Source organism: Nicotiana tabacum, chromosome 6 (genome assembly GCF_000715075.1).
Source record: "Nicotiana tabacum cultivar K326 chromosome 6, ASM71507v2, whole genome shotgun sequence".
Lineage (NCBI taxonomy): Eukaryota > Viridiplantae > Streptophyta > Magnoliopsida > Solanales > Solanaceae > Nicotiana > Nicotiana tabacum.
In genome coordinates, this window is record NC_134085.1 from 36,843,739 (window position 1) to 36,987,917 (window position 144,179).

The following is a 144,179-nucleotide window of genomic DNA, read 5'->3' on the forward strand; positions in this document are numbered from 1 at the left end:
TGTAGGCGGCTCAAAAACCAGAGCTCGGTCAAAACTCCTTTCAAATCGCCACTTCCGATCAAAATTGGCCATCTTATCTTTACCCGACAACTCTTTCATCCTTCCCGGGTAAAGAGGGATAGCTGTTGATACCCAATTTTTTCCTATATATTTTTTATACTCAAAATACTTTCAAAATAGCATTTTATCCAAATTTCTAAAGACTTTCAAAACCAATTTATTGTCTATTTTAGCAGTACAAAATTCAATAATTATTCCCAAAATTATCATTTTTGGTGAATAATTTATTTATTTCTCATATTTACACCAAAATATAATTAAGGTGATATTTGTATATTTTTGCAAATTTATTTGGTATTTTAAAGGTTAAATTGCATATAATTGCAGTTTTTAGCCTACTTTAGGATTTAATAGCATTTTAAAATTATGAAATTGGTTCCAATATTTTTAAATTGATATTTATATACTATTAACGGATCCAGTGCTTTTAATTTACTTTCAAAATCATTTTTTACTATTTTTGTAAAATAAAAAGCAAAAACTGGCTATTTAACATTTTAGCCTCATTTAATTACAATTATAGCCCATTCGGATTTCAATTTCAACCCCAAATTTATCCAATCCAAACTCCCCAATTTCCAGCCCCATTTCGATTGGAACCCGACCCGTACCCAATTCAATTACCCGGTTCAGCTCCGATCTAATCTGAGCTGTTGATCAAATGAGATCAACGACCCCAATTTTATTTCCTAAATTAAAACCCAACAACCCCCCAGACCCCTTATTTCCAAGATGGTCTCTCTCTCTCTCTCTATACTGACTCTTGCTCTCCCTTCCCTCTAGAACCTTCTGGTTCTCTCTGATGAATCCACCGCCTCTCCGGCCACTTCCAGCCTCACCTCTCTCGACCACCAGCCGCCGTGAAACCTTGTCTTGTTGATTTCCTCTATCTTCGAGAACCCAGAATCCCCCACCATACAAGATGGTCACCAGAAGCTTTGCCTGGTTTGTCTCCGGCCTTTTCCCGATGGGTTTTGGTCCGATGGTGCTACGAATACCATTATTGACAAGTTTCACAGCCAGGTTTCTTACCTCTCACTGGTTTTACGAAACCCTAATTTCTACCAAGACCTCTTAAATCTCTATCTTTTTAACGATTTTTAACTTACTCTTTTATGTTTTACACTACTCTCTACTCGATCTTTACGAGTGCTCAAGTTTTCAACGCCTTGTTCTTCTTTTAAAACTAGGGTTTCTGAACCTCTTTCGAAATCACTATATCTGCTAATTATTTTTAGTACTGTATGTTTGTGTTGGTATTTTTGCTTGTTTGCATAATCTTCTGGTTTATTTCCCGATTTCTATGTGTTAATTTTGTTCTAACGTTCCACTGATTCTGTGATTTCTTACTTAGGGTTCTTTGGTTTTGTGCCTACTGTGTTTAAATAGATCTAATTGTTTTCTATTTACTAAATGTTCTGCCGATTCTGTGCATCTCTTCGAATCCCTGATTTTTTGTATGTGATTTCTTTGGAGGTTTTCCACTGATTTGAGTCACTTCCTTGTTTGTGAGATGCTTTCCTTACTTAGTGCTGATTCCCTGTGATTCTCAATCTTGTCTGTGACTTCCTGAACCAATTTTTTATTTCGTCTGTAATCTGTCTGTTTATGTGCACAATATACTTTTATTTTACTTTCCTTACTTGTAATTATTTTGTACTTAGTCCCTATTACATGCTTCATGCTATTCCTGTTAAGGAAATATTAGTCTTGCAAACATCTTCCTTATTTGATGCAATTTGTACCGTTTGAGCTATGACTCCCTAATTGAAGGAAATCCGAGTTTTTAATTGATTCTAATAAGTATTCTTTCTATAATTATAATCAGTCTATACGTATTACCTTATTTTCCACTTATTTTCAAGAACTATAAGTACTTTACCCTCTCTTTAGCAAAAAAGACATTCAGTGTTCTGAACTCTCTCTTACACACATAAGCATACTCACTGTTCACTCTTGTTTCTCTACACATCCTCTCTCACTTCCCCTGTTGACTACTGATTACTCAGTCGGCTGAAAGCCAAGACTGAGTGATTTTGGGACTGCTCTACTATTCTACTGCTCTATACATTGCTACATGCTTGGTCTGCATACTACTGCTCTACTTCTCTGCACATTACTGCTCTATATTATCTCATCCTCGACTGGTATGCCCTCTATTTGATTTAAAGCTTCCAAAACAATATGTTTTTATACATACTACACTTTATCTTATTTCTTTCATGCTTCTACTTATGACTCTGTTGTCTTCATTGCAATTAGCATGCTTTTTGTTAATTATCAAGGGTTTTCTCTGATGTCTATGCTCTTACATGTGAACTACTTGTCCCCACTTCCTTTTTTCCCTATTTATGTTTACTTCCCTGAACTATATGTGGTATTTTGTCTATGAGATTGTCAAAATTGTCACATTGTTTTCTTTCAAAACTGGTTCTACATGGATCATTTTTTTAAACTATTTTTCAACTCAATTTCTTTAAAAGCTATGTCACGCACTCTCACTAATCCTAGAGTTTAGGTTCTACCCCCTTCGTGTAAGCATTGCCTTGGGTACCCTTGAGTACTCATTGAACTTTGATGCACAAGGCTGGTAATCCCACACTACACTTGTTCAACATTTTTGTAGTGTTTGGGTGCTGGTATTGGCCAAGGATCTCAATGGGCCCTTAGGGAGCTTTGCCGCACCCAAACCATGGCAAAGGTTGTGAAACTCGAAAGAAGTGAGGTTGGAAGATTGGGCCTGGTTAAAGGCTCCCTATAGAGTAACTTCTTATTTTTCTTTACTTATGTAATTCAGCTATCATGGTTTGTAATAACTTGTAAACAACTGATTGGGGCTATAGTGAAATTGGGTGGGATTACGCATGCTTAGTTAAGTAATGGGTAGAAAACATGTCTATAGGGCTTTACTTACCTATTTGTGCAATAGAAACCATGTATATGACATGCATCTTACATATAGAAATCCTGCTCTAGACTCTTTACTTTCAGATTGTTATTATACTCATTTCGTAATCCCCTCTAGTAATGTATACTTTCATATTTATACCCTCTCACTAATTTTTTGAGTCTCGCCCTATTAAGCTTTCAAGCTACTAGGTTATCTTTCTGTCCAGGAACGTGTTATTTCAAACTGCTGTATTTTCAAATCTCTACTACCTTCAAACGATGTTTTAACAGTTCCCTTACCTTTTACTTACTCAATTGTTGCCCTCTTAGTTGTATTTTTGCAAGTCAAATATTCTTCGGGCCATTCAGTTTTTTTATTATTAAACCTTCTGCTTTCACTAAAGCTTATTTTTTTCCGGCATTCCTGTTTTTTAAACTCTTATCTTTAAGACCTTAAATGTGTTTGAGACGTACTAATTACATGTTTACTTGTGGAGGGAATTGTGAGCCACTTATTAGACTTTGTATGATTCCTTTATGTGTAGTCCTACTTGTTATGTATGTCGCCTATCATTTTGTCCTTTAAACCTAAGGGTTCGGCCTAGTCCTTACCTCGTAGGAATAGTGGTCCTAAATACCCTCTAGGACTTATAGGATGGGACAGATACATCACGCAATAAACTTTCGTGACCCAATCACCCGTTTAAATAACCTTTACGGGGTGGGAAGGGTAGAATATAGAGATGATGACCGATGCGCTAATATCACGTGCGACCCCTCTTTTGAGGAGTGATTGCTCGGTATTCCATTGAAGTGATCCATATTAATCACAAACCTAGGACCCCTTTCCCATTTACTTGTTAATCTTTAAGATTTCTTTTAAAACTAATTTTTTATACTCTCTACTTCTTCAACTCTTAAACTTGTTTGCAAAACTATGTGAAGCCCTTTGCTTTATTTTTCTACTTGTCTTCTTAAAGTCACAATTGTAGCATGGCCGGGAACCACACTTGTGAATCCTGAGGGGTGCCTAACACCTTCCCCTCGGGATAATTTCTAGCCCTTACCCTAATCTCTGGTTTCCAACTCAATCTCTTCTAAAAAGTGTCCTAATGCACTATAATCATTAGGTGGCGAATCTTCAACTTCTAAACCCAATTCTCAAAAGGGAATAGAGTTGTCCTCCCAATGTCGTATACCCGATTTCTGACCCCACAGTTAGAGAAAAAGGGGGCGTCGACACCGGGTCGTCACACTTCCAAAGCTTTTGATATCTGATTTCTCTCTTTCAATCCTCCAAAATCTCTATTGAAATAAATAAACCCATAGTGGAAGAGATTACAAGAACAAGGTTGCAAGTTTCTGCATCTTAGAGGGGAGAAAATTACAAACTAGCAACAAAAAGAATGATATGTACTTCCAAGAAATAATTTACACAAAACAAGCGCAGCTGTGAACCAAAGGCAGTCACAGATTTGCAAAACTTCCTTCGTCGCAGATATTTTACACTTGAAATTCACCTCTCATTCCTTTAATTTACACATATTTGCTCTACAATCAAGTTGTGGGTAACTTGTGGATACAATACTAATACAATTATAATAAATTTTAAATGTAGATTTGTGATTAAAACTTGAGGAAAATAAAGATCGTAATTTTATCATAATTTTTCAGAAATGTATCGCGATTGTATTATAATTGGATATGTATCATAATTGTTGCAGGAATTGTATTACAAATGTATAATAATTGTATTTTCATTGTATATTATTAGGAGCAGTTGTGAATTTGTGATGAATTTCATAATTTGTATCACAAACATGATAATTGTATATTAATTTACTAGTATTGTATGAGGTATTATTTTGGGTATTAATGTATCAGATAGAAGTTAGATACAATTGTGATGCAAGTATGATACATTTATGTTTTAAGCACTGATGTATCTGATACAATTCAACTATAATTATGATACAGTTATAATACAATTTCTGAATATTTGTTAATAATATAAAGTTGTAGGAAATGGTGAAGAGAGAAGATGGAGATTCTGGACATAGATTAAGGGATTTTGATTTAAAATAAAGGAGAGAGAAGAGGAGAAGGAAAAAAAGGAAAGGATGTAATTGAATCCCTTAATTGAAGGCACTAATAATGGGGTGAGAGCCTTTTAAGAAGCAATGTATACAAGTTTTAAGATAAACCTAGATACTTATTAAAAAGGGCAAAACACAGAGAACATAGGTAAATAAATTTCTAATATAGTATAACAAGGTAAAAGTCCCTATAACATAGGCCTACTAGCTACTAATTTAATATACTACACTATCTTATATATAATAAATTCTCTTTCACTAACTTGCGCAGAAATTATATTTAAAAAAAATAATTCTTCAATCCCACAATTGATAAATATATTAAAATATTTCCGGTTATTACAAGAACTCCATAGTTAAATATTGAATACAGAATTACGAAAGCAAGAAATTCAACTAAACATGTAGTACAAGTTACTAATAAAAGATAGTACAAGTGGACATATGAAATTAGACTAAACATGGTGACTATAACATGCTAAGATAACTCATTTAAGGCATGAAAAGGAAACTACGTAACTAAAACCGACATTTCAATATTTAGCCCGTGTACACACTCGTCACCTTGCGTATACGGCTTCCACATATTACAAATTATCACAATAGTACCAAATCCTAAGGAAAATTTACCCCACATAAGGTTAGACAAGTCATTTACCTCAAATCACGCTAAATCTATTAATTAGAAGGCCTTTCACTCGATTTTCCAACTCTAAACGGCTCGAATCTACCCAAAACAATTACATACTATAAATATAACTATAGGAAACTAATTTAAATAATGAAATTATGATCTTATCAAAGAATTGAAAAATTACCCAAAACAGTCAACCAGGGCCCGCGTCTCGGAACCCGACAACAATTATATAATCCGAACACCCATTCGATATTGAGTCCAACCATAAAAAAATTACACAAAACCGATACCAAAATCTCACTCAAATCTCCAAAATTTGGCCAAAGAAGTTTCCTCCATTTTCCCCAATTTTCAACTTAAATCCCTAATTAAAAGATATAATTAATAGTAGATTCATGGAAATTAATCAAAAACGAGTCGAGAATCCTTACCTTAACAATTCCTTTTGAACAACCCTTGAAATCACACGTCGCACCTACGCTTCGGGCCGCAATTGCGTTCCTATCCATCGCAGAAGTGAGACCGTTTATGCTTATCGTTTTCTGAACCTGCGAGCCCAGATCTTGGCTGCCTTCTCCTCTTCTATGCTCACCCATTCGCACACGCGAGTCCTCACCTGCGGTCATAGCCTCCGCAGGTGCGATAACACCAGAAGCTGGAAGTTTCAGAAACTGCATAAATTCAAAAATTGATCCGACTTCTATCCGATTCAGACCAGGGGCCCCCGATACCCGTTCGCATATACCAACTAGTTCCAAAACACCTAGCGGGCCTAATCAGGGCCAAAAACTACATCAAACAATATGAATTCAACGAATCGCAACCCAAATTCAAGCTTAAGCAACTATGAATTTCAGAATTCTGAAACCGACGCCAATTCATACCAAAACAACTTCGATTGACACCAAATTTTGCACATAAATCATAATTGACATTACGGTCCTTTTTTAACTTCTGGAATCGTGATCCGACCTGGATATCAATAATGTCAACTCCCAGTCAAACTTCCTAAAATTCTACCAATTTCCAACTTTCGCTAAAACACGCCGAAACGACCTACGGACTTCTAAGTCAACATCTAGACACGCTCATAAAACCAAAATTACCATACGGAGCTATTGGAACTATCAAAACTCTATTCCGGAGTCATCTTTTTACAAGTCAAACTACGATCAACTCCTATGACTTAACCTTCCAACTTAGGGACTACGTGTCCCATTTCACTCTGAAATTCACCCGAAATAAAAATCAAGCACCCCGACAAGTCACGTAACTACAATATAACATAGAGGAGACAAAAAATAGGGTATCAGGGCTAATAACTCAAAATGTCCGGTTGAGTCGTTATAGATCATTTGATGAATGACCCTGATATTTGAGAGTATAAAATCAATAAAAAATTTATTATAAGGAAAAGGGACGGTAATTGGATCTTCGTAATCCAATGGTTGAAACAAGATCTGGCAAGGGATTTGATTCATTTGTGCTTCTTTTTTTTAGTATAAAAGATGAGTGATGTGCAATTTGTTAATTGGCTTTTATGGGGTGACACAGATTGCCAACATAGGATGGAGGAGGTGGGTCTGGACCGGGTTAAGGCATTTGGGCTCGTATGTTTTGGGCCAAAATAGCTTAAATAGCCTTTGACACATAGCCACATTGAGTTTAATTGGTTATTACAAGCCTTTTGAACTTTCAACTCCTTTTAAAATCAACTTAATCATGCTCAATTAATCGCAATTAAATAAAAAATTATCAAATATATTATTAATTACTACAATTAATTATCTGTTAAAATACTTCATTTATTGAATTATGAAACTAGTTTTGGCCACTTAAAGAAAATAAGACAATATAATTATAAATTGACGATTAATTTATAAAGTTAGTTCTAAACTTTATTAAGAGCTAAAGTTATTTCAAAATAGTAAGAATAATATAATTTATAAATATTAGTATCGAATTGCTATTATTTCAATAATATTAATTATTATTAACTATTATATTTAGAAAAATAAGTATTATTTATTTTAAAAATATTGTATCATAATTATTGCTAATTAATAAGCATCGCTTATTTAATTTTAAAAGGGAGAGTCAAAATTAGTCGTCAACACTTATATCTTGTCCAAATTAACTGACTGCGTAGCTTGAGTCGGACCCCGTGAACTCGATTACCCACTAGATGAATCCAGTACCGATGAATCCTCAATAGATGGAGCGTGATGAGAACTCTTGATTATGTCCAAATCCACTTTACAAAGAGTAAGCGGACACGATCGCATGCAGTATTATTTACCCAACTATGAGTCGGGATCGTATCCTGCAGAGAACAATATGTATGCGATTTGGCAAGTGTCATGCTCCAAACCTGGAGAGGCGTGGCTGGCAGGTGCCATATTTGGCCTGAGCGTACCACTCTGTAACTGTGAACTCTAGAGGGTTAACTCTCAACTTAGGCCGATGATGCCATATTTTGAATTATCTGAAAATATATATATATATATATATATATATATATATATATATATATATATATATATATATATATATATATATGTGTGTGTGTGTGTGTGTGTGTGTGTGTGTGTGTGTGTGTGTGTGTGTGTGTGCTTAGAATGAACATCTACTGATATACAAAATATACAGAACTCGTCTACAAGTCTCTAGAGATAACTGAAATGTACCATGGTTGGGACAGGGCCTCGACCAACCCATCAAGCCTGTATATATAAAATGTACTCCAAGGTCTAGATCTGTTAACCCCAAAAATATGCTTACCTATTGATACTGACTCATTTCTATCAATATAGTTGGTAAAATAATTGTTTATCCATATAAGGCTCGGTATGTGTAACTACTTTGCCATAGTAGGCTCTCTCATAGGCGCTCGACCATACTAGGCTTTATATCTCGTCCATTCTGCGCTCGCTCATAGGTGCTCGACCACAGTAGGCCTGGTATATAACTTACTATCTGATCAGAGGTTGCACAATAGAGGCCTGCCCATCGATTATAACTCGATAGTGGTGAAAATACTATAATACTGTATATATATAGGCTCTCTGCTCTATTGGCTAAAATAATACAAAATTAAATTAAATATGAAGTCCCGATAAGGGAGAATGTGGTAACTTATGAAACTAGGATAATGTACATAAATTTAGGAATATGAACTTCTTTTTAAGTCTCGTTATCAAACACATGTAGTTACAAGTTAATGACAAAATGAAGGAAAGGTATAGCCTTAACATACCTTATGACAATCTGTCCAATAACCCCATTAAATTTGTCTCGTTTCACCTTAATCTACAACGATGATAACAATACTATCATCAAGTTATGAAAGGAACAACTATCACACAATGAACGACAAGCTTATTTTATAGTAAAATGGGCAGCATCTCCCCTATAATCTTTACTTCCTCCCAATTTGACATAACACCAACAACAACAAGAGCACAAAAATAACAACATGTATACATTATTTTCCAACATTATATCCATCACAAAATACCACAAAACAACCCACACACCCTATAGACATGTCATTTTTGGCCCTCCCCAATATTTTTATATTTTAGCATGTAAATATTTAATTTAGGCCTAATATAGCTATTTCAACTATTTTTGACTTCTTTTACTTTATTTCGTCACAAGAAAATAAAAATTACAAAAATATTTAGTTTGCGTATCCTTCATAAAATTAAATATAAAAATATACAAAAATAGTACCTTATCTTTATTTTTATATATAATCTTGAAAACACAAAAAAAAAATAGTTTCATGTTTTAATATAGTTTAGTTCAATTAATTAAAATTAGTTTTATATTTTTATATTATAATTGTATATAATTTTAGAAGGAGGAATTAGTTTTGGGTTGGTTTATCCCGTCGTTATGAATCTTGTAGTCCATTATTTTTAGGGAAATTTTCATAAAGCACTATGTTTTAGTAGTAATTAGCCATCTATAGATATCATTTGCTATATTACGGATTATAGATACCTTTTCTGTGGTTATAAGATGTATTTGATGTATTTAAGCTAATGTATTCATGAATACAAAAGCAAAAATAGGCGTGAATCAGGGAAGTCTAGCTAATCAGTTGTTGTATTCGAGTGTATTTGACTGTATTCATCGCGTGAAACATGAGATTACAGCTGAACAGATTATTGTATTCGACATTATTCACGACGTTAAATAGGGGATTACACTATTTTTAAAACAGAAAGTGAATCAATTAACATAATAGACTCCTAATATAACTCAACAAACTCAATTATAACACACAAAAATTATATTTTCAGTTATAAAAAAGATTCTCAATCGAAAAATACCCCAAAACATAGCAATCTTCGGAAAAATTATATAATACATCTGAATACATAAATTATATTAATTAAAAAACATATGAATATATTCATGGCATATAGAGAGACAGTGAATACAATAAAATACATAGGATACAGCAGGATACATTGAAATACAATGAAAAAAAAATGACAGTGAATATAATGAAATACACGGAATACAACGAGATACATTGAATTACAATGGAAAAAAGACAATGAATACAATGAAATACATGAAAATACATTGAAATATATTAACAGAAAATCAAGTTGCTCAGCCCCAAACTCCGTCGTCTTTGTTCAAGAACAAACCCTAATTTCCGGCGAATCCGCCGTAGCAACGTTTGAAGGTACAACACGCGACACCTTTGAGATTTGAAGGTACAACACGGGACACCTTTTTTCATCTCTTGCTACCCAACGTTGCTTGAATTATACAACGGAGCAGCGGATGTATCATAGCCAAACAAGTGATTTCCAAATGAGAGACTCCGATTTTGAACTCCTGTTCCAGCACTTGTACATTCACAAAAATACTGATTAAGATAATCTTTATTGCCTTTGTACATAGAGTCTTCTAAATCTGCAGAAGCACCAGCACCAGCATCACAAATAATATCTCTAATACTTCTATGGTTTGCAGAAGTAGCCATTCTATAAAGATTCTTGCATAAAAGTATGTAAATTTTGCGCCCAAGAATACAAATACCAAGAAATTAAAAGGGTATTTCTTTTCAAGAAGTGAATGAAAATAAAGAAAAAGAAAACTTTAGCAAGAATTAGGAAAAACCTAGGTGTGCTACATCATATACAAACACTACCCTTTTGGGGTTTCAGATCGGTGGACTTAGAGATGGACCAGTCCACTAACGTGATTAGGGGTTGTGATTTTAGGCTACATATTAACTTGGTACTAGGTATGAATGCTGAAGTGAGCTTTGCACAAATCCGGTGGAAGGAGGAGGAGATCGAAAATTTTAATGGGATGGGGGAAGAGAATGAGATGTATCAAAGTAGAGAGAGGCAGAAAGTAGTATAACTGATTAGCGGACTTAGTGGCTTAGGGCTAGGAGGTAACCAAAATTAAATATTTTGTTATAAACCTTAAAAGGTATCTATAGAATATAATTTTTTTAAATGATATTTATTTAAAATAAATAAGGTGTTAACCTTTGCTATAGGAGGTAAAAATTCCTTTTTTTTAATCTTTGGCCCAATTTCATAGCCCATAATTTCCTAACCCATAACTCATAGGACCATACCCCTAACCTAATCCCTACCCCTATATAATAGGACCTACATCTAAAATATAAGAACTAACCTAAAAAAATCACCAACTGTTTTCATAACAAAAGAATCCTCCATCATCTCTTTTCTAAAAAAAACTAAAAAAAAAGACCCCTAACCTCCTTGAGAAAATCGGCCGCAACTCCAACACTTCTAGCACAATCGACTGCCCCTAACTTCCAGAAAAAATAATTAACTCACTTAGTTGAACATAAAATCTCTCACACACACACTTGGAAGAAAGAGGGAAAATTCCAAAAAGTGATGGAGTGCACAGATGACTAATAATGTTCATGGCAAGGAAATTCTGTATCATTCCAATATGTCAGCCTTGAGGATTTTCTGTCGAACATGAGAAAACAAATTCTCGGCAGATCATTGTTCGGGTTAGCTAAGGTTTCATTTGAAGCTGCATATTGGGGTTTCCGGTCCAAGGTTCAAAATATATTTCAAAGTTGTTGTTCGAGTTTGCTATCGACGTGCCATGGTTCTTGATTCGATAATATTATTTAATCAAAGATTAAGAAGAGATTTCAGCTCCATTTGAGGTCCATTCTTTCCCATATTATTTTCTTTTTCTCAATTTTTTTATGTGTTGGTCTATATTTATTTGCGCACCATGCGTTAGTCATTGCTTTATGACTGGTTTTAATTTCTCCTTTTAGATCTGTTTGAGTTGAATTTTTTATTTGAGTTTTTAAGTACAAGCAATTTGTGAATTCTTGTCTTGTGAATACATACAGATACATAAGTCAAATGAAAACGATAGATGCTCGTAGGGAACAATTGTGATTAAACAGGATTGGTTTGTCTTTGCTTGCTTTAATTGAAGCCGGTGTGGTATGTTTGTTGATTTGAAGGAATTAATCTAGTTATTGCTTTTATTAAATTAGTTGTCTGAGTCTGATTTCCAGTGTTAGCATGCCAAACTAAAATGAGGCTACTACACTTCGATCTTAATGATTTTGGAATGGTGAATTGAGTTATGGGGTCAGTATTTGAAAAGATGGGAATCTTGTCAATTGAAGTTAAATAAAATTCAAGCTTTTAGTCATGGTTTGTGCGTAAATTGGGTTTGGTACTAAGTTTAATTGTGATTTATTTGCTTGAATTATTAGGAGCATTTTTAGGCCGAGCACATTTGGGTAGGCCATATTAGGACGTTTATGCATTTTATTTCGAGGTGAGAGGTCGTGCCATTTAGTAATTCAAACGCGCTAGTTGCTTTAGGCGCATTATTTTAATAATTTACCTTCCTAAACTCGGGTGCGCATTTATGTGACCCAAATTCAAATCTCAACAACGTTAGATAAAATGTGTTGGGGACTGCGGGTGCACTTATGTGACGTGGTTCAAGACGCATTTTAAATGACGTTGCAATCTTCCTTTAAAAATGAATAGAAGCAGTTAAAAGGTTAAAATTAAACTATAGGATAAAACATGTGTTAAAATCAGATAATAGGCCGAATATAATAGTTGAGCGACCATGCTAGAACCACGGAACTCGGGAATGCCTAACACCTTCTCCCGGGTTAACAAAATTCCTTACCCGGATTTCTGGTTCGCGGACTGTAATATAGAATCAATCTTTTCCTCAATTCAGTATTTGAACCGGTGACTTGGGACACCATAAATTATCCCAAGTGATGACTCTGAATTTAATCCCATTTCGATTGTCACTTTAAGTTGGAAAAAACTCCCTTTATACCCTTTCCAGGGGTGTAGGAAAAAAGGAGGTGTGACAACTCTGGCGACTCTGCTGGGGACCGAACCCAGAATCTCTGGTTCATGGTTCAGAATTCGAGCTTAGATGTATTGTTGTATTTGGCTTTATCTGTTATCTAATTACATGCTTGTTCCTAATGTGTTAAATGATGCTTTTACCGCTTTGATATTATCTGAACTGTATATAAACTGCTACGAAACCCTTCTCTTCTCATCTTCGGGGATGTGCTCGCTGGTCGAGACTCCTTATTCTGTTAGTGTCATACCTTGAAATAAGAAAGAGGCTCAGACAAGTTACTAAGCCGGATGACCTTTTGGTTCCCGGTACGTAGCCCCCTCCTCGGCTCGAGTTGTCCGCTCGGGCACACAGTTTATAACACATACCCAGGTTTTGAATCTAGAATAACTCAGCCTCATGCCGGATCCCTAGTAGGAACGCTTGTTTGCATCATGTGCATCTGACTTTGGGGACTCAACACAGGGGTTGGGTCCATCTAGGACAGGTGTACCCAAAATAACAGACCATCTTGATGCATCCTATGTGCTACATGTTGCATTTCTTCAAGGGTAAAAGGGTCATTTGGCGGACCAATGATAGTTGAGGGTAAATGAAAAAGAAAAAGAAAAAGAAAAAGAGGTTGAAGTGTGAAGATAAAGCGAGTGAGACCCAATTATATTTTCTGTCACATTCTTGTTAAAAAAAAACAGCTTGAAAATTCAAAAAAAGAAGAAGAGATTTTGCACTTTTTCATCATTTTTCGTAAATCAGAAAATCAAAAAAAAAAAAAAAAATCCAAAAAAAATTACATGTCTCATCAATTTTTTTTTTTAAAAAGATAAAAAATATGTTTTCTCTAAATTAGTTGTTTTTTTAATTCTCGCCCGTATCCAATCTGCCCGAACTATGCATACCTGATTTTCGTCTTTCGGGGCGTGATACGTAGGCAACCCACATAGGGTTCGGTCTTCCTAGTAAATCTTAGGTTCTTGGCTATGCGGGGTCTTAGCCAAATTTTGCATTTCTAGCCATCTTTTGGCCAAATAAGTCATTTTGTAAAAATAGCCTAAATCATGTCTTGCATGTTTTCAACAGGAAGGGTTATTGTCTCGCACAACGCTCTAGGTCTTTAACCTATTTGGTTTTAATTTTCTCATACAAGCGTAGATTTACTTATCGGAGTTTGAGCAGGACAGAGCCCGAGGACATCTAGTCAGGATCGCTCATTTAGGAGTGGATTAAAAGAAAATTTTCTTTTCTTTTTATGTTTTGAGTCCGTTATTTTATTTTATGTCGTCTTTTATCTTTTAGTTTTGTATAGTAATGTCGAGTTTTAGTATTATTATTGTACTTTCTATTTTGCATTTGAAAAGGTGTGTAATGAATCAAAAATCCAAAAAAAAAATTGCTTTTCATATTTCCATTAGGAATCTTCTTTAGAATACTAATTGTAGGAATGAAAAAAAAAGTATTTTGGAGGTGGTTTTTCCTTTAGGCAATTAATATCTAGGACATAAATATGTTTTTATATTTCGTTTACTATATTAGGACCGAAATTCATTTTTTTTTCCTTTTAGCATCTTTTAAAAGTTTTCCTTAAGGCATTAATCTCAAAAATCCAAAAAGATTTTATTTTGAGGTTCTTAATGAAAAATGAAAAAAAAATATTCTTTTATTTTCCTAAGAACATTAGGATATTGTACATAGAAAAAATACTTTATCTTTTGCTTATCATTAGAATTTCTTTTTTAGGTAATCAAAATTGAAATCCAAAAGCATTTTGTTTTATCTTTTTCATTGCTCGTTTCGAAATATCGCGTCAGGATATCAAATGAAAAATTCAAAATATGTTTCTGTGGTTTATTGTTTAGATTTCCTCCTAAAAAAACGAATCAAAAAATATTTTTTTCTCTTTTAGGGTTTTCCTTGATAATTTCTCATAGAGTATCTGTTTTAAAAAAGAAAGGAAAAAAAGAAAAGAAAAGAAAATGAAAATGTTAGTTTGTTTACTTTATTCCTGATCTGCCAAAACTACGCAAAGATATGATTCATGCGGGGTCATGATACGTAGGCAACCTACATAGGGTTCGATCGAATCACTTTTTTTATTAAAAGAAAAAAAGGAAAAAAAAAGAAAGAAAAAAAGAGGTGAAATTGTGGGATGTGAGAGAAAGAAAGAGTGATGATAAAAAAAGGAGAAATGAAGGAAAATGGGCAAGCCATCAAGTGCTAGAATAGCAAAGAAAAGAGGATTTGAAATGAACAAATTGGGATGATGCCAACTGACCTTTGTACCCTCGAAGTCATTTTAGAACTGATAAATGTGGCTAGGTGCAGTGCACATAAAGTGAGATTATCTTATGTTAAATGCCCTAACGCTAACGTGATGGCTTCATTTTGTTATATTCATAGCAGAAGGGTGGTTGGTTTGTGGTTTTAAAGTGGTAACTCTTCTCTACAATATAAAGTCAAAAGGCAATGGCAGACAACAACAGAGCTGATTTGGTTGATACCGGCACTCGAAAGCAGTTGGTTGAACAGGACAATGGGTTGGTTGAAGAGGTAAAGATGTTAAAACAACACATGGCTGACATGCATCAGGCTTGGATGACTGGGAAGACGCCACCCCCGCCACCACCTAGCTTCCTAGATACTACCCTTACCCAAACTCCGGACACAATGCCAGATGATCCTCCATACTCTCCAGATCCACCCGCTTATCTCCAAGCTCATGATGCCCAATATTACCCCTCAGAGGTTGCCCACAAGGTTCCCTACTCATACAAACAGGGCCCAAGGGATGGGCCTCATGTTGAAAATGAAAGGTTCACAGGAAGAAAAGGGAAAGATGGGGCACCCAAGAGGTTGAAAGGCATAGAATAGTCCTTAAAGAACAAGCAAGGAACGGGAGACCAGGGAAGCATGGCTTACAAGGAAGTGTCTGTGTCCCTTGACGTTCGCCTGCCTGTGGGGTTTAAAGTGCCAAAATTTAACTTGTATGATGGGTATGGAGATCCGGTAACCCACCTGAAGGTTTATTGCAGTGAAATGAGAGGTGTTGGAGAGAAATATGACTTGATGATGGCGTAGTTCAGTGAGAGCCTGACTGGGGAAGCTTTGGACTGGCATGCTCATTAAGATGTTGGTAAGTGGCCTACATTGGGTGACATGGCTCAAGACTTTGTTCAGTACTTTCAATATAAATCAGGTGTTACCCCAGACCGCTCCTCCATATCTAGGATGGGAAAGAAGCCGGAGGAAAGCTTTAGAGAGTTTGGGCTCAGATGGAGGGAGCAGGCTGCTCGAGTCAATACCCCCATTGGTGAAGAAGAAATGGTTGAGCTTTTCCTACAAGCCTAGGGGCCCACCTACTTTAGTCATTTGATCCCGGTCCTGGGGAAGCCTTTCAATGATGTGTTAAAAATGGGGGAGCTAGTAGAAGACGGAATCAAGTCAGGCAAAATCATGAGTTGTTCGAAAAACATTCACGACATCCTAGTAAGCTTGGGTGGAAGAAAGAGAAACAGAAAATATGATCCAATGGGCTTTCCCGATCAGCACTTCCAGCCTAGACATCATTCCCGTGGATATCCTTATGTACCAGATGAGCCTCCCCAATGCCACTTCTCTCCATAGAACTCCCAAAGTCTTACATCACTCTACCAGTACCCAGCTCCACAAAATGCCTATCTACCCCCACGAGTCTACCGAAACCCCCCTGGATCAGGTTTCTGACCCAATCAAGCATTTAAGAACGAGAGGTTGCGAAAGAAGAAAACCTTCACTCTATTGGGAGAGTCATATGCCAGTCTGTTCCAGAGTTTACGGAAATTGGACATGTTGAAGTCGATCCAGATAAAAATGCCAAACCCTCTTCCAAAGAAGTTTGGTTTTTCTCAAAGGTGCGCATATTTCTTAGATGCCCCAGGGCATGGAATAGAGAAGTGTTGGAATATGAAGAATGCGATTTAGAAGATTATTGATGCAGTCGACATTGTCGTGCAAAATCCAGACGCAACAGACACTAGCCAAAGTCCGTCACCTGTGCATAATGAGACGCATATGGGGGGTATGATTTGTTTTGAAAAGGAATGTTAGAATTTTTCTAGGATCCTAGGAAGTCCACGTGCTACGAAGCTTTCAGTGCTATTAGAGGTTGATCCTAAGAACGAGCAGGCAAAGGGAACCCAAAGGCAATCTGTTAAGAACAATGTGATGGAAACTTGTGAAGGTCCTAGTATTGTTGCTGCAGAAGTCAGTGGCTAAGATGTTGAATTTGATGATGGGAAAGACGCTCTTTTCTTGGTTAGCCAGGGAGGAGTTTTGGTGGTTTATTTTGTTGTCATTTCTGCTGTGCGGGTTGTTTCAGGGTTGTAATCCGAATATTGTCTTGTGACTCAAACCCTTCTATCCTTTTATTTTTCTTAGTTTGTTTGGTCATAATAGCCCGTTTAGTGTTGTCTAGGTTTGTTCTAGGTTTGTAACCCTAGTTTGGTTTGTTTGTTTTGTTGTCCAAACCCTTTCACCATATGTCTAATGCAATTTTCTGTTTTCTGTGATTTCTAGTCATTTTAGTTTAGTTCTTTTTTCTTTTTATAGTTCTTTTCCTATTGACTCTAGTGACATAACATGCACGCGTAACTCTCAGCCTGATTTTAAAAGTCAGTTTAATCACGAAGCAATGAAACAATGTTGAAGATGTAGGGACATTTGAGGGAAATAAGTAAAGGCATTTTGAGATCACTTCAAGCCCGAATTGCGTGAAACTGGGGTAGGTAGAACATAAAAATACACTATTGAAATGCATCATGCTGCATCAGGTGAAGATAATGGCAAGTTTGCCCCAAATTTGTAAGGGGCCATTCGTGGTAATGAGAGTGAGGGTGTTGTCCAATGGGGCTTGGTAACTAACAGATGTAGAAGGCGAATGCGTGGAAATGATTATCAAGTCTAGTGCAATCAAAAGATGTTACAAAGGTTTTCTTTGGTTTGTTTAATTGTGTAGTTTGCACTTGGCATGTTTTGGAGATTGGAATGACGAAGGCATTTTGTTCTGCTATCTAAACACTTTATCCTTCGTTACCCCTTTGAGCCTTATCGATTTTCTTTCATACCCCTCTTTTGGAATCAGTAGCAAAGATTAGAAACGCAAATGTCAAAGATAAGTAAAGGAAAAAGAGAAAAGAAAAAGAATGGAAAGAAAGAGAACAAAAAGAAGAAGAAAGAGAAAAGGAAAAAAGAAAAGAAAAGAAAAAAAAAGAAGAAGAAGAAGAAGAAGAAAAACAACAACAAAAAGAAAAAGAAGGAAAGAAGAGAAAAGAAAAAGAAAAAAAAAATCACAACAAACAAAGTAATTCTCATAACATGAACTATGTTCGACCTGATTCCTTTTAAGGATACGTAGGTAGCCTCACGGTTCCGTCTCATCGAAATAAAAATCCAAAAGTTCCCAAGCAAGAAACTGGGGTAGAAGTTGTGGTTGCTGTAGGAAATCTAATTCTGAAAGTTGTAATTTTGAACACATTTGAATTGTTTTGAGCCTTTTATACCTTTTCTTTCTAATCTCGTCCAAAAGCCCACATTACGATCCAAAGAAAGACCTTCTGATCAGTCTTCAAGAGATTCCAGGTCGAGCAAATAGAGGTGATTCATATCTGGGGCAAAACTCTGGTCCAAGCATGAAAAATAATAAAAATGAGAGAGTCTTATCGGTGAAAACCCTTCGTGGGCACCGTAAGGTGATGAAAGCAGAGAGAAATAAAAAATGAGAGAGTCTTATTGGTGAAAACCTTCACGGGCACCTTGAGGCGACTGTAAGTTGAGAAAAAGAACAAAATGAGAGAGGCTTGATGGTGTAAACCCCTCGGGCACTACATGTCGAATAAGGACTGTGAATCAGATTGGATAATCGGAGCATGGAAGCCCAGTTTCACGGTTTGGGGTATAATAGGAGTTGAACATCAGACCTTCTTGACAGAATAGGCCATAGGTGCATGTCACGGTCATTAGAGTTGGTGTCCACATTTGATAGGTTTCTACTTTGTAGTTTTCTTGTCAGGAATCATATCTTTTCATTGTCCTTTACTCCGTTCCTTTTTGTCTTGTTTACTTCCTCTTCCTGAGTCTGTGCGGTTAGAACAAGTGAGAAATGACTTCAAAATTTGCCACCAGCTGTCCAATTGCACAAAACGGGGTCTGGATAACACATCAAATGTCATAAGTCAAAAAAGAACAACAAGCGCATTGAGCTGGTAATAATCAACATGCTTTGGGATACTTGTGAAATACAAAGGTTTGGTACATATCAATTCAGGAATAATGCAACAAGATGGAGGGTGATAGGTGAATGAATCAAAGGTATTTTCGGTGAAACACAAAGGTTTGATATATATCAATTCATGAACAATGCAACAAATGGAGGGTGTAGGGTGAACGGATCAAAGGTATTTTCTATGATAAGATTAACAAAGAAAGTGGTTAACCAGTGACAAGCAAGGTCTTCCAAGCAGAAATCAAAGTTATCATGGAAAGTGAAGGAGCAATAGACCTCAAGGTCAATGCCGGTGGTTTAAGTCAGGAAAGAACAACATGCACATTGAGTAGACGGTAATTGACGTACTTTGGGATTCATGTGAGACACAAAGCTTGATAAATGTCAGCTCATGAGTAATGCAACAAATAGAGGGTATTGGTTTTGAACGGAGAAAAGTTATTTTCTGTGATAAGGATGGTAGAGAAAGTGATTAGTCGAGGAACAAGCAAGGGCTTCGGGTGGAAATCAGTTATCATGAGAAGTGATGGAGCAACCGCCCTCAAAGTCAAGGCCACAAACCAACCACCATATTTTAAACTAACAAGATTTTTCGTTGCTTTGAAGCAGAGGCAGAAAATTTCGTTTGTTCTGGAGAAATCCTCCGCTGGGGAAAGGCAAGAACTAGACAGATTTGACATTTGATTTTCAGGACCCTCCTGGATAATGGGATTTAGTTTTTAAGTTTTCAGGACCCTCCTGGATAATGAGATTTAGTTTTAAGTTCTCAGGACCCTCCTGAATAATGAGATTTAGTTTTAAGTTCTCAGGGCCCTCCTGAATAATGGGACTTAGTTTTAAGTTTTCAGGACCCTCCTGGATAAAGGGATTTAGTTTTTAAAATTTTCAGGACCCTTCTGGATAATGGGATTTAATTTTAAGTTTTAAGGACCCTCCTGGATAATGGGGTTTAATTTTAAATTTTCAGGACCCTCCTGGATAATGGGATTTAGTTTTTAAGTTTTATGGACCCTCCTGGATAATGGGATTTAGTTTTTAAATTCTCAGGACCCTCCTGGATAATAGGATTTAATTTAAAATTTTCAGGACCCTCCTGGATAATGGGATTTAATTTTAAAAGTTCTCAGGACCCTCCTGGATAATGGGATTTAGTTTCTAAGTTTTCAGGACCCTCCTGGATAATGGGATTTAATTTTAAAAGTTCTCAGGACTCTCCTGGATAATGGGATTTAATTTTTAAGTTTTTAGGACCCTACTAGATAATGAGATTTAGTTTTAAGTTCTTAGGACCCTCCTAAATAATGAGATTTAGTTTTAAGTTCTCAGGACCTTTCTGGATAATGGGATTTAATTTTAAAAGTTCTCAGGACCCTCCTGGATAATGAGATTTAATTTTAAGTTTTCAGGACCCTTCTGGATAATGGGATTTAATTTTAAAAGTTCTCAGGACCCTGGATAATGGGATTTAGTTTTTAAATTCTTAGGACCCTCGTGGATAATGAGATTTAGTTTTTAAGTTTTCAGGACCGTCATGGATAATGGGATTTAGTTTTAAATTCTTAGGACCCTCCTGAATAATGGGATTTAGTTTTAAGTTCACATGACCCTCGTGAATAATGGGATTTAGTTTTAAGTTTTCAGGACCTTCCTAGATAATGGGATTTAGTTTTTAAATTTTTCAGGACCCTCCTATATAATGGGATTTAATTTTAAGTTTTTCAGGACCCTCCTGGATAATGGGGTTTAATTTTAAATTTTCAAGACCCTCCTGAATAATGGGATTTAGTTTTTAAGTTTTTAGGACCCTCCTGATTAATGGGATTTGGTTTTTAAATTCTCAGGAACCTCCTGGATAATGGGATTTAATTTAAAATTTTCAAGACCCTCCTGGATAATGTGATTTAATTTTAAAAGTTCTCAGGACTCTTCTGGATAATGGGATTTAGTTTCTAAGTTTTCAGGACCCTCCTGGATAATGGGATTTAATTTTAAAAGGTCTCAGGACCCTCCTGGATAATGGGATTTAATTTTTAAGTTTTCAGGACCCTCCTGGATAATGTGATTTAGTTTTAAGTTCTGAGGACCCTCCTGAATAATGGGATTTAGTTTTAAGTTCTTAGGACCCTCCTGGATAATGAGATTTAATTTTAAAATTTCTTAGGACCCTCATGGATAATAAGATTTAATTTTAAGTTTTCAGGACCCTTCTGGATAATGGGATTTAATTTTAAAAGTTCTCAGGACCCTTCTGGATAATGGGATTTAGTTTTTAAATTCTCAGAACCCTCATGAATAATGGGATTTAGTTTTAAGTTCACATGACCCTCCTGAATAATGGGATTTAGTTTTAAGTTTTCAGGACCCTCCTGGATAATGAGATTTAGTTTTTAAATTTTTCAGGACCCTCCTATATAATGGGGTTTAATTTTAAATTTTCAAGACCCTCCTGGATAATGGGATTTAGTTTTTAAGTTTTCAGGACCCTCCTGGTTAATGGGATTTAGTTTTTAAATTCTCAGGAACCTCCTGGATAATGAGATTTAATTTAAATTTTTCAAGACCCTCCTGGATAATGGGATTTAATTTTAAAAGTTCTCAGGACCCTCCTGGATAATGGGATTTAGTTTCTAAGTTTCCAGGACCCTCCTAGATAATGGGATTTAATTTTACAAGTTTTCAGGACCCTCCTGGATAATGGGATTTAGTTTTTAAATTCTCAGGACCCTCCTGTATAATGAAATTTAGTTTTTAAGTTTTTACGACCCTCTTGGATAATGGGATTTAGTTTTAAGTTCTCAGGACCCTCCAGAATAATGGGATTTAGTTTTAAGTTCTCAGGACCCTCCTGAATAATGGGATTTAGTTTTAAGTTCACATGACCCTCCTGAATAATGGGATTTAGTTTTAAGTTTTCAGGACCCTCCTGGATAATGAGATTTAGTTTTTAAATTTTTCATGACCCTCCTATATAATGGGATTTATTTTTAAGTTTTTCAGGACCCTCCTGGATAATGGGGTTTAATTTTAAATTTTCAAGACCCTCCTAGATAATGAGATTTAGTTTTTAAGTTGTCAGGACCCTCCTGGTTAATGGGATTTAGTTTTTAAATTCTCAGGAACCTCCTGGATAATGAGATTTAATTTAAATTTTTCAAGACCCTCCTGGATAATGGGATTTAATTTTAAAAGTTCTCAGGACCCTCCTGGATAATGAGATTTAGTTTCTAAGTTTCCAGGACCCTCCTAGATAATGAGATTTAATTTTACAAGTTCTCAGGACCCTCCTGGATAATGGGATTTAGTTTTTAAATTCTCAAGACCCTCCTGTATAATGAAATTTAGTTTTTAAGTTTTTAGGACCCTCCTGGATAATGGGATTTAATTTTAAGTTCTCAGGACCTTCCAGAATAATGGGATTTAGTTTTAAGTTTTCAGGACTCTCCTGAATAACGTGATTTAGTTTTAAGTTTTCACGACCCTCCTAGATAATGGGATTTAGTTTTTAAAATTTTCAAGACCCTCCTGGATAATGGCATTTAATTTTAAGTTTTCAGGACCCTCCTGGATAATGGGGTTTAATTTTAAATTTTCAGGACCTTCCTAGATAATGAGATTTAGTTTTTAAGTTTTCAGGACCCTCCTGGTTAATGGGATTTAGTTTTTAAATTCTCAGGACCCTCCTGGATAATGGGATTTAATTTAAAATTTTCAAGACCTTCCTGGATGATGAAATTTAATTTTAAAAGTTCTCTGGACCCTCCTGGATAATAGGATTTAGTTTCTAAGTTTTCAGGACCCTCCTAGATAATGGGATTTAGTTTTTAAAATTCTCAGGACCCTCCTGGATAATGGGATTTAATTTAAAATTTTCAGAACCCTCCTGGATAATGAGATTTAATTTTAAAAGTTCTCAGGACCCTCCTGGATAATGAGATTTAGTTTTTAAGTTTTCAGGATCCTCCTGGATAATGGGATTTAATTTTAAAAGTTCTCAGGACTCTCCTGGATAATGGGATATAGTTTTTAAATTCTCAGGACCCTCCTGGATAATGGGATTTAGTTTTTATGTTTTCAGGACCCTCCTGGATAATGAGATTTAGTTTTTAAATTCTAAGGACCCTCATGGATAATGGGATTTAATTTAAAATTTTCAGGACCCTCATGGATAATGAGATTTAATTTTAAAAGTTCTCAAGACCCTCCTGGATAATGGGATTTAGTTTTTAGGTTTTCAAGACCCTCTTGGATAATGGAATTTAGTTTTAAATTTTCAGGACCCTCCTGGATAATGGGATTTAATTTCAAAATTTCAGGGCCCTCCTGAATAATGGGACCTAGCTTTAAGATTTCCATTAGATAACAAAGTTTAGCATAAGTTATGTTGTAGGGTAATATAATTTAGCTGTAAAATTGTCACTCTTAAGATAAGACTTGATTTTTGATTGTCAGGACCCTCCTGGATAATGAGACATAGTTTAGAACTGGCTTGGATAACAAGATTCAACATAAGACATACCTTCAGTAGATATACTTTAGGTTTAAAATTGTCGTTTAATTAAGAATTGTCAGGACCCTCATGGATAATGGGGAGTAGTTTAAGACCCTCTTAGATAACAAGGTTTAGTGGAAGTCATACCTTTAAAAGTTTGTCGTTTAGTCAAGGGTTGTCAGGACTCTCCTGGATAATGGGACCTAGCTTTCAAATCCTTAGTAATATTTGATAACCCGATTCAATTTAACACTCACAGATGCGCCCGACACCAAACTAGGGCAGAATTGTTTTTTTGTTTTCGTCTGTTTTTGTTGAAATCAGGCGCCCACCTGGAGAACAAGGGAATACATTTTAAATTCAGCAATCAGGCGCCCACCTGGAGAGCAATGAAATACATTTTTCAAGTTTTGGTAATCAGGCGCCCACCTGAAAAACAAGGGAATACATTCTAAGTTCAGCAATCAGGCGCCCACCTGGAGAACAAGGGAATACATTCCAAGTTCAGCAATCAGGCGCCCACCTAGAGAACAAGGGAATACATTTCAAGATCAGCCATCATACGCCTACCTGTAGAACAAGGGAATACATTTTTCATGTTTTGGTAATCAGGCGCCCACCTGAAGAAGAAGAGAATACATTTCAAATTCAACAATCAGGCGCCCACTTGGAGAACAAGGGAATACTTTTTTCAAGTTTTGGTAATCAGGCGCCCACCTGGAGAACAAGGGAATACATTCCAAGTTCAGCAATCAGGTACCCACCTGGAGAACAAGGGAATACGTTTCAAGATCAGCAATCAGGCGCTCACCTGGAGAACAAGGGAATACATTTTTCAAGTTTTGGTAATCAGGTGCCCACCTGAAGAACAAGGGAATACATTTCAAATTCAACAATCAGGCGCCCACCAGGAGAACAAGGGAATATATTCCAAGTTCAGCAATCAGGCACCCACCTGGAGAACAACGGAATACGTTTCAAGATCAGCAATCAGGCGCCCACTTGGAGAACAAAGGAATACTTTTTTCAAGTTTTGGTAATCAGGCGCCCACCTGAAAAACAAGGGAATACATTTCATATTCAGCAATCAGGCACCCACCTGGAGAACAAGGGGATACATTTCAAGTTCAGCAATCAGGCGCCCACCTGGTGAACAAGGGAATACATTTTTCAAGTTTTGGTAATCAAGCGCACACTTGAAGAACAAGGGAATACATTTCAAATTCAGCAATAAGGTGCCCACCTGAAGAACAAGGGAATACATTTTCAAGTTCAGTAATCAAGCGCCCACCTGGAAAGTATGGGAATATAGTTCAAGCTCAACAATTAGGTGCCCACCTGGAGAGCACGAGAATACAGAAAGTTTCAGTAATTAGGTGCCACCTGGAGAACAAGGAAAGACAGTTTAAGTTTCAAGGGAAAGTAGTTCCGAAGAAAGACAATTCAAGATTTGGCAATCAGGGACCCACCTGGAAAAAACAAGGGAATTCACTTAAGAATGCAATTCAAGTCAGCAACAAAAGAAGCTCGCGGCAAGAATGCGAGTCAACAGTCCGAGGTGATCAACATAAGTTAATCATAATAAAGAAAAACAGAGAAAGGCAAGAAGTGAATCCAAATACAGAAGTTGATGAAAATGTGAGCTGCTCGAGACATGGTTGAAGTCATAAGCATAGTATGTCCGGTTTTGGTCTTAAAAGCTGAAGAAGAATGAACTAATACCTGCAACTAGCAAGCGTCAAGGTTCAAATCCAAAGTCTGCATGAAGAACCAGTCAAGACTCAAGATCAAGCTTTAAAAGACTTATAGATAGGAATCTTGTAACTCGTAGTTGACAGGCTTAGCTAGTCTTTTTCATGTTTTGATTTTTGATGTAATCACAGGACCACGGACCGGAACCTTGGCGGAACGGCACCTCGACCGGCTCTCCACCTCGGCATAGTCCATCATCTCACTCACCTCTGAACTACACGTGGCCTGATTCCTTTATATCCAAGGATATGTAGGCAGCTCAGATACCAGGGCTCAGTTACATTCCCCTTTTCTCTTAGTTTTAGTCTCTCCAAATAAGGGTCGGGTTAAGAAACCTGTCTAGTCGTTCTTTGTCCGAAAACATTTCATATTTCCAGTCAAAGAGGGGCAACTGTAGACATGTGATTTTTGACCCTCCCCAATATTTTTATATTTTAGCATGTAAATATTTAATTTAGGCCTAATATAGCTATTTCAACTATTTTTGACTTCTTTTACTTTATTTCGTCGCAAGAAAATAAAAATTACATAAATATTTTAGTTTGCGTATCATTCATAAAATTAAATATAAAAATATACAAAAATAGTACCTTATTTTTATTTTTATATATAATCTTGAAAACACAAAAAAAAATAGTTTCATGTTTTAATATAGTTTAGTTCAATTAATTAAAATTAGTTTTATATTTTTATATTATAATTGTATATAATTTTAGAAGCAGGAATTAGTTTTGGGTTGGTTTATCCCGTCGTTATGAATCTTGTAGTCCATTTTTTTAGTCTTTGGCCCAATTTCATAGCCCATAATTTTCAAACCCATAACTCCTAGGCCCATATCCCTAACCTAATTCCTACCCCTATATAATAGGACCTACACCTAAAATATAAGAACTAACCTAAAAACGCACCAGCCGTTTTCATGACAAGAGAATCCTCCATCATCTCTTTTCTAAAAAAAAACTAAAAAAAAAGACCCCTAACCTCCTTAAGAAAATCGGCCGCAACTCCAACACTTCTAGCACAATCGGCTGCCCATAACTTCCCCAAAAAATAATTATCTCACTCACTTGAACATAAAATCTCACACATACACACTTGGAAGAAAGAGGGAAAATTCCAAAACGTGATGGAGTGCACATATGACTAATAATGTTCATGCCAAGGAAATTTTGTATCATTCCAATATATCAGCCTTGAGGAGTTTCCGTCAAACATGTGAAAACAGATTCTCAGCAGATCATTATTCGGGTTAGCTGAGGTTTCATTTGAAGCTACATATTGGGGTTTCCGGTCCAAGGTTCAAAATATATTTCGAAGTTGTTGTTCGAGTTTGCTATCGACGTGCCATGATTCTTGATTCGATAATATTATTTAATCAAAAATTAAGAAGAGATTTCGGCTCCATTTGAGGTCCATTTTTTCCCATATTATTTTCTTTTTCTCAATTTGTTTTATGTGATGGTCTATATTTATTTGCGCACCATGCGTTAGTCATTGCTTTATGACTGGTTTTGATTTCTCCTTTTAGATCTGTTTGAGCTGAATTTTTGATTTGAGTTTTTAAGTACAAGCAATTTGTAAATTCTTGTCTTGTAAAAACATATGGATATATAAGTCAAATGAAAACGATAGATGCTCGTAGGGAACAATTGTGATTAAACAGGATTGGTTTGTCTTTGCTTGCTTTAATTGAAGCCGTTGTGGTATGTTTGTTGATTTGAAGGAATTAATCTAGTTATTGCTTTTATTAAATTATTTGTCTGAGTCTGATTTCCAGTGTTAGCATGCCAAACTAAAATGAGGTTACTACACTTCGATCTTAATGATTTTGGAATGGTGAATTGGGTTATGGGGTCAGTATTTGAAAAGATGAGAATCTTGCCAATTGAAGTTAAATAAAATTCAAGCTTTTAGTCATGGTTTATGCATAAATTGGGTTTGGTACTAAGTTTAATTGTGCTTTATTTGCTTGAATTATTAGGAGCATGTTTAGGCTGACCACATTTGGGTAGGCCATATTAAGACGTTTATGTATTTTATTTTGAGGTGAGAGGTCGTGCCATTTAGTAATTCAAACGCGCTAGTTGCTTTAGGCGCGTTATTTTAATAATTTACCTTCCTAAACTCGGGTGCGCATTTATGTGACCCAAATCCATATCTCAACAACGTTAGATAAAATGTGTTGCAGACTGCGGGTGCATTTATGTGACGTGGTTCAAGACACATTTTAAATAACGTTGCAATCTTCCTTTAAAAATGAATAGAAGTGGTTAAAAAGTTAAAATTAAACTATAGGCTAAAACATGTGTTAAAATCAGATAATAGGCCAATTATAACAGTTGAGCGACCGTGCTAGAACCACGGAACTCAGAAATGCCTAACACCTTCTCCCGGGTTAACAAAATTCCTTAACCGAATTTCTAGTTTGCGGACTGTAATACAGAGTCAATCTTTTGCTCGATTCGGGATTTGAACCGGTGACTTGGGACACCATAATTATCCTAAGTGGCGACTCTGAATTTTTAATAAAATAATCCCATTTCGATTGTCATTTTAAGTTGGAAAAAACTCCCTTTATACCCTTTCCACGGGTGTAGGTAAAAAGGAGGTGTGACACACCCCAATCAGTTCATATAAAAAAAACCTTAGAAGTGTCAAACAACCCAAAAATGTAACGACGAACGACCAGCCAACCACCCTGCCGTTAGGTGGTTTTCTCCACACCCTTTATCCTCCCAAACTCCATAAAAATAGTAGCAACAGATACAACCCAACAACAACACAAAACATCACATAAAATCGTGCCACAAGTTCAGCAACTCAAAACTGATTTTTCAGTTTGCTATAACACGTTTAGACTTGTCTTATTTTTCAAATTGAGCAACACAACAACAATATATATTTAAGCTTCTTATACTATAAACCAACCATAAATTTAAATTAAAAATAAGTTCCCAACCATCCAAGAGTGACACAACAACAAACACCATACCAGTCTTTCTAAACTCGCTAGGTCTAGTCTTTATGATCGAGTTACAACCCGTAAAAGCATAGATAATGGAAGGAGAATCATAACTTTACCTTGGAATGAGTAAAACCCACGAAACCTAGTGCTTCATCATCAAAAATCAGTCCCCCAACGTAGCTAAAAGAAGGAGAAGAAGAAACTAGCAAGCTGTCCGGGGTTTTCGGCACTATAATCACATCGTAACACCCAAAATAACCTAGGGTTTGTGTGGGATTTTTGGGGAGGAGTTGCTGGGGTTCAATCTAGTTTACATGGTCTGAAAGTTGAGTGAAATGAATGAGTTAATAATCCCTTAAAATTCCCCTCCTGGTCGACTTTAGGAGCTTTAGGCCTCTCCTTTTGGCAAGTAGGTAATGCACCTACTTGTCACCTACCAGTCTGTGCAGTCTCGCAAAAAAACATATATCTCTCTACTTCGATATTGTATTGACAAACATTTTAATTCATTAGAAAATAGACTCATAGATCTTCAATTTGATAGATATATCATCCCATAATTCCATGTACATTGGGAGAAATGCGCATCTATATTTGACCTAATTTTCAGCATATTTATGAATGCAACTTGTGATGATCTTTGCTAACTTTTGTTCCACAACTCGCTTGACTTTACCTTAATTACCTGTCAATTACTTGATTACTTGTTCAAAGAGGATTTACTTGACTTTCCACTGTCTTACTGCTTTCAAATGGTTTTACTGCGTCGTTATAGAATGCCTCGTGCCTTATGTGTTTTCATACTTTCAGTCGTTATTTACATTTGTTACTCACTGAGTTGGAGTACTCACTTTACTCCCTGCACCCCTGTGTGTAGATTCAGGCGTAGCTGGTTTCGCTCCCAAGTGCTGATTCCTCTAGTTTCAGGCGAGCGTTCGAAGACTACGAGGTAGATATTGACGTCAGCAGCCCCATGTCTCTACTCTTTTATCATTTTTATTTCCCTTCAAACATTTGTACTAGTTTATGGATTTAGCAGACTTGTATTATGGCCTATAGACACTCATGACTTGTGACACCCCGATTAGGGCTGTGTCGGGTGTATTTCCGCATTTTATCGACATTTTCCGCTATTTAGTACATTTAAATCATGGTTAGACTATTTTTATGTTGATTAACTGTTTTAAAAAGTGAATTGGATTTAACTAGGTGGCCTTGTCTTCACGAGAGGCTCCATCACGACCGGGTTCGGGGCTAGGATCGTGACAAGTTAGTATCAGAGCCTAGGTTACATAGGTTTCACGAGTCATGAGCAGGTTTAGTAGAGTCTCACAGATCGATACAGAGATGTCTGTATTTATCCTCGAGAGGCTGCAGAACCTTTAGGAAAAACTTCATATTTTTGAAATTCTTGTCGTGCGAACTTGTTGATCCGAGTAGTAAACTTTTGTTATTCTATTCTCTCACAGATGGTGAGGACATGTGCTATTGGTCGGGGTGGACGACCCCCAATACCACTTGCTAGGGCCACCAGAGGCCATGGACGCGGTAGTGGTCGTGGTAGAGGCAGAGCAGCGAGGGCAACACCTATGGATCCACTAGCTGCCCCAGCTCAGGATCAGGCTCCAGCTATGGATGCTCCAGCAACAATAGTCCAGGCACCAGCTGTGCCCATCGTGATTCCGGGTCTTTAGGAGGCCTTGGCACAGATCTTATTAGTTTGCACTGGCCTGGCTCAGTCAATTTCAGCCACTACAACCGCAGCTATTTCATAGGCCGGGGGAGGCAATCAGACTCCCGCTGCTCGCACACCTGAGCTAGTCGTGTAGGGACTTCAGACGCCGGGGGAACATCCAGCCCAACCGGTTGCAGTTGCTCAGGACTATGTGATTCCTGTCATTCCGAAGGATGAGCAGCACAGGTTGGAGAGGTTTGATAGATTGCAACCTCCGACCTTCAGTGGCGCAGAGGGCGAGGATGCCCAGGGCTTTTTGGACAAGTGTTAGAGGATGCTTCGTATAGTAGGTATTCTGGAGACAAGTAGGGTTGCTTTCACTACTTATCAGTTTTCAAGAGCTGCTTTCACTTGGTGGGAGTATTTTGAGAGGCGTAGGTCTGTTGGTGAAGCACCCCTTACCTGGCAGTAGTTCTCTGTTCTCTTTCTGGAGAAGTATGTGTCGTAGTCTCGTAGAGAGGAGCTGTGTAGGCAGTTTGAGTGGTTGCTTCAGGGGGAGATGACTGTGTCACAGTATGAGTTGAGGTTCTCTAAGTTGGCTCGTCATGCCATCTGGTCAGTCCCGACAGATAGAGCGAGGATTAGGAGGTTTGTTGATGGTCTTACTTATCAGCTCCGTATTATCATGACCAAGGAGAGGGTAACTGGTGGTACTTTCAAGGAAGTTGTGGATATTGCCCATGAGATTGAGTCTGTTCGCCTTCAGGAGCGAGAGGAGAGGGAGGCCAAGAGGCCTCGAGGATCTGGCAGCTATAGTGGTGCTCCTTCGAGGGGCCAGTTTCAGTACAACAGAAGTCGTTCATTCAGGCCTGCTCAGTTAGCTTCCCCAGGTTATCGTGGGGTATCTTTGGGTCATGGTTATCATGGATCTCAACAGGGTCAGTCATCACTCATCGTCCTTCCATCTCAAAGTTCAACTCGTGCTCTATCAGCTCGGGGCTCTTCTACGCCGAGTGCATCTGCTATTCACTCCGGTGCGAGGGGTTCCCTTTAGTCCCCTTCTCCAGCACCTGGAAGTTGTCATGAGTGTGGCGAGATGGGCCACATGTGGAGGCAGTATCCTCGTCGTGTTGCTAGTTCATCCTAGTAGATGGGTCAGTCATCGGCTTCAGCGCCAGTTTCTTCACCACCACCCGCTCAGCCAGCTAGGGGTGGAGGTCAGTCAGCCAGGGGTCGCCCTAGAGGGGGAGGTCGATCAGGGGGCGGTCAGTCCCATTTCTATGCACTTCTAGGCAGACCCGATGCTATTGCTTCAGACGCTGATATTATAGGTATTGTTTCAGTCTGCCACAGAGATGCCTCTGTATTATTTGATCCTGGTTCCACCTTTTCTTATATGTCCTCGTATTTTGCTCATTATTTGGGTACGCCCTGTGAGTTTCTTGCTTTACCAGTTCATGTATCTACCCCGGTGGGCAATACTGTTGTCGTAGACCGTGTGTACCAGTCGTGTGTGGTGACTATTGGGGGTATGAAGACCCGGGTGGATCTATTACTATTGAGCATGGTGGATTTTGATGTCATTTTGGGTATGGATTTGTTATCTCCATGTCGTGCTATTTTGTACTATCATGCTAAGACAGTCACATTGGCTATGCCGGGTGTGCCACAGATTGAGTAGAGAGGTATGACTGATTATGTTCCCAGTAGAGTGATCTCATTCTTGAAAGCCCAACGTATGGTTGGGAAGGATTGCCTTTCATATCTAGCGTTTGTGAGGGATGTTGGAGTTGAGGCTCCCAATATTGATTCTGTTCTAGTTATGAGGGATTTTCCCTATGTGTTTCCTGCAGACCTTCCCGACATGCCACCAGACAGGGATATTGATTTTGGTATTGACCTGGTGCTAGGCACTCAACCCATTTCTATTCCGCCGTATTGTATGGCACCAACGAAGTTGAAGGAATTAAAAGAACAGCTTCAGAAACTCCTTGATAAAAGGTTCATTCGGCCTAGTGTGTCACTTTGGGGCGCGCTGGTTCTATTTGTGAAGAAGAAGGATGGCACAATGAGAATGTGCATTGATTATAGGCAATTGAACAAGGTAACAATTAAGAACAAGTACCCTTTGCCTCGCATTAATGATTTATTCGACCAGCTTCAGGGAGCGAGGGTGTTCTCCAAGATTGATCTCAGTTCAGGTTATCACCAGTTGAAGATCAGAGATTCAGATATTCTTAAGACAACTTTAAAGATCCGATATGGTCCTTACGAGTTCTTGGTGATGTCTTTTGGGCTGACCAATGCCCCAGCGACATTCATGCATTTGATGAACAACATGTTCCAGCCTTATCTTGATTCGTTTGTCATAGTCTTCATTAATGATATTCTGGTGTATTCGCATAGTCAGGAGGAGCATGCGGAGCATTTGAGAGTTATGTTGTAGAGATTGAGGGAGGAGAAACTTTATGCAAAATTCTCCAAGTGTGAGTTTTGGCTCAATTCAGTGGCTTTCTTAGGGCACGTGGTGTCCATCGAGGGTATTCAGGTTGATCCGAAGAAGATAGAGGCGGTTCAGACTTGGCCCAGACCATCCTCAGCCATAGAGATTCGTAGCTTTCTTGGTTTGGTAGGCTATTATCGCCGGTTTGTTCAGGGATTCTCATCTATCGCATTGCCTTTGACCAAGTTGACTCAGAAGGGTGCTTCATTTATAAGGTCAGACGAGTGTGAGGAGAGATTTCAGAAGCTCAAGACAACTTTGACCACAACTTCAGTGTTGGTTTTGCCATCAGCTTCAGGTTCATATACCGTATATTGTGATTCTTCGAGAGTTGGGATTGGTTGTGTGTTGATGTAGGAGGGTAGAGTTATTGCTTATGCTTCTTGTCAGTAATTCCCATGAGAAGAACTACCCTGTTCACGATTTGGAGTTGGCTTCCATAGTTCACGCATTGAAGATTTTGAGGCATTACTTGTATGGCATATCTTGTGAGGTGTTAAGTGATCATCATAGTCTTCAGCATTTGTTCAAGCAAAAGGATCTTAATTTGAGGCAGCGAAGGTGGTTGGATTTGCTTAAGGATTATGATATCACTATATTGTACCATCCGGGAAAGGCCAATGTGGTGGCTGATGCTTTGAGCTGAGAAGTGGTGAGTATGGGGAGTTTAGCATATATTCCAGTTGGGGAGAGACCTCTTGCGGTTGATTTTCAGGCCTTGGCCAATTGGTTCGTGAGGTTGGATATTTCGGAGCCCAGTAGGGTTTTGGCTTGTGTAGTTTCTCGGTCTTCCTTATATTATCGCATCAGAGAGCACCAATATGATGATCCGCATTTGCTTGTCCTTAGGGACAGAATTCAGCATGATGATGCTAGAGATGTGACCATTGGTGATGATGGGGTATTGAGGATGTAGGGACGGATTTGTGTGCCCAATGTGGGTGGGCTTCGGGAGTTGATTCTGGAGGAGGCTCATAGCTCGCGGTATTCCATTCATCCGGGTGCCGCAAAGATTTGGAGTACTCACTTTACTCCCTGCACCCTTGTGTGCAGTAGGTAATGTACCTACTTGTCACCTACCAGTCTGTGCAGTCTCGCAAAAAAACATTTATCTCTCTACTTTTTTTTTTGGCAATCCGCTAGGCAATCGCCTAGGGCTAGTTTTTTATTAAAAAAATAAATAAAAAAATACAACAATTAGGAAAAGTACAAATAAGGGGGACAATAGCACCAGTATTGTTACCCATATGCCTTGGCTATATAATCACTCCTCTACGCCTCACATTGCCTTATGATGGCAGCCTCATGTAGAGGATTCATGGTGTAGCTGCCGGCAAAGTCTCACGAGGGCATATAATCTCATAGCCGTGTGGATATTTTTCCAAAGGCATAGGACCAAGGCAACACAACCCGGGCTAAACCTTACCTTACTAATCCTATCGAGGCACTGAAAAGGCCTCACCTACTAACAAGCATGTAAAAAATAAGAACTTGAAAGTACCAAATATTCAATGATCATCACAGAGTTTATTACATACTTTGTGATGATATTACACATGATAATAGTTAAAAACTGATAAAATAATACCATGTTAAATTTTTTGTCTTGGCCCTCTTTCTTGATCTTTGTGCATTCTTCAATTTATAGCTCTTTGGCTTCTTGTTCCACTGTCTTCAAATACTCTTCAAACTTTATCATTTCTTTTTGGATTTATTTGACCTTGTGGATGTGGTAGGGAGACTCGCCTTCTGCTTTGCATTTCTCATTGGTGGCTTCCTAAGGGCCACCTCTTGTGTTGCTTTTCCATCCCAACTGTGTTGCCGTTCATGTGCCTTTTTTTTGTTTTTATTTGATCCACTTCTCATGTGTCTAGGCGAAAGGTCTCCCACCCTAGCTACATTTTTGAAGGAGGCATCCAGTAGTTTTTCTTCCTCCCCTTCTTCATAGAAATCTTTACCCATGTCCATTCCAAATGTGTCACTATGATTGTATCCGGACATCACTAATGTACCTTGCTCCTTCATCAGATTATCAAGAGTTTTCAATGTATCTATATCATGTGTAACAAGAGCATGGAGAATACTGGTAGGTGCCAAGTTGAATTTAGTAGTCAATGAGATTGAACTTCCAGCAGTTCTTTCATTTGCTACTGTGTTGTGCATTTCTGAAATTTCAGCATCATTCACCTCTTCTTTTTGTCGCTGCCCCGCTGGAATTAAAGACATGTTGATGTCTTTAGGACTATGGTGAGATGTTGAAGCAGTTGCTGTTTTCTGTTCTGTCCAGTTGGTACAAACGCAACAACATTAGGACTTAGTTTCGTCTTGGTTTGCACAGTTGGTGGATTACTGGAAACCTGCTAAAAATAATCACTGCCCCTTCCTTTGTGTTATCAACTCGTTGTGTTGATGAACATGTTTCTTGAGTGTTTTGTTCCTGGGAATCACCAACATATACTTTATCTTCTTCATACGCTTCTGATTGGTCAGCCCATAGCTTTTGCTTAAAGCTAATTACCTATTGCAGATTGTTTGAAAACTGGACAGGTTCATCACTTAGCTCAGCTTCACCTATTATGTCTTCATGTTCTTGTCTTGTGTGGTCAACCCCTCCCTTTTTTGTTGCCGACGACATCATCGATAAAGTTTGTTGGTTGTTTGAAACTTGTACCATGTTGCTGGAGTGATCAAACAAATCATTTGAAGGGATATTATGTTCGGATATATTAAAACTAACCCCTGCCATGCCGCCATTATTTCCTTCATTCTCCAATTTATTCAAAGTAACCAATGGCGTTTTGATGTTTGGATTTGTGTTTATAAACCTCGCTGCTTGAGAATCCCTTAACATTTTGGCAAGATCTGGATTGAGTATGTGTAACATTGGTGAGACTGCACTATGTATTGCCTCATCAACTGGAACAATTTGCTTCGATACAAAAAGCTGCCCACCTGCATGATTAGAAAGTAACTGTTGTTCTGGCCTGCATGGAGATTTGGGCATCCCAGATTTTGAAGCTGCTTCACGATCACAGTGTTGCAAAGTCATCGCAATATCATCCAAAACAGGTTCGTGCATCAGAACCTGCTGTATACTCTTCCCCTCCTTATTCACCACTTGTTCCTGCTCGTTGCTTAAGGCATGAAACGAATTAGAACATTCAACTCCTTGCTTCTACTCCAGCTGCTGCACTTTTGTATTTTTTGGAGATGCTATTTTGCTGGACACCATTGTCCAGTTTTCAGCCTTTTTCCCATGAATGGTATCACCCTTTATACCTTCCTTTGACGCGTCATTAGGTCCATCGTCTAAACCTGTTGATTTTTTATTTGCAGCAGTAGGTTTATCCATCTTAGACACCACTCAATCAATAATTTTATTCAACAAAGGAGCAGCTGTTTTGTTTTCTAGAATTGCACCAGCTTGGCAAGGCTTCAACTCCGCCGAGACCCTAGCAGGATGCCCAGCTCTGTCACGATCAGCTACTGCTGTTGCATTGTCCTCCACCATCTGCTGAAGATGCCTCAGGTTCACAAGGTGCAACAACACCTATATTAACAATGGTAGATGCATGTCGATCCTCAGTTGCATTCAATGCAACAGCAACCTCCTGATTCGATCCTACAATAGTTGGAATTTTTACAGCTTTTTCAACTTGTCCTGCCCCTTGACTATTCTGCCCAGAACTAGTAACAACTGGATCAACAACATCCTTCAAAGTACCAGTTGCATTCATTCGTGCAAAAATTGTGGCAGCATGGATATCAGCTGGAAATTTAGCTTTCATAGGAGCTGATGCATCACCTACTGTTATCCCTTGTTGCTTATTACCAGTCATTACTCGACTCAAATCAAATTCTTGAACACCTGTTCGATTACCAGCAACTATCTGTTCACCATCTCTTTTTTGTCCAGCATTAACCAGGATCAAATCTCCATTAACCTTTTCAGTAATAGTAACATTTTATTGTCCTCCATGCCTCACTCGATTCTCAACAGTTCCTTCATCCACATTCCCAGCTTTAACCAAATTCACTGCACTGGAAATTCTAGCTAGAGATCGATCAACTGGAATATCGGCACGACTTGATGCATTAGTTATTTTTTTCAACTTAGCATTTAAATAATCCCTAGCATCCCCTTGTAATTTTTCCACTTTTCTCATCTCCTCAGCCAAAGCCAAAACTTCAGCAGGCACTACACGATCATCATCAACTTGAGCATTTTGCATTTTCTTTCCTTTTAACAAATAACACTGAGTATCTTCATGTCCTTGATGCTTACAGTGGGAGCAATATGCAGGCAAATTATCATAGACAATTGTTTGGAAGTCCTCGACAATCTTTCCAGATTTGGAATCAATGTATTGTAGCCTCACCTTATCTGGATGTTGATCCAGCAGATCCAATATCACCTTCACTCTCGCTGTGCTCGGACGTGACTTAACTTGTGTGGCCTTATCAATGGCAATTGGCCTACCAACTGCAGCTGCGATGGACATTAAAGGTTTGATTGCATACAAGTTAGGTGACAGATTTGGAAGTGAAATCCAAACTGCCGCCTTAGATGTTTCCTCCTTAGGATTATATCCAACACTCCAGGGAAAAGTTCTAAATTGGTGTTCCTTTCCAGCGTGTTGAAAGTAATTAACAGGTCGTGACAATGAACAAACAAAATCTTCATATTGATCACAACGCAGCAAAATTTGTCTATGAGCAAGTAAACCTAAAACACAATGACCTTTAATACCTATAGTTTTCGGTAGTAAGCTTCTTAGAACTTGCAAATCTGGTGCACCAAAGGTTATCTTGATTACAACAGCTTGGTGTAATCCTTCTTCCTTTGCAAACTGCTCTCGTTCATCCAAAGTAAACTGTAGTGTAGGAATTCCATGCACAAGAACCGTAGGTTTGAGTTGAATTTTTGTGATAGGTGGGACTGTTTGTTGGGTATTAACGCACGCTGCATATGTGATGTTGTTACTAAGGGCAGTAACTTGCTTAGCCTTTTGGATTTTCTCTCCCACAGCTTGGAGTTGGGGAGAGACGACAACATCCATGGCTGCTCAAAACATCACATAATTGACATGAAGAACATCAATTAAAGCCTAAATCTGGAAAAACAAATCTGGATGCTACAATAACTCGCGAGATAGAATTTAAGATCTGGAAAAATTAGTTACGAATTTGAGGATGAAACTAATTGGGGATTGTGCGCAAAGAGTAGATGCTTCTTTTGACACCAAGATTGCGACAATCTACTGCCGGATGCCGGAGTTATGGCCCAATGAATAGTACCGAAAGTACTATTCACCTTCTTCCTAGAGATAAGGAGAGCTCCTAATATTTAGGAATCTAAATTGAGTATATCTCTCTACTTCGATATCGTATTGACAAACATTTTAATTTGTTAGAAAATAGACTCATAGATCTTCAATTTGATAGATGGATCATCCCATAATTCCATGTACATTGGGAGAAATGCGCATCTATATTTGACCTAATTTTCAGCATACTTATGAATGCAACTTGTGATGATCTTTGCTAACTTTTGTTCCACAACTCGCTTGACTTTACCTTAATTACCTGTCAATTACTTGATTACTTGTTGAAAGAGGATTTACTTGACTTTCCACTGTCTTACTGCTTTCAGATGGTTTTACTGCTTCATTATAGAATGCCTTGTGCCTTATGTGTTTTCTTACTTTCAGTCATTATTTACATTTGTAACATATATTTCACTATCTAGCAAAGTAGAAGGTTTAGATAAGAGCACAACAAACAAGGAAAGACATAGATGCAAATATAACAATAAGAAAGTAGACATGAACGTAGCAATAATTAACAATTAGGAGGCACAGATAGAACAGTAGCAAATAAGAAAAAAGGCAAAGCGTGAAAACCACAAGTATCATAGAAAAAATATAGGTGTAACAAACAACTCAGGATAAAAGCATAAAAGTAATACGCAATAAAAAAGATATCACATTATAATGCATGTCTCTCGTCCTTGCCCGCACGAAAACACCCTTCGTGCCATGAACACATGATAATTTAAAAATTAATGTTACGACATCGCCCTTCATTTTTTTACTCTAGTCCTCACACGATAATATAAATGCAATGGCACGGCATCAATCTTCGTGCTTTTACTCTCATCCTCACATGATAATGTAAATGAAATGGCATGTAATTAACCTTTGTGCATAATAATGTATATGAAATGGCACGGTACCTCCCTTCGTGCTTTACACTCTTCCTTATATGATAATGTATAACAATGAGATGACATCACCCTTTGTACTTTGTACTCTTTCTCACCAAGCATATATATATGCATCAACAACAAGAAGCATGGATAACATCAAGAAGAGTGGTTAAGTAATATACACAACATGAACTAGAATCACAACTCTTGCACCATTAAACAATTCAATAAACTTCAAGAACCCCATTGCTCAAGTGTATCAACAAGTCTCAAAATTGATCTTCAACTCAAGTGTGGAATCCAAATATCTCAAGGATAACAATCGTAGCAATATATTCATGATTTAGGTATAGTTACGATCAAATTTTCATATCAATGATTTCAGAAGGGTCCATCAAATTTAATCAAATGGTAATAGGCTAAAGCAAGTGATTTGAAATTCGTACTCATATTATCACAAAAATCAAGTAAAATCTAAGGCAAAAGAATCACTAAGTTCATCAAGCTGCGAACGAGCGTATAATTTTCCCTCCCAAGCACAGAAACCCTGGCACATGCATATATGCTCATCACCTCGCATATACATTACTCCTGCATGTAGAGAACAATATTATTTTATTAGGAAAAATTTCCTCAACCAGAGCTAGGAAAGATATTTACCTCAGTTAGGCCACTTCAATACCCAAAAATAAATTTTCACTTTAAATTCACCTCCGCTCGGCTCAAATCTAGCCAAAAACACTTAATAATATCAAATAATGCAAGAGAAACTAATTCCGATTAATAAAGTTAAGATCTTTACACAACTCCTCAAAAGTCAACAAAAGTCAACCATGAGCATGCTTGATCAAAACCCAAGTCGAAGGGTAGATCTTGATTGCCCATATCCCCACGAGTCGAAATATGTGTTTGGTTTTCAAATCCAAGTCCAATTCAACTCTAAAATCTCAAATTTTTATTTTTCAAAATATGGTAAAAAATCCCCAAAATATCTCTTCAATTCTCATGGTTTAGATGTTAAAAATCCATAAACAATCAAGTTATTATCGCGCCCCCTTTTTTCCCTAAGCGGAAATCGGGTTTATGACATTTGGAGGGACAACTCGTTCCTTTTGGGAACTGGGTTTGAAGAGTCTCCACCTAATGATTAAGGTGCATTAGGACACCAAGAGAGATTGATTTGGATAACCAGAGATAGTGTAAGGGCTTGAAATTATTCTAAGAGGAAAGTGTTAGGCATCTCTCAGAATCCACTAGTGTGGTTCCCGGCCAGACAATTATTGTGAATTTGGGTGCAATTAACATATAAGCAAATAAGACTCAAACGAGAGGGGATTTCAATACATAATGGTTTGAAAGTAAACAAAGCTTGGAAGAACAACTAGAAGGGCTGAAAAAAAAAGTTGTATCGCTAAAAGAATAAAGAATAAAAGAGGGGGGGAGGGTCTTAGGTTTATTAGAAATATGGATCACCCGACACAACATCCGGTAATCACTCCTCAATGAGGGACTACACATGACATTATCGCGTGGTCATCATATCCATATCTACCCGTCTCACCTCGTTAAGGTATTAAAACGCGGATTGGTATCGATTATTTATTGCATGCTATTACCCGTCCCATTTCTATCAATCCCGGAGGCACTTAGGACTACTAATCCAACAAAAGGAGGGATGTTGGGCTTATTTGGAGTTAAAATATTCTAAGGCGACATACAAAAACACATATTGCATATAAAAGGGGGAACACATAAGCATATAGGCTCAAGTAATCTCCTCAAACAAACACATAAAGTAGCATGTCTTACACATACTGCTTAGGTCTGATTTAAAAGCATTAAAGATGAGGGAAATGAGATTGTTGAGGCGGTTTTAGTTTATTGCATAACTCAGATAAGAAGTCCGAATTAGGCCTGCCTGCTGGTTATAATGATTAACAGAAGCAGATTCAGTTTACAGTTATTACCCTAAGGTTTGCCTAAGTGTTTAGACGGGGTCCTATAGGCATGATATCTACTGAATTCAGAAGGTGGTGAGACAGTAGAAACTTGAAATAACTTATTTGAAATCTATAGGCATGCTTGCTAGACCTTGTTGAGCGAGGGAATTAGTTTATTAAAAAAAACAGAATGTACAAAAATTGAACTAGTTACAAGTGCTGCAGGCGGTAATATCTACTATTACTGATTTTATATCTATCATTGACTGTGAATGAAAAATGAATCAGATTGATTTAAGAAACCCCTATAGGCATGATTTCTATGCATTACTTGTTTTTAAACCTTATAGGCATGGCATCTAAAGAAGTTTGAATATGCAGAATTAAAAGTACCCTATAGGAAGGTTTTCTACATGAAGTTGAATATGCAGAATTAAAAAGCACTCTATAGGCAAGTTTTAAAAAGCAATCAAAGGGCCTATGCACTTAGGCATTAGGTAATTCTTGGCATGCACATCAATATGGAGTGCTGTTATGCTTACAAAATCAACCAGAATACACAATCACATAATGGTAACATAGAGGTTATGATCCTAGGGAAATCACGTTTAAGTCATAGACAACAATACTTAATACTGTCATGCCTCAAACAAACCATCAGTATCAAATACATTGGGGTAGGGGTTTAGGACACATATAGATTCAAAACAGGTAGGAGGAAATTACAGCATGCTAAAATAAGTACTGGACTAAACACAAGCAATAGGCAAACAAGAAGGCAAAAGTATTAAGTAAACATATTATTGTGATGCTGAAATCTTAATCAGAACATATCAGTTCAAAGAAGCAAAATATAGTAAAAGCAGGTAGCAAGACTTTGAAGACAGGCCATATTACGAGTAGCAAGAGAGAATATTTTTAGTGTAAGTGATTTCAGAACTAAGAATGTTCGTGTGTGTTAATGAAAGAGCAGGGTATTTATAGTTTGAAAAAGGCAGAAAATAAGGCAAGGATTATAGTTTAGCATTAATTATGGAATTATGTACCAATTAAAATCAAATCAGTATAAGGACTTCCTTTAATTAAGGAGTTAAAATCAAACGGTAATGGGCAAAAAACATTTAAGGAAAGAAATCAAGTAAGCATCATGTGCAGAGTAGACAATTAGGTGTAAGTGCATAGAGGTTCAATTAAGGAAACAACTAATGAAGAATCAGTAAAAATACTCGGTTAACCAAATAAGGTAAGAAACACAATAGATTTGCAAAATGTGGAGACAATCAGCTCATAGTAAATCAGGGAGTCAAGGGTTTGAAATTACTGATTTAAGGAGAATCACACGGGTTCCCAAGAATAAGAAAATAAACCAAGTTAAAAATAGGGGAATCGAAAGTCTAATGAAAGTTTTCCAATCAGGCCCAGAAACAAGGAGCTCAGAATCAGTCAAAGAGAGGACCATGAGTCCTGTTTTAGCATATTAATAGAATGCACAAAACATTAGGCATGTGAGGTTAAACTATGGGAAAGAGAAGCAACATGCAATAATAACTACAAAGTCAGTAGACAGTGAAACATGGTAGTTACATAGGTCAACTTAGTAATAGAGAAAAGAGGGTATCAGAAGCATGCAAAGGGTCAAGTAAAAAGGCCCTTCTGAAAAGTATAGTCTAGTTTCAATGATTGCAAGAAACCAAATCACATAGAGAAACAAAAGTTGAAACAAAAAGGACTTCGAATCCAGTCGAGCTAATTCAAACAGATGAAACCGTTTTCAGAAGTTCAAATAGGTCCAGAGAAATTAGGGATTTGAAATCAATCGAATTTAGAGCATGACGAACAAGTAAATCACATAGCAAGTAGTCTCAAGACTCGAATGAACCCAAAATTTTAGGGTTTTCACCATCAATCGTGTTCTAAAGATGAAAAGCAAGTAAATCGGACAAATACTAACACAAAATATATTCAGAAACCTCAAAAGAAACTAAAACTCTTGACATGAAAACTCCAGTAAAAGAACAATATAAGGAAACACAACAGAACACATTGAAAATTAGAGAAAGTTTCGAAATAACTTAACAAAAACCTAAATCGGAAAAGATAAAGGGGTTTCGAAGGTAGAGTTTTGAAAGAAACCTTGAGAAAACATTTAGAAGTTTAGAGCAAACACAGATCTAAAAGAAATCGAAAGAACCTTAAAGGTTAGGGTTTCAGAAGAACCCTAGATGGTGAGAAAGGCTTGGAAAATCATCGATCTAAGCGGGAGAAGTCAAGAGTCAGGCTGGAATACCATGGCTGGCTGGAGCGAAGTCAAAGATGACCGGAGACAGCCATAAAACTGAAATCAACCAAGGTCTGGACCAAACTTTTCCAGGATCTAGCCTTGAAACCAAGATAATCGAGCATGTAGAAGCCAAATGAGGTAGATACATGCCTCCAATGACCTTGGAAGCCATGTATTTGGGAGGTTTTCGGGTGGTGGTTGAAGGCAACGGCTAGGGTTTGAGAGAGGATTGAGAGACGAAGGGGGGGGTTTAAAGGTGGCTGCAGATTAAAAAATGACTAGGGTTTGGGGTAGGTCAGAATTAAAAAAGGAAAGGGCTGATGTGAGCCGTTGCTCTAGGCGATCAACGGCTGGGATTAAAAGGAAATTCGGGCGGGTTATTTAAAAAGGGTCGTGGGTCGGGTAGATTAGGATTTGGGCTGGGTAATTGGGTTTAAAATTGGGGTTCAATTCAGGCTACAATTTAAAAACAATTGGGCCATATATTAAATATCCACTCTTCCCTTATTTATTTTATAAAAATAGTAGAATAATTTATGAAAATAAATTAAAGGTACTAAAATAATTAATATTAAATAATCATAATATTAAAAATATTGGACCTACTTTTTATAGACATAAACATAATTAAAATATAAAAGAGGCTAATATTGCAATTATATGCAATTTAGCTTTAAAAATACTAAATAAATTTGTAAAAAATATTTAAAAATTATATTAGCTATATTTTAGTATAAATATGAGAGTCAAATAAATGAATCACCAAAAATTATAATTTCGGAAATAATTATTGGGTTTTTCTTGATAAGATGGGGCAATAAATTGATTTAAAAATCTTTAAAAATTAAGGAAAAAATAATAAAATATTGGGACATACTTATATATGCATATACATGTTCTTTTGAAAGTATTTTTTTATATTAAAATATACAGGAAAAAATTGGGTATTAACAACTGCCCTCTTTACCCGGAAAGGATGAAAGAGTTGTCGAGTATAGATATGATAGCCAATTTTGACCGGACGAAATGATTTAAAGAGGTTCGGTCGTGCCCTGGATCCTGAGCTGCTATCCCTGGTCTTACAGGAATTAGGCCATATGTAGTTCAGGATCCGTCGGCAGAGTATGTCGTTGAAGACTTTTCAAGAACGGATGCAATATTAATGACGAGGTGAATGGTTGAAGTCTGATAGGGATGCAGGAAACGGAGCGGGATCACTCCTGTCGAGATGGCGTTGCTCGCCGAATTTCTTGCAAATAAGCAATACAAGCATATATGGCGCGTAATTTAAACATGATGCAAATTCCTGTCGGACCATGAAGGTTGTCTTTGGGCGGTTAGGATGACGTCCTTAGACCATGATGTCTTGGGCTATGAAGCGTATAATAAAGGATTCGTAGGCCATGAAATGATGCTCTCGGGCTATGAGAATAATGCCTTCGAACCATGATGCCTTTGAATAATGATATGCAAAAGATAAAAGGGGTCCTCAGGCCATAGCATGGTGTGCCTCCGAACAATGATGCCTTCGGATAATTTGGCGATCTTTCAGCCTATGAGATTAAATATTTGGCGATATTTCAGCCTATGCAATGCAGGAGGTGGCAATCTTTCAGTCGTGCAAAATGTAGAGGTAGCAATTTTTCAGCCATGCAAATGCAGATAAAGTGGCGGTCTTTCAGCCATGCAAACGTAAATAAGGCGGCGATCTTTCAGCCATGCAAATGTAAATAAAGTGGAAATCTTTCAGCCATGCAAATGCAGATGGAGGTAGAGCTTAACCTCGGAAGGCAGAATGGTAGCCTTATGTAATGCAGAAATGCAGATGGAGACAGCTCTTAGCCTCGAAAGGTAGAATGGTAGCCTTATGCAATGCAAGAATACAGATGGAGGTAGAGCTTAGCCTCGGAAGGCAGAATGGTAGCCTTATGCAATGTAGAAATGCAGATGGAGATAGAGGTTAGTGTCGGAAGGCAGAATAGTAGCCTTATGCAATGCCAGAATGCAGATGGAGGTAGAGCTTAACCTCGGAAGGCAGAATGGTAGCCTTATGGAATGTAGGAAATGTAGATGGAGACAGAGCTTAGTCTCGAAAGGCAGAATGGTAGCCTTATGCAATGCAATAATGCAGATGGAGACAGAGCTTAGTCTCGGAAGGCAAAATGGCAGTCTTATGCAATGCAAGAATATAGATGGAGGTAGAGCTTAACCTCGGAAGACAGAATGGTAGCATTATGCAATGCAGAAATGCAGATGTAGACAATGCTTAGTCTCGAAAGGCAGAATGATAGACTTATGCAAGAAATAAAATGACAAATGGTGATACAACTTTCTTAGCTGATAGCAGATTGCGGTATCATGACTGCTGGGGATATTGTGACACACGAAATATCATCGATGTGCGTGGATAGAAAATGTTGGTAAGTGCGATAGTTCTGGGAGTTATATTCCTGAACAACGTTTGTCTCATGAGTGTATAGTATGTATGATGCTTTCGCAATCCTAGTGGCTGCATCCAAAGAAAAATCGTGAGTTTTGTAAAGGGGGAAGGTTAGTTAGTATCCCCACTAGCTCCACTTGACTTGCTCGACTTTGATCTGGTGATACTATATGTATCATTGGGGTAGCGTTGCTAAACAAGGCAATTTCAGCAATAAACATGCATGATTTTGTAAAAAATATGACATAAGTATATAATCAAGACATTGCAACCTCTCTTGCTACTACAGAATTTTAAGGGTCCTCCTCAAAATTCTGCCCTAGTTTAATAGGTTGAATGCTTCTGACTGTTGTTTGCGACGATTGACTAAAATCACTTCGGAATTTTGAGGGTCCTCCTCAAAATTCTGCCCTAGTTTCCAATTTCGGGGGAAATGAAAATTTTATTGAATTATGACCGAACCCATAAGGCTGTCTACGTATCCCCTCTTAAAAGGAAATTAGGTCAGGCATAGTTCAATTTACATCATATGGGAAAGCATAAGAATACACATAGTAACGCTTGACTGCATCTGAATTGATCGGCTTTGGCCAGACTTCTCCGTCCATTTCTGCAAGTACGAGGGCTCCTCCTGTCAGGACCCGATAAACCATGTATGGACCTTATCAGTTGGGAGAGAACTTTCCTTTGGCTTCATTTTGATGCAGGAAAATTTTCTTTAACACCAGCTGCCCCGGTGTGAACTTCCTCGGCTTGACTCTTTTGTTGAAGGCTCTGGACATTTTGTTCTGATAGAGTTGACCATGCAAAATTGCATTCATTCTCTTTCCATCTATAAGGGCTAGCTGTTCATAACGACTTTTCACCCATTCTGCTTTGTCGAGTTCTGCTTCCTGTATAATTCTTAAGGAAGGAATTTCTACCTCAACGGGAATGACTATCTCTGTGCCATAAACTAGCATATTGGGAGTTGCCCCAGTTGATGTGCGGACTGTGTTGCGATATCCCATTAAAGAAAATGATAGCTTCTCGTGCCACTGCTTATGTTTCTCTATCATTTTCCTTAGTATCTTCTTGATATTCTTATTGGCGGCCTCTACAGCCCCGTTCATCTGAGGTTTGTAGGATGTAGAATTACTGTGTCTGACCTTGAAAGTTTCACACATAGCTTTCATCAAGTCACTGTTGAGGTTGGAGCCATTATCAGTAATGATTGATTCTGGAATCCCGAATCGACAAATGATGCGGTCGCGGACAAAGTCTGCCACGACCTTTTTAGTTACTGCTCTGTAAGATGCTGCTTCAACCCATTTGGTGAAATAGTCGATCTCTACCAGGACCTATTCTTATTGGAAGCGGCAGGCTCGATCGGTCCAATAACATCCATTCCCTAGGAGGCGAAAGGCCATGGTGAGCTCATTGCATTAAGCTCATTTGGACATACCTTTATCATGTCGGCATGTATCTGGCAGTGGTGGCATTTCCGGACATACTAGATGCAATCTGTCTCCATAGTTATCCAAAAGTAACCAGCTCAGAGTATCTTCTTTGCTAAGACAAAGTCGTTCATATGTGGGCGGCAGATCCTAGCGTGAATTTCCTCTAGTAGCCTGGATGCTTTCTTTGCGCCGACATACCTTAGCAATCCTAAATCAGGAGTCCTCATATATAGGATTCCTCCACTGTGAAAGAAGTTGTTGGAAAATCTCCGAAGTGTGCGTTTCTGAGTAGGATTCACAAGCTCCAGGTACTCTCCTTTTGCCAAATATTCCTTGATATCATGAAACCAAGGCTTTCTATCTGCTTCTTCTTCAACATGGGTATAATAAGTTGGTTGATCATGGATCTTTACTGGAATGGGATCAATGAAGTTTTTGTCTGGATGTTGTATAATGGATGATAGGGTAGCCAATGCATCGGCAAACTCATTCTGGACTCTGGGAACATGTTGGAATTCCGTCTTTGTGAACCTCTTTCTTAATTCCTGTACATGATGCAGATACAAGAGTATCTTGGAGCTTTTCGTTGTCCATTCTTCTCGGACCTGACATATAAGTAGGTCCGAATCTCCGATCACTAGCAACTCTTGAATGTTCATGCCAATGGCCATCTCGAGCCCTAAGATGCAGGCTTCATACTCGGCCATGTTGTTAGTGCACGGGAACCTGAGTTTGGCCGACACAGGATAATACTGACCAGTTTCTGATATTAGGACTGCTCCTATGCCAGTTCCTTTGAAATTTGCTGCTCCATCGAAAAACATTCTCCAACCATTATAGGATTCTGCAACGTCCTCTCCTATGACTGATACCTCTTCATCAAGAAAATATGTTTTCAGGGGTTCGTACTCTCTATCCACGGGATTTTCCTCAAGGTGATATGCCAATGCTTGTCCCTTGATCGCTTTCTAAGTTACATAAACAATGTCGAACTCACTTAACAGGATTTGCCACTTGGCTAGCTTCCAAGTGGGCATGTGTTTTTAAAAGATGTACTTCAAGGTATCCATCCTTGATATGAGATATGTAGTATAGGCACAGAAGTAGTGCCTCAGCTTCTGAGCTAACCAAGTCAAAGCATAATAGGTGCGCTCTAAAAGAGAATACTGAGCCTCGTATGGGGTGAACTTCTTGCTTAGATAATAGATGGCATGCTCCTTCCTCCCCGTCTTATCATGCTGCCCTAGAACGCAACCGAAAGCTCCATCCAATATTGCAAGGTAGAGTAATAAAGGTCTACCTAGCTCGGGCAGGACCAAAACCGGTGGTGTTGACAGGTACTCCTTGATTCTGTCAAAAGCTTTTGGGCAGTCATCAGTCCATTAGGTAGCGGCATCTTTCTTTAATATTTTAAAGATTGGCTCACAGATAACTGTAGACTGTGCTATGAACCAGCTGATGTAATTGAGTCTCCCCAAGAAACTCATCACGTCCTTTTTTTTTGGTGGTGGCAATTCTTGAATAGCTTTGACCTTTGATGGATCTAGTTATATTCCTCAGCGACTCACAATAAACCCAAGTAGTTTTCTGGCAGGAACCCCAAATGCACATTTTACGGGATTCAGTTTCAGGTTGTACCTTTGCAGTCTGTTGAAAAATTTCCTCAAATCTTCCATGTGATCAGTGGCTTTCTTGGACTTGATAATAATATCATCTACGTACACCTCTATCTCCTTGTGTATCATATCATGGAAAATGGTAGTCATGGCCCTAATGTAGGTGGCTCCTGCATTCTTTAACCCAAACGGCATCATCTTGTAACAGTACATTCCCCACGACGTAATGAAAGCCATTTTCTCAGCATCTTCTTCATCCATCCAGATCTGATGATACCCAGCGAAACAATCTACAAATGATTGCAACTCATGCTTGGCACAATTGTCAATCAGAATGTGTATGTTTGGCAAGGGGAAGTCATCTTTCGGACTGGCCCAGTTGAGATCTCGTCCATCATTGGTACTAGCACGATGTTGGCTAACCATGTCACGTATTCTACTACCTTGAGAACCTTAGCTTTGACATGCTTAGTGACCTCTTCCTTGATTTTCAAACTCATATCAGGCTTGAATTTCCTGAGCTTTTGCTTTACCGGCGGACATGTTGGATTACTGGCAGTTTGTGAGCCACAATAGACGTACTTAGACTAGTCATGTCATCATACGACCAGGTGAATATGTCCTTATATTCCCTTAGAAATTCCGTGTATTCCTTCTTTTCTGACAGTGATAAGTAGACGTTGATTCGTGTTTCTTTGACATTTCTGTATCTCCCAGGTTAACGACTTCTGTTTTGTATAGGTTGGACTTAGGTATGTTCTCAAAATTCTCTACTTCTTTAACAATCTCTTCTGGTATGTCATCTTCCTTTGAATCTATGTCCGTTTGTTGCGTTGTCTCGTTGCATATCACAGCCCTCGGCAACAGGATAAGTAATAGTAATACTGTATAAGTAAAGTAATGAAAGAAAACGATAGTAACAAGTGTTGATTCATAAGAAAAGTCAAAATGCTTTGATAAATTGCATAATAATTATTTTGAACATTGGAGATCTTATTGCAAGAATTGAAAACATGCGAAAAATAAAAATCTTTTAGTAAATCAAAATAGTACTTGTTTTAGCCTTGTTACCCCAAGGCTCGTCGGGCCCTGGTTGTCCTGATGGTCCAGTTATTGAGGCATGCTCCTCTGCTTACAGCCTGTACGGAAAGGCCTTCCTCCCTTCTTCCTCGAGAACAACACAAGAATCCATGTCATTGTCCTCTAAGAACACATTTTTCACAACTGCCAGTGTTTCCTCTTCTTCTGACCCATAGATAACATCGGCTGGTTGGAAAGTCTGCTCCAAATGTAGTAAAGTCTACTCCAGCAGATAGTAAGGACCGCGCCATGGTGGCGACCAGTTTTTGAACTCTTCCCAAGTGTACTCATATCCTAGACCGAAAGTGGTTCCATGCTTCTTGAGATTTATGGGCTTAGCGATTCCTTGGAGGTTCTTGCCGAGCCCTTTGCCAGGTTCGTACCCACTCTAATTCAGTATACTTTCGATCTTGTTATCCCACCATTTGTCTTTGTCAATAGCATTTACCCGCTCGATGTGATGGTAAGTCTCTCCTCCCAGCTTCTTTCTCCCCTCGATTGATGGAATGGTCTAGCGAATGTATATAGGATTGCTACCATCGCCGTAAATGATCACTTCCTGGTGATTCCATTCAAACTTTACTGCCTGATGCAGTGTTGATGCTATGGCTCCGGTAGCGTGAATCCATGGCCGTCCCAACAGTAGATTGTAAGATACCGGCACGTCTATCACCTGGAAATCAACATCGAACCAAGTTGTCCCCATTTGTAAACACAGACTAATCTCTCCAGTGGTGGACCTTTGGAAACCATCGAAAGCTTTCATATTGATGGCACCATCCTTTATCTCGTGCAGTCCCTTACCCAACTTCTTGAGTGTTACCAGTGGACAGATCTACGCCGGTGTTTTGTTCAACTGGTCGATGACCGAGTATCCCTTATCTTGTATCTTTCTCCAAAGATCGGCTGGACATGTCTCAATGATGGGCGACCGATTGGAGGCCTGCTTGCTTGACTCAGCTAGATGTTCTGGGGTATAGATCTTACCAGTCCTCGTCACACCCTATGCGGCAACAGTTTCCTCAAACCTAACCTTGCCTTTCCTCCTTGCCTCAACTGTATAGTCTTATGGTATAGCCTTTGTGTGGAATGGTGTCATGGTCAACATCGCCACTGGGATCGGCGTGGCTATCTTTTCTCCGAATGGAACATGGGCCTTGGGTGGAAAAACTGCAACTTCGAATGGCGCTGGAGACATGAATTCGACCTCAATTGGCGATGGTGTATTTCCAGATGACGTTGTTTCAAACTCAAGTGGCACATACATATTTACCTCGGTGCTCCCAGAGGGTTGAATCTGGACCATGGTCGGATTAAGAGTAACTATTGGCTTCTTTGGGTCATCACCTTCTGCGATCAACCCGATAGACCCCTCGGTATCCTAATCATCCTCTATTTCAATCATGTGAATGCCCTCACCCTTATGGTCTGGCAGAGGGTTGTTGCGGACATTCGGAGCAGGTTCCTTTGCAACAATAATTTTGTTGTCAATCAGAGCCTAGATTTTGTCCTTTAGAGAACGACATTTGTCGATGGTGTGTCCTTTCATGCCAGAATGGTATGCACAGGATTTGTTTGGATTGACTCACTGAGAAGGGTTCTTAGGAGTTATAGAAGGGATAGGGGTGACACAACCAGCAGCTTTGAGACTCTCGTACAACTGGTCAATGGGTTCAGAAATGGCTGTATACTGTTTAGGATGTCTGCGGTAAAAATTTGGTCGAGGTCTAAAAAAGTTTTGGCGTGTAGGAGATGATTGATAGTGGGATGGTTGGGCATTTTAGGCTTGGTAAACATGTGCGGGTTGGGAATATCTGGGTGAAGTAGGGTGATATATGAGTGGTGGAGATGATTGATAAGTGGGTGGTGGAGTTTGGTAAGAGGGTGATGGTGTTTGGTAGTTTGAGGTAGGCTGATATGTGAGTGGAGGCATTGGATAGGTTTGGTATTTGATGGGAGATTTGGTTCTCTGTGCTACCATTACGCCTCCTACGTCTCTTTTCTTGGACACACCACTGGACTGTAAGTCCTTATTTGTAGCTTGCAAGGCCTCGAGGTTCGTAACCATACCACTTTTGATGCCTTCTTCAATTCTTTCACCCAGCTTGATAATGTCGGAAAATTTGTGGCTCTCAATCATCATCAGCCTTTCATAATACTGCGGGTCCTGAGCCCGGACAAAGAATTTGTTCATCTATTCCTCTTCTAAGGCAGGTCTAGCTTTGGTAGCTTCGGACCTCCAGCGAGTGGCATACTTGCAAAATGTTTCTGTAGGTTTCTTCTTTAGATCCTGAATGTAGAACACATCCGACACATTCTCCGTGTTGAACCTGAACCTATCCATAAAATCGGACGCCATGCCTACCCAACTTGACCACTTATTCGGATCTTGGCTAATGTACCAAGATAGAGCATCTCCTTTCAGACTCCTCATGAAAAACTTCATGCGGATTCTCTCGTCTTTCCCTACTCCAACCAGCTTGTCACAGTATGTTCTCAAATGGACCCTTGGATCCCCTGTACCATCAAACATCTCGAACTTAGGAGGTTTGTACCCCTCAGGAAGTTCGACATCGGGCTGTATGCAAAGATCTTCGTAGCTCAGCCCTTCAATTCCCTTACTTCCTTCAACACCTTGAATTCGGCTAGTTAATTTCTTATGTTCCTCAACCAGGTTCCTAATGAGAGAGTCTTTATCATCAGACTCAGGTGTGTTTGAGATGGGTTGGGTGGAATGTGGCATAGTCTCCAAATAGATGGGGGTGTTATGATGGGTGTGGAAGTGGTCATTTGTGGAGTTTTGGGGTTCCGGGATGAGCAGTGGAGTATTGTTGGAAGTATGGTAGGTGTTGCAGTGGTGGCGAGGAGCGGGATGGTTTTGTGGCTTCGGGATATTTTGTGGAGGTGTGTGGTTCTAAGCATTTGGGAAATTGATATCTGGAGTGGTGAGAGAAAACGACAGATTTGCCAGATTTCGAATCTGATCAAGTTCTTCTTTAAATTTCAGCAGCTTTTGTTCGAATTGGGATGCATTTTTTCTGAAAACCTGAGTACTATGACCGTGAGTGACCTCTACCCGTTCAGTTGAGTTCTTCTTTCTGGCGTTATTCAAATCTTCCTTCTTCCCTTTGTTCTTATTTTTGACAGGACTAAAAGGAGTAGTGGGTGGATGGCCCCTGGATCTCGTGGAATAAGATGATGTTGCCAGAATGCATGAACTAACCTTTGGGGAGGGGAATAATGAAAATAAAAACAATAAAAACAGAAGGTAACCAAGTTAGTGAGGATTATAAAAAGGTATTGCAGTATTTAAACATATAATGCGAGAATGTAAACCGTGTCCTAATTTGAGGAACCTCTTTGTGCTTGAGGTAGGCCTAGTGACAAATTAATTTGGAGAACTTAAAATGCTAAATGCCTCATTTTATTGATAAAAGTAGACGGATCCCAAATCGACACTAAATAACAAGAAATAAAATGTCATTAATGGCCATTGGCCTTATTACATTTCATAAAGCAAAAAGAAAACTTCTATCTATTTGGTCCCAGAAGGACCTTCCCGAGGCGCGACATCCTTGGCTCCGTCGAACAGCTTTCCCAGCTCGCGAAGTCCCAGAAATAGGTAGGCTCGGGCTAGATGTCTGCCTTCGTTTCCTTCAACATTTTGGCAGTCCTCGACCCTCTTAAGAAACTTCCTTTCTAGCTCCACTATGCCTCGCTCCAAGTATCACAATCGTTTGTTAGCACTGACAGCCATGTCCTTCCAATCCTCAATCAGATTTTGGTTGGCTTCTTGTATCTCACGGTGCTCGCTTTCGTACTCCTGGATCCTCTTGTGCAGTTGATTGTATTTAACTTATGCCTCGGCCCTCTCATCTACGATCCTATGGCCCATAGCAAACCCTGGTTGACCCAGACCATCGTGATTATCTTCCAACCAGCCTGAATAATAGGGAGCATAACTAGAGTGGTATCTGTCTGGCTCGATGGTATCTCTCCCCATGACGATCTTGTAGTGCTGTATATGTTGAGCTTGACACTTATAAGGACCGTCATCAGCCTAGAAATCAGCCCGGAAATGACTCATTGTCAACCCTGGGTATAACCTGCTTCCTACCAGCTTGCCTCGTAACCCGGAGAGGGACGTAAGGGTATGTTCTTCTCAAACCGATCAATATCAGAAATTATGCGTCCCTGGATCGGGCGATGAATTCCTCGGTAGGGAACCACTCAAACATCCATTGTACTTGACCCTCAGTTAGATTATCGAATAACTCTACCCATCCTTTGGCATCTTCTGGCTGGGTGAACATGTTGGGCATGTAATTCATTCGCTTCGGATGATGGAAAGCGATATGATCACCCCAATCCCTTCGCTGAATTTCTTTTCGCTATTTACCCCGTTGGAGATGCTCCATGAGCCAGAGCTGAAGTAGCAAATTGCAGCCTTCGAAGTGTTTGGCTCCTCGTTGGCATTTCTCCATGGCTCGGTATATTTCTGCAATGATCATGGGCACAATGCTGAAAGGTTGTCCACCTATTCCTTCCATTAGAGTTTTAGTTACCATAGCTAACCTGGTGTGGATCCTTGCTTTCTTCATGGGAAACACGATCATACCCAGGAAACAAAACATGAATACAAAGACCCTTCGGTGAATATGCCCTAATGAGGTGATAGCAAACTTGTCCGGATAGGCACGGTAGGATTTGCTATGACCGTACCTCTCGTACAAATAATCAAAAGGGATATAGGATTCTTTCAGACATGTCAGTTCTGGATTCTTCTTTAAACCCATCATTTTGAGGAAACCTTTGCCCTTGCGGTTCTCGGACATTAACAAACCCAGAGTTTCCCATGGTATACCCGCCAATCCTCCTATTTCTTGTAGCAAGGGTGTCATTTCAATGTCCCCAAATTGGAACACAGATCTCTCACAATCCTAGTACAATGTGGCAGCTTCTATGATCTTGTTGTTGGGTTGGATTTCTAGGAGAGAAGGTAGGCTGCCTAGATATTTGCGGACAAAGGTTTGATCACTAGAGTGAAGATCCTCCCACCATCTTAGCAATTTTGGGTGGACGTTGGTGACCATGCCGAATCTGGGGACTTCGTGCCTCATATTTCTACAAGACAAAAAGGGTTAGGCCCTTACCCCCACCAGACTCGACTATTTAATATCAATAATCGGTATAAAAACATCTAGTGCTCCAAATTAATACACAGAATGTGGTAGTGTCCGTTTGGGTTTTGGGGAAACCCAGTGGACTTTGGACAAGGCGATCTTAAAGAGTCATTATGCGGACAACATAACTGACTCGGCTAGGTTTGACCAAGATGCATGCATAGCTTAAACAGAGTAAGGTTTCTATGGGGTTTTAGACTGGTACCCTTGAGCGGACAACTCAAGGGGAAAGGCACGAAACCATCGACTGCACCGTATCAACTAGTTTTACCACAAATACACATTTTCCGGATTTAGGGGTGATAATATCGGAAGAGCGCAAGCACTCATTATAAGCGTTGCTATGGGATTTGTCTGGCACAAGTGGAATATGATGTTGAGCATGATTATGCAACAATTAAAGGCATGTTGTCACGTATTTGCACATTTAAGAAAGCAGTAAATATAACAATTTCATAATTTAAAGTGTTAATGAAGGAAAGCAGTAAAGGAAAGAAACAAAAAGATAAGTCAATTTCGCAATTGAAAAGAGAATTGAATGCTTAAGATATTAAACAAGTAATTGCACATAAAGAGGTATAAATTCACAACAATAGTCTGAAGTGATAAAAGCCTAAAAATCCCCAGCAGAGTCGCCACGCTGTCGCGCCCCCTTTTTTCCATAAGAGAAAATCGAGGTTATGACATTTGGAAGGACAACTCGTTCATTTTGGGAACTAGGTTTGAAAAGTCGCCACCTAATGATTAAGGTGCATTAGGACACCAAGAGAGATTGATTTGGATAACCAGAGATAGGGTAAGGGCTTGAAATTATTCTAAGGGGAAGGTGTTAGGCATCCCTCAGAATCTACTAGTGTGGTTCCTGGCCAAACAATTATTGAATTTGGGAGCAATTAACATATAACCAAATAAGGCTCAAATGAGAGGGGATTTCAATACATAATGGTTTGAAAGTAAACAAAGCTTGGAAGAACAATTAGAAGGGCTGAAAAAAATGTAATGCTAAAAGAATAAAGAATAAAGGAGAGGGGGGGGGGGGCTAGGTTTATTAGAAATATGGATCAACCCACACAACGTCCGGTAATCACTCCTCAATGAGGGGCTACACGTGACATTATTGCATGGTCATCATATCCATATCTACCTGTCCCACCCCGTTAAGGTATTAAAGCGCGGATTGGTCTCGATTACTTATTGCATGCTATTACTTGTCCCATTCCTATCAATCCCGGAGGCACTTAGGACTACTAATCCTAATAGGGAGGGATGCTGGGCTTATTTGGAGTTTCAAAGGTAAAAAATTCTAAAACGACATACAAAAACACATATTGCATATAAAAGGGGAAACACATAAGCATATAGGCTCAAGTAACCCCCTCAAACAAACACATAAAGTAGCATGTCTTACACATACTGCTTAGGTCTGATTTAAAAGCATTAAAGACGGGGGAAATGATATTGTTGAGGCAGTTTTAGTTTATTGCTTAACTCATATAAGAAGTCCGAATCAGGCCTTCCTGCTGGTTATAATGATTAACAGAAGCAGATTCAGTTTACAGTTATTACCCTAAGGCTTGCCTAAGTGTTTAGACGGGGTTCTATAGGCATGATATTTACTGAATTCAGAAGGTGGTGAGATAGTAGAAACTTGAAATAACTTATTTGAAATCCTATAAGCATGTTTTCTAGACATTGTTGAGCGAGGGAATTAGGTTATTAAAAGAAACAGAATGTACAAAAATTGGACTAGTTACAGGTGCTGCAGGTGGTAGTATCTACTATTACTGATTTTATATCTATCATTGACTGTGAATGAAAAATGAATCAGATTGATTTAAGAAACCTTTATAGGCATGATTTCTATGCATTACTTGTTTTTAAACCTTATAGGCATGACATCTAAATGAAGTTTGAATATGCAGAATTAAAAGTACCCTATAGGCAGGTTTTCTAGATGAAGTTGTATATGCAGAATTAAAAGGCACTCTATAGGCATGTTTTCATGTGAAGTTGAATATGCAGAATTAAAAGTATCCTATAGGCATGTTTTCTAAATGAAGTTGGAACATGCAGAATTAAAAGTACTCTACTTGCATATTTTCTACCCTTGCATGCATAATTACCCAACCTTTTTCACTAGCCAACCCCAAGTTTTTATTACAACTTATTACAAACCAGAATAATAGATTACATTAGAAAAGAATACAAAGAAAGTACAATCAGAGGAGGCCTGATTCTTGACTTCCTCTCTAAGTTACAGGATAAACCAACTCAAAGACCATTGATCCAAAGCCTTTCTCCAATTTGAGTGTGTCAGAGTTCGCTAAGAGCCTCAATGGGACTCCGGGAAGTGCTCACACCCAAATTGTATTACCAGAATAGGGACAAGTGCAGTGTGGAAGTGCCAGCCCTCAAGTGTCCAAGTTCAGAGGGAGCTCATGGGTCCCAAGGCAAGTCTCACAAGAGGGGGGTAGAACTTAAGTCTAAGAGAGAGTGTAGGTGAAGAAATAGAGTAAAGAAGAGGGAAAGAGGTGCTGGGAAACAGTTATAGAGTTAAGGACTTCAAATAAAAGGGTTCAGGGATTGGGGATTGCAAAAGGGCCTATGCACTTAGGCATTAGTTAATTCTGGGCATGCACAACAATAGGAAGTGCTGTTATGCATACAAAATCAACCAGAATACACAATCACATAATGATGCTGGGCTTATTTGGAGTTTCAAAGGTAAAAAATTCTAAAACGACATACAAAAACACATATTGCATATAAAAGGGGAAACACATAAGCATATAGGCTCAAGTAACCCCCTCAAACAAACACATAAAGTAGCATGTCTTACACATACTGCTTAGGTCTGATTTAAAAGCATTAAAGACGGGGGAAATGATATTGTTGAGGTAGTTTTAGTTTATTGCATAACTCATATAAGAAGTCCGAATCAGGCCTGCCTGCTGGTTATAATGATTAACAGAAGCAGATTCAGTTTACAGTTATTACCCTAAGGCTTGCCTAAGTGTTTAGACGGGGTTCTATAGGCATGATATTTACTGAATTCAGAAGGTGGTGAGATAGTAGAAACTTGAAATAACTTATTTGAAATCCTATAAGCATGTTTGCTAGACATTGTTGAGCGAGGGAATTAGGTTATTAAAAGAAACAGAATGTACAAAAATTGGACTAGTTACAGGTGCTGCAGGTGGTAGTATCTACTATTACTGATTTTATATCTATCATTGACTGTGAATGAAAAATGAATCAGATTGATTTAAGAAACCTTTATAGGCATGATTTCTATGCATTACTTGTTTTTAAACCTTATAGGCATGACATCTAAATGAAGTTTGAATATGCAGAATTAAAAGTACCCTATAGGTAGGTTTTCTACATGAAGTTGTATATGCAGAATTAAAAGGCACTCTATAGGCATGTTTTCATGTGAAGTTGAATATGCAGAATTAAAAGTATCCTATAGGCATGTTTTCTAAATAAAGTTGGAACATGCAGAATTAAAAGTACTCTACTTGCATATTTTCTACCCTTGCATGCATAATTACCCAACCCTTTTCACTAGCCAACCCCAAGTTTTTATTACAACTTATTACAAACCAGAATAATAGATTACATTAGAAAAGAATACAAAGAAAGTACAATCAGAGGAGGCCTGATTCTTGACTTCCTCTCTAAGTTACAAGATAAACCAACTCAAAGACCATTGATCCAAAGCCTTTCTCCAATTTGAGTGTGTCAGAGTTCGCTAAGAGCCTCAATGGGACTCCGGGAAGTGCTCACACCCAAATTGTATTACCAGAATATGGACAAGTGCAGTGTGGAAGTGCCAGCCCTCAAGTGTCCAAGTTCAGAGGGAGCTCATGGGTCCCAAGGCAAGTCTCACAAGATGGGGGCAGAACTTAAGTCTAAGAGAGAGTGTAGGTGAAGAAATAGAGTAAAGAAGAGGGAAAGAGGTGCTGGGAAACAGTTATAGAGTTAAGGACTTCAAATAAAAGGGTTCAGGGATTGGGGATTGCAAAAGGGCCTATGCACTTAGGCATTAGTTAATTCTGGGCATGCACAACAATAGGAAGTGCTGTTATGCATACAAAATCAACCAGAATACACAATCACATAATGATAACATAGAGGTTATGATCCTAAGGGAATCACGTTTGAGTCAGAGACAACAATACTTAATATTGTCATGCCTCAAACAAACCATCAGTATCAAATACATTGGGGTAGGGGTTTAGGACACATATAGATTCAAAACAGGTAGGAGAAAATTACAGCATGCTAAAATAAGTACTGGACTAAACACAAGCAGTAGGCAAACAAGAAGGCAAAAGTATTAAGTAAACATATTGTTGTGATGCTAAAATCTTAAACAGAACATACGAGTTCAAAGAAGAAAAATATAGTAAAAACAGGTAGCAGGACTTTGAAGACAGGCCACAGTACGAGTAGTAAGAGAGAATATTTTGAGTGTAAGTGATTTCAGAACTAAGTGTGTTCCCTTTGTGTTAATTAAAGAGCAGAGTATTTATAGTTTGAAAACAGGCAGAAAATAAGGCAAGGATTATAGTTTAGCAGTAATTATGGAACTATGTACCAATTAAATCAAATCTGTATAAGGATTTCCTTTAATTAAGGAGTTAAAATCAAACGGCAATGGGCAGAAAATATTTAAGGAAAGAAATCAAGTAAGCATCATGTGCAGAGTAGACAATTAGGGGTAAGTGCATATAGGTTCAATTAAGTAAACAACTAATGAAGAATCAGTAAAAAATACTCGATTAACCAAATAAGGTAAGAGACACAATAGATTTGCAAAATATGGAGACAATCTGCTCATAATAAATCACGGAGTCAAGGGTTTGAAATTACTGATTTAAGAAGAATCACACGGGTTCCCAAGAATAAGCAAATAAACCAAGTTAAAAATAGGAGAATCGAAAGTCTAAGGAAAGTTTTCCAATCAGGCCCAGAAACAAGGAGCTCAGAATCAATCAAAGAGAGGACCATGAGTCTTTTTTTAGCATATAAATAGAATGCACAAAAATATTAGGCATGTGAGGTTAAACTATGGCAAATAGAAGCAACATGCAATAATAACTATAAAGTCAGTAGACAGTGAAACATGGTAGTCACATAGGTCAACTTAGTAATAGAGAAAAGAGGGTATCAGAAGCATGCAAAGGGACAAGTAAAAAGGCCCTTCTGAAAAGTATAGTCTAGTTTCAATGATTGCAAGAAACCAAATCACATAGAGAAACAAAAGTTGAAACAAAAAGGACTTCGAATCCAGTCGAGCTAATTCAAACAGATGAAGCAGTTTTCAGAAGTTCGAATAGGTCCAGAGAAATTAGGGTTTTGAAATCAATCGAATTCAGAGCATGACGAACAAGTAAATCACATAGCAAGTAGTCTCAGGACTCGAATGAACCCAAAATTTTAGGGTTTTCACCATCAATCGAGTTCTAGATATGAAAAGAAAGTAAATCGGACAAATACTAACACAAAATATATTCAGAAACCTCAAAAGAAACTAAGAGTCTTGACATGAAAACTCCAGTAAAAGAACGACATAAGGAAATAAAGTAGAACATATTGAAAATCAGAGAAAGTTTCGAAATAACTTAACCAAAACCTAAATCGGAAAAGATAAAGGGGTTTCGAAGGTAGAGTTTTGAAAGAAACCTTGAGAAAACGTTTAGAAGTTTAGAGCAAACATAGATCTAAAAGAAATCGGAAGAACCTTAAAGGTTAGGGTTTCAGAAGATCCCTAGATGGTGAGAAGGGCTTGGAAAATCATCGATCTAAGCAGGAGAAGTCAAGAGTCAGGCTGAAATAGCCATGGCTGGCTAGAGCGAAGTCATAGATGACCGAAGATAGCCATAGAACTAAAATCAACCAAGGTCTGGACCAAACTTTTCCAGGATCTAGCCTTGAAACCATGACAATCGAGCATGTAGAAGCCAAAGGAGGTAGATACAGGCCTCCAATGACCTTGGAAGCAATGGATTTTGGAGGTTTTCGGGTAGTGGTTGTAGGCGGCGGCTAGGGTTTGAGAGAGGATGGAGAGACGAAGGGGGGTTTGAAGGCGGCTGCGGGTGAAAAATGACTAGGGTTTGGGGTAGGTCGGGATTAAAAAGGAAAGGGCTGAGATTAAAAGGAAATCCGAGCGGGTTATTTAAAAAGGGTCGTGGGTCGGGTAGATTAGGATTTGGGATGGGTAATTGGGTTTAAAAATTGATGTTCAATTCAGGCTACAATTGAAACACAATTGGGCTATATTTTAAATATCCACTCTTCCCTTATTTATTTTATAAAAAATAATAGAATAATTTCTGAAAATAAATTAAAGGTACTAAAATAATTAATAGTACATAATAATCAAATTAAAAATATTGGACCTACTTTTTATAGACATAAACGTAATTAAAATCTAAAAGAGGCTAATATTGCAATTATATACAATTTAGCTTTTAATATACTAAATAAATTTGTAAAAATATGCAAAAATTAAATTAGCTATATTTCAGTATAAATATGAGATTCCAATAAAAGAATCACCAAAAATGATAATTTTGGGAATAATTATTGGGTTTTTCTTGATAAAATAGGGCAATAAATTGATTTAAAAATCTTTAAAAATTAAAGAAATATAATAAAATATTGGGACATACTTATAAATGCATATACATGCTATTTTTAAAGTATTTTTGTATATTAAAATATACAGAGAAAAATTGGGTATCAACAGTTATAATATTGAAATTTAGTCAAAATCACTTACCCAATAGTTAGATGTGAAAATTCTCACCAAAATCGCCTCTCACAAAGTCTAGGGTTCACAATATGAAAGAGTGAGCTGAAATCCCGAAATTCCAACTCTTAACCCAGCTGTAGATGTCGAATTTGTGATAAAAATTTCGCAATTGTGCGCTCGCAATTGTGACCAGAATTTTGCAAATGCGGTAGTTCGCAATTGCAACAAAATGTTCATAATTGCGAAGTACCAGCACTAGCAATCCCAAACATCACCAAAATGATCTAAAACCACCCCGAAACTCATATGGAACCCCCTCGGACACAAACCTTATGTGCATTTCAATCATAAAACATGCTACGGACCTGCTCGCATACTCAAAAAACTGAAAAGCGATCGTCTTGACCCGATCGTGACCATGATCAAACTCAACATTTCTTAACTTAACTAGTTTCACAACCGATGATCCAAAATACACCCAAGCCCCTCGGGACCCCTCATATAACACGGACCTACTCGAGCCTTCAAATGCCGCAACATAACATCAAAACCACAAATCGCACCTTAATTCAAGCTTAATTAACTATTTCAAATTTCAAAATTTCAAACTTATGCAGAACACCTCTAAACAAACTGGAATCACCATAAATTTTGCACACATGCTTCAAATGACACGACGAACATTTTTCAACTTCCGGAATAACAATCCGAGCCCGATAACTCCAAAGTCCACTCCCTGTCAAACCTATGAACTTGCCAAACCTTCAAATTGCTCACATTCGCCAAATAGTGCCAAAACCTTCTAGAAACATCTAAATGCAAATTCGAGCATAGGTCCAAGTCCAAATTCGCCATCCAGACTTAATGTAACCATAAAAACTCCAATCTGAGGTCAATTTCACAAAAGTCATACTTAGTCCACCCTTTCAACTTAAAGCTTCCAAATTGAGAGTCATTCTTCCAGATCAATCCTGAATCACTCAATCACCAAAACCGACTATACACATAAGTTATAATACACCACATGAAGCAGCCTATGACCTCGAACCGCTGAATGAAATAAAACACGCAAAACGACCAGTTCAGTCATTACAAATTATCCCTAATACAATTAAGAGAATAAAGTGCATCGAATGTAGCTACAAGTAGTTCAATCATATCCCTAGGTAAAATCTATAAAATAAGGATTAACACCTCAAGTTCTTGTTAATTAATCATTCTTAACCCCGGGTTTGCCTTTTCCAAGTCAAAATCGAAGTAAATGGACGAGTCCTAGGGTTAGTTAATCCCTTAAGAATCATTAAAGAACAAGATTAATTGTATAAATAATCAAATCACTCATAACCAATCAAAATCATTAAATACATAAGCATAATAAGAGATTTTGTCATGACCCCAAAATCCTACCTTGAGAATCGTGATGGCATTTAGTCTATAAGACTCGGTAAGCTCGGCACATAAAGTGATCTAACAAAAAATAAACAACTTAACTATAAAAGACATTAATTTATAAATAAGATAACATTAGAAAAACCAAACAATAGTTATACAACCTCAAAACCGGTAGTATAGAGTCATAAGCTCTACTGAAATATACTAGAATCTCTAAATACAGTACTAATCTAAAATGAATGTAAACAGTAATGATGATAATATCATAAGGTCACTTCAAGGCCTGTGAGTGTCAAGCAGGTATACCCTGAAGTCTCCAGTTGTAAGGACACTCCCAAAACCAATACGATCTAAAGTATCTGGATCTGCACAAAAATGTGCAAAAGCGTAGCATGAGTACATCACAGTGGTACCCAGTAAGTATCAATACTAACCTTGATGGAGTAGTGACAAGGTAAGTCAAGACACCCACTAAACAATAACATGTGTGACCATATAAATGTAAAGCTAACGGTGGAAGGAACATGAATATAAGTCTAACAACAGAATAATGGAAGCCACAAATGGCAACAAGAAATAAACAGGTAATAAAACGGCAAAGCAATCAGAACACAGTCAAAATTTGAATGAAATCCATTTGGGAAAAAAAATGACAATTCAAGTAATCAGGTCGTTCAAACACATAATTTATAACAAGATTCACTCTAAGACACCACACCTCATAATCACACATCATAGGCCACAATCACGAATTTGTCACCCATGGAACCTCGTGCCCACATTATTAATCACCTTCTCATGGCAAAGTTCACGTGCTACCACGTATGTTGTATCTGTGTCAATTTTCAACTAAAATATTTGAGAGATTTATTTAAATAAATTAAGGCATAATAACAATTTTGAATAAAGTAAAGCGTCAAATGAAATAATGAGTTTATTTTAGGAATCAAATAAAGTAAAATAAAATACAATTTATATAAAGTAGGGTATCAAATGGAAAAATGAGTTTAGTTTAGAAATCTTAGAAGGTAGGGTAAAATAATATTTTTAAGTAAAGTAAAACATAGAATAAGTTAACAAATTAACGTAGAATCATTTAAAGTAAGGCGTGATAATAATTTAAGTAAAGTAAAGCATCAAATAAGGTAATGTATTTAACTTGGGAATCATCTATAGTAAAGCAGTGAGTGAGATGATGGGTTTTATCTTAAGTGTCAAATAAAGTAAAGCATGTTAATAATTTGTTATTCAAAACCGTTACTTGACCAACAACTCCACAAAATATGAGATGATGACTCCACCCAAGTAAACTCACCTTGACAATCAATACATCAAGTAACAACTGCGGCACAAATTGATATATTAATGCAACACATCAATTCATGTAGAAGGCATGACTCACACAAGAAGTCACAATCATTTCAACACAAGAATAACAACAAATAACCAAATACAATCAAAATACAAGTGAAATGATTTAAGAAAAAAAATATTCGTCCAAATCAACAAGTCGTTCCAACATAGAATGCACAATAAGAATCACACCGAGGTACCATACCTAGTATTCACATTTCACAAATCAAAATCACAGTCTTCCTTGTATCACTGCATGAGCCTTGCAAATATTTTTAAAAATATTTTTTCCGAAATAGCTTCATGCACTTTAGCCCTGTTATCTCACCGTATGGGTTCAAGTGATTCCCTTACCAGTAGCACGTGTATAAATCCCACCTTATCTCACTGCATGTGCATCAACCCCTATCCTTATACCATTGCATGTGCATAAATATCACAACACAATAATCAACTCACACCATACATGCCCATTGCCACAACATTGCCAAAATTAACAATACAAATGTTACCACAATACATAGCCCACAACTCAGTCCCAATATGTACAATAATCTCAATAACAACAAAATGAACGAGAAATGCTAAACAAGGAAAGGTATTCCAATAGCCAACAACTTCAACCACAAAACTTATTATTAGCTCTCAACAGCTACCACTTCAATATACTTAACACTGAAAGGTATTTCCATGAAATGATGTCACGACCAAAAATCCAACCCGCATAATGGCACCTAACCAAACCCGCTAGGTAAGCCAAATAATAAGAAAACATAATATAGTTATAATTATTAGAGTCAAAAATGAAATAACTAAATTTTTATACAACTCCACAAGGACTGGTAGTACAAGTCATGAGCCACTAAGGCTTAGATTTACAAAACTAAAATGAAATAAATGCAACATATGCTTGAAATGCACATGAATAGAATTCAAATCTATAGCTACCAAGGACAAGTGATAGCCATAACTGGAACACGTGTACAACTTCAATGCCATCCCTCGCCATACACGATAGCATCAATACTAAGATTTGCGCGCTAGGTTGCAGAAGTGCAGTATGAGTACAACCGACCCCGTGTACTCAATAATTATCCTAACTAACCTTAGCGAGGTACACAAAGCAAGAACTATAAATGATACTCACCAACGCCTGCACAGTTCATAATTTTAACAAATATATAGCAGATATATGATCAAATTGGAAAAATCTCAGGTATAACCGCTTTGGTGCTCAAAATTCTTTGTTTTAAAGTGTTTTACTCAGTCAACAATCTAGCATATAAGGAATATACGCAAGTACAAAAGGTAATAATCAAGGAAATTGCAAATAATGGTGAAATGCAATAACCAAATAATAGTACATTGCAGCGCGCAACCCGATCCAATAACCATAAGTCAATAAGACATGTTGCGACATGCAACACGATCCAATAACAGTAACCAGCTCTCCTATAGCTCACATCAACTAGAAATCAATCGGTTTCTCACAATCAACATGTACACCATCAAGAGAGAAACATAAGAGGGTGACCCTAGGGGGATGGATCCGTATCCACATATTGCACAGACAACTCATGTGCTAATAATATCAACTGCACGGATAACTCACGTGCATTACAGATAACTCACGTGCTATAATATCAATATTTGAATTTGTACGGACAATTCACATGTTAACAATATCAATTTGTGAGGCATGGTCACAGGCACAATATCATAATCTGCCCGGCATGGTCACATGCATAAAAACACAATCTGCCTAGCATGGTCACAGGCTTTGTTACATCCCATATTTTTGTACGTGGAAGTACGCCATAAGTAAATTGACATAAGATCAAAAATGAGATATTATATTTCGCATTTTCATACATTAAGGTTTCGTCGTAAGTTAATCGACGTAAGTTCGTGAATGAGATTTATTTTTGGGTTTTAATTATTATGCCATTTCAAACAAGGAATAAGTAAATTCGCGAATGTGAGAGGGCAAGGAAATCGAAGAAAATGAGTTTTATCGAAGCTTGTCAATTTGGAATAAATTACAGTTCGAGCTATAATACCCGATATTTATGGACTAGTACCATATAAGGTACCACATGACCATGATAGTAAGGTGTATAAGGTGTGTTAAAAGTGAGTAATATAAGTAATTTGAGATAATTCTTAATTATGTAGGTAATTGATTACTTATTTAATTAGAGGGGGATTAATAAGTTGATTAAGGAGAAGGGGTAAAATTTTGGATAAGTATGGTAGTAACGTGGCAGCACCCCTCAAAATCACATGGTGACTCTTTAAGACACTATAATATGTGGCTAAATAAAAGACATGACACTTGGCACTAAGTCACAAACTATCTTGGAAAGGCACGTAAAAGGAATTCAATAAAGGAAAGTCTTGGAAAGTCTTAGCTAAATATAAGGCATTATCTAATAAAGGAAAGCCACCAAGTCTTGAAAGTGCAAGAATCTTATCCATGTAAGTTACAAATTTGCATATGAAAAGAATTAAAGGAATTCAAACGTAAAATGTTTGAGTGTTACAAGCTTAAGTCACATAAGCAATGCAAGGCTTCAACAATTCAAATCAAAGTGAGACTTTGCAATTTTAACGAAGTACGGTGATATCTTCTTAGGAATATCATACTCTACTCCGATCTTATCGTTACGTGCTGTCATAATTGATGTGTTAGAGAGATTTCCAAGAGAATCGATTCAGGTATGTTAAGGCTATTCCTTCTTTCTTTTGGCATGATCTATACGACGCAAACGAAACGAGCAAATACACAATTTCCATAAATGACTCTATTCGTAGAAATACTAGAGGTGCTTATGTTCTTGATTCCCCATGTGTCATATTATTTTATCATCTATTCGTGGGTCTTAAAAATACGTAAGTTGGTAAAATTTATTTCATGATATTAGTCAAAGGCATAATGGTCTTATGACGTACCGAGAGATTTTATTAACATATTTTCACATGCATTTCATGCATTTACATATGCACATTGACCCATGACCAGATGGCGTTATATACTGTGTATATATATATATATATATATATATATATATATATATATATATATATATATATATATATATATATATATATATATATATATATATATGTATGTATATATATATGGGATATGGGAAAGGTTATGGCGTTATATACGCACCACTACCTGATTAGCTGCTATATGTTGATAATTTTGCCTACAGTGGCCAAGATGATATGATGGGATTCCCTCAAAGGCTTGATGATATTATGGACACATGTACCTATGCACGACATGACATTTATACATATATGCATGAGATTTTAAATATTAAAGGATTTCACAGAGCTATTCAGATTTACATGTCTATTGTCTACTGATTTTCATTCCTTACATACTTGGTACATTATTTGTACAGACGTCACTTTTGCCTGGGAACGATGTGTTTCATGCACGCAGGTCCCAATAGACAGGTCGAGAGTCATCCAAGTAGGTGATCGGCTCAGCAGAAGATGTAGGTGCACTCCATTTGCTCCGGACTTGCTTGTTTGGTCAGTATAATTTCGATGTATATTGTTTGGTATGGCGGGGCTCTGTCCCGACCTTTACGATACTATGTATTCTTAGAGGCTTGTAAACAGATATCATGTACACTTATTCTTATATGGCCTTGTCGGCCTGAGTATATAAAGGATCATACCGGCCTTATAGGCCCATATATCATATGTATAAGTTTGGATTACATGTTGGATCGTCCAATGTCGAGTATTTTTCCATGTTTTACTGTACCTATATCATGATAGCCTCTATGGCTCATTTACCTATGATAGTACGATACAAAAGATATGTTACGTATGTACACGGTTGAGTAAGGTATCGGGTGCCTGTTGCGGCCCATAGGTTTGGGTCGTGACAAAAGTGGTATCAGAGCATTTCTATCCTAGGGGTCTACAAACCGTGTCTAGTAGAGTATCATTTATGAGTGTGTCGTGCACCACACTTATACTCATGAGGCTACATGACATTTAGGACTGTCACTCTTTCTTCTTACGCTAGATCATGTGGTAGAGCTTAGTTGTAAGAACTCAATTTCCTAAACTCTATCTTATTCGTAATACAACGATGCCTACATCCAGAAAGACAGTTGGTAAAAGAAATAGATGTGGAAGGGTTGAGTCAGAGGAACTCAATTTTTGCATCATACTTATGATGGATAAATATGAGGTATTCAGAAGATTATGTGTATACTAATATATGTAAGTTCCTTGGTAAGGATCCCTAAGACAAAAATACTTATCCACTCTTACGGTAAAAAGAAATAACAGAATCAGAAAGAAGATACAAGTTTCAACAAGTAAAATAAGCAAGGTGAAAAAGGGTACGGGGTACCCAGTTAATAAAGACTATCGTTGCTTATCATTTAGGAAGGGAGTTATAAGCATTTTGAGTTAGCTTCAACACCGATAGATATACGTACCATCGGCTACACTGATCTCAGTTATGCCCAATGGGAGCTAATAGATATTGTTTAAAGTATACAGTTGGGTTTAGAGTAACCCAAAATAGGGGATGGATTGGTAGAGTTAGTTGACATTTCTGAAGGATAGTGTAAATGTGTTAATAGATCTCATTGTGGGACACCCAGATGGGCACTCTAACATAGTACAACAAGATATGAGTACTACAAAGATATGCACTGGAAACCTGGAAGGAATAAATATTACCTTAGTGTGACTCGCGTCCCTAGTGGAGCGAGAACGTTAAGCAACCTGAAGAGCCACTAGATGGAGCAAAAGGGAGCTAAAACAATAGAATGTCTTGTCCGAGTTTTCAGAATAAAGTAATAGACATAAATGTTAGCGGAAAATAAGAAAAGAGTTCATGAAGCATTATGAGTAAGATATGATACATGGATGACAATGGTAGATCAAAAGATGATAGTATTACAGAATCTATAGTCAAGTGAAGGAAGAGACAAGAGGTGACGTGCCTTAGGACAACAAAGGAGTATAGGCCATAAAGTCATATTCTCACTTCGAAAAATAAGTTTGTGGCTCCAACGCAACTACCGGAAGAAAAAGTTAGACCCTAGAATAATAGAAATCAGTATGGGCTGGTGAACAAGATAAACTAAATGTGAACTGGGGACTGAGTGATATGATAATAGTCGAGATCATAAGAATTTTAGAGATTATGTTCCGGTGATAATAGAATGGACGACAAAAGAATACCCTTTAAAGGTCATTCAGGAAGACACTTCTCTAAAGCAAATAATATGAGCAAAGTTAAGCTTAAGGGACTATGTGCGCCAGTTACACTAAGTGTCATCCTCGCGAGTAAGGAATTTTGTTATCCTTGGTACAAAAGCATTACCACAAGGCGAGTAAGGGTAATCGATGATGTGAAAAGATGCCAACGATGAAGAGGTAAAACATCTATAGGTAGATCGTCGTAGCTCTAGCTCTTAGTATTCCCCTAAATGGCGGAATATGGAGTTATGTGGCGTGAAGTCAGAATTTAGTGGTTCTAATAATCATGGAGTGGTAAAGGAAGAATGCGGTAAAATAAAAAAGGGATGAGATTGCACTTATCCAAATCCTAAAGATATGCTAAGATTCCAAAACATTATATAAGCATGACATCAACGAGGGGAAGTAAGGGTTTCGACCCGTTATAAAAAAAAGAGCCAGTACGAGAGGTAAGTTAAGACAAAGGAAATTACCCGAGAAAGTTTTCGTGAAATATTGATATGAGAATGGGCCAATGAGCAGTTAGCAGTTGATTCAGGAAGAGCCTGGTTATGGCTAGAGAAGAAGATACAAATAAATTAATAGATCATGCAAGATAAACATAGTAAAACCCAGTATAGTGAATTCAGCCTTGCAGTTATGACATTGTGACCCTTGAGAAATATTCAGATATGAGTTTGGGTAGTCAAAGGTACCAGATGAGTATTATGGAGATAAAAAAGAGTGTCAATGGGAAGACAACCAAAATATCAGTTCAAAAGAAACCCTACAAGCACTAGGGTGTGGAGATAAGTAACCACGGGTAATTATAGGTGAGGAAGAACATCAAAAATTCCATCAAGAATACAATGTAACAAGCTTAAAGCTTTACAAAGGTTAGAGGATCCTCCCTAAGTACTACAGTGAAAGACTAGCTGAGGAAGTAAGAAAGAAGGCTTCAACCCAAGCTCAGTGACCCAAAGAGGGAATGCTTTTATAATAACAGTCTCACAATAATATTGTACGCACTCCATTAGAATGTGGCACCCACCATGGCTACTGAACAGAAAGAAGAATTAAAAGTAATATTCGAGATCATATGAAGTTGCATGAAAATTCTAGCATTTGCGGGAACTAAGATAAGATAAGTATGCACACAAGAAGGGGGAAGAAATATTATGAATAGTAATTTCTTACATTTATAGAAAGCTGAGAAGGAACGAAAAGAATTATTCAATTAGTGACCCAAAATACGTTATGAATGCACTTTAGGAGTTCATATTTTTATATATGCAGCATATACGTTGATAATCATACAGCCATAGAAGATCTCTGTGTAAGTTAAAAGAAAGAATTGAGTCTAGGTCATAGACAAAGCATTGAATTGTTAGGAGATTATATCATGGATATTCTATAAAGTCCATGAAGTACTAAAATAATAACTAATACCATGAGCCACATATCGAAATATAGCTTAAGACTATATAAAGGTTGATGAAAGGGAAGAGGAAACTAAAAAGTTGCATCAACTAAGTAAATCAGTATCCTGATTATTGGACCTAGAAAATAATAGAAATCATAATCGAGAACATTGCATGACCAACCTTAATATCAGAGGTACAAGAGAGATAGTACAACAACCATAGTCTATAACAGCTCTACGATATAGCCAGTTGGAAAAGTAACAGCCTCATAATAAGTTAGCATGAAGCTCCCACTGGATTGTAGTATTATAATAAAGATCTAAGTTATGGATGTGACTCAGCCTATATGGAAGGCAGGTTATGAAAGAAATAGAAGATGTGATGCGATATATGAAGGTAAGTAAGGTAAAGGTGAATAGCGTAGAAGATACTCAAATGAAGAAGGATGTGAATAGTCCATACTTCGGATAGAAGGTTAGAAACATAGAGATTCAATATCCAGGAATGATAGCAGTATCATCAATGGTATATTTTCTAGCCTATGGTTTCTAGGTACCGAGAGACCTAGCCAAGAAAGTAAAGAATAGATAAAGACGATGAGATGTCTCGCTTGATGTTCCATAATAATACAAGGAAATCTATGGTAAAGCAAAATTACGAGCAATATAAATGGATATATGTAGGTCCCAAGCTAAAGTATGATAAAGCGACAAGGTTTTAGGAAGACAAGAGTAACAACGAGAAAGGGTGAGTGAAAAGGTGATGAAAATGAATAAGTTCTCACGATTAAGCCCACGAAAACAAGAGAGTTGATGAGTTCTCTATGTTATAGAAAGCTCAGTATAGCCGAATGAACTCAAAGGAGTCTAAGACTAGCAACATTTAAAAGATATGGAATGCTACTCTGGTAGTGGAATGAAGGTGTAATTGTGACAAATAAAAGTAACGTTTGGGACTTCGATTTAATAATGATTTGAAGGAAAAAAGGGGGAGCAGGAGAAAAGATTTTGCGGACGATACAAGATCATAATAGCCCCATAAGGTGAATCATGTCGCGATACTATCAAATACGATTATGGAAATCACATCAAATATTCCTCGATGCAATGTAAGCCCTAGTGGCAAGGTTTTAAGTATGAAGTTTCAAGGTATCGGTGGTATATTGTAGGTCAATATTGCGGAAAATCATAATGGATGGACAAAAGTCACCAAGTATGAGCTAAGATTAGGTCGCCATTCTTAAGATGAACTGTAATGATGAAGCATTAAAAGATTTGGATTTATACATATGGGATAAGCAACAAGAGTAAGATGAAATTTAGTAGTAGACCTCCACAACGATAAATCGAAGTAAGAATTATGGTATGGTATGGCCTACGTAGATGTAGTAAAGCAAATGACGCACAGAGGGACAACATGACATAATTTTATAAATATTCACAAATTGAAGCCTAGATATTGGCTAAAAGCTGGAGGAAAGAGAAGAGAAGAGTCGCATAAGCGCACATACAAAGTTATAAGTTGTAAAGGCTGCATGATAGAAGGTAGAAACAGTTACGAGATTAGAACGATTACCACTACAAGTCGTGGTATGAGAAAGAGGCTTAAAGGGGAAAATGCCCTGGTCTTTCGGATTCATTCACACAACAGTCGCCTAGATGGCAAGAGGAATACTAAATTATTCACGAGAGCTATGAGTTATAAAAATGATAAGTGCATCAGTCAACATTCGAGGATGAATGTTCCAAAGGGGGGAATGATGTTACATCCCAAGTTTTCATATGTGGAAGTAATCCATAAGTAAATTGACGTAAGCTCGGAAATGATATATTATATTTCGCATTTTCATACGTTAAGGTTTCTTCGTAAGTTAATCGACGTAGGTTTGAGAAGAAGATTTATTTTGGGGTTGTAAGTATTATACTATTTCAAACAAGGGATAAGTAAATTCATGAAGGTGAGAGGGCAAGCAAATCGAAGAAAATGAGTTTCGTCGAAGCTTGTCAATTTGGGATAAATTATGGTTCGAGCTATAATACCCGTTATTTATGAACTATTACTATACAAGGTACCACATGGCCATGATAGTGAGGTGTATAAGGTTTGTTAAAAGTGAGTAATATAAGTAATTTGAGATAATTCTTAATTATGAGTGTAATTGGTAAATATTTAATTAGTGGGGGATTAATAAGTTGATTAAGGAGAAGGGGTGAAAATTTGGATAAGTATGGTAGTAACATGGCAGCACCCCTCAAAATCACATGGTGACTCTTTAAGGCACTATAGTATGTGGCTAAATTAAAGACATGAGACTTGGCACTAAGTCACAAATTAAGTCTTGGAAAGCCACGTAAAAGGAATTCAACAAAGGAAAGTCTTGGAAAGTCTCGGCTAAATATAAGGCATTACCTAATAAAGGAAAGCCACTAAGTCTTGGAAGTGCAAGAAACTTATCCATGTAAGTTACAAATTTGCATCTAATAAGAATTCAAGGAATTCAAACGTAAAATGTTTGAGTATTACAAGCTTAAGTCAGATAAAAACACAAGGCTTCAACAATTCAAGTCAAAGTGAGATTTTGTAATTTTAACGGAGTACGGTGCAATCTTTTCAAGAATATCGTACGGATTTTTCTCTACTCCGATTTTGCCATTACGTGTTGTCACAATTGACTTGTGGTAGAGGGATTATCAAGAGAATCTACTCAGTTATGTTAAGACTATCCTTTCTTTCTTTTGGCATGATCTATACCACAGAAACGAAAAGAGCAAATACACAATTTCCATAAATGACTCTGTTCGTAGAAATACTAGAGGTGCTTATGTTCTTGATTCCTCATGTGTCATATTATTCTATCATCTATTCATGAGTTTTAAAAATACGTAAGTTGGTAAAATTTATTTCATGATATTAGTAAGAGGCATAATGGTCTTATGACGTACCGAGAGATTTTATTAACATAATTTCACCTGCATTTCATGCATTTACCTATGCACATTGACCCGTGGCCAACTCTATATATATATATATATATATATATATATATATATATATATATATATATATATATATATATATATATATGTATGTATGTATATGGGATATGGGAATGGTTATGGCCTTATATATGCACCACCACCTGATCAACTGGTATACGTTGTTAATTTTGCCCATAGTGGCCGAGATGATATGATGGGACGCCCTTAGAGGCTTGATGAGGTTATGGACACATGTACCTATGCACGACATGACATTTATATATATATGCATGACATTTTAAATATTAAAGGATTTCACAGAGCTATTCAGATTTACATATCGAGTCTTTTACTCCCTGTTTCTCTCATGTCTATTGTCTATTGAATTACATGCCTTACATACTCGATACATTATTTGTATTGATATCCCTTTTGCCTGGGGATGCTGCGTTTCATGCTCGTAGGTCCCGATAAATAGGTTGACGGTCCTCCTAGTAGGTGATCAGCTCAGCGGAAATTGTTGGTGCACTCCATTTGCTCTGGAGTTCCTTGTTTGGTCAGTATAAGTTAGATGCATATTGTTTTGTATGGCGAGGCTCTGTCCCAACTTGTACAATATTATATATTCTTAGAGGCTTGCAGATATATATCATGTATACGGATTCTTGTATGGTCTTGTCGGCCTATGTTTTGAGTATATAAAGGATCATGTCGGCCTTAAAGGCCCGTACGCCATATGTATAAATTTGGATTACATGTTAGATTGTCCAGTGTAGAGTATTTGTCCATGTTTTATTATACTTATCTCATGATAGCCTCTCTGGCTCATTTAACTATGATAGTATGATACGAAAAAATATATTATGTTGGTACTCAGTTAAGTAAGGTACGGGTGCTAGTCGCGGCCCATCGGTTTGGGTCGTGACAAAAGTGGTATCAGAGCAGTTATGTCCTAGAGAGTCTACAAGCCGTGTCTAGTAGAGTCTTGTTTATGGGTGTGTCATGCACCACACTTATAAGTAGGAGGCTACGGGGCATTTAGGACTATCACTCTTTCTTCTTACTCTAGATCGTATGGTAGAGCTCAGTTGTAAGAACTCAATCTAAACTCTATCTTATTCGTAATACAACAATGCCTACATCCAGAAGGACGATTGGTAAAAGATATAGCCATGGAAGGGTTGAGTCAGAGGAACTCAATTTTTGCATCATGCTTATGACGGATAAATATGAGGTATTCAGCAGATTATATGTATACTAAGATGTGTAAGTTCCTTGGTAAGGATCCATAAGGCAAAAATACTTATCAACTCTTACAGTAAAAAGGAATAACATAATAAGAAGGAAGACACAAGTTTCTGCAAGTAAAATAAGCAAGGTGAAGAAGGGTACGAGGTACCCAGTTAATAAAGATTATCGTTCCTTACCATTCAGGGCATTTTGAGTTACCTTCTATAGTGACAGATATATGTACCATCGGGCACACTGATCTAAGTTATGCCCTATGGGAGCTACCAGATATTGTTTAAAGGATTCGACTGGGGTTAGAGTAACCCAAAATAGGGGATGGATTGGTAGAATTAGTTGACATTTTCGAAGGATAGTGTAAATGTGTTAATAGATCTCCTTGCGAGACACCCAGATGGTGCACTCTAACATAGCACGACTAGATATGAGTACTACAAAGATAGGAACTGGAAGCTTAAAAGGAATAAATATTACCTTAGTGTGGCTCGTATCCCTAGTAGAGCGAGAACGTTAAGCAACCCGAAGAGCCAATATATAGAGGAAAGGGGATCTAAAAGCAAAAAGAATGCCTTGTTTGAGTTTTCAGAATAAAGTAATAGTCATAAATGTTAGCGGGAAATAAGAAAAGAGTTAATGAAGCATTATGAGTAAGATATGATACATGGATGACAACGGTAGATCAAAAAATGATAGTATTACTGAATCTATAGTCAAGTGAAGGAAGAGACGAGAGGTGACAGGCCTTCAGACAATAATAGAGTATAGGCCATAAAGTCATAAGCTCACTTCAAAAAATAAGTTCGTGACTCCAACGCAACTACTGGAAGGAAAGTTAGACCCCAGACTAATATGAATCAGTATGGGCTGGTGAACAAGATAAACTAAATGTGAACAGGGGACTGAGAGATATGATAATAGTCGGCATCATGAGAATTTCAGAGATTGTGTTCCGGCGATAATAGAATGGACGACAAAAGAATACCCTTTAAAGGTCATTCAGGAAAATGCTTCGTTAAAGAAATCAATACGAGCAAAGTTAAGCTTAAGGGATTATGTGGGCCAGTGACACTAAGTGTCATCCTTGCGAGTAAGTAATTTTGTTATCCTTGGTACAAATAGAATTACTCTAAGGCGAGTAAGGGTAATCGATGATGTGAAAAGACGCCAAAGATGAAGAGGTAGAACATCTATAGGTAGATCGTCGTAGCTCCAGCTCTTAGTACTCCCCTAAAGGGGAAAATATGGAGTGCTATGGCGTGAAGTCAGAAATTAGTGGTTATAGTAATCATGCAGTGGTAAAGGAAGAATGCGGTAAAATAAAAAAAGGATGAGATTGCACTTATCCAAATCCTACAGATATGCTACGATTCCAAAATATTATGCAAGCACGATTTCAAGGAGGGGAAGTAAGGGTTCCGACTCGGTATAAAAAAAAAGCCAATACGAGAGGTAAGTTAAGACAAAGGAAATAACCCAAGAAAGTTTATGTGAAATATTGATATGAGAATGGGCCAACGAGCAGTTAGCAATTGATTAAGGAAGAGCCTGGTTATGGCTAGACAAGAAGATACTGATAAATCAATAGAACATGCAAGATAAACATAGTAAAACCTAGTATACAGAATTTAGCCTCACAGTTACGACATCGTGTCCCTTGAGAAATATTCAGATAGGAGTTTGGGTAGTCAAAGGTACCATATGAGTGCTACAGAGATAAAAGAGAGTGCCAATGGGAAGACAATCAAAATATCAGTTCAGAAGCAACCGTACAAGCACTAAGGCGTGGAGATAAGTAACTACCGGTAATTATAAGTGAGGAAAAACATCAAAAGTTCCGTCAAGCATACAATATAACATGCTCATTTTTTATTTCTCTCGGCTCCCGTCGCCTTACGGTGCTCGTGTGAGTTTTCACCAATAAGACTCTCTCATTTTTGATTTCTTTTCCTTGTTTGGACCAGAGTGTTGCCCCTGATATGAATCATCTCTACCTGCTCGACTTGGTATTTCTCGAAGACTGATCGGAAGGTCTTTCTTTGGACCGTAATGTGGCTTTTGGATGGCGTTAGAAAGAAAAGGTATAAAAGGCTCAAAACAATTCGAATGGGTTTAAAATTACAACTTTCGGCATCAGATTTTCTTACAACAACCACAACTTCTGTCCCAGTTTCTTGTTTGGGAACTTTTGGATTTTATTTTGATGGGACTGTACCGTGAGGCTGCCTACGTATCCTTAAAAGGAATCAGGTCGAACGTAGTTCATGTCATAGAAATTACTTTGTTGTTGTGATTTTCTCTTTTCTCTTTCTTTTCTTTCACTTTTGCTTTCTTTTTCTCTTTTTGTTGTTTTTCCCCTTCTTCTTTTTTCCTTTTCATTCTTTTCTTTCTCTTTCCATTCTTTTCTGTCTCTTTTTCTTCTTTCTTTGCTCATCTTTCACGCTTGTGTTTCTGATATTCGCTACTAATTTCGAAAGGGGGGTATGAAATAAAATAAATAAGGTTCAAAGGGGGTGACAAAAGGATAAAGTGTTTTAGATAGCAGAACAAAATGCTTTCGTCATTCCACATCTTCAAAGATATGCCAAGTACAAAAAAATATAAATTAACCAAAGAGAATCTTACATAGTATCTCTTGACTACATCAGAGTTGATAGCTATTTCTACACATTTTCCTTCTACATCTGTCAAATACAATGCACCATTGGACAACACTCTAGTTACAACGAACGGCCCCTGCCAGTTTGGGGCAAATTTGCCTTTTGCTTCAACCTGATGTGGAAGGATACGTCTTAACACTTGCTGACCTACTTCAAACTTCCGTGGTCGCACCTTCTTATTATATGCTCTTGCCATTCTTTGTTGATATAGTTGGCCATGACACACTGCTTCCAATATTTTCTCGTCGATCAAACTCAATTGTTCCAAGCGGGTTCTAACCCACTCATCATCATCGATATCAGCCTCCGCGACAATTCGAAGGGATGGAATTTCCACTTTTGTGGGTATCACTGCTTCAGTGCCATACACCAACAAATAAGGAGTCGCCCCTACTGAAGTACGGAGAGTAGTGCGATAACCTAGCAATGCAAACGACAACTTTTTATGCCACTTCCTAGAACCCTCCACCATTTTTTAAAGTATCTTCTTTATGTTCTTGTTGGCTGCCTCGACTGCTTCATTCGCCTTGGGGCGGTATGGGGTGGAATTGCGATGTGTAATCTTAAACTGTTGACACACCTCTTTCATCAGATGACTATTGAGATTAGCACCGTTATTTGTGATGATTACCTTCGATATCCCGAACCGGCAAATGATATTTGATTGCACAAAATCAACCACCGCCTTCTTGGTTACAAACTTGAATGTTTTAGATCCTCAACCCACTTGGTGAAATAATCTATGGCCGCCAGAATGAACCTGTGCCCATTCGATACTGATGGCTCAATTGGCCCAATGACATCCATGCCCCACGCAACAAAAGGCCACGCTGCAGACATCATGTGTAATTCAGATGGTGGAGAATGAATCAAATCTCTATGTACTTGGCACTGATGACATTTACGCACGAAACTAATACAATCTCACTCCATAGTGAGCCAATAATAACCTGCCCGGAGAATCTTCTTTGCCAGCACATACCCACTCATGTGTGGTCCACAGACTTCAGAATGTACTTCAGTCATAATATCTATGGCCTGCCTAGCATCTATGCATCTCAACAATCCAAGATCTGGAGTCCTTTTGTACAAAACCCCTCCGCTGAAGAAAAAGTCGTTTGCCAATCGTCTAATTGTTCTCTTTTGATCACCTGTGGCTTGTACTAGATACACCCCCATCCTAATATATTCCTTGATATCATGAAACCAAGGTTCACCGTCAAGTTCTTCTTCAACCACATTACAATAAGCATGCTGGTCATGGATCTAAATCTGCAACGGGTCAACATAAGCCTTATCCGGATGATGTAACATTGATTCCAGAGTATCCAAGACATCAACGACCTTATTATGAATCCTCGGAATATGCCTGAACTCTATTGATTGGAATCGTTGACAAAGATCACGCAAACATTGTCGGTACGGTATGAGTTTTAAATCCCGTGTTTCCTATTCTCCTTGAATCTGGTGCACCAGAAGGTCCGATTCCCCCAAGACCAAGACTTCTTGGACAGCCATGTCTACGGCTAACCTCAAACCCAGAATGCACACCTCATACTCAACCATGTTGTTAGTACAATAGAAACGAAGCTGGGCTATAACATGGTAGTGATGCCCTGTTTCAGAAATAAGTACCGCTCCTATCCCAACGCCTATCATATTAGCAGCCCCATCAAAGAAAAGTTTCCATCCTGGCTTTTCAATTTGCTCCAACTCATTAACATGCATTACCTCTTCATCAGGGAAATACGTCTTCAAAGGTTCGTATTCTTCATCCACAATATTTTCAGCAAAATGGTCGGCCAGCACTTGTGCTTTTATCGCAATCTGAGTCACGTAGACAATGTCAAATTCTGTGGGCAATATCTGCCACTTTGCGAGCCTTCCCGTGGGTATAAGCTTCTGGAAGATATACTTCAATGGGTCCAAGCGAGAGATGAGGTAAGTAGTATAAGATGATAAATAATGTTTCAATTTCTGGGCTACCCAAGTTATGGCGCAACACGTCCTCTCAAGATGAGTGTACTTAACCTCGTAAGATGTGAACTTCTTGCTGAGATAATAGATGGCCTACTCTTTCCTTCCAGTGATGTCATGCTGTTCCAACACACATCCAAATGAATTGCCTAAGACTGTCAAATACAGAATCAAAGGTCTCCCTGGTTCTAGCAAGACCAACACAGGTGGGTTTGACAAGTACCCCTTTATCCTATCAAATGCTTCCTGTCATTCATCTGTCCACTTAACCGTATCATCTTTCTTTAGCAGTTTGAATATGGGCTCACAAGTTGTCGTGAGCTGAGCAATAAACCTGCTGATGTAATTCAATCTCCCCAATAGACTCATCACCTCAATCTTGTTCTTTGGGGGTGGCAACTCCTGTATTACTTTGATCTTTGACGGGTCGAATTCAATGCCTCGGCGGCTGACTATGAATCCCAACAACTTTCTATACGGAACACTGAACATGCATTTTGCAGGATTGAGCTTGATATTGTACCTGCGAAGCCTTTGGAAGAACTTTCTCAAATCTCTGACATGGTAAGACTACTTTCTAGACTTTACAATCACATCATCCACATAAACCTCGATCTCCCTGTGTATTATTTCATGGAATATGGTCGTCATTGCCATCACGTAGGTTGCTCCAACGTTTTTCAAACAAAATGGCATGACCCGATAACAGTTCGTTCCCCATGGCATGATGAATGCTGTCTTTTCTGCGTCTTCCTCATCCATTAATATCTGGTGGTAACCCGCATAACAATTCACAAAAGAACCAATCTCATGTTTGACACAATTATCGATCAATATATGTATATTCCACAGTTGGAAGTTATCCTTGGGACTTGCCTTGTTGAGATCTCGATAATCAACACACACCCTGGTCTTGCCATCCTTCTTCGGCATAGGTACAACATTGGCAAACCAGGTGGGATACCGGGTGACCCGGATAACTTTGGCCTCGAACTGCTTGGTGACCTCTTCCTTAATCTTCACACTCATATCAGTTTTAAATTTCCTCAGCTTCTGCTTAACCGGGGGGCATGCCGGGTCAGTGGGCAATTTGTGAACCACTAAGTCAGTGCTTAGACCCGGCATGTCATCATATGACCATGCAAAAATATCTTTATACTTGAACAGTGCTTTCATTATCTCTTCTCTGAGTGGTGGTTCAAGATGGACGCTTATTTTAGTTTCCCGGACATTATCTTGGTCCCCTAAACTTATTGCTTCCGTATCACTCAATTTAGGCTTGGTTTTTTTTCAAAATGGCTTAATTCTTTACTAATCTCTTCAAAGGCTTCATCCTCATCATATTCTGATTCAACATCACATTCTATTTCTTGAATTACTATTTCAGAATTAGATTGGCTTTTAAGACTGGGCCGTAGATTCCGCATGCATGTCATATCGTTGAAGCCAGCATAAAAAGAACTGTACAAGGAAGAAAAGAAAAACAAAAATAAAACTATCAGGAAGGGAGAAAAAGGGAAATTGCATTTCATTGAAATTAAAGATAACAAGGCTTATACATCCAAATGGACGGAACATAGAATCTAAACTACAACCTTGGGATAATCCAGATAAACTGAAAGAAAATCAAAGCAAACTACCAAAACTCCTTCCTGGTGGGGAGAGGAGTAGCTTCCCAATTGTTAATATTTGCACTGGGCTCAACAAATTGCACATCCCCCTTGATAGAACCCTCTCCAGCTTCCACCATGTTCACTTCGTTGAATATCCTCTCAAATGTTTCCATCAAATCTCGATCCATATCAACCACCGAACTGGGAACCGTCGTCACTGGGCACTTTCTAATACCAGGCCTGACAAATGATCTGGAAATACGCGGGACTCGCTTTGGAAGGGCCCATGCTCTCTATTTAATTTTTCTGGCTCTTCTCACGTCTGTGACTGCGGGCTTGAACCCCAGACCAAATGTATCCAAGTTTTTAGGAAGAGAAACCGGTTGTACGATGCCTTGCAGAGATGCACCCAAACTATTGCCCGGTACAAAACCATTTTTCAACATTTCAACGGCTACCATGACTAATGCAGCAGCTACCTTGGGAATTAAAACGCACTTCCTTTCTGGAATGTTCTCTACCGATACTGTGTCAAAACCTGATAAACCCATGGCCCCTTGTCGTCTTCAACCTCTATGAGCGGGGCAATGACATCATTGGGAACACATAAATTATCTTTGCCGTGCACAGCAATTTCCTGTCGATCCCACTCAAACTTGACCATTTGATGCAGAGTAGAGGGAACCGCTTTGGCAGCATGAATCCAGGGGTGTCCCAACAAAAGGTTATAAGAGACTGCCACATCCAACACTTGAAATTCCATAGTGAACTCAACAGGATCTATGGTTAACTCTAGTATTATATCACCCACTGAATCTTTTCCCCCGCTGTCGAACCCCCGAACACAAATGTTGTTCGTGTGAATTCTATCATCGTCCATTTTTAGCTTGTTCAACGTGGAGAGAGGACAGATGTTCGCACTAGACCCATTGTCAACCAGTACCTGAGTAACCACAGAATATTCGCACTTCACCGTCAGATAAAGGGCTCTATTGTGCTCAGTACCCTCCACGGGCAACTCATCATAAGAAAAAGTGACTCTGTTTACCTTAAATATCTTGTTAGCTATCTTTTCCAAGTGGTTTACTGAGATTTTGTCAGGAACGTGGGACTCGTTCAAGATCTTCATCAAAGCCCGACGGTGCTCGTCTGAATGGATCAATAATGATAATAGTGAGATCTGAGCCAGTGTCTTCCTTAACTGCTCCATAATGGAATAATCCTGCACTTTCATTTTTCTCAAGAATTCCTCTGCTTCTTCCTCAGTTAAAGCTTTCTTTACCAACACTAGGTTATCTTTGGAGGTCTTAGCTTTTCTCAACTCTTCGGGGGCAAAGAATCTCCCCGATCATGTCAAACCATGGGTCTCACACACTTCTTCTCTAACCTCTTTCCCCTTGTAAGTCACTATCACTCGTTCATAATTCCATGGGACTGCCTTGCTGTTGATTATCAGTAATTGAGTTACTGGTTTGATAATGACATGATCTGTGCGGGCATCCTTCACAATTACCACAGGCTTGTTTGTCACTCCTAGCACAACCAGTTTCGCTCTTTCATGTTTCCCTGCAACGTCACTTGAGGACCCCTTCTTGACCTCCATAGATGGTTCATTATTTTCCCTATTCAACTTGATCATAGACTTCTCACTTGTTGCCTTTTCACGCGGCTTAACTTCACTGGTCCGAATCATCATGACAGTTTGCGAAGGCTTCTTAGGCTCCCCTCTCTTATGCACTATCTCAATCATATTCGTCTCATGATGGGCTAGCAATGGGTTCTGGTTTATATTGGGTGCCTCTGGAGCTTGTAACTCAATCCGATTGGTGTCAATAAGCTCTTGAATAGCTGTTTTCAATTTCCAGCATTTCTCTGTGTCATGCCCCGGGGCCCCTGAACAATACTCAACTCACCGAGCGGTCAAGATTTCTTGGAGGGGGATTTGGCAGTTTAGCCTCAATCGGATTAAACATACCCAACTGCCTCAATCTGTGGAATAGATTGGTATATGATTCTCCCAATGGAGTGAAAGTCTTCTGCTTCTGCAACATCTCATTCTTAAAGGCTTGATTTGGCCGAAAACCTGATCCAGGGGGATTTCTATAGGCTCTTGGGAGTGGATAGGTATTTTGTGGGGCTGGGTATGGATTTTGTGGAGCTAGCGCACACCATTGTGTGTGAGCAGGAGGTTGAGTATAGGTTTGTGCGTGATGGACGGAAAAATGGGGATCTGACGGTGGGTAGTAGTGTTGTGGTGGGCTATATGGAGTGTGGGGGTATGTTTGATGATAGGGTCGAGGCTGGTTGTAGTAATGTGAAGGGACCCTGGACCCAACCCAAGCTCCCGACTCGATTTGTCACAACATCCTCTTTATTCTTCTTCCCGAGTTCACCCCAAGTACCGTTTTGAATAGCTTGGGTAGTCCCTTTGATTGCGGAATAACTCATAATCTTGTTGGACTTGAGTCACTCCTCAACCATGCCTCCCATTTTTACAACCTCATTAAAGGACTTGCCCACTGTTGATACCAAATGACCAAAATAAGTGGGTTCCAAAGCCTGCAAGAAATAATCAGCCATCTTTCTTTCTTTCATCGGAGGGTCAGCCCTCGCTGCTTGCTCTCTCCAACGGAATCCTTATTCCCTTAAACTCTCACTGGGCTTCTTCTCAATCTTCGTTAATGACAGACGGTCTGGGATAATTTCAAGATTGTACTGAAAATGGCAGACGATGGCTTGGGCCAAATCGTCCCATGTGTACCACCTGCTGTTATCTTGTCTAATATACCATTCTAATGCCGATCCACTCAGACTTTGGCTAAAATATGCCATTAGCAATTCGTCCCTTCCGCCTGCTCCTCTCATCATGCTACAAAATCCTCTTAAGTGTGCTACTGGGTCGCCATGCCCGTCGTACAGATCAAACTTAGGTATCTTGAACCCTGCTGGTAACTAAACATCTGGGAACAGACATAAATCTTTATAAGCCACACTTACTTGACCTCCCAGCCCCCTCATATCTCTAAATGACTGTTCTAAGCTTTTGACCTTTCTGATCATCTCCTCATGTTCGGGATTTTTGGGTGGCTTCTCGGTCTCTGCCGGGAGATCAAGATGAGGGGTGTAAGAATATGGTTCCGGAACTTTGAAGGTGGGTTCAGGGGGATAATACTGGTTGTCGTGAGTCTGAAACAAAGGTTCACTGGAAGACCGGTGTAATGCAGCAGGTGGGGGTGCCACAAAAACAGGAGTGATTGGTGGAGGAGGGTATGAGACTTGTTTTGGTGGTGGAGCTTGAAAAGTATGGGAAGTGGTGCCATGACATTGTTGGTAGAGGGGAAAGGCTGGAGATGAGTTCACAGTGGGAGTCTCCTGAGGTTGGGCCGATGGTGGGATATAAGCAGGGTTGACGGGATAAACCGGTGGTAGATTCCCCTTTGCCAAGGCTTGGTACATTTCAGCCATTTACTGCTTTAACTTATACATCTCTTCCATCATCGCATTAACATCCAATTCTTCCACCTCTTTTGACGGGTCAACAATACTTGCCTCCAATTCTTGGTTGACCATGTTTAGCTTGTCTTTTGATCGGGTGTTGTATGAGTGAGTTGCCAGAATGCCAATCAACTAACCACCTGCCTGGACTCAATACATCAACAACAACCTTGTTAGTGATTAGGGCTTTAACAAATTGGTAACCGCACATTTGGGGAATGAATGCACCTAAGCAGTTAACTGTTTCTATCAGGCATTTAATCAGCTGTTTGCGTCATCCCGGCTTTTCCATTTGCAACTTCCTCCCTTTTTTTCTCTTTTTCATTCTGGCCTTTGCTTTTCTTTGTTTTCATCCTCCCATTTCCCTCTAGTTTTGCCATTGCTTCTTTCTCTTAGTTTTCTTATTTTTTCTCTCTTTTTTACTCTTTTTCTCTCTTGTTTTTCCTTTCTTTTTTCCTTTTGTTTATGGTCGAATCTTATGGAGATTGCCTACGTATCATGACCCCGCATGAATCAGACCGAGCATAGTTCTAGAAGATAAGTGTGAAAGTAAATAGTAAAAATATTTTGGGATTTTTAGTTTTCATAAAAATAAGTGCTTCGATTACAAAGACTCAAACTAACAAATTCCAAAAGAAACTAACAGACCCGGATGAAGAGATGAAATACAGACTCCAAAAATAAACTATCATACTCCAACAAAAGAAAATACAGACTCGAACACAATTGAAAGACTCCAGCAAAAGAAAATACGAACTCAACACAGCTGACAGACTCTAACGGAAAAGGGAATACAGACTCAAATGAAAAATCATGAATACATCAATGCTCCTGGTGCCCGCGGGACATCATTCGGTCTCGCCGCGGGCCTATATGCAAGATCCCTTTGAAGTCGATCCAAGTCATTCATTATCTGTTTAACAAATGTCATCACTGCCGCGAGGAAGGAGGTACGAGTCATATCCTCACAGACTTGGCACTTCACAACAATGTAATCGGCAATGTTTTTAATTCTTTCTCTTATGACACCTTTTTCTTGTAACAGACGCCCAATCTGCTGGGCCCTGGCCTTCAAAGTTTGCTCAGCCACATGGTTCTGCTCCTGAAGTTGTTGCAAATCTAGTTCTAATTGTGCCAATGCTGTATAGCAATGTTCCCTTTCAATCTTGAAGTCTTTCGCCTGTTTGATCATTTTGTTTTCCGTGGCGATGACCCTTTTCTTTAATCCCATGACCTCATTGTTGTTTTCTTTCAACTGCTTAATCAGGCATGCTCGTTCATCTGTGTTTTTAGCCAATTACTTTCGAGCCTTGGCTAGTTCACTTTCTGCTTTGTTAAAATCAAAACTATAATCATTCACTTTCTGCCTCAGGTTATCTATGAGTTTTTCATCTTTGGCACTTCAGGTGGGGTTTCCTGCCGCAATTTTCATTTTCTGAATTTGGGCTCGAAGGGCCTCATTTTCTTTGGCTAGCTTTTTATTTTCTCCTTCATCCGCCGCGACTTGCAAGCCATTCTCGAATTGACGTTCTCTGACTTGCTTTTCCAATTTTCCTATTGTGGCCCTGTACTTATTCTCCTTATCCAACCAAGCCCACTGTTCTTGCGACGCCTCAACGAATTCCTGAATGTGAGGCTTTTTGGCTAGTCTTTCTGGTTCAGCCCTTACAGTGTTCTTCTTTCTATACCAGGCAAGGTAGGTGGGTGAGACTTCGCCTCTATATAGGTCACGCACTCGAGTGTTCACCGTCAAATACTAGCATTCGTTCCAAATAGAACAAAGTGTTTCTTCATGAAATTGACCATCAGAACTAGCCTCGACCGTATAAACACTAAGATCTTCATCTGGGTGCATCACCTGACATCTTCCCAACTGTCTCATCGCTCGGTATGGAGCATAAGGTTGAATACCTCGCAGACCCATCAGGAGGAAGTAAAGACCAATGACGGGCATATACAAAATTTCTTCAATAGGAACCCAACCCAATGTCCATTCTATTTGTCCCGCAGTAATGGAACGAAGGCGGGATACCCAATCTCCAAACCTCTCTGGCAGCTTGAACCCTGAAATCCTTGTGTCAAACTCTTCAATGCAACTTTTCTTTGTAGATCCATAACTCATATACTGAGGGTGATGACACAGGTGCTCAATCATCCACATCTGTAATAGCAAATTGCATCCCTCGAAGAAATCTTCCCTAGCTTTACATGCTGTGAGAGCCCGGTATATCTCAGACACTATCATAGGGGCAAGAATGCTCTTAGTGTTGGCAATCAGGACCTTGACGACTCCAGCCACCCGCAAATCGATATTCCCGTCTTTTTGGGGAAACACCCCAAGGCCTAGGAAAGCTACCATGAAAGCGAAACGCATATGCTCATCCCATTTTGTTCAGTTTCCTTTGCTACAAACCCCGCTTTCCAGATCGTTGAACCCTCCTACATGCCCGTACCTCTGATATATAAAGCGTAGAGTGGAAAAACCACCCTCCAACTTGGAGTACGAGACTCCCTTGCTTATCTTTAACAAATCCATGAATTTGTGAGAGTTAACGGCTCTTGGAGCGATCAGATACTTATGTCTCATCCCTTCAGTACTTCCCATATAACCTGCTATCTCTTCCAAAGTTGGAGTGAGTTCAAAATTCGAAAAGTAAAATACGTTATTGGCCGGGTCCCAAAACGTAACCAAAGCCTTTATGACATCTCCTCTGGGTCTGATTTTTAACAACCCGGTGAGACCTCCCAAATGTAGATTGACCTTATCTTGCTCCGATTTTCCCAGATCCTCCCACCACATATGTAACTCCAAAGGGATCTTGGTCATGACTGTTATCGGCAAGCTTGGACTCGTGCTCATTCTGCACATTTATTAGGGTGATTAAGCAAAAATCAAGACTCATTTGACTCAAAGACAAAATTGACACTTTTTTTCCTCTTTTTTTCATTTCAAAACTAAAATCCGGTTTTGCAAGTATGGCCTTTCAGCACCTCGGAGACGAAGATTTTAAGGCTGTGTTGGCTAACCAATGAAAACCTTGAAAAAATGACCATAGGCGGCTGTTCTTGCAAAAGCAGTCTTCCGGCGCCCTTTTAGGGACATTCGGCTATTTCTAACAAGAATGGCACCACCCTAATTATTTTCAAATAAAAGTAAAATTTTTGTTCTTTTGGGCTATTTTTGCAAAAAGGAAGTTGAACCCGATGGGGGTTGCCTACGTATCCCACATCCGGTAGGAATCAAACTGGCGTAGTTCGGGCAAATAAAACAAACTATTTTTGAAAACAAAACTCCTTTCTCATTTTTCAATTCGTTTTCTTTTTTTTTTTCAAAAGGTTCGGCAGAGTTTCAACGCTATTTGGACACTAGTTTTTCTTAAAACAGGTGATTCACTCTGTTAACCCTCTACACTGCTATTTCTTTTCCAAATTCTCTCCTTTCATTCAAAAGCCGGTCAGTATGCAATTTCGAAGCAAATAAATGCGCAAGTAGCAGGTAAGATGCATCAGAATGGTCTTTTTATTTCGGGTGCACCTGTCCTAGACAGACTCAACCCCTGTGTTGAGTCTTCAAAGTCAAAATGCACATGATGCAAACAAACGTTCCTACTAGGGATCCGGCATGAAGTATTATTATACTAGGTTTAAAAACCTAGGTTTATTTGTTCTAGACCTGGCTTACCCGAGCGGACAACTCGAGCCAGGGGGGGGGGGCTGCGTACCGGTAACCAAAAGATCATCCGGCTTTGTAACTTGTCCGAACCTCATTCTATTTGGGATTTGACACTAACAGAAAGAAGTCACGACCAGCGTGCACTCCTCAGGAGGGAGAAGAGAAGGGTTTCGTAGCAGTTTATATACAGTTCAGATAATATCAAAGCGGTAAAAGCATCGCTTAACACATTAGGCCCAAACATGTAGCAAAATTAGATAAAGCCAAATATAACAATTTATCTAAGCTCGAATTCTGAACCCTGAACAGATATTCTGGGTTTGATCCCTAGCAGAGTCGCCAGAACTGTCACACCTCCTTTTTACCTACATCCCGTAAGGGAGTATATAAAGGACTTTTTTCCAATTTAAGTGACAATCAAAACGGGATTATTTTTATGTAAAATTTAGAGTCACCACTTGGGATAATTTATGGTGTCCCAAGTCACCGGTTCAAATCCCAAGTCCGCAAACCAGAAATCCAGGTAAGGAATTCTGTTAACCCGGGAGAAGGTGTTAGGCATTCCCGAGTTCCGTGGTTCTAGCATGGTCGCTCAACTATTACAATTGGCCTATTATCTGATTTTAGTACATGTTTTAGCCTATGATACAATTTTAACTAATTAACCGCTTTTAATCAATTATATCTTTTTAGGAAAATTTCAACGTTGTTCAAAATATGTCTTGAACCGCGTCACATAAATGCACCCGTGATCCTTGACACATTTCATCTAACATTGTTGAGATTTGGATTTGGGTCGCATAAATGCACACCCGAGTTGAAGAAGGTAAATTATTGAAACAATGCGCCTAAAGCAACTACGCATTTTTAACTTTGCGAGGGCCATGGAACTTTGCTAAATGGCGCGCCTCGATTTCTAAGAGTAAAACAAAATTAACTAAGCGAGGGCTATGCAATTGAGATTTTGTTTGGCACGGCACACCTCAATTTATTCCAACCAAAAGGTTTCTAAACTAACTGATGAGGGCCATAAATTATTTGTGTTATCTAGTATGGCTCACCTCCACTATTCGAAGAATTTTAATTATCCGAACATTAATGGAGTTGGGATTCTGTTACTTCCTAAGCTAACTAAAATGACATTGCCACTAGAAGGAAAGGCTAATTATTTAAAGACTACTTGGGCTGGGCGCGAGGCCCAATAACCTTCGAATGCAAGGCTTCCCCAGATTGACAATTTTATAGTAGAATCACGTCGGGCCCAAATGAGAGCCCAGACTAGGGATAAATCGGCTCCAACAGACTTAGAGACTCGAGATCGAGTCTCCACATATTGCAAAGCGTAAGGCGTTCGAGTTTGAGGTTGCAAGTCACATTGTTGCCTGAGAGTCAAAGCAAATGTTGATCCTCCTTTTCACAAATACCATGGCATATTTAATTCCAATTGATTCCTATGCGAAAATACAATCAGACAGTAGTCCTTTTTATCTAGAATTCATTATTACTCTCAATCTACAACATGCATAACATCATAGTGACAGAATATGAGAAACATATGCTATTCTATACTCCTACAGGAACTCATACTTCAACCTAAAAATTGGACAAAGCTAAAATAAAAAATATAATAGCCAAGATTAAACCCTATTCAAAATCTTTTCAAGATTAAAGATGCTCATTCATTAGCAAAGGCAAAACTGTACTATATGTTAATCTATGCAGAAAACAGATCTGAAATGAACAATGGAGAATAAACTGAGGTTTGCTAAACCAACATCGGGAAGGGTCTAGCATTGCAATTCAAATCACAACTATGAAACATGCATCTAAACCAACATCTCATTATACATAATTCCATCTAACAAAATTAACTGCCATTCACCAAGGTTTTCAGACTCGAGATTTTATATGTAGGAAAGAACCAAACGACAAGATAGCATATAATGTTCAGAATCCCAATTGATAATCACCTATTCAAAGTCGGAAAGATAATAAGTGAACCTCTTTAAAAGATGCATATAGGACATCAGTCATCCAACTTAACTCATCAAGTGCAAGATCAAATAAACTCTTATCCCTCATTTCAAACCTAACACAGCCTACAACATAGTATCTGTCAACAGCTAACAAAATGTCATGTACCATAAAACTAGGAATTAAACAAGTAAACGAAGTAAACCAAGCTATGAACACAACTAATTGTGACTACTACTCAGAAACTCCAGATTCCCATTTCGATTCCAACTCAAGCTCTACATTAGGTGAAATGCAGAAGTGTGTACCTGAATAACAGCAAAATAGACCAAATATTAGTCTGAAACTAAGAGGAAGTAGCAACAATAGGCCAATAGCAACAGAAACCAGCCACAACTTATAATTCAAACCATTTTTCAAACCCAGATGGATCAGAAGCTGATTCAGAAATTGAAAACCTCCAAAATTCATAAGAGGTTCAATGAAAACAGTAATTTTCAGTGAATTTCTAGTTGCCTTTGTTTTTCTGTATTTTTAGCTCTCAAACCCTACCTTGAAAGGCAAGAAAAGATGCCTTTATAGGCAAGGCAAGTAGGGCAGCCATAAGGAAATAGTTTCTGCACTTAGGCCTTTTGTGAATTTTGGTTTTTGCTACTTAGTCCTTGACTAGCTTTTTTTCTTTTTTGTGAACTACCCTTAATGTATTTATTAATTAACACAAACAACCCCTACCCCAGCTTCTAGGAAGCTTTCTAGTTCAGTTAGCATGAGACTCCCTAGGCCAATTTCCTAGACTACCCCTTCATGACCCTGAAAATTACCCCTCAAAACAAATACGGGTCAAGTTGACCCAATAGATTGAACCAGCCCTGGGCTCAAAAGCCATTCGAATCATTTCCCACTTGGGCCTTGTGATTCCACAATTCGAACTCAATCTTGGCCAAACGGCCATATCTTAATAGACTAATCAACATTTCTTATAAGACCAAAAAAACTGTTGAAATGAGGCTCAAACAAAGGAAACATAATAAACGGACTAATCGACTAAACACAAAAACTACCCTGTCCCTAAACTTATCAATCAAATAAGAAAGAGAATAAAGGAAAGAAAAGTGAACACATCATGAAGAAATGAGGGGAGAAGACAGAACAACACATGTAGTTGAGCTGAGTCAAAGAAAAAGAAGAATGATGCAATAAAAGAAGAGAGAAAGGCCGGAACAGTACCTAAAACTGGACAAATGCAAACTTGAAAACTTCGACGGAATCTTCGATTTGTTGACCGGAATAGACCTTAATCGTGTGTTCTCAATGTGAAAACACACGAATAAAGTCTATTACAATCTTGAATCTTCAAACAGGCCCGCCGATTTGATCATTGGGATTTAGGGTTAAATTTCGATCTAAAATTCGAGAAGTTCCAAGATGATTCAAAGGCAAGTGTTCAAGCATTTGGAATGAGAGGAATGTGGTAGTTCTGTAGTGTATTTTTGGAGTCGATTGGGTAAACTAGGGTTCTGGTCTAACTTTCGATTGAAGATTCGAGAGGCTAGGTTGGGATTCGAGAGTGGGGATTTGGAGATTTGGAAAGAGGAGAAGGAGAAGAGTCGATGGTGTAAAAATGGGGTTAATCAGAGCAACGCCGCCGCCGGCGGCGATTTCCGGCAGGCGGCTCACGGCGGTTCGAGGTGGCGTCTGGTTGGGGTCTCGGAGGGTTTGAAGGAGATGAGAGGAGAGACAGGGAGGGGGTGCGTTAGGACATTTTAATATCAGAATATCCCAGTCTCTCCACTATTGGATCTGGGAAACCTTGACGGCCAGGATTTGTTTTTAAGGAAACGACGTCGTCTGGTCGCTAGATGGGGCGGAACGGATTGGGGCGGGTATGGGCCAGACATGGGACGGGTAATGAGGCATAATTGTTTGGGCCTAGGGAATTTTAAATAAAAATGGCCCAAACAGACTTCTTATTGAAATTCTTTTCTTTTTCTTTTTCAGTTTCAAATCCTTTTTCTTTTCAAATTAAAATAAAACCCAAAATTAATTTTTAAAAACAAATTAACCTACCTAATTAGATTAATCACTCATTATAGTATTTACAATAATTAATTAAATCCTAAATTTAGAGAAAAACTATAAAATTCAAAATTAAAGATTTAAAATGCAAAATGAATTATTTTTATGATTTTCATATCTTATAAAACAAACTAATTTACTAATTAATCTAAAAAATGTAAAATTAAATCCTAAATTCAGATGCAACATATTTTTGTATTTTTCATTAATTAAACAAAAAAAATGCACAGACCAATACAAACAATTATCAGAAAATGCCACAAAATCCACAAAAATTGCAAATAATGAAAAGAAATTATTTTGTTTTGAATTTATGGGAGTAATTCATATAGGGCAAAAATCACGTGCTCACAGCGACCATTTTCGACCCCGTGGTCATGTACGCCATGCGGTTCCCGCGCCAGGTTGTCGTTTCCTCGAGGGAGATTTGATCGAATAGGTCTGTGGCATTTGGCATCCCTGGTTTCCCTTATGGTTATCACGATGTTCGGTATAGCAATGCTGTGATTATACTCTGACGGGCGAGGTTCCCCTGCTGACCATGCCTCGCCTAATCTGGCTATGCTGAAGATTCCTCGAGGATTTTGCCCTCGAGCTATTTCCCGCTCGTTGCGAGGTAGATTGCATCTTGGGGAGTTCCTCCTATCTGTGGCGCATGGAAGGTACCTCCATCTCTTTGGCGTAAGGTTCTTTGCTGAGAACCTGCTTGGATATACCGAGCCCGATGAGGCTCTCGGATGGTCATCAACGGTCCTGATTCGTGGCTGATGTTGGGTATGGGCATCCAACCAGATCTCAGCTGGGTATATGATCAAGCTTCATTTGAAATGCCCCGAAGTCATCGGTCATGGTCCGTTTAGGCTTTGGGTAAAGGCCTGTGTTTCCTAGTCATCCGAAACTAGGGGCGATATCGTTCTTTCTATCAGGGAATGAGGCACGACTTCCCGGGGCATTTCGTTCTCCCTTTGTTCGGTCTTAGATGTGTCGGGCTCTCCGAACTCTGCTTCGATGGCATCGGCGTGTGCCTCTATAGAGGAATCTGCTAGTACGATAAGCGAGTTCGTGAGGTCAGGTGCTAGGCTATGGCACCACATCATGGTTCCTTTTGAGAGTGTTTCCCTGAACTTTTTCAACGAGACGGGCTCGAACTCATCATCTTGAAGGTTGCTGCCTATTCCCGCACACGTGTAAGCGGTGGTGCACTCATCGGGATCCGAGGTCCTGTCCTACTAAGGGAGTTTCGACATTCCGAACTTCAGTGAAACGGGTTCCGGGACCGCTTTTTTGGTGGACGACTGTTGCATGAACTTCCACGAACCTGACTTGATCCTTTTTGAGAGATCCCCAAGCATCTTCGCTATGGTAGGTTTTGTTACCGATCTATTGTTGCTTGATCTCTCGGGTGTTCGTTCGGGTCGGGGAGATGTTTCTGGTGCTACTGCACTGGGAGTCTTCGGATGGCTTTGCAACTGAGCGATGGCCAACTCTTGTGCCTGCAACATTTTACAAATATTGTAAGGACTAACTTCATGTGTTTCTCGAGCCGGGGTTTGTTGGGCTTCCTATGGGTCGATATACTGTATGCTCCCATCAGTGTGCGAGGCTTCATCGACTTGTTACGCGCTTTGCGAACCCGCGTGCGCTGGAATCGGCCCAGATGCGTTATCGGGGTTCCGCAGCGTCGCACAAACCACTGAAACAACTACACTATTTTCTTCATGATTTTCGAGGTAGTCGTTCACAACTCTATTTACCGAGCCAGACATTTTGACCTAAAATCAAGAGATCTTTGGACAAGAAAAAGTGTGAAAGATAACTCACGTTTGTGCAATGAAACCAACAAGGAAATAATTACTATTATTTTTAGCCCCACGGTGGGCGCCAAACTGTTTACCGTGAAAATGGTAACAACAATTACATTTATAAATGGGATTCTAAAAATATGTGATCTATTATCGAGCTAGTTGTTTAGAGCAGTTGATGCTAAGAATACAAAGTTTAGCGATGAAATGCAAGCTAAAAACGGGGCGATAACCTAACCTATAGGTTTATTGCCCAGGTTGTTTTACCAAGGGGATACATGCTAAAACGAGGGGTTGAATGAGCCGAGGAACCTGCTGCCCAGGTGTAGGATCGGTCGATGAGGGGCCTCGGGGTTGACGCCTGGGTCGAGCTCGGGCTATCGGGGGCAGTCGGAAATGCGACAACAGTTAAGTATATGATTAAACAAGGCTCTTTATGGCCAATACCAAGTAATATAATGAAGAAAAAGTAAGAAAACAATAAATGCTAAAGTGTCCACGGGCCAGTGAGGACGAGCAGATTAGAAATAAGATAGAGAGAGAGAGAGAGAGAGAGAGAGAGAGAAAGAGAGATATTATTGCACTTGTGGATAAATGGAGCAACATCAGCCCTTCACAAGGTAGCCTGAGTTCCCTTTATATAGGAGGGGAACTCGACTATAGTACAACATGCATTAATTGTTTAAGTATGGAGACGGGACGACTAGACGTGACGCTTCGACGTAGGCCTTGTATAGGCCGGCTTTGTTAGACTTAGTCGCGTGCATTGGGAGCTTCCCCCTCTGTCCTGGCTTCGATTTCCGTCTTCTATGAGTCGGGCCTTGACGGGCCCCGAGGGAGGGGACTTGGCCTTGGCTCCCCGTCCTCGGGGTCTCGAGGCATTCTTCCAAAATGACTTTATAGCGAGAAATTAAGTCCTCTGATTTCGCCGCATAGAAGTTCACATATAATCTTGTGCACACACTCGTTACCTCATGTACACACCATATATATAAAATTAATACAATCAAATACAATCCCAAGGAGTAGTTCACTCACACAAAGTTAGACTAGATACTAACCTCAACTAGGACAAATCAACACTAAAATATAGCCTTTCCCTTTAAATTCACCTCCGCTCGGCTCAAATATTGGCAAAAACAACTTAATATCATCAAACTATTCAAGATAAACCACATTCGATTAAAAAAGTTAAGATTTTTACATAATTCCCCAAAAGCCAACAATAGTCAACCTCCGGCCCGGCGGTTAAAACCTGAGTCGAAGAGTAGGTCTCGACTACCCATAGCTCCATGAGTCCATATATGTATTTTTTTTCAAATACGAGTTCAATTCGACTCTCAAATCTCAAATTTTTATTTTTCAAAACATAGTAAAAAATCCCTAAACCTTCCTTTCAAATCTCATGATTTTGATGTTAAATCTCTTAAATAATCATATCATACAATTGAAAATTGATCATAATCACTTACCTAATACTTTTATGTGAAAATACCTCTTCGAGATCGCCTCCTACCAAGTCTACGGTTCAAAATATGATAAACTGAAGCGAAGTCCCAAAATACTCAACTATAAACAAGCTACAAATGTTGCATTTGCGACATGGGATTTGCAAATGCGATGTCCGCAAATGCAACCCCTGATACTCCCAATGATGATCGCATTTGTGATCAAAAGTCTCGCAAATGCAAAGCCACAACCAGTCCCAAAAATAATCTAGAACATCGCTAAGGCGGACAATCCTAGAGTCGCAATTGCGATTCCAATATTGCATTTTCTATAAATGCCCAACTTTGGAAAATTGAGAAGAGACTCGCAAATGCGGTGGTCTCAAATGCGACCATTTTCTCGCAAAATGCGTGGACAACACACTAGCATAATTCTGAACCTTACCAAAAACTCTCTGGAACGCATTCGAAACTCACTTGAGCCCTCGAGGCTCCACACCAAACCTCCACACAAGTCTATAAATATCTTACAAACTCGATCACGCAATAAAAACACAAAATTAACATCAAAACTCATGAATCAAACACCGAACTACATGAAAATTACAATGAACTTCAATAATTGCTAAAAACACAACCACGTGTCTAATTCCTATCAAACTAACTCCAAATGATGTCAAACTTTGCAGACAAGTTCTAAATGACAAAACAGACCTATTCCAAGTCCCAAAATCAAAATCTAAGTTTGATAGCCATAAAGTCAACTTACGGTCAAACTTAAGGAATTTCTAAACCTTTAAATTACCAACTTTTGACAAAACAAGCCAAATCAACCTAGGAACCTCCAAATTCACATCTAGGCATACACCTAAGTCCAAAATAACCATCTGGACCCAAAGAAACCATCTAAACTCTGATCTGAGATCAAATATGCAAAGTCAAACTTGATCAACTTTTCAATTTAAAGCTACTAATATGGGAATCATTCTTCTAAAATAATCCTAAGTCATCAAAAATTAAAATTGACTATGCACACAAGTCGTAATACATGATATGAAACTTCTCAAGACCTTAAATTACCGAACTGAATGCAAATAATCAAAATGACTGGTCGGGATGTTACAGATTTTATCCAAACTTTAATAATGAATATTCCTATAAACAAGATTCATGTAATAGAATTAATGCTACACACTTAGATATTCAATGCAAATCATGGAATTGAATAAATGAGTAAAAAGGATAACAAAATCTCATCCAAAATCTTCAAATCTTTAATCCCCATGTATGGTGCAAAACCCTAGCTCCAAAACCTTGTATTTGCAATCAAGAATGACAAAGATATCTCCTAAAATAAGGTGATTCGAGTATTAAATGTTTTGGGTGCCAATAAAAAAAATGATGGTTCTGTCCAGATTTCTTGTCCAGTTATCTGAATCACGATCACAAAAATAACTATTGCAATTTCAATGAACAATAACGCAAAGATACACAATCGCATACTGCACCTTTCATTTGCAAAAAAAATTTGACCAGCCACTGAGCAGGCTTTCCTGAATCGCGTTCGTGTAACAGTATTCACGTTCGTGATGGATATCTTCTAGGTTGACCATGATTGCATCACTACACCTCACAATCAGATAGAGTACTTGACCATCCTCTGACCAACTCTTCCTTCTTCACATTCGCAGCCCATCCTCAGTGTTCACGACACCAATTTTTCTTAATGTTCACTATCGCATCATGTCCCTCCGCGATTACGAAGAGAAATGACTAGAAGCAGTAAACATTTCCATTTTAACTTGTTTTGACTTGTTTTCTTCCGTATCTTCTCTAAATCATGTATTATCTGAAATACGCTAATAAATCTCAACAAATGCCTTAGTTTCTCAACAAAATCATATAAAAGTATAAGTATTTGGAAGAGTTAAGTTGGTAAATTACCAACTTATCTACTCTACATTGGAAGTGCACTGAATGAAGACTGCACATAAGCTCCTTGACAAAGATGACTCAAAGGGTCATCTTTTGTTTTAGAATCCGAATCCGAGTTCCTAGGCCATGAAAATCTCATTATCTTTCTCTTCGGTTTGCGTACGTAGTCCAGGTGTATTTTCGGAAATCCTTAATGTGAAATTTAATAAAAATATTGAAATTTGCCTTTAAAATTGATTAAAGTTGATTTCGATCAACCTTTTTGGTAAACGGACCCGAACCCATGATTTGACGATCACGTAGATTTCGTAGTAAAATATGAGACTTGGGCGTATGCCCAAAATCGAATTACGAGGTCCCTAGCCCGAGAAATAAATTTTTGAGGAAAAAATTGTTTGGTGGAAAATATAATGATTTTTAGAAATGGAATAGTATCTGATCTTGTTTGTATCGAGCCCGTATTTTGGTTCTGAAGCCCGGTACAAGTTTGTTATGGTATTTAGACCTTATCTATGAAATTTGGTGAAAAATGGAAGAGATTTGATGTAATTCGGACCCTTGGTTGAGAAAATAGAAATTTTAAACTATCTTGAGAATTTCATGGGTTTTGGTGTTAAATTCGTTGCTTAAGATGTTATTTTGGCAATTTAATCGTATGAGCATTCGTATGATATTTTTAGACTAGTGTGCATGTTTGGTTTGGAGCCCAGAGTGCTCGGGTGAGTTTTGGATAGGCCACGGGGTGTTTTGGACTTAGGAAAAATATTGTTGGTATGCTTCAGCTTTTGCAGGCCTCTGATCTCGCAATTGCGAGATCAGGCTTCGCAATTGCGAGCTTCACATGCTTTGTAATTGCGAGCCTTTGCCGAGTTTACTGTTGAAATGAGATTGGTTATTGTTAATTCTGTTGTCGGGATGTTATTGTTTCAATTTTTTGGGTGAGGAAGAGTGTAAATTACGAATGGTGATGTCGTGCATGATATTGTGAGTGAGTGTTAATGCACGAAGGGTGATGCCATGCCATATTCTGTGAGTGTTAATGCACGAAGGGTGATGTTGTGCCATGATATTGAGAGTTAATGGACGAAGCGTGATGCTGTGCCATGATTATGAGAGTTAATGCATGAAGGGTGATGCCATTCCGTTTCTGTTATTTCTTATGGTAAGGATGAGAGTAAAAGCACGAAGGGTGATGCCGTGCACGTGTTACTATTTCATTATTCTTGTTGATACAAATTATGGTATTTACTTTGCTTCTCTATTGAATTACTGTCAGAATCTGATATTCCCCGTAGGATATTTCCCCTTCCCGTCTTTATCTGTTACTTTTATGTTATTATTATTCATCTCGTATGTGATTTAGCTACACATGTTTATATTATGGTCGTGTCCTAGCCTCGTCACTACTTCACCGAGGTTAGGCTTGACACTTACCAGTACCTGGGGTTGGTTGTACTGATACTGCACTTTGTACTTTTTGTGCAGATTTTGGTGCCGGACCTTGTGAGTAGAGTTGAGGTTGCTGCCTTCAGTCCAGGGAGACCCAAGGTAGATCAACGTTCGCAGAGCCTGGAGTCCCCTTTCTTATATTTTAGCTTTTCCTGTCTCTTTCTATTTTGAGAACAGATGTACTTCTTTCAAACCAATATTTGTTGAATTTCTTAGACGTCCGTGGATTGTGACACCAGATCATTGGGGTAGTTATGTATTAGAGTTGTTGAACTGTTATATCATTTCCAAATTTTATCTATGTTTGGTTTTTAGCTATTGTCTATTTCTGTTTGATTAATGATAAATGGGGTAAAACTGTAATTGTCGGCTTGCCTAGCTTTCAAGAGTAGGTGCCATTATAATTCCCGATGGTGGAAAATCCGAGTCGTGACAAGTTGGTATAAGAGCTCTAGGTTGCCTAGGTCTCACAATTCACGAACAAGCTAGGTAGAGTCTGAGGGATGGGTACGGAGACGTCTGTGCTTATCTCCCAGAGGCTATAGAGTTTAGGAAAAACATCACATCTATTCCTTTCTACCGTGCGATTTGATTTCTCACTGCTAATTGAACTCCCACTATGTTCCTTTGCAGATGGTAAGAACACGTACCGCTTCATCAGCTGACCAGCAGCCCAAGCCCCTAGTGGTAGCTCCTACAAGGGGAAAAGGCCGAGGCCATGCTATAACCGAAGCAGAGGCAGGGCTCAGCCCAGAGCTTGAGCAGCAGCACTAGCGGCGGAGCCTCGAGTAGAGTTTGAGGATGAGGTTCCGGCCCAGACCGTTCCAGCGGGGCCAGCTCAGGTTCCAGAGGGTTCATCGCCACCCTGGTACTCTAAGATGCTCTAGTCCATCTAGTGGGCCTTATAGAGAGTGTCACTCAGGCGAGCATACTTCTTGTAGCACCAACTATCTCTCAGGCTGGAGGAGGAGCATAGACTCCTGCTACTCACACTCTGGAGAAAATGGCTCCCTAGTTTCAAACTCCAGCAGCTCAGCTAGTTAGGGTAGTTCCGTCGGGTGTTGTAGCACAGACCGGTGATGGGTCAGACATGTCTTCTGATGCCTTGTGGAGGCTGGACATGTTCACCTAGCTTTTTACTACTACCTATGGCGTTAGAACTTTAGAGGATCCCCAATATTATTTGGACAATTGTCACGAGGTTCTACGGAACATGGGGGTAATGGAGACCAATGGGGTCGACATTGCTCCTTTTCGTCTGTCAGGTTCCACCAAGAAGTGGTGGAGGGTTTGTTGTTTGGCAAGACCAGCTAGGTCACCAACTCTAACATGGGACCAGTTCTCTTAGCTATTTCTCGAGAAGTTTCTTCCTGTCACTCAGAGAGAGGACTATCGTAGGCGGTTCGAGCATCTTCAGTAGGGTTCTATGACTGTCACCCAGTATGAGACTAGGTTTGTTGATTTGGATCGTCATCCTCTTCTTATACTCCCTACCGACAGGGAGTGAGTGATGAGGTTCATTGAGGGACTCGCTCAGCCTATTCGATTACAGGTGGCTAAGGAGACAGGGAGCGGGATTTCTTTTCAGGGTATGGCCAATATGGCTAGGTGGGTTGAGATGGTTCTAGCTCAGGGGAGAGGTCAGGGGTCTGATAAGAGGCCTCACCATTCTGGTAGGTTCAGTGGCACCTCGTTTGGAGGTAGGGATTCTTTTGGTAGGGGACATTCTCCCAGGCCATTTTATTAAGCACTTTTTGCTTCTCACGGTGTTCCAGATGACCATGGTTCTCATATGCAGTATTTTGATCAGCTACCCTATAGTGCATTGCCAGCTCCTATTAGTGCACCTCTGCTTTAGAGTTTTTAGGGTGGCTACTCAGGCCGTCAAGGTCAGTTTCAGGGCCAGTAGTCCTAGCAGCTAAGGACTTGTTATACTTGCGGTGATTCGAGGCACATTGCTAGATTTTTCCCTCGAGCATCGAGCAGTTCTCAGCATCAGGGTTCTCGTGCCATGGTTCAGGCACTAGGTGTCCCACCGACCACTCATCCAGCTAGGGGCAGGGGTCATATAGCTAGAGGTTGAGGTAAATGTGTTAGAAGTGGAGGTCAGGCCGCTAGAAGTGGAGGCTAGCCAGTAGGAGGCTATCCTAGGGATGTAGTTCAGAGTGGTGGGGCCCAACCCCGATGTTGTGCTATTCTAGCTAGTCTTGAGGCTGAGGCCTCCGATGCAGTTATCACAGGTTCGGTCTCAGTTTGTATTAGAGATGCTTCAGTTCTAGTTGATCCAGGGTCTACATACTCCTATGTGTCATCTTATTTTGCCCCATATCTTGTTGTGCCTCGTGATTCTTTGAGTGCTCCCGTGAATTTGTCCACGCTAGTATGGGATTTAATTGTTGTAGACCGTGTCTATTATTCGTGCGTGGTAGTTATTGGGGGTCTTGAGACTAGTGTAGATCTCATACCTCTAGATATAGTTGACTTCGATCTTATTTTTGGGATGGATTGGTTGTCACCTTATCACGCTATTTTGGACTGTCATGCTAAGACTGTGACCTTAGCTTTGCCGGGGTTGCCTTGATTGGAGTAGAGAGGGACTCCTGGTCATTCTGTCAGTAGGGTTATTTCTTATATGAAGGCTTGACGTATGGTCGAGAAGGGGTGTTTGGCTTACTTGGCATATGTTCGTAATTCTAGTGCTGAGGTTCCTTCTATAGATTTTGTGCCAGTTGTTTGGGAGTTTCCAGAGGTATTTCATGCAGACCTGCTAGGGATGCCACCCGACAGGGATATCAACTTTTGCATCGATTTGGCTACGAGCACTCAGTCCATTTCTATTCTGCCAAATCGTATGGCCCCGCTAGAGCTGAAAGAATTAAAGGAGAAGCTGCAAGATTTTCTTGACAAGGGCTTTATTAGAGCTAGTGTCTTGCCCTGGGGTGCACGGTGTTATTTGTTAAGAAGAAGGATGGATTGATGAGGATGTGTATAGATTATCGGCAGTTGAACAAAGTCACCATCACAAACAAGTATCCATTGCTGAGGATTGATGATTTGTTTGATCAGCTTCAGGGTGCCAAGGTATTTTCGAAGATTGATTCTAGATCTAGCTACCACCAGTTGAGGATTAGGGCATCCGATGTCCCTAAGATAACTTTTTGCACTCGGTAGGGGCATTACAAGTTTCTAGTTATGACATTTGGGTTGACAAATGACCTAGCAGCGTTTATGGATTTAATGAGCTGAGTGTTAAAGCCCTATCTGGATTCCTTCTTGATTGTTTTCATTGATGATATTTTGATCTACTCCCGCAGTCGAGAGGAGCATGAGCAGCATCTTCGAGTCGTTCTTCAGACTTTGAGAGACAGTCAGTTGTATGTTAAGTTTTTAAAATGTGAGTTTTGGTTGAGTTTAGTTGCTTTCTTGGGTCACGTTGTATCAGCAGAGGGTATTTGGGTGGATCCTAAGAAGATTGAGGCAGTCAAGGACTAGCCTAGACCCATATCAGCTATAGAGATCCAGAGTTTCTTAGGTTTGGTCGGTTATTACCGTCGATTCATGGAGGGGTTTTCATCTATAGCATCCCCGATGACCCGGTTGACCCAGAAGGGTGCCTCGTTCAGGTAGTCGGACAGGTGTGAGGTGAGCTTTCAGAAGCTCAAGACAACTTTGACTACGACACCGGTGTTGGTTTTGCCCTCATGTTCAGGGCCATATAAAGTATATTGTGACGCATCTCGTATTGGACTTGGTGCGGTGTTGATGCACAATGGCAAGGTTATTGCTTATGCTTCGCGACAGTTGAAGATTCACTAGAAGAATTATCCAGTTCATGATTTGGAGCTAGCAGCCATTGTTCACACGCTGAAGATATGGAGGCATTATTTATATGGCGTATCATATGAGGTGTTCACGGATCACAAGAGTTTGCAGTATTTGTTCAAGCAGAAGGAGCTAAATTTGAGGCAGAGGAGGTGGTTGGAGCTATTGAAAGACTATGATATCACTATCTTGTATCATTTTGGGAAGGACAATGTGGTGGTCGATGCTTTGAGTAGAAAGTCAGCTAGTATGGCTAGCCTTTCATATATTCCAGTCGATGAGAGACCGCTTGGTTTGTATGTTCAGGCTTTGGCCAATCAGTTTGTGAGGTTGGATTCCTCTAAGCCCAGCCGTGTTTTAGCTTGTACAGTCGCTCGGTCTTCATTATTTGAGCGTATCAGGGATCGGCAGTATGATGATCCTCATTTTCTTGTCCTTAGGGACACACTGGGGCCCGGTGGTGCCAAGCAGGTTACAATTAGAGACGACGGAGTTTTGAGGATGCAGGGTCGTCTTTGTGTTCCTAATATGGATGGACTTCGTGAGTTGATTCTAGAGGAGACCCATAGTTCCCGGTATTCTATTCATCCGGGCACCGCCAAGATGTATCAGGATTTGCGGCAGCATTATTGGTGGACAAGGATGAAGAAGGATATTGTTGCATATGTAGCTTGGTGTTTGAATTATCAGCAGGTAGAGTACGAGCATTAGAGACCTGGTAGTTTTTTCAGAAGATTGAAATTCCTGAGTGAAAGTGGGAGCGTATCACTATGGACTTCGTTGTTGGACTCCCATGGACTCAGAGGAAGTTTGATTTAGTATGGACTATTGTTGATAGGCTGAATAAGTCAGCATATTTCATTCCTTTGGTAGTTTCCTATTCTTTAGAGCGATTAGCTGAGATCTATATCCGGGAGATCGTTCGTCTCTATGGTGTGCCCGTGTCTATCATATCTGATCGGGGCACGCAGTTTACCTCGCATTTCTGGAGGGCAGTTCAGCGTGAGTTGGGTACACGGGTCGATTTGAGCACAACATTCCATCCTCAGGTAGACGGACAGTCCGAGCATACTATTCATATTTTGGAGAATATGCTCCGCGCTTGTGTTATTGACTTTGGAGGTTCTTGGGATAATTTCTTGTCGTTAACGGAGTTCGCCTACAACAATAGCTATCAGTCGAGCATCCAGATGGCTCCTTATGAGGCATTATATGGTAGGTAGTATCGATCGCCAGTTGGGTGGTTTGAGCCAGGGGAGGATCGGTTGTTGGGTACGGATTTAGTATAGGACACTTTAGACAAGGTTAAGATCATTCAAGATAGACTTCGTACAGCTCAGTCCAGGCAAAAGAGTTATGATGATCGTAAGGTTCGTGATGTGGTATTAATGGTCGGAGAGCGAGTGTTGCTTTGAGTGTCGTCCATGAAGGGCGAGATGAGATTTTGGAAGAAGGGCAAGCTAAGCTCTAAGTTCATCGGGCCTTTTGAGATTCTTGATTGAGTGGGAGAGGTGGCTTATAGACTTGCATTGCCACCAGGTTTATCAGTTGTGCATCCAGTGTTTCATGTGTCCATGCTTCAAAAGTACCACGATGATCCATCCCACGTGTTAGACTTCAGCACTGTCCAGTTAGACAGAGATTTGACCTATGAGGAGGACCCGGTAGCTATCCTAGACTGGCAGGTTTGTGAGTTTAGATCGAAGAGTTATCCTTCGGTTTGTGTTTAGTGGAGAGGTTAGCCTGTCGAGGCAGCTACTTGGGAGTCCGAGTCCGATATTGCGGACCCAATATCCCCACCTTTTGATCGACCCAGGTACTATTCTATATTCGTTCAAGGACGAACAGTTGTTTTAGAGGTGGAGAATGTGATGACCCAAAGGGTCATCTTTTGTTTTATAATCCGAATCCGGTTTCCGATGCCTTGAAAACCTCATTTTCTTTCTCCTCGATTTGTGTGCACAGTCAGGGTGCATTTTTGGAAAGCTTTTATGTGAAATTTAAGAAAAATATTGAAATTCGCCTTTAAAATTGATTAAAGTTGACTTCGGTCAACGTTTTAGGTAAACGGACCCAGACCCGTGATTTTATGATCCCGTGGGGGCTATAGTAAAATATGGGACTCGGGCCCGAAATCGAATTCCGAGGTCCCTAGCCCGAGAAATGAACTTTTGAAGAAAATTACTTGTTCAAAAAATATAAGAATTTTTAGAAATGGAATAGTGTGTGATCACGTTGGTATCTGGCCTGTATTTTGGTTTTGGAGCCCGATATAGGTCCGTTATGGTATTTAGACCTTATCTATGAAATTTGGTGAAAAACGGAAGAAGATTTGATGTAATTCAGACCCTTGGTTGAGAAAATAGAAATTTTGAACTATCTTGAGAATTTCATGGGTTTTGGTGTTAAATTCGTTGTTAAAGATGTTATTTTGGTTGTTTGATCACACAAGCAAGTCTGTATGATGTTTTTAGACTTGTGTGCATGTTTAGTTTGGAGACCCAAGGGCTCGGGTTAGTTTTGAATAGGCCATGAGATGTTTTGGACTTAGGATAAATATTGCTGGTATTCTTCAATTGTTACAGGCCTCTGATCTCGCAACTGCGAGATCAGGCTCCGCAATTGTGAGCTTCATTGGCTTGGCAATTACGAGGGCCAGCATAGTTCGCAAATGTGAACAAACCTTCGCAAATGCGAAGGCAGTCTGGGAGGAGAACTGATCGCAAATGCGATCATTTGATCGCAATTGTGAGGTCTGTGATCGCAAATGCGGCACTTTCCTCGCATTTGCGAAGGCAGCAGGAATTGTGAAGGCTTCACAATTGCGATATCCCTTTTGCAATTGCAACCTTCGCATCTACAGCTGTGTAAAACATATCTTAGACGGGATTTTGAAGTCATTTCTCAAATTTTCAAACCCTAAGCTCCCATATGCGATTTTTCAAAGGAGAGTTCTTCCCCAAATCATAGGTAAATGACTTGAACTCATTTTCTTCAATCTATTTCATCTTTTTACATGATTTCATCTCAAAATCTAGGGTTTTTTCACGAGAAATTGGGCGTTCTTAGGTAGAATTTAGGAATTTTGAAATTTGGGGATTTGGACCTCAAATTGTGGTCAGATTTCAAAACCAATTTCATATTTTGGTTCGTGAGTGAATGGGTAGTCGGGTTTTTGTTCGAACTTAGAGTTTTAACCAAGTGGGCCAGGGGTCAATTTTTGACTTTTTGGGGAAAACATTGGGAAATCTATACCCATGCATTAGAATTGGTTTATTTAGCGTTAATTGATGTTAATTAGTTAATTTTGCATAGATTCAGGTGATTTGGAAGTTGAAATCAAAGGAAAAATGGTATTTGAGGCTTGAGCTTGGTCGTGGAATCGAGGTAAGTGTTTAGTCTAACCTTAACTTGAGGGAATAGGTGTTGTTTTCCTATTTTCTACGTGTTAGTATTGAGTTTGACGTATAGGTGTGGTGACTAGTATCTATACGTTGATGTTGAGCATGCAAGCGAGTCTTATACATTGACTGTTGTGTCTCTTATCACGTATTGTTCATGCCTAAATTGATGATTCTCTATGTTGAACAAGTTTTATGATATTCTCTGGGTATTTGATCATTGTTGAGTATTGACTCAAGTTGAAACTTATTTTGTGAACTTAACTATTGAAATGAGTTTGGTTATTGTTGATTCCATTGCCGGAATGTTATTGTTTCTATTGATTGGGTGAGGAAGAGTGTAAAGCACGAAGGGTGATGCCGTGCACAATATTATGAGTGAGTGTTAATGCACAAAGGGTGATGCCATGTTATGATATTGAGAGTTATTGCACGAAGGATGATGCCGTGCACATGTTACTATTTCATTATTCCTGTTGGTTCAAATATGGTGTTTACTTTGCTTCTCTATTGAATTACTATTAGAATTTGATATTCCCCACAGAATGCTTCCCCTTCCCATCTTTATCTATTACTTTTCTATTATTATTGTTCTTCTCATATGTGATTTAACTACACAGGTTTATATTGTGGTCGTGTCCTAGCCTCATCACTACTTCACCGAGGTTAGACTCGACACTTACCAGTACATAGGTTATGTTGTACTGATACTGCATTATGCACTTTTTGTGCAGATTTCAGTGTCGGGCTTTGTGAGTAGAGTTGAGGTTGCTGCCTTCAGTCCAGGGAGACCCAAGGTAGATCTACTAGCATTCGCAGAGCCTAGAGTCCCCTTTCTTCTATTTTAGCTTTCCTTTCTATTTTCAGAACAGATGTACTTCTTTCAAAACAATATTTGTAGAATTTCTTAGACGTCCGTGGATTGTGACACCAGATCATTGGGGTAGTTATGTATTAGAGTTGTTGAACTGTTATATCATTTCCACCTTTTATCTCTATTTGGTTTTTAGCTATTGTCTGTTTCTATTTGATTAATAATAAATGGGGTAAAATTGTAACTGTCGGCTTGCCTAGCTTTCAAGAATAGGTGCCATCACGATTCCCGGCAGTGGAATATCCGGGTTGTGACATTGCCTGGGTGATGGTGTATAATAAGATGTCCTATTAGAATGGCCTCTCCCAAATTGACCTCAAACTCCAGATGAGGCCCCACAAAAGAAACCTAAATTTCGGGACCTCTTGTCCCTACCATGCATCATCTCTCTAGTCTCGATGAGGATGCGCTCTATCAGATGCACTATCTCCACAACCTCATAAAATAAAGTCCTGGTCTCTACCTCTAGCCATAGAAAAGGAGAATACTATGGTTAAGACCATAAATGAATCTCCTCATAGGGAATCAAAATAGTAGCATAACGGGACAAATCAATAAACCTCATCTCATACTCGGTAACTGACATGAGACCCTGCTGAAGGTACTCAAACTACCTCCTCAACTCCTCTCTCCTAGTGAGGGGCACAAAATGATCCAAATTGCATAGAATCTTATGAAAATAATCCAAAAACCCCTAGGAATCCTTTGAAGGTTGTATACGGTAAAATCGGAGGGTCCAATTTTCCGTCATTACGATTCCTCATTAGCACGTTTTCAAAAGCTTGAGGCTATGGTCGAGATTCACCCCCGAGGGGCTATTGTCGCCTGACCTCGAGGCAGTATAAATCAGCGGTTATGGTAAAAAAGTGGAAAGTTCCAAAGGCACGTAGCTAGAGATGACAAAGTCTGTCAGGCTATTCTAAGCCCGCATCATGGCATTGACTGGTGGTACCAGCTCTATATCTTTGTAATAAATGTATTTGTACAATGTTAGAATTCCCCCTCATATAAAAAGGGGATGCTTGTCATTTTGTAGACACCTGATGCTCAATCTTAAATACATGAGAACATTCTCTCTGCTCTCTAATATATTCTCTTGATCTCATTACTTCTATTTATTGCTAATATTCATCGTGTTCTATTTATTGTTCTTCATTTACTGCTTATCATTTGTCATAAAGAGCCATCATTGCAGCTCTCAGAACTGTTCTTACTCCCTCGATTGTTTTAAGTCAGCCAGCTGTGTGATGACCTGACCGGTCGTCTTAAGAATTAACGCCCTGATCCCTTATTAACTGCTTCCCCGATTTTATATCTGCTATTTTGGTTTGTCGGGACGTTCAGTTTTGAGTTTTGGAGGGTTTTGGGACACTTAGTCCTTAAATGAGAGCTTAAGTGTGGAAAAGTTGACTGTAGTTGGAATAGTGTGAAGACGACCTCAAAATGGAAATTTAATGGTTTTGTTAGCTCCGTTGGGTGATTTCGGGCTCAGGGGCGTGTTTGGATTGTGTTTTGTAGGTCCGTAGCTAATTTAGACTTGAAATGCCGAAAGGTCGAATTTTGAACTTTCCGATGTGATAGTGAGATTTTGATCCGAGGGTCGGAATGGAATTCCGGAAGTTTTAGTAGGTCCGTAGTGATGAATGTGATGTGTGTGCAAAATTTCAGGTTATTCGAATGAGGTTTGATAGACTTTTTGATCGAAAGCATATTTTTAGAGTTTTTGGGATTCTTAGGCTTGAATCCAATAAAAAATAGGTGTTGTGATGTTGTTTTGAGCGTTCCGAAGGTTGGAACAAGTTTGAATGAAGTTATGGGATATGTTTGTTGGTTTGGTTGAGGTCCCGGGGCCTCAGGATGATTTCGTATGGTTGACGGAAGGATTTTTGGAGTTTGGGAGTTGCAGCTTCAGCTGGTTTCTTTCATAACTGCACGTGCGGTTTGGGTTCCGCAGGTGCGGAAAAGGAGGAAAGACAACAGGGACCGCAAAAGCAAGGTCTTTACCGTAGAAGCGGACACGCATCTGCAAAAAGATAGCTGCAGATGCGTAAATTGAGCCTTAAATGAGAAGTCGCAAATGCGACAATGGTTCCGCAAAAGCGGGACCGCAGATGCGGTAACAACTAGGCAGAAATATGAAATTTCGAAGGTTTAGTTTCAAAAGTTGGAAATTCGATTTGGGACTCGGGAGAGGGCGATTCTGAGAGGAAATTGAAGAGGAGATCATTGGGTAACAATTCTTTAACCCTTTCTAGTTATATTCCAGCAATCTATAGTTAGTTTCATCATTTAAATTAGGATTGGAGATGAAAATTGGGGAAAAGTTTGAAGAAAGTTCTTAGACCTAGAATTCGACTTTTGGTTGGGAATTTGACTTTAGATTTGGATAATTTTGGTATGCATGAACTCGTGAGAGTATAAGGATTCTAAAAATATAAATTATACCCGATTCCGAGATGTGGGCCCGAGGTGCATTTTGGTCATTTTATCTAATTTCGCGTATTAGCTTAGAATTTCTTTTTAGAATCAGTTACTTGAGGTGTTATTTACATTATGAAATTGAATTGAATAGATTCGGACCATTTGGAGTCGAGTACTCATGGCAAGAGCGTGGTTTCAGACTGATTATTGAGCCGGTTCGAGGTAAGTGGATTGTTTAACCTTGTATGGGGGACCTCCCCTTAGGATTTGGTATTGTTGATAACTGAAATGCCTTGTACGTGAGGTGACGAGTGCGTACTTGTGCTAATTGTTGGAAATCCGATTTTTCGTTAAGTAATTACTAGTATGTTTTCTCTCATGTTTTTATTACTTCCACTATTAAGCCCGTTGTTAGCTTAGGAAAGCATGTCTAACTGATTTAGTTGCTTTATTTGTCAAACTGCTTTACCTAAATTCTGTGCAACATGCTAGACTAGACTTATTTATTTGCCTTAATATGAAATTTGACATTTTTGAATACATTCCTGTTGTTGTTGTGTATCTACATTGGTACTATGGATGTGAGATTCCGGTAGCTCCCCCTTGTCTGTTTATATTTGGGACTACGAATGTGGGATTCCGGTAGATCCTGCACAGTTATATGGAACTACGGGACTACACCTGGTAGATTCCCCCAGTTCTGGGTATTTACATTTGGGACTACAGAATGGAATTCTGGCAGATCCCCGCGCACTATGAGTTGGACTACGGGATTGGATCCCGGGAGATCCATTGGATATGTATATTTGGGACTACAAGACGGTATCATGTGAGATCCTCGATTGTTATTTTGGTTCTAAGTCGTATTTCTTTCTGTGTTTACCTTATCTCTGTAATAGTTGTTGTTGCCCTTTTATATCCTATGTTACTTTTACTGTTGCATTTATTTATATTGTTCTGTTCTACACTGTCAAACTTTATATATTATTTAACCTCAGTAGGTCCCTGACCTTCCTCGTCACTACCCAATCGAGGTTAGGCTTGGCACTTAATGAATACCACTGTGGTGTCCTCATGCCCTTTCTACGAATGTTTTTCATGTGCAGATCCAGGTACATCGACTCAGTCCTACCACCTGTGAGGTGGGGCGACTACTCTAGAGACTTCGAGGTACATCTGCCGCGTCCGCAGATTGAGGAGTCCCTTTCTATTCTAGCTTTTAAACATTTTCCCTTCTGTATTTCTTTTCCTTGTTAGATATTTTGGAGTTAGACACTGTTAGACATTCAAAGACTTGTGGTTCTGAGAGTTTTCAGATTTTGGGATAGTGTATTAGATTCTGAGAAGTTGTGTTGTATATGCCGAACTGCATTTTAAATATTGTTTCATTCGGATATTTTTTGGCTTTTGATTATTTCTTCTGCAAGTTTCGTTTATTTCCTGCATTTGTTAGGCTTACATAGTCGTAGAGACTAGGTGCCATCACGACAGTTCACGGAGGGCGAACTAGAGTAGTGACAAGTTGGTATCAAAGCTCTAGGTTCATATTAGTCATGGATAACAAGCCGGTGTATTAGAGTCTCGCTGATCAGTACAGAGACGTCTGTACTTATCTACGAGAGGCTATGTAACTGTTAGAAAAATTCCACTTCATTTGATTTCCTTGTCGCGTGATATTTTGACATCAAAATTCTAAACTTCTGTCTTCTATTCTCTCACGGATGGTGAGTACTCGTACTACCCGAGATAATCAGACACCCACACCCCTACTGCAGCCGTTAGAGGCCGGGGCTGGGGTAGAGGCCTAGAACGCGCACGTGGTGCAGCTAGAGCACCTGCGCGAGCTGCCGCCAAGGTACCACCAGCAGTTCCAGCCGGAGTCCAGGCACCTGATATGCCTACTGCTACTACTACTCCAGCTCTTCAGGAGACTCTGCACAGTTCATGAGCATGTACTCCACTTTGGCTCAGGCCGGGTTGATTCCCCTAGCTACTACTACGTCTTAGGCCGGGGAAGGAGCACAGACTCCCACCGCCCACACTCTTGAGAAGCGTGTGCATGTTAAGTAGGTCCCTAAGATTATTCTTGTACCACCTGCAGTGCCAGTTCAGCCCGAGGGCAGGGTAGCGGCTTCCGAGGAGGAGGAGCTGAGGCTTGAGAGGTTCAAGAGGTACAAGCCTCCTGTATTTAGTGGTCTAGCATCAGAGGATGCTCTGGGATTTCTAGATGTATGTTACCTCATTATCTGTACCATGGGTATATTAGGATCGAGCGGGGTTTCCTTCACTTCCTTCCAACTTCGAGGAGCCGCTAGAGTGGTGGCGCACCTATGAGTTAGACAGTCTGGATAAGGCTGCTTCACTGACTTGGACTCAGTTTTCAGATTTGTTCCTGAGAGAGTATGTTCCCAGAGCCTTAGGGACACATGGGGCGCAAAGTTTGAGCATTTGCGCCATGGTTCTATGACTATCTCAGAGTATGCTATCCGTTACACTAGTTTGGCTAGGCATGCACCAGCCTTAGTTTCTACTGTTTGTGAGAAGGTTTGCCGATTTATTGAGGGCCTTATTTTCACCATTAGGTTTAGCATGACTCGTGAGTTGGAGATGGATATTTCTTATCAGCAGGGGGTGAGCATTGCTAGGAGGATTGAGGGTATGCATTCTTGGGAGAGAGAAGAGAGGGAGGCCAAGAGGTCTCGAGAGTCGGGCCATTTCTCTAGTGCCCGTGCCCCAGTAGCAGGTCATCATGGTAAGGGTTATATGAGTTGCCCCGTTCATTCAGCTCTTCCAGCAGCCAATGGTATTACAGCTCCTCCTAGGCCTTAGGAGCCTTTTTATGCACCGCCGGTTTCTAGTGCGCCTCCTACGTGGGGTTCTTTCAGAGGTCAGTCCAGCTGACCTGACCCGTGCCAGTGACAGCCACCACATCCTCCCAAAGATTGTTTTTAGTGTGGTGACACATGCCATATGGTGAGGGATTTCCCCAGACTTGGGAGGTGTGCACCTTCATAGACTTCCCAGCCACAGCGTGCCCGCAGAGTTCTCAGGCTATGGTTACAGCTCTAGTTGCTACCCCACCTGCTCAGCCAACTAGAGGTAGAGGTCAGGGAGGTAGAGGTCGCCCTAGAAAGGGAAGCCAGGCCTGATACTATGCCCTTCCTGCCCGTACCGAGGTTGTTGCCTCCGATTCTGTCATCACATGTATTATACTGGTTTGTCACAGAGATGCATCGATTTTATTCGATCCAGGCTCCACTTACTCTTATGTGTCTTCTTACTTTGCTCCGCATTTGGGTGTTCCTCGATATTCCTTGAGTTCCCTTGTTCATGTTTCTACTCCCGTGGGAGATTTTCTTGTTATGGACCGCGTTTGTCGGTCATGTTTGGCTGCTCTTAGTGGTTTTGAGACCAGAGCCGATTTATTATTGCTTAGAATGGTAGATTTTGATAATATCTTGGGCATGGACTGGTTGTCGCCCCAATATGCTATTCTTGATGGTCACGCCAAAATCGTGATGCTGGCTATGCTAGGTGTGCCGCGTGTTGAGTGGAGGGGTACTTTAGATCACACTCCCAGTAGAGTTATTTCTTTACTTAAAGCTCAGTGTATGGTTGAGAAGGGGTGTGACACATATTTAGGTTTTGTGAGAGATGTCAGTATTGATACCCCTTCAGTTGATTCAGTTCCAGTAGTATGGGATTTTCCCGATGTGTTTCCAGCTGATCTTCCGGGCATACCGCCTAATAGAGATATTGATTTTGGCATTGATCTGTTACCGGGCACTCAGCCCATTTCTATTCCTCCTTATCGTATGGCTCTTCCTGAGTTGAAGGATCAGTTACAGGAATTGCTTGATAATGGTTTTATTCGGCCCAGTGTATCACCTTGGGGTGCTTCTGTCTTGTTTGTGAAGAAAAAAGATGGTTTTATGCATATGTGTATTGATTATCTCTAGTTGAACAAGGTTACAGTGAATAACTATTATCATTTGCCTCATATTGATGATCTGTTTGACCATCTACAGGGCACAAAGGTGTTTTCTAAGATTTATATGCGCTCAGGTTACAATCAGTTGAAGATTCGGGAGCCAGATATCCCAAAGACTACTTTCAGGACTTGGTATGGTCAATACGAGTTCCTTCTCATATTATTTGTGCTGACCAATGCCCCACTAGCCTTTATGCATTTGATGCACAGTGTGTTCCGGCCATATCTTGACTCGTTTATCATTGTCTTATTGATGATATTCTGGTGTATTCCTGGAGTCGGGAAGATCATGAGCAGCACCTGAGTATTGTGCTTCAGACTTTGAGAGAGAAGAAGTTATATGCTAAGTTCTCGAAATGTGAGTTTTGGTTGGATTCAGTGGCATTCTTATGCCACATGGTATCGAGTGAGGGTATTTAGGTGGATCCGAAGAAGATAGAAGCCGTGCAAAGGTCGCCCAGACCATCCTCAGCTACAGAGATCCGCAGTTTACTTGGTTTGGCGAGCTACTACCGTCATTTTGTGGAGGGGTTTTCATCGATTGCAGCCCCTATGACAAGGTTGACCTAGAAGGGTGCTCCATTGTAGTGGAAGGAGGAGTGTGAGGCGAGCTTCCAGAAGCTCAAGACAGCTTTGACTATAGCCCCAATTTTGATACTGCCTACAGGTTCGAGGTCTTATACTGTCTATTGTGATGCCTCGCGGATTGGCCTCGGAGCGGTGTTGATGTAGGACGGTAGGGTGATTTCCTACGCATCCAGACAGTTGAAGATAAATGAGAAGAATTACCCTGTCCACGACCTTAAGTTAGCTGCCATTGTTCACGCACAGAAGATTTGGCGCCATTATTTATACGGGGTTCCCTGTGAGTTTTATATTGACCATTGGAGCTTGCAGCACCTGTTCAAGTAAAAGGGTCTAAATTTGCGCCAGATGAGATGGTTAGATTTGCTGAAGGATTATGATATCACTATTTTGTATCACCCGGGCAAGGCCAATATGGTGGCCGATGCCTTGAGTCTCCGAGCGGAGAGTTTGAGGAGTTTTTCATATTTACCAGCATCAAAAGGCCTATGGTGATGGATGTTCAGGCCTTAACCAGCCAGTTTGTGAGATTCAATCTTTCGGAGCCTAGTCAGGTTCTAGCTTGCGTGGTTTCTCGGTCTTCCTTATTTGATCGTATTAGGGAGCGGTAGTATGATGACCCTCATTTGCTTCTCCTCAAGGACAAGGTTCAGCACGGTGATGCCAGAGATGTGACTATTGGTGATGATGGGGTATTGAGGATGCAAGGTCGGATTTGTGTACCCAATGTTGATGGGCTTTGAGAGTTGATTCTAGAGGAGGCCCATAGTTCGCAGTATTCCATCCATCCGGGTGCCGCGAAGATGTATCAGGATTTGAGACAACACTATTAGTGGAGGCGGATGAAGAAGGAAATAGTTGGATTTGTAGCTCGGTGCCTCAACTGTCAGCAGGTGAAGTATGCGCACCAGAGACCGGATGGATTGCTTCAACAGATAGAGATTTCGGAGTTGAAGTGGGAGCGGATCACCATGGACTTTGTAGTTGGGCTCCCACGAACTCTGAGGAAGTTCGATGCTATTTGGGTAATTGTGGATCGGCTGACCAAGTCCACTCATTTCATCCTGTGTGTACTACTTATTCTTCGGAGCAGTTGGTGGAGATTTTTATCCGGGAGATTGTTCGTCTGCATGGTATTTCAGTGTCCATCATTTCAGATAGAGGTACTTAGTTCACATCATAATTCTGGTGAGCCGTTCAGCATGAGTTAGGTACTCGGGTGGAGTTGAGTACAACATTTCACCCTCAGACGGATGGACAGTCCGAGCGCACTATTCAGATTCTTGAGGATATGCTCCGTGCGTGTGTGATCGAGTTTGGAGGGCCTTGGGATCAGTTCTTTCCATTGGAGAAGTTTGCTTACAACAACAACTATCAATCCAGCATTTAGATGGCACCGTATGAGACTTTATATGGGAGACGCTGTAAATACCAGGTGGGTTGGTTTGAGCTGGGTGAGGCTAGATTGTTGGGCACAGACTTGGTTCAGGATGCCTTGGAGAAGATTAAGGTGATTCAGGATAGACTCCATACAGCCCAGTCCAAACATAAGAGTTATTCGAACCGGAAGGTTCGTGATGTTTCCTATATGGCTGGAGAGCGGGTTCTGCTTCGGGTTTCGCCTATAAAGGGCGTTATGAGATTTGGGAAGAAAGGGAAGTTGAGTTCGAGGTTTATTGGCCCTTATGAGGTTGCCTTACCTCCCAGCTTGGCCGGAGTTCATCCAGTATTTTATGTTTCGATGCTCCGAAGGTATTATGGTGATATGTCGCATATGTTGGATTTCAGTTCAGTCCAGTTCGACAAGGATCTATCCTATATTGAGGAGCTAGTGGCAATATTGGACATGCAGGTTAGAAAGCTGAGGTCAAAGAACATTTCATCAGTGAAGGTTTAGTGGGGGTTCAACGGGTCAAGGAGGCAACCTGGGAGACCAAGCAGGATATGCGCAGCCGTTACCCTCATCTTGTCACTACATTAGGTATGTCTCTATGCTCGTTCGAGGACGAACGAATGTTTAAGTGTAGGAGGATGTGGCGACCCGGCCGGTCATCTTAAGAATTAACGCCCCGATCCCTTATTAACTGTTTTCCCTGAGTTTATTTCTGTAATTTTGATTTAACCGAGACGTTCGGTTTTGAGTTTCGGAGAGTTTTGGGACACTTAGTCCCTAAATGAGAGCTTAAGTGTTGGAAAGTTGACCGTAGTTGGAAAAGCGTGAAGACAGTCTCGGAATGGAAATCTGATAGTTCTGTTAGCTTCGTTGGGTGATTTCGGGCTTAGGGGCATGTTCGAATTGTGTTTTGGAGGTCCATCGCTAATTTAGGCTTGAAATGCCGAAAGGTCGAATTTTGAAGTTTCCGGTGCGATAGTGAGATTTTGATTCGAGGGTCGGAATGGATTTCCGGAAGTTTGAGGAGCTCCATAGTGATGAATGTGACGTATGTGCAAAATTTCAGGTAATTCGAAGGATGTTTGATAGATTGTTTGATCGAAAGAGTATTTTTAGAGTTTTTGGGATTCTTAGGCTTCAATCCAATGAAAAATATGTGTTTTGAGTGTTCCGAAGGTTGGAACAAGTTTGAATAATGTTATGGAATATGTTGGTAGGTTTGGTTGAGCTCCTGGGGGCCTCAGGATGATTTTAGATGGTTGACGGAAGGATTTTTGGAGTTTGGGAGTTGCAGCTTCAGCTGGTTTCTGTCATAACTGCACATGAGGTTTGGGTTCCGTAGGTGCAGAGCCGCAAAAGCGGCAGAGTAACCGCAGAAGCGGAAAAGGAAAAAAGGAAGCAGGGACCGCAGAAGCGGGGTCTTCACCGCCGAAGCGGCCATGCATTTGCGAAAGGATAGCCGCAGATGCGAAAATCGAGCCTTAAGTGAGAAGTCACAGATGCGACAATGGTTCCGCAAAAGCGGGACCGAAAAAGCGGTCCCAGGACCGCAGATGCGGTAACAACTGGGCAGAAATATGAAATTTTGAGGGTTTAGTTTCAAAAGTTAGAAATTTGATTTGGAGCTCGGGAGAGGGCATTTCTGAGAGGAAATTGATGTGGAGATCATTGGGTAACATTACTTTAACCCTTTCTAGTTATATTCCATCAATCTATAGTTTGTTTAATCATTTAAATTCGGATTGGAGATGAAAATTGGGGAAAAGTTGGAAGAATGTGTTTAGACCTAGAATTCGACTTTTGGTTGGGAATTTGACATTAGATTTGGATAATTTTGGTATGTATGAACTCGTGAAAGTATGAAGATTTTGAAAATATAGATTTTATCCGATTCTGAGATGTGGGCCCGATGGGCATTTTGGTCATTTTACCTAATTTCGCGTATTAGCTTAGAATTTCTTTTTAGAATCAGTTACTTAAAGTGTTATTTACATTATGAAATTGAATTGAATAGATTCGGGCCATTTGGAGTCAAGTACTCGTGGCAGGAGCATGGTTTCAGATTGATTATTGAGCAGGTTCGAGGTAAGTAGCTTGTCTAACCTTGTGTGGGGGACCTCCCCTTAGGATTTGGTATTGTTGATAACTGAAATGCCTTGTACGTGAGGTGACGAGTGCGTACTTGTGCTACATGTTGGAATCCGGTTTTTCGTTAAGTAATTACTAGTATGTTTTCTCTCCTATTTTTATTACTTGCAGTATTAAGCATGTTGTTAGTTTAGGAAAGCATGTCTAACTGATTTAGTTGCTTTATTGGTCAAACTGCTTTACCTGAATTCTGTGCAGCATGCTAGGCTAGACTTATTTGTTTACCTTAATATGAAATTTGACATTTCTGAATACCTTCCTATTGCTGCTGTGTATTTATATTGGGACTACGGATGTGGGATTCCAACAGCTCCCCCTTGTCTGTTTATATTTTGGAGTATGGATGTGGGATTTCGGTAGATCACCCTGCACAGTTATATGAAACTGTGGGACTGCACCCGGTAGATTCCCCCCAGTGTTAGGTATTTACATTTGGGACTACAAAATGGGATTCTGGTAGATCCCCGCGTACTATGAGTTGGACTACGAGACGGGATCCCAGGAGATCCATTGGATATGTATATTTAGGACTACAGGACGATATCCTGGGAGATCCCCAATTGTTATTTTGGTGCTAAGTTGTATTTCTTTCTGTGTTTACCTTGTCTCTGTAATAGTTTTTGTTTCCCTTTTATATCATGTGTTACTTTTACTGCTGCATTTATTTATATTGTTTTGTTCTACACTATCAAACTTTATATTTTATTTAACCTCAGTAGGGCCCTGAACTTCCTCATCACTACCCGACCGAGGTTAGGCTTGGCATTTATTGAGTACCGCTATGGTCTACTCATGCCCTTTCTGCGCATGTTTTTCATGTGCAGATCCAGGTACGTCGACTCAGTCCTACCACCCGTGAGGCGAGGCGACTGCTCTAGAGACTTCGAGTTACATCTGCCATGTCCGTAGATCGAGGAGTCCCTTCTATTCTAGCTTTGAAACATTTGCCCTTCTGTATTTCTTTTCCTTGTTAGATATTCTGGAGTTAGACACTGTTAGACATTCAAAGCTTTATGGTTCCGTGAGTTTCTAGGTTTTGGGATAGTGTATTAGATTCTAAGAAGTTGTGTTGTATATGTCGAGCTGCATTTTAAATATTGTTTCATTCGGTTATTTTTGACTTTGATTATTTCTTCCGCAAGTTTCGTTTATTTTCTACATTTGTTAGGCTTACCTAGTCGTAGAGACTATGTTCCGTCACGACAATTCACGGAGGAAGAACTGGGGGCGTGACAATCTGACTCGACCTCGAGGCCATATACGCGAGCTTGAGGCCCAGATCTCCAGCCATTTGGTTTGATTATCATTTCACCTCCAAGCTGTAATCTTTCTTTCTAATCTTTCACTTAGCATCCATTACCTACCAACTAGCATAAAAATAGATCACGTATTTTTAGAACCACAAAATAAAATTAAATTGTTATTACCATTTTCACGGTAAACAGTTTGGCGTCCACCGTGGGGCTAAAAATAATAGTCATTATTTTCTTGCTGGTTTAACTACATAACGCAGGTTACCTTTTCACACTTTTTCTTGTCCAAGATCTTTGATTTCAGGTCAAAATGTCTAACTCAGTGAATAACAATCTGGAGGACCATGGAGAGAATGGTGTGGATGTTCCAGGTGTTGGTGTACCACCACGAAACCATAAGAACACACCAGAACCAATTCCCATGGACGCGGTCTCACGCGATGCCCAACACGTCAATATAAGCTCCCACACTAATAGGAGCGTACATCCAGGAGATCAACAAGAAATCCAAAAAACCCAGCTCGGGAGAAACATGAGGTCAGCCTTCACATTATTTTTGAGATGTTGCAGGCACAATAGCTGGCAATCGCTCAGTTGCAGAGCCACCAAAAAACCCCAAGTACAGCGGCCCAGGGAACAGCCCCTCGGACCGAACGGGCACCAAAAAGATCAAGTAACAACGGGTCGGCAGCCGACCCCTTCATCATAAAGATGCTCTAAGACCTCACAAAGAGGATCTAATCGGGCGAGAAAAAGATAGAAGCCAACGAAAAGAAGGTCAAGACCTACAATTCCAGGGTCAACCAAATTTCGGGCGCACCCCACTATCTTGAAGGGTGTGGATTCAAAAAAGTTCATACAGAAGCAGTCCCCGCAGGAAGCAGCTCCAAAATCCATTCTGAAGAAGTTCAGGATGCCAGACCTTCCAAAGTACAATGGAACCTCGGACCCCAACGAACACGTCACTGCTTACACTTGTGTAGTGAAGGGCAACGAACTAAAGGACGACGTGATTGAATTTGTCCTATAGAAAAGGTTCGGAGAAACACTTTCAAAAGGGGAAATGATGTGGCATCACAACCTAGCCCAAAAATTGATAGATTCATTTGCCATGCTGGCAGATTATTTGATAAAGGCACATGCTTGTGCCATCAAAGTAGAAACAAGGAAATCCGACATCTTCAAGATCAAGCAGAGGGAGAATGAGATGCTAGGAGAGTTCTTATCTCGCTTCCAAATGGAACGAATGGAACCACCAGTAGTTTCGGATGACTGGGCGGTGCAAGCTTTCACTCAAGGTTTGAACAAACGAAGCTCGGTGGCTTCAAAACAGTTGAAGCTGAATTTGGTTAAATACCCTGCCGTAACTTGGTCAGATGTTCACAACTGATATCAATCAAAAATCAGGGTAGAGGACGACCAATTAGGATCCCCCTCGGGCTCAGTATACCCAGACAGGCTTCTAGCGAAGGAGCCAAAGCCAAACAAAGAAAGGTACCAGCCATACACCGAAGACAGGAGAAACACCCCGAGGCGCAACATGCCCCAGAATGATTGAAGAATGGACCGAGGGCAGAACCCTCGAGGACTCATCAACAAAGTCGGGTTCGATAGGCACACAGGGCCGATGGAGGCACCCTGCCTATCGAAATACAACTTCAACATCGATATTTCAGATATCGTGTTCACCATCAGTAAAATAAGAGATCCCAGGTGGCCAAGGCTTGTACAATCAGATCCTTCACAAAGAAATCATAATTTAGTGTGTGAATTTCACAACACGCACATCCACCTGACTGAGGATTGCCACCAGCTCCAGGATGAAGTAGCCCGACAACTCAGTAAAGGTCACCTTCGAGAATTCCTCAATGACCAGGCCAAAAATCAATTTCGGGAAAGAGAGGCGACCAAGACGAACAAAACAAATGAGCCACAACATGTCATCCACATGATCTTGGGAGGCATCGATGCCCCACAAGAACCCATGATCAGAAGAACAAAAATATCCATCACCAGAGAAAAGCAAACTCAGGGTTACATACCCGAGGATGATCTCACATTCAGCGACGAGGACATAGAGACCTTGTCTCAGCCTCACAACGACACACTGGTAATCTCTTTCCTTGTAAATACATTTCAAATTAAACGTGTACTTGTGGATACAGGTAGCTCGACAACATTATCAGGTCGAGGGTGGTAGAGCAGCTCAGACTGCTTGACCAAATCGTGCTTGTCTCTCGAGTCCTCAATGGATTCAATATGGCGAGCGAAACAACGAAAAGGGAAATCCCCTCCCAGTCAACGTGGCCGGCACAACCCAAAATGTCATATTTTGTGTCATCGAAGGAGACATGAGATACAATGCCTTGTTCGGAAGGCCATGGATACACTGTATGAGCGCAGTACTATCAACCCTTCATCAAATGATGAAGTTCCTAACAAAGGACAGAAAAAAAATTGTGTACTGGGAACAACATGCAACAAGGGAGATGTTTGCAGTACACGACGTGATGCCAACACCAGTACCTCCACCTTCGAAGGAGCCAAAGGATAAACAAAAAGTAAAATAGCGATAACAAGCTACTCTCTCAGCTACCCCTGACTAAACAAAACAAAGGACCGTATCGAGTCCTCATAACAAACGATTGAATCACATCGAGATCTGAAGCGCCGTCAGCACTAAGGTATGGCCATATCCCCTTTTTTTAGTTACATTTTTTACTAACTTAAATGCAGGTATCCGATCGAAACGGCCGAAGCGCTTCCCAACTCGAAAGCCTTAGGTTTCAAAACCATGCGTAGCACTCTTTTCCTTCGATCGGGTTTTATCCCAATAAGAGTTTTACCGGCGTGATTTTTAACGAGGCAACATCTATATGCTACCTAAGGAAGACCCAACAAGTATGCAAGGCTTCTTTTGCAAGCAACCTCAAATACTATGGGGCATCCCCCCAGAAGGTCACCTACTCGGAGAATCCAAGATGCACTAAATGAAGTCTCGGAGAAGCCAAGATACACTAAGTGGGGTCTCGATAAGAAAATAATGTATCGGGCCAAACGGTCGAACGAGCCATGTTCGCATAGAGCAACCGAGACTGTAACAGTAAAAACGTGTATACTTGTACCAAGTAATCAAAGAACACTTTCCCCTCCATCAAAGCATTTCGCATTTCAAGGAAGCTCGGTATTTTTTGCAAAAAACGGCACTAGAGCCAAAAAATGTCCCGAATACTCGGGGACTGGCGTCAATAACTCAAAGCCGTTTGACCCCCGAGTCATAGCTTCAAACTCATAAGCCCTCAATGAGGCAACATCAAGATCACAAAATAGCGTTAGAGCCAAAAACGTCCCGAACACTTGGGGACTGGTATCGAAATTTCAAGGATACATGACCTCCGAGTCGGAAACCCTGAAATCCTAAGCCCTCAATGAGGCAATACCAAGTTTACAAGTAATGGCTCCCGAGCCAAGAAACCCTCGATGACTCGAGGATTTCCGCCAATCGCCCCCCCATCGACTTATCAAAACCCGAGGCCACAAGACCACGTGCGGGCAACCTAAGTCTCGTAAGACCTATCTAAAGCAATAACAATATCCGTAAGACCTCAAGAAAGGCATGAACCACACTTATACCAACTGATAATATCTTTAAGACCTCAAGCAAGGCATGACCCATACTTGTACCAAGTAGCCAAAAAAGTAAGATCTCAAAGGCATGTAAAACTCGTAAGACCTTACTAAAGGAATAAACTTAGTGTTAAAGTTAAGGCTAAATATCGAACTTGTAAGACCCCTAAAAGGCATATCCTCGATATAGACGCTGAAACTACTTCACTCGGGGATTGAAAGGCTCCATCCAAACACAAATGACTATGGTCACAAGGCTGTACCAACCAAACTAACATGACTCGGGGATGCTCGACCGTCGCTTTTTATTGAAGTACAAAGTTTTTGTTAGTAGCGAAGCAATTTTTAGAAAAAAAAGATCGTAGAAAGTTAATTTTTTGACTAGATATTTGATTGAAATGATTTAAAATATCAATAATAGCATGACAGCTTTGCATGTTAACTACAGAAGCATGAGATCGTCAGCGAAGAAAAGGTGGGATATATGCGGGCCATGTTTGGAAATGCGCATGGGATGCCAATTTAGGTAGTCAACTGACTGATTAATCATACGGGAAGCATGTCCATGCACATAATAAAGATGTAAGGAGACATGAGATCCCCTTGACGAATTCCTCGTGTAGGAGTGAAGTAGGACGTACGTGTTCCATTAATGAGTATTGATGTGGTTGTAGTGGTAACATAGGACATGATTAAATCCATTAAAATCACATGCCTTCAATTACTTCAAAAATACTTCGAAAAGAACCGGTTAAATAGGCTACCCTCAACATAGGCAAAAGAGCTTCGACCATGTCAGCTCCAAACTATAAGGCTTCGAGATACTCAGCCACCGTGCCAAGCCTCCCTAGGTTCTCGGTCATCACCATATAACGACTCACAATTGAGGTTTCTATCGAACCGTAGAAGAGCGAGGCAAACATAATTCCAAACGAGGGAAAAATAAAGCCTATATAAAAGGTCGTACCAACCCAACACGAAAGAGACACTATTGCCAACCCATACAAAAGGTCGTACCGACCCATCGCGTAAGAGCCACCGTTGCCAGCCCATACAAAAGGTCGTACCGACCCAATGCGTTAGAGCCACTGTCGCTAGCCCATACAAAAGGTCGTACTGACCCAACGCATAAGAGCCCAAGGGCCAGCCTTAAATTCAAAAACTTGAGGGTCGAATGAGCTCGAGTCGATACCCGACTCAGAGATTGAACCCAAAACAGTTAACTAAATATGCCTAGGTGCAGAAGCATAAGAGCTCAAACACTGGATTATACTAAAAGGTCATACCGACCAAGAGCGTAAGAGCTTACGGGCCAAAGCAATGAGCCCCAGGGCCATACCATGAATCTGAGGGTTCCTTTTAACTCGAAGACCAGTTCATCTGGATAAAATCAAGGCAAAGAGAAATGCGTGAAAAATAAAACCGCGAGGCTTCCTTTTATACATATATGTGAGAGAATAAAAGCTTTATTTACAAAGTCCTTTGAAAGCACTCTACGCAAAACAAGGAAGGAAAGGCCTAATATAATCCATGTCCCCCTTGGGGACTATGGTCCGTCGACCTCTTTCTCGCCATCTTCGGCATCAGACAGAAGGAACTTAGCATCATATTTTTTCGCCTTCGCCTACATTATCTCTTCCGAGAGATCGAAGCCCCTGGCATGAATCCCTCGAGGGTTTCTCTCCGAGATTTACACCTCACGTAATCTTTATTCCTACTCTCCTAGTCTAGAGCCCTCCTTAGCTCAGCACAAGCATCGGCAGCATCCTGCAAATAGACAACCACCTTTTTATCAACCTTAGTTCGGATTGTTACGGCTTTAGCCTAGGCATTTACGACTTCGGCATTTATCTTCAAGAGCTCGGACTCGAGCCGAGGAATCATATCTATTCGGACCAAATTATTCTCGTGAGCATTGTGAAGTTGCACTTCGAGGATGTAAGCCTTGGCCAAAGCAAACTTCTTAGCCGATACCTGGGTGTCCACCCGAGCCTTTAGCCTATTGCGCTCGAACTTGGCTTGACCAACTTTGTTCCTAAGGCGTTCCAGTTCCTCCGTATTTTTCTTCAACTAAAGTAAACGAAATATTAGGCTTGGAGGATAGAAGAAGAAATGCGCACTCCTTTGAAACGGAAATTACCTATTCCTCGAGGTAGCTTTCGGAGTTCAGACTGCCACACACCTAATGTTTTAAGCGGCAATACCACACAAGAGGGGGGTGATTTGTGTGGAACCCAATTTTCACTATAGAAGAACCTGGTTCTTCTACGTGTTCTAACTACTACTATTTGCAGAATCATAAGTACATAAAATAAAGAACGTAGAGATTTTTACATGGAAAACACCTAGGTCAAAAGGTGAAAAAACCACGACCTACTACTCAGTAGGATTTTCCCAAACTTCCACTAAAATCACTAAGCCAATACAACATTTACAAAACTCTTTGTAAACCTAAGGATTAACTCTAATCCCGTTGTGGCACACATCCTTAACTGTTTCGACAACTTCAAGTTAGCTATAACTTGAACACTCTAGGTACCTAATACAATTGCTTCTATGAAAGCTGAAAGGTACAACTTTAAACCACCTACTACAATTGAACTAGAGTAAAAGATAGACACAATAGAACTGGTTCTTCTATCTCATTCAAGTAGCTTCAGGAGTGCACACACAATCACACATAAATTGCATGCAAAATCGCCTTGCTTTTTGCTCTCAATTTAGTTTATGTGCAATACTTGTAAAAGAGAGCAATCACTGTCATTTAATAAGTTAATAATCAGAGTTTGATCGGGAATCAATTGCTAAACTTCTATCGTAGAAGAGTTTATGATGATCTCAAACTCTAACACTATCTTTATCCTGGATCGTGTTCTCTTCATATAAGGAGACTTTCTCCCCTTATCTAATATGCAATATTTCCGAAATGATCAGGAGATATTATTACTTGATCAGTATGACATATCTCTTTCACATGCATATATTGATCATGACTGTGCTTCACAAGATGGACTTGGTCCATGGCTGAGTTCATTTGTCATTCTTCAAAACTTCACCTGTTCTTGGGCCAACAAATTCCCCCTTTTCGATGATGACAAACTCTGTGCTTTTAACTGATTTGAATCCTATAAGAACTCAGCTTAACCATCAATACTAAACTTAGAAAATTCACTTATCATCAAGGACCAGGTTAATTAGGTTATAAATATCACTTACTTTCAGAATGTGTAAAGCACAATATACAATATCTCTTCCCCCTTTTGGCATCATCGAAAAGTTGCATACGAAGTGTGATACCCCAATTTTAATAAGTACTCATGGCCACTGGGGCAACTGCAAGTGCAATAAAACAAACATATTTAAACTATCAAGGATATATTAATCATTGAACAAGAGAAAACAATAGTTATCATTGATAAAGATATGTTGCCACCTAAAATCCACAAAAAGAAAGAGAAACATTCAAACCATGAGCGAAAAAACAGAAAAATCCCTAATCTAGGTCACTGGGGGTACTGAACAAGTTCAGGAGACAGAAGCTAGGAATCCTAAGGCTTGGAGGAACTGGAGGGTTGGGTTTGAGTTTGGAAAAGATTCAGCATGTTCTGAAGTATTCCATCATTCTTCTCCTTTTCTTTGGCAAGCTCAGTTCTAAGTCCATCCCTCTCAGTTTCCACTTTAACCACACGAGCCTTGAGCCTAGAAATTTCAGTATCCTTGGATGCACATTCCTGAACCAGAGTCCTAACTTTGTTGTTGATGGGTGTCTTTTGGGATGAACCAGGTTCAATGGGGATGGCATTGACTTAATAGTCACAGGCAAGAAGAGTTTTTATGCCAAAGTGTTCCTTGCTCGAAGCAATTTCCCATTTCTTCAGAGGCACATTTAGCATGTCCGGAATTGTGGTTAGAATGAAGCCATATGGAGTAGCATGAGCTCTAGAGCCATTTATGACTTTGTCTAGCAGTTTGATAATAAAGGCAGGCCAGTTGATTTGCTTTCCTCTCTCTAGGCACTCTATAAGAACCAGATCCATGTAGTTAGCAGTATGTCTTCTCTCATGTTTGGGCAATAAGCACTTGTTGACAAATTCAAATACAACCTTGTGCTCAGGCCTCATTTCACTTTTCCGCATAGCCCTGGCTTCAGTCACCTCTTATGAATCACAAAACCTTTTGGTGATTTCAAGGGAAGTAGGGAGGGAGTCCAGTCATGTCCACCTTTGCCTTGAATAGTCCTCAAACCCTTCAGAGGGTTTGTCTAGAATCTCTCTTAGCTTTTTGCATCAAACTGCACTTGAACTCCTTTCACCAGGCTACTAATGACTCCATCTTTAACAGAAGCATTGGCCATAAATTCAATCAGCTCATTTCTGGCTAGCCTACCATCCATCTGAAGGACCATGTCCTTCCATCCCTGAGCAACTAAAGCATCCACCAATCTCATCATTCCTGGTTCCACCAGGTCCTTCAACAGTCTACCCTTTAAAATCTTTCTTTTGCCAAAAATTGCAAGCTTGTCTTGCTCCTTCTCAGAATCATTTTATTCTTCTTCTCCACTCTAGTCATCATCATCAGAAACATTTAATTTTTTGTTTTTCACTACAGATCTTGTCCTCTTGGCTAGTGTGGGTTCAGCAGCCACAGGCACAGGAAGACTTCTTGGAAGAGGTCTTGGGATTTTTAGGCTTGGGTGTAGGAACCTCCACTGTTGTACCCCTTTCTTGATGGACCAGTTCCATCTCCTTTTCCTCAACAGCCTCTAAGGATTATGCAATTTTTCCCTTTCCTTTATCCTTTTTCTTTTTCTTACTTTCTTCTAAGGCCCTTTATAGATCATCTTCACTTTGTTTCACCCTGCTTCTTATGGCTCTACCCCTTGGAAATGAGGAGGTAGTAGGTGTTGGAGATGAAGCCTTTATTTTTTTGGAAGGCTTAAAAACATTTGGGGCTTTTGTTGTGGGAGTTATGCGTTTCTTAGGGTCATAGCTTGCCCCAACCTTTTTCAGTAGATCAGTTAGGGTCTCTTCAGTAGATGAAACAGGTTCATCTCTCCGTGTGCTCATATGAACCAACCCCTCAGCAGCTTCCCCAGAACCACTTCCCCCTGACTTCATGTCACTCTCTTCTACCCTTTCATGTTCAACCCCACAGATGGCAGGCACTATAATTTTTCCAATTCCCCTCTCAGCACCACACGCACCTTCTCTCTCTTTTTCTTTTTCAAAATTCTTTTACCTCCACTCCAACATTTCTCAGGCACTTACCTCAAAAGGAGATTCTTGAATCTTTTCAAAGTCAGAAGACCCATGTCCTTCCCCCTCAATTACGGATTGAAAGGATTCAGACTCGGAGTTGGAGTCGAAATTTGGAGCTTGGCATTCTTTCACTTGGATTGCTTTCAACATTTCATTTAAAGCCTTCCTCAGAGCCCCAGATGCTAGTCTTTCGAGCAAGCATTTTCACCTTTCGTAGTCTAGGTTTTGGGGATACACTGGGTGGAGTAGATGAGGATGAATTTGAGAGAGATGGTGTTGGAGGAGTTCCAGAATTTTCTTGTGGGTTAGACATGATTGTTGGTTTCTTGAGAGAATCTGGGAATTTTGGAGAAGAGAGCAAGCAAAAGTGAAGAAGAGCTTTTGACGGTTTGGAGTTATGATGAAGTTTGTAGAAAAATGTGTATTTAAAGGAATTACACATTTAATAAGTAACGACAGCCTTTTGCAGTGGTCAAATAGGAGTCTAATCAACCTGAAATTCTAGATTTTGAATGATCTATTTGGCTTCCCTAGATATTAGGCAAAACTTACGGGTTAGGGTTCTAGGTGGACGGAACTGGTTCAATGCTAACGGATAGAATTTTATAGGAATTTGATAAGTATAGGACTTCTACCCATGATTAAATTATTAATCTTTCTAATTGTGCAGAGTATAGAAAATATACCTGAGCTTTCATATGAACCCATACTGATGAACCAGGTTCTTCATTTAGAACTCTCTTGAGCATGCCCCAAATGCTATAATAGAGAAAATTTTGTAAGAGATCACTGAGTCATATAAACACATGTACAGGAGTATACTAATTAAAGTATGAAGCTGAGTAAGAATTAATTGAGATATTTACACAAGTTTAGAATTCCTAGCCAAAATTTTTTTTCCATTTTTTTGCATTCTGAGCTGGACCTATTAGGTAATCTTAATCATCCCTCATTCCAACCTGTTCCTCTCAAAGTTTTCTCTACTCAGTGCTTTAGTGAAGATGTCAGCAATTTGCTTATCAGTAGCACATAATTCTATGGAGATCAATCCTTTCTCGTAGTCTCTTAATAAGTGGTGTCTAACATCTATGTGCTTAGTCCTCTTATGATGAACATGGCTCTTTGTCATACTTATAGCACAAGTGTTATCATAGAATATAGGAATGCAACCAACTTCAATGCCAAAATCTACCAGCTGCTGTTTGATCAAAAACAACTGAGCACAACAAGATGCAGGAGCAACATATTCAGCCTCAACAGTGGATAAGGCCATTGAATTTTGCTTTTTAGTGGCCCAGGATACAATACATGAACCAAGAAAGTGAGCTATACCTGAGGTGCTTTTCCTATCCACAAGGAAACCTGCATAATCAGCATCAGCATATCCTACTAGACTGAAATTACTACCTTTGGGATACCAAAGACACAGATCAGTGGTGCCTTTCAAGTATCTTAGTATCCTCTTGATAGCAGTTAAGTGAGACTCTTTTGGATTGGCCTGGAAACGAGCGCAAAGCCCTACACTGAAGATTATGTTAGGTCGGCTAGCAGTTAGATACAAGAGTGAACCAATCATACCCCTATACAACTTTTGATCAACTGATGAACCAGGTTCATCAATGTCTAATTTTGTGGCAGTTGTAATGGGGGTGTCTATTTCCTTTGATTCCTCTATTTTAAAGTTTTTGATAAGCTCTTTTGCATACTTCTGCTGATGGATCATGGTTCCATTTGGTCTTTGTTTGATCTGTAAGCCTAAAAAGAAGTTAAGCTCACCAATCATACTCATTTCAAACTCACTTCCCATTAATTTTGCAAAATCCTTACAGCTTATCAGTGGTGGCCCCAAAGATTATGTCATCAACATATATTTGTACCACAAGGAGATCATTACCTTTTTCCCTTATGAATAAGGTACTATAAATTTTACCTCTTTTGTACCCATGTTCAAGTAGAAATTTGTACAGTCGTTCATACCATGCTCTTGGAGCCTGCTTGAGTCCATAGAGAGCCTTGTCTAATTTGTACACATGCTCAGGACATTCCTTGCTCTCAAACCCTGGAGGTTGTTTTACAAACAGTTCTTCTTTTAGGTAGCCATTCAGGAAGGCACTTTTGACATCCATCTGATGAAGAGTGAATTTCATGTGTGCTACAAAGGCTATGAGGAGTCTTATTGCCTCTAGTCTTGCAACTGGAGCAAAAGTCTCATTATAATCTATGCCCTCCTCTTGGCTGTAACCTTGGACCACCAGTCTTGCCTTGTTTCTTATAACTGTTCCATCTTCATCAAGTTTGTTTTTGAAGACCCATTTCGTACTGATAACTGATCTGTCATTGGGTCTTGGAACTAGATATCAGACTTGACTTCTCTCGAACTGATTGAGTTCATCTTGCATTGCATTCAACCAATCTGCATCCTACAAAGCCTCAACAACATTTTAAAGTTCAATAAGAGATAAAAAGGCATCAAAAGCACACAAGTTCTTTAATTGTGATCTAGTTTTGACTCCAGGTGTTGGATCAGTGATAATGTTCTCAATAGGATGAGAACTTTGATACTTGTGAGGTTTCACAACCAATTGGATTCTTCTAGACGTTTCTCCCATGCTTTGTTGCTGAGGAACAGGGTTATAAACAGATTCTTTTAGGGGTTTTGTTTCAATTCCTCTTTGATCAGTTCCTCCTATCAGGTTGCCCTGAATGGAAAAACCTGTTCCATCACATGTTCCTTCTTTTGGTGCCACTTTAACTTATGCTAAGGCTTCTATCAAATCTTTCACCAATCCAATAGCTTCATCTTTATGTTCCTATCTCTCAGAAAGAATGTTAGTTTCATGAAACACTACATGCGCACTTTCTTCTACACACAAAGTTCTTTTATTGAACACTTTATATGCTTTGCTATGTGAAGAATATCCCAAGAATACTCCCTCATCACTTCTGGGATCAAACTTACCTAGGGAGTCCTTTTCATTATTGTGCACAAAGCACTTGCATCTAAATGCCCTAAGATGGGATATATTTGGTTTTCTCCCTTTAAGTAACTCATAGGGAGTCTTCTCTACAAGAGGTCTAATCATGCATCTATTGATAATGTAACATGCAGTGTTTACAGCCTCTGCCCAGAAGCTGTGGGGCAGTTTACTAGAAAGAACCATAGTCCTAGCCATGTCTTCAAGAGTCCTCTTCTTTCTTTCAACTACTCCATTTTGTTGAGGAGTCCTAGGGGAAGAGAAGTTATGATCTATACCATTCTCATCATAGAATTCAACAAACTTAGCATTTTCAAATTCAGTTCCATGATTAGACCTAATGGATGCAAGTTGATTTCCTAATTGTTTCTGAGTTTTTTTGACAAAAGCAATAAACATGTCAAATGCTTCATCTTTAGATGTTAGAAATAGTACCAAGGTAAATCTAGAATAATCATCAACAAGTACCATTACATATTTCTTTCCACCTCTGCTCATGGTTCTCATTGGACTACAGAGATCCATATGGACCAGTTCCAACGACTTGGTTGTGCTTACCATTTTCTTACTTTTGAAGGATGATCTTACCTGATTCCCCCTTGCATAGGCCTCACAAACTTTGTCTTCCTTGAACTTGACGTTAGGTAACCCTATCACCAAGTCCTTATAGACTTATTTGTTTAGCTGATTCAGACTAGCATGACCAAGTCTTTTATGCCACAGGAGGGGATCATTATACAATACACTTAGACAGGTGAGTTCATTTTCTGAAAGAGTAGACAAATCTACAATGTAAATATTGTTAACTCTTTTTACTTGTAAAACAATCTTGTCAATGTTAAGGTTAATCACAAAGCATTTAGTAGAGGTAAATGCTACAAGGTTACCTCTGTCACACAGTTGTGACACACTGATCAAGCTGTATTTCAAGCTATCTATCAAGTAGACATTCTCAATGGAGTGATAATATGTCATACCTACCTTTCCAACCCCAATAATCTCACATTTCTTCCACTTTCCAAAGGAGGCATTACCTCCCTTTAGGTCCTCAAGTGGAAGGAACTGGTTTTTGCTTCCAGTCATATGTTTTGAGCAACCACTATCCATGTACCATATTTGGCTACTTCCCTTCATTTGGACCCGAAATCAAGGGTTAGTCTTAGGAAACGAAGCTAGTTTGGGTCACTTTCTATAGGCAAAGGGATAAATCAAATTCGTTTTAGCCTACCTAGGCAGCCTATTTTTCTCTTGAACAAAAGTTTTGTTCTTTTTACTCGCCTTTTCTTTTACATTACATTCATTTTTGTAATGGCCAGTCTTACCACAATGTGTGTAGATTTTGTTCTCAAGAAGAGTGAGACACTTGCTTTTAGGATCCCACTTAGGTGCTTGAGTTCCATAGCCAAGTCCTCTTTTGTTGCTACTGTGATGTTCTTGTAGCCAGGAAAGTGCATAAGAAGCCTTGTTCCATTTGCAAGTTCTATCTAATTCATGTTTTACCTTCACTAGATCTTCTTTTAAGACTTTTATCTGTTCATCCTTCATGTACAACTCATCTTTCTTTTTTCGCAAGTTTTCTTCTAGAGTGAGATGTGTGTGGTCAGCTTTCTTGTTACCTGTTCCTAGTTTCAGTTTTATGTTCTCAGACCTAAGTTCTAGGATACTGATGTCAAGTTCAAGAACCTGGTTCTTCAACTTAACATTTTTACTCTCACTCTCATTAGCCCTACACTCTAGGTTTTTGCACTTGACTTTTAGGATCACGCATTCCCTAGACAGATCTTCCTTCTCATTGTTAATTATTTCAGACTCATCAATGAAGTCTAGCAATAGCTCAGACAACCTTTCTTTAGACAGAAATTTAATCTTGTCTTTGAGATGAAGGATACTTACCTCTTGTTCATCATCTGATTCTCTGATGGCCATAAGTGATTGTTCATATCAAGTTCATCTTCGAAGTCCTCATCTGATGTTTCTCCCTAGGCAGCAACTATAGCCTTTGTTGATCCTTTGATCCTTCTTGGTTGAACCGGTTCCTTCTTCCTGTTACTTCGTTCGGCCCTTTCCTTCTTCCACTCAATTTTCCATTAAGGACAGTTCTTGATCATGTGATCAGTCTTACTACATTTGTAGCAAACATCATTGGTCTATTTCTTAGGAGCCCTTGGTTTGTTGAAAGTTGTACTTCTTGAAGAACCCTTTCCTCTCATCAGGTACTTTTTGAAATCTTTTGTGATCATATCCATTTCATCATCCTCCAAATCTGAACCTTCAGCAATTTTGAGAGCCGGACTTCTTTCCTTCTTCGGTGCATCCATTTTCATGGTTTGCCTTCTCAGTTCATAGGCAGTGAGGTTTCCAATTAGTTCATCCAGCTTGAGGGTAGCAATATTCTCTGATTCCTGAATAGCAGTGATTTTGCTTTCCCAAGAGACTGTCAGAACCCTTGTCAAAATCTTCTCAACTTTGTCTTCTTCAAGGATAACCCTTCCAAGAGATTTAAGTTCATTTGTCAGTGTGGTGAACCTTGTATACATCTCTTGGATGGTTTCTCCTTCCTTCATGGTAAAATTCTCATATTGAGAATATAGCTTTGTTCCTCTGGACCTATTTACTTGAGGTGTTCCTTCATGGGCCACTTGCAAAGTGTCCCAGATTTTCTTAGCAATGGAACAACTTTGAATTCTACTGTACTTGTCTGGACCCAGTCCACACACAAGCCATTTCTTGGCCTTGGCATTCTTCTCCTATTTTTTCAAGTCTTTAGTAGTGTAGTCAGCTTTTATCTTTGGCACATCCACTCCTTCAACATTCTTCTTTATGGTTTCTAGAGGACCATCAGTGACTATGTCTTAGAGTTCATAGTCTTCTCCTATGATGTGATCCCTCATCCTGTTCTTCCACCAAGAATAGTACTGACCATTAAAAAGTTGAGGCCTAGCAATGGATTGCCCTTCCCAGTTCCCAGGTGGTGCACTCATTTTGATCTTTTCCTAAGGTGTTAGCCTCTTCAAGGATAACCTGCTCTAATACCAATTGATGTTTTAAGCGTCAACACCATAAAAGGGGGGGGTGATTTGTGTGGAACCCAATTTTTGCTATAGAAGAACCTGGTTCTTCTAGGTATCCTAACTACTATTGTTTGTGGAATAATAAGTACATAAAATAATGAATACAGAGATTTGTATGTGGCAAACACCTGGCTCAAACGGTGAAAAAATCATGACCTACTACTCAGTAGGATTTTCCCAAACTTCCACTAAAATCACTGAGCCAAAATAACATTTACAAAACTCTTTGTAAACCTAAGGATTAACTCTAATCCCGTTATGGCACACAGCCTCAACTGTTGCTCCAACTTCAAGTTAGGTATAACTTGAACACTCTAGGTACCTAATACAATTGCTTCTATGAAAGCTAAAAGGTACAACTTTAAACCACCTACTACAATTGAACTAGAGTAAAAGATAGACACAATAGAACTTGTTCTTCTATCTCGTTCAAGTAGCTTCGGGAGTGCACACATAAATTGCTAGCAAAATTGCCTTGATTTTTTCTCTCAATTTAGTTTCACTTCTGCATATGTGCAATACCTGTAAAAGAGAACAATCACTGTCATTTAATAGGTTAGTAATCAGAGTTTAGTCCAGACTCAATTGCTGAACTTCTATTGTAGAAGAGTTCATGATGATCTCAAACTCTAACATTATCTTAATCCTAGATCGTGTTCTCTTATTATAAGGAGACTTTCTCCTCTTATCTAATATGTAACCTTTTCGATCGGATCAGGAGATATTGCTGCTTGATCAGTAGGACTTATCTCCTTCACGTGCATCTCACATGCATAGATTGATCATGACTGTGCTTCACAAGATGGACCTAGTCCATGACTGAGTTTATTTGTCATTCTTCAAAACTTCACATGTTATTGGGCCAACAACGCCTCATACCGCAAGTGTGCCAACTCGTCTTCCCTTTCATCACAAAGAAGCCTAAGGTATTTCTCCCCATCTACGGCTTTTTGGAATATGGCCTCACGGCGAAGCAGTTCAGATTTGAGCTTATTAAAAGCCTGTGGAAGAGAAATTTGGTAAGAAAGTGAAGATTACAAAACTATAAAACTAGTACGAACAGCCAAAACCTACCTCCGAGTAAAGCCGCTGAGCTTCCACGAAAGTTGAGCGTACATCTACTGGTCAAGCTCCATCTACCCTGGTAGAACCGCCCTAGTTTGGGACACGGTCGCCCAATATACGCACCCCTTGGCATCGAACATCCATCGAAGTGCCTTCGACGAGAGAAGAAGCCAGCGACAAAGAACCCTCTTTCCTCAAAGTACTTTCGACGGTAAAGAAAGATGGTAGCGAAGGAGGGATCGTTTTTCTAAAGCCAGAGATCTTGGGTGCTGCAGGATCGGCCGATACGCCTCTCTGAGCCTTCGGGCCAGACTCGTCTTGCTACAATCACTGTCGTCCTGCAAATGCCTTTTCTGCTTATGGTTATTATTATTATCCCTCGGTCCTGGAGCCGACGGTCTTTCTCCCTCTAATAGAGGGCATGACTTCTAAGGGACTCCCCAATGCCTACGATGACAAAGTTAGTACGCAGAAAGAAAAAGTGCCCTTCCGAGAGAAGGGGGAGCAAATCACATAGCACGTACCGTGGTGTTTTGCCTCCCACCTATCCTTGGACAAAGCTCGCCACTTACGCTCATTGTAGACCGAGTGGTTTGCCAACTTTCGAGCCCAATCTAGAAGATTGGGTACCTCGCACGACATCTATGAAGTTTCTATAGAAAGGGAAAGGAAGGCGCATTTACGGAGGCCGCCTTAGCCATAAGAAAAACTATGAAGGCGCAAGTGTACCACTTACGTTTAAAATTCCATTCCTCAGGAAATGGCAAAAACTCCACATGGATAATATCGACAGTCTGTACTTGGACTAATCGGCTCATCCATCCTCGATTTCTATCTTCTTCATAGTCAATGACAAAAGGCGTGGTGGATCAGCATCGCAGGGTTAGCAGACCTCGATGGTGAAAGGGCCAGTACAGCCTGATGAGTTGACTAAGAGTCAATTCAAAACCTGCTTCTTCCTCAAAGAACCTCATAATCAATACTATTCGCCAAAATAACGGGTGAATCTATGCCAAGGTAACCTGGTACTTTCAATAGAAGTCGAGCACAACCCTATCAGGGGGGGGGCAACGTAAAGGGGTGCGTGTACACGTTCAAAAATGCCTCGGCATGGTCCATAATGCTCTCCTCTAGGGAAGGTATGCACAATACTACCTTTTCTCCCCATCCACAGTCCTTCCTCGCCGACTCAAGGTGCTCCTCTCCAGTTAAAGAAATAAACTTTGAGGCATGCTCCCAATGACCTCGAACGTTGGGAGTCTTTTCTGATAGAAGATCCCCCCTCGAAACAAAATGCCCAGAGACGGAACTCTCTTCCCTTTGCCGAGCGGACCCTGACGTAGCATCCATGACTTTGGTAAAACTAGAGAATTTGAGCGGGAATTTGAGCAAGGGCATCAAAATTGGAATTATGGAAAACCTAACGCAGGAAAGGAGATCTCAATAAAAGATGATTACTACTCAGAATAACAGAATCTTCAAAAGGGCAAAGGCAACCCTATATATGGAAAAAGCGGCGACTATCTGCCTACCTTAAAAGCCAATTAAAAATACCGGCTAAAGCTTTTATCGCTTTGGGAAGATGTGTCGGTGGGATCGCCTCGGCCATTTCGTAACCATTTCATACACTTAACGCCGCCATATGACGTTTTGGGGTCAGAGACCCCCGCATCTACCAAGCCTCGAGATGGTACCCGATCTCGAGGGCCTCCGTCAAAAAGAAGAAAGGCTTTAAGGAGCCATCTATATCATTGCAGGCCTCGAGATGGTACCCGATCTCGAGGACCTTCACCAAAAAGAAGATAGGCTCCAGGAAGCCATTAGCATCACTACACATCCCGAGATGGTACCCGATCTTGAGGACCTCCACCAAGAAGAAGATATGCTCCAAGGAGCCATTGACACCATCCCAAGCCTCGAGATGGTACCCGATCTCGAGGTCCTCTGTCAAGAAGAAGATAGGCTCTAAGGAGCCGTTAATATCATTACGAGACTCGAGATGGTACCCGATCTCGAGGACCTCACTCAAAAAAAAGATAAGCTCTAAAATCCTACTCATATGGGCTTGGCCTCCAGGTACCATCTAAACCCGGGTAAACCCTTATCCGGGATCTAGCTGCAACGCCTTAAGGCTATCTACACTGAGTTCAAAACAAGTCTCCAGGTAGCCCAAGCTTGAGTGAACCCCCACTCGGGGACTGCTCCCGAAAGCCTAAAGGATATCTTTATTCTCAGGCATCCGGACAAATCCCTCCATCAAGGACTATCGCGGGGTCTAAAAGGCTAAGTCTCGTACTAAAAGTTCGGAGCCCTACTCTCATTCAACTCGAAGTCGGGGATCCCGACGACCCGAGTTTATCAATCCAATCCGGGCTCGGTCCAAGGAACGACAAAGAGTTCTACGGGGAATCGTGTTAATCAATCAAGAGCTAGCAAAAATACTTGCACACGGGCTGGATATTTTTACTCCAATTTGTTGAGTCATACATTCAGATTCATCACAAATGCAGATAAAAGGAAATATAGCATAAATCAGAGACAAATTGAAGAAACATCTTTGTATTCATAAGCACATGATTACAAAAGTCCACGAAGGGTCCTTACATATGATTCAAATGCCCACAAGTGGTCCTTACACAGAAACAAAGAATCAAAAAGTACATATATAATAAAATCCAAGAGTCTAATCTAATCTCGGGGTGCATCCTCGGTGGCAGCATCTTCGAGCACCATCTCCTAGGGAGCCTCATCTTGATCTTCCAAAACGGAATCTTCAAGGGAGAATATGAAGAAGAGGAAAGTGATGAAGAAGAAGCACAAAAAGATGAAGAAAAAGACGTAGCCCGCCAAGGAGTAAAAGCTTTTGCCAGGCCAAGGAAATCACAGCCTGATAGAAGACTTGGCGAGCGTCGGCCTTACCTGCACAGCTACTTTGAGTCCACTTCTTGGGACATTGTGTTGTGCAAGTTAGCGGCCGGTAGTGCCACTTCACCCCATGAAAAACAAAAGGGATGAAGTGCCACACCAGGCTGGAGTAAGGAAGTGAGCAGCGGTGTAAAGTCCAAACATCCTCCTGAGCAGCGGTGTAGAGCCTAAATATCTTCCTGATTCAGAAGAAATCGACGCTCCTATCTCGTCGCCTTGAGCCAACGACGACTGCATTAGCAACAATAACAACAACAATAACAACAAGTTAGTGCAATCCCGCTCAGAGAAAGACAGCTTTGAGAAAGGGCCATTGCGTAGCCAGTGAAAACGCTGTCGCGTGCCCCTACGGCCACAAGCGTTAGACATAAGAAATAAAATTGGATGGGGGCGATGAGAAGAAAGGAATTGAAAAATGGTGGAGGATGACTGAGCAAAGTTTGATTCGAAAAAGCTTCCATTTATAGAGAAAAGGTAGCGCAACTGAGAGGCACAATCAATACTCTTTGTAAAAAGTAACTGACGGCGCCATCAATGTCTTTGAAAGACGTATTGGCAGATGCAATCAATGTATTTCGGGAAAGATTAACCGACGGGACGCCTCAATTATCACAAAGTCTTGTGTCATAAGTATGACATCATCGTTGGTAGTTCAAAGAGATGGATACCAAAGTCATTTCTTATCGTTCCACTCTAAGAAATGAGGGGACTATCTGTATACGGTAAAATTGGAGGGTCCAATTTTCCGTCATTACGATGCCTCGTTAGCATGTTTTCAAATGATCAAGGCTATGGTCGATATTTACCCCCTGAGGGGCTATCGGCGCCCGACCTCGAGGCAATATAGATCAGCGATTATGGTGAAAAAGTGGGAAGTTCCCAAGGTGCGTAGCTAGAGTCGACAAAGTCTGTCAGGCTAGTCTAAGCCTGTATCATGGCATTGATTGGCGGTACCAGCTCCATATCTTTGTAATAAATGTATTTGTACTATGTTGGTATTCCCCCTCATATATAAAGGGGATCCTTGTCATTTTGTAGACACCTGATGCTCAATCTTAAATACACGAAAACATTTTCTCCGCTCTCTAACATATTTTCTTGACCTCATTACTTCCATTTATTGCTTATATTCATTGTGTTCTATTTATTGTTGTTCATTTATTGCTTATCATTTATCATAAAGAGCCATCATTGTAGCTCTCATAACTGTTCTTACTCCCTCGATTGTTTTAAGTCATCCATTTGACTCGACCTCGAGGCCATATATGCAAGCTCGAGGCCTAGATCTCCAGCCGTTTGGTTTTATTATCATATCGCCTCCAAGCTATAATCTTGATTTCTAATCTTTTACTTAGCATCTGTTGCCTAACAACTACCATAAAAATAGATCACGTATTTTTAGAACCACAAGATCAAATTTAATTGTTATTACCATTTTCACAATAAACAAAGGCATACTACTGAAGTGAGAAGGATGCAACTTCATCAAGTTATCTAGTCTCCAAGCTCATTAACTGACATCACGGGCCTCTCCTCAGGCTACGCGACAGTAGTAGGATGAACTCCCCCAACTGGTAAAACTCTAGGGGTTTAATTACCATGGACCACCTACTCTAGTGTACAAGTAGCTGGAGTCTATGCTCTGCCCCCTGCCTGGAAAGTATCTGGTGTAGTAGGAAATCCTCCGGCTTGAGACAAACCCTCGAACCAACTAACCATATGAGCCAAAGCATCCTGAACAGCTGGAAAAACAAATAAACCCTAGGGAGCTTGAGATGGTACATCGGGGTCAGCATAATCATGAACTTGCTCCTCAATAGGAGCTATTGGTGGCTCCACAGCAGTTGCTCGAGCAGAGCCCCTAACTGCGACAGTGCGTGCTCCACCCATGTCCATACCTTGGCTTCTTGCGGACCTTACCTATGGTAGCAGCTCCTTCTCAGCTACACCAAATGATCGTGTTTTCACCATCTGTGAGAGAATAGAAGAGAAAAGATTCAGAGTTAGAGGTAAACAAATCTGCATGACAAATAATGAAAGAAAGAGATGTTTTCTAACATTTTTGTAGCCTCTCGAAGATAATTACAAATGTCTTTATACCGATCCGTATGACTCTACTAGACTTGTTCATGACTTATGAGACCTAAGCAACCTAGGTCTCTAATACCAACTTGTCACGACCCACAATCCTACCAGAACCATTACGGCACCTAATATCGATTGCTAGGCAAGCGAATAACCAATGTGCATTAATAAACTTAATAATGGTATTAAATAGTCTCCAATATGGAATAATATATAAATAACTGAAGTCAAATAACGGGACAACCAAAAACCATCCCAAAATGTGGTGTCATCGAGTATATGAGCTATATAGAGTAATAATCACAATATCTAATCAATATACAACATTGTCTGAACGACTAACGATAATAACATGAAATAAGAAAAGGGACTTCAAGGCCTACAAAGGAAACAATAGTGCTACCTCCGAGTCTCCAATATGAACAGATGCTACCCTTTAGCAATCAGCATTATAAGAAACACCTAGATATGCACATAAAGTGCAGAGTGTAGTATAAATACAACCCACCACATATACTCAATAAGTAACAAGCTTAATATCGAGCTTAAAGTAGTGACGAGCTTGGTAAGGTCCAATACTCATTTTCAACAACCAACAACAACAATAATAGCATAATAATAACAAAGGAAGAGAATCTCAAAAATATCAAGTTCAACTCTACCATATTAAGAGAAAAATAAACATGCTTCTAAATAATTCAATTAAGGCATCAGCTTATTAATACATCATGTATCAATTAGCATGAAGAAATTACCACTCTATGCCTACCTGACAAGTATTCATGCAAAAACAAACAATATTGTTGTTTAAATTTTCAAGTAAGAACAACCTCAGCACATACATAGTATTTGGCATGAATACCCCTCGATCATCACACAACCACACCAAGCATAAAATGGTACCTGGCAAGCCCCTCTCTAAGCATGTATCAAGTTCTTGCACTCACAATGACCAAAGCAACATGGGTTACTACCTAATTCCGTGTGGGAGGATCCTAGCCCAAGCGTTGATCAGAACAATGGACAACGATCATCATAACTCAGCCCAAATGAGCTTGGCACACGTGTCACTTCCCTATCAATACCATTTAGCCTAATATGGGGCCTATCATACGCATCTTCTCACTATCCATATCAACACGGCTTTATTTCCCATGTTTAGTCATTAATCCACTCAAATCTCAATATGCCATCATCTCACAGTATTAAAATTAATATACCACATGGATTATACCAATGTACCACAAATTTGCTCAAACTTATGTCACACAAATAAGGACACTAACTATATATAAGAGAATATATAATAAGTGTACATATATGGTGACATAACATGAAGATATTATGGCTGGAAAATGTGACTACAATCAAGGCAAATAGCTCAACATAACAAAATAGCTTTATCATGTCTCAAGCGGATAAGCACATAGCCTAAACATGATTTTTAGTATGAATAATATCTCACGCAGTACAAGTATAGAAAATATTGTAACAAGGAGGCTGATAGTAAAACAAGGCACATAAATAATCTAAAGTCTACCCAGATCCATGAATACTCATAGTGTACGCATATACACTCGTCACGTCACACGTGCCTAATCCCCCCAACATATATCAAATACCATAGACAACAGAAAGCTTTCCTCAAACCAAGCTTAGGCAAGATACTTACCTCAATGTGTGAGAATCAATACTCCAAAAATCCCTTGCCTCTCAAATCGGCCTCCGAACGAGCCAAATCTAGCCAAAACAACTCAATAACGCCAAACAAAGTGATAAGAATCATTTCCAAACAATTAAGCTTCAGTATTTTATTTATTTCCCAGAAAGTCAACCAAAGTCAACCCAACCTACATGGTCGAAACATGTTTCAAGAGGTAGATCACGACTACCCATAGACTCACGAGTCCAAGTATGTTATTAGATTCCAAAATTGAGTCCAAATTGACTCTTAAATCCCCAATTTCTACTATCTTAATTTATAGGGAAAATTCCTCATGTTTCCCTTAAAATTTCATGTTTTAGGTGTTAATAATCCATGTAGATTATTAAAATAATACCAAAATAAGTAGAAATCACTTATCCCAAATTCTTGTATGAAATTCTCCTTCAAAAACACCAATCTCAAAGTCTAGGGTTCAAAATATGAGAGAATGGGCTAAAATTCCAAAAATAGAACTTAAATGAGTCTGCCCAGCACTACCCTTCGCGAATTTGACCCAAGCCTTATATTCCCGAAGCACAACCTGATGCTTCCTTCACAAGATCCTACGCAGATGTGGTGAAGTCCTCGAGAAAGTAATTCACTGGCGACCACCTGCCTACGTGAACGCGTTACGCTTCACGCTCTTGTAAAAACCATCCTTCATGCAACCCCCATCCTGACTCACCTCTACGCGAATGCGACAAATCGGGCGCGAATGTGAAGACGATAGAGTATAACCCATCGCGGACGTGACCTGCTATCCCGGGATAAAAATAACAAAAATCCTCTAAATAATCTTCCGTGATCGTAAAGCACACCAGACACGAGCAGAAAATCTACTATCTCGGCCAAGCTCTTAGTATCCGAAACACACCCAAGCCACCGAGGATCCCAACCAATCACACCAGCAAGTCCATAAACACTACACACCCTATCCAAAGTGTACAAACATATATGATAAAATCACATCTATGAATCAATGATCAAATTACAAATTGAACTTATCTTAAGCTCATAAGCTTCCAAACTTCAAACCAAACGTTTTATTCATGCCTAACCAACCTGGATTACCTGCAAACTTTGTACAGAAGTTCCAAATAACATAACAAACCAATTCCAAGACCCGAAACAACCATCTGAACCTAATATCATCAAAGTCAACCCCCGATCAAACCTATGAAACTTCTAAACCTTTAACTTTTCAACTTTTGGCAATTAAAGCAAAACACCCTAGGAACCTCCAAATCTAAATCCGGACATACGCCTAAGTCAAAAATCACCACAAGAATTTATTGGAACCATCAAATAACCAATATGAGGTCATCTACACAAAAATCAAACCTTGATCAATACTTACAACTTAAGCTTCAAACAATAGAACTAAGTATCCCAATTCACTCCAAAAGCTTCCTGAAATCAAACCAACCATCCCTGCAAGTCATAAAATAATACAAAAATATACGAGAATCATCAAATAGGGGAACGAGACTCAAATACAAAAAATGATTGGTTAGGTCTTTACATCTCCCCAACCTCAATATTCCTACAATATCCAAAATCATGATGACTCTCTCTCCAAATCACCTGGCACAATATGCATGTTCCCTATTCATTCAGAGTTTATGGAAGTAGGTATACCATCGTCTTCTAATATGTGCTTTTTTCATCAGTATTGTGTCGTCCTCCTCTTTGATGCACTTCACTTGGTCCAGATTCGGGGCCTTCCTCTCCTTTATCTTGGCTATCTTATATAACTTCCGTTCTCACTTTTGTTGCCATGTTCTTTGTACAAGCATCAAAATGTTGTTGTCTTTGTTACTGTAATCGCTAACTTCACCTCCTTCTTAGCGGTCTTATACCACTCCTTTTTCTTCTTCTTTTCTTCCTTATCCTAACCTCCACTATCTTCAAATATGACATTTTCTTGTCGTTGTTGTACTGCTAAACTGCAAGTGAACAATAAATTGGAATGTTGGGGTTTACACCTTGAATTACTACTGGTTGCGAAGGATAATGAAGGAGAAGATGTTCATCTGAACAGGAGTAAAGAAGGTAATATAAAGGCTCCTATTAGGGTTCGTACTAGTGGGAAGGTAGTCGGAAACCCTAACCATCATGGTAGATGGAATTAGGTATAGAGAAATAGGATAACGAATATGTGTAATTCCAATCAAGCTAATAATGGAACAGGGAAAGCGCTTGTACCAA